The sequence below is a fragment of the Labrus bergylta genome, chromosome 20 (genome assembly GCF_963930695.1).
Source record: "Labrus bergylta chromosome 20, fLabBer1.1, whole genome shotgun sequence".
Lineage (NCBI taxonomy): Eukaryota > Metazoa > Chordata > Actinopteri > Labriformes > Labridae > Labrus > Labrus bergylta.
The window spans coordinates 17,374,509-17,518,687 of record NC_089214.1 but is presented as its reverse complement, the minus strand read 5'-3'; the positions used below and the strand labels follow the sequence as shown (position 1 = coordinate 17,518,687).

At 42.9% G+C, this 144,179-nt stretch overlaps 2 protein-coding genes across 5 annotated transcripts; one reads left to right on the top strand and one right to left on the bottom strand.

The window, feature by feature from the left end:
• Nucleotides 1–23,498: 23,498 nt before the first annotated feature.
• Nucleotides 23,499–84,726, bottom strand: znf438 (zinc finger protein 438). 3 transcript variants are annotated; one of them, XM_065949022.1, is made up of 4 exons: nt 84,627–84,726; nt 40,189–40,285; nt 26,564–28,343; nt 23,499–26,380 (listed from the first exon to the last, which is right to left on the bottom strand). In XM_065949022.1, exons 3-4 carry the CDS (start codon nt 28,312–28,314, stop codon nt 25,783–25,785), a joined length of 2,349 nt encoding a protein of 782 aa, XP_065805094.1. In that variant the 5' UTR covers nt 28,315–28,343; nt 40,189–40,285; nt 84,627–84,726; the 3' UTR covers nt 23,499–25,782. The 3 variants fall into 3 exon arrangements, with proteins under 3 accessions (XP_065805094.1, XP_020494239.1, XP_029134033.1); XM_020638583.3 differs by lacking the exon at nt 84,627–84,726 and adding an exon at nt 67,564–67,695; XM_029278200.2 differs by lacking the exon at nt 84,627–84,726 and adding an exon at nt 67,629–67,649.
• zeb1b (zinc finger E-box binding homeobox 1b) lies at nt 84,632–141,704 on the top strand. 2 transcript variants are annotated; one of them, XM_020638570.3, is made up of 8 exons: nt 84,632–84,866; nt 123,466–123,621; nt 129,934–130,095; nt 131,342–131,544; nt 132,266–132,371; nt 132,822–134,527; nt 136,778–136,958; nt 138,128–141,704. In XM_020638570.3, exons 1-8 carry the CDS (start codon nt 84,632–84,634, stop codon nt 138,820–138,822), a joined length of 3,444 nt encoding a protein of 1,147 aa, XP_020494226.1. In that variant the 3' UTR covers nt 138,823–141,704. The 2 variants fall into 2 exon arrangements, with proteins under 2 accessions (XP_020494226.1, XP_020494225.1); XM_020638569.3 differs by having other exon boundaries at nt 131,339–131,544.
• The last annotated feature ends 2,475 nt before the right edge of the window (nt 141,705–144,179 follow it).

The following is a 144,179-nucleotide window of genomic DNA, read 5'->3' as shown; positions in this document are numbered from 1 at the left end:
ATGTAAGTAAGTACGTATGTAAGAATGTATGTATGTATGTATGTATGTAAGTATGTAAGTATGTATGTAAGTATCTATGTAAGTATGTATGTATGTATGTATGTAATTATGTATGTAAGTATGTATGTAAGTATGTAAGTATGTATGTAAGTATGTATGTAAGTATGTATGCATGTATGTATGTATGTATGTATGTAATTATGTATGTAAGTATGTATGTAAGTATGTAAGTATGTATGTAAGTATGTATGTAAGTATGTATGCATGTATGTATGTATGTATGTATGTATGTAAGTATGTATGTATGTAAGTATGTATGTATGTATGTATGTATGTATGTATGTATGTATGTATGTATGCCATTATACATGCATAAGCCAACAGGCTTATATAAGGGATGTCACCTCTTAAGAAGCAAATAAAAACAAAATAACGAAGCAAAAATAATTTATTACATAATTTCAAAATAAATTAATATGCATATAAATATACAGACACAGAACACATACATATAAACACACACATAGGTACATAAATCTACACATATACTGTACATGCAGTAAAAACAAAAAGAGTGACAATAAACACACAAATATCAGAACTTATCAATCAAATAGACACTAATATCTTGACAATGTAAAGACTATGTTAAAAAACCCACAAGAATGAAAGAAAGAAAGAACAAAAAATACAGGATTGCAAAAATGTATGATACAGTAAATGTTTCTTACTGCTCTGCTTATGGATTCATTTGGGGTCTGTAAATAATAATAATAATAATAATAATAATAATAATAATAATAATAATGTAAAGATGATGAATCGGTGCTATAAAGTTTGATTGATTGATTTACTGATTGATTGATTGATTATAATGACACAGCGTCTCACTTCCATGCTTGTGTTTTTCCTTGATAGTACAGCTGCATGTAGCATATCAGAGGAACATAAAGATATAAGAACCTTTATTTCACTTACAGTTGGCTCATTTGGCAGAGTCGGTCGTCTCTCAACCGGAAGGTTTCGAACCCCAGCTCCTGCGGCAACATGTCCGATGTGTCCTTGAGCAAGGCACTTCACCCCAAGTTACTACCCCTGCTTCGTCAGCGGCGTATGAATGTGTATAAATGGATATGTCTAATGGGCAATTTAAATAGCAGCCTCTGACATCAGTGTGTGGATGGTGTGACATCTGAGTAGTCAGAGGACTAGAAAAGTGCTATACAAGCTCAAGTAAATTAACATTTACTACAAGTTAGTAACTCACCTAAACTCACGTCTGCTTTTCCTTTCTGGTCACTTGCTGGTGTTAATTGAGGAATCGTTTCAATCCAAAGGGTGCTTTAATGACTAGGCCTAATTTATCACTGTTCAAACGGATCAATATGACAAAATGTGGGAGAAAAGCTGCTAAAAAGTGGAATCATCGGCCTGGTTCTATGCATCAGGTGTCCCAGCATGCACTGAGTAGCAAATCAGTTGCTTGCAATGCTCATTTGTTTGGGTGAGTTTTCTTGCATGTCAATTTGCTTTCAATAGGTCCATACTATTACAGTGGTGGTATGAGTTTGGTTGTGTTCAGCTTTTGCAATTGCACAAGACAGCTGGTTGAAAACAAATGATTGGATGAGGCATTTTTCACTGATCAAAGTAACACTGATTAGTAACATGTATTTACAGTTTTTTCTCCTGGTCTCAGGGAGGCCAGTCATCGGGAACTTGGAGTGTTTGTAAAGAGACGCCACTCTACAGCTCCTGGTTTTAATTATTCCAAACACACACACACACACACATAGACAAAGCTCCCTCTTCTTTGCCCTCCATCCATTCACTCCACCACCTCGGATGAAGGAGTAATCAAGAGCTCATGGCAGACAAGAGGCCATTTACCCAGGTGAGGAGGAAGATGGGGGCCACTTCAAGAGGTGCATAGCGTATAGCCTAAGGGTGCCAATCAATCATCTCCAATCAGGAAACACCCGTGAGAGGCCTCAAAGCAACATTTTCATCCCTGCTTTTGTCTGAAATGCCATGTTCCAAAAGTAAAACCAACTTGGATAACAGGAATTTTATGCAAAATTTTTGCTTTTGCTACTTTCTGGTCTAACATGTGAAGAGCAGAGCGAATACAGAAGACAGTAAGAGCTTTCCGACAGAGCTGCCATGAGCCACAGCAGCACCACCAGGACCTGCTGATTAAGATAAAACACAGAAGAGGATAATTCTCTTCCCCTTTTCTCCTCTCACTGTGGCATTCACCAGAAGACGAAAGAAGAATAAAGGGAAGGGAAAAAAGACAGGCATTGAAGTCGATCCCTCTGTGAATAAAGCAGCCTCTGAATCCAATTTTGGGTGAAAAGAGACAGAGTCAGCACGACAGTGGTTCCTTAAAACAGGCAGGTAGAGGCAGATAAATCAGGAAGAGGAGAAGCCTGGGGTCGAGCGATCAAAGATAGTGCGGAAAATAGGAGGAGGAGAAGAAGAAGGAGAAACTGTTGAATTATTTTGGAGGGGTTTTGGGGGTATTTTCCAGAGTGTCTAACCTCAGAGGGTTATGTTCTGCCAGCTCGCTCTGACTGCATGCAGCCACACACACACACACATATATAAACTGAGCAGCACACACACCAAAGCTCTAAAGGGCATGAGCTCCAGAGTCAAATCTTGGAAACTTTACCTTTCTCTTTGCAACAAGACACATTTCCTGGATAGTGGAAACAAAAGCTTTGTGAGCCTTTTTTAGAAACATTTTTTTCCTGAACTCTTCTGTACTGTTAAGATTCGAAATGGTCAAATCAAATCAAAGCAGGCTACTGACTGGAGTTTTAATAAGAGCAGGGTCCAGGATGGCCTGTGTCTGCTGCTTGAATCCAGTTAAATGTGTCTAATCTAATGTCAATGAGAAATGAGCCACCTCTGAACCCTGAGTGGAGCTGCTGACCCAGAACAACCATATGGCTCCACAACAGCACCTCTGGCCTTGTGTGTGTGTGTGTGTGTGTGTGTGTGTGTGTGTGTGTGTGTGTGTGTGTGCGCGCGCCTGTGTGTGTGGACAGACTATATAACAGCTGTCTCCTACACAGCTCTCTGGGGAATAACTGACCTTATGCTGCTCAGGTGATCTAAACACTTTTTTTTCTCTCCCCTTTTTTAAATCCAACATATTCATGCAGCTCCCTCTGAGATGTTGGCATGTTATGATTAAATAATCAAATTACTTCACTGTCTAACTGTAAGCCTATTATTCACACAACCAAAACATGTATTAGAATCATTTAAGATCAGCCTTCCCCTTTTACATATACATAACTGTTCATAACTGTGAGTTAGGAATGTATTTGTATGTGAGCATATGTGACATAATGATGTATATATGTGCAAAAAAATAATGATGTGTATATGTGTGATTAAAATATGTATGTGTGAGCAGTATGTATGTATGTGCATTGCCTGTACGGCTTCCCGTACACATTTTAACCCACACACAGTGATCCTCTATTTTCACAACATTCCTCCCTGCTAGTTTTTGTCCCCTTTGTGCTTTTATTATGATAACTATGAAAGTATACTTGCTTGGAGACCTGTAAGACACAGTGCTGTTAGATACCATGGTAATGGTAACAATGAATGATTACTTAGATGAAGGCCAATGGGGAAATAAGGAAAACGCTTGCCTGAACATTTGATATAATTATGGGAATTGCTTTGTAAAACCAAGAGAGGGAGGACAGTATAACATAGTGATCTTTTACAAGATATATGTTCATGTATAAATACTCTAAATCCGGCATTTAACAGTATCTCCTCTTTAAGCCTGTGTGATAAGTTTGCTCTTCCTGCTGGTGTCTGGTTTGTGATTTGTCACCACATGGTGTCTCTGTGGTGCAGCCCAGAGAGGCGTGAAGAATGAGCAAGAGAACTGCAACTGTAACCTCCTCCTTCATCACCAACCAGAGGCTGTCCATCAAAAAAAGAAACACGAGTGGGGTTAACTGGATAAAACTCTATGAACTTATCTACAGCTGTGACAAAAGAAAAGGCAGCTTTGTTTTTCACCCTCAAGTGTGATTTAGGAATGTGATCCCAGTTTCCCAGCCTGGTAGAAAACAGGTGCCCTCGCCAGTTGTTCTTTTGTCCCAATGCGCTTCTCGCCGATTAAAAGTGGAGCCAGCACCTGTTGGGATTCTGCAGTGACTGTGAAAGAAACAGGAATGCATGAGGAATGAGAAAATGTTACAAATGTTTCACCAGATGAGCAAAAGTTATTATTCAATAAAAGAAAAATAATTAGGATCTACTTTCATACATGCACATTATGTCCAGTCTCACAATTTGACAAGTTTGAAAAAATAAAAGACTAATCTGTTGCTCTTGCTTTAAGCTTCTCTGATGTATTCCTGATAAGTATTAAGCTTTCATTGCGGTTTATGTTTTTTGTGTCTTAGTTCTTGTTTAATTAGATTTGTTTCCTAGTTTATTTTGTCTTTTCCATCCATTGGGTTTCTCGCTCCCTGTGTGTGATATCTAGTCTTTCCTGTTTTATTTTGTAGTTATTTCTCCTAGTGTGCCTTGAGTAGTTTGTCTCTTTTTCACCTTTGTCATTTAGTCTCAGCTGTTTTTGATTAACCTGTGTATTGAGTCTCTGGTTGTGTCCAAAATCATACCCTCATTCCCTACTCACTATCCAGGGAGTTACAAGTAGTGGAGTATAAAGTGCACAGCACTCATTCGGCACATTTAAGAAACATATCAGACACTACTCACCACCTTACCGCCCGCCAACAGTGAGGTTATTGCTGTCGTAAAGCTAAAACCTTGATAAATAATAACTTAAATAACGACATGAATTTCATTGGTAACTTATTTAATGTTGAGTGTATTTTTACAAAACAGTTAAGAATTATAAATTCATATTGATTATTGAATTTTGATATAAAATTAAAAATATTTTTGCACTGTAACTCATTAATTTGTGCTCAGACTCTATAGAATTTTGTGCCTTTGAGTTGACTCATTGTTTAATATGAATAAAGTGACTCGACTTAAGTAATTATGAAAAGGTGACTGTTATTGTCAAGCATTACAATCCTTCACAGTCATGACTCTGTGCTGCATTTTCACAGAAAAGAACACGACTCAGCAGGTTTCGACCTTTTTAATCAGCACTGGACTTCTGTCGGCCATTTGGGATCCAGAACTACAACATTTTGAATCATTAGATATTGATATGAAAATCATGCTCACAAGGTGAGCAAATTCACAAATCACTTTTGCTTCAATGCAGAATCCTACTATCACAGCTTTAAATGAATATCTTTGAAAAACATTCTGCAGGAAAATACAAGCTTTCAGATAAAAGCAAAAAAACTGCTCTACAAAAATTCTATTCCAAGCAAGGGTATTTATATAACTTCTCCTTCCCGAGTGTCTTGAAATAAATTATGCTAACTAATTTAGTAAGTAAATCTTAATTCAAGACACTCAAAAGGAAACATTTCCTCGCCCCGGCAGATATTTTAACTGAATAACAGGAATGCAGGCCTTATTTTGTGTTTTATATAAGAATAAGAATGTGGCTTAAAATAAGTGTAAGTAGATATTTTTGACTAGATCTAGATGGATACACCCGCCAAGATTTGAGTTTTAGTGTGTGTTTTCAATTTAAAGAATAAGTGCATTAAAATCAGAGTTTAAATGTCCATGCTTAGCAAGAAATCCCTGTGTTGTCAGGAGAGGATTTCTAAGGTGGGGTGGATCCTGGGTGATCATGGGTGTTACTCTGGCCACAGCTGTGCAAAGCTGTCGGGAGGCTCTGATGTCATGCATAATGGGAGTCCACAGGGATGCAGGGATGGAGGGAGGAGAGAGGGGCAGAAACCAGATCCCTGCCCTGCACTGTGCTCTGCTGTGCTGCTCACACTGAGGGTTAATGTGGAGCCACCTGCTGCACACACACACACACACACACACACACACACACACCGCACATCTGATACGGTTGCACAAACAGAAAGAGAACAAACATAGCTGTTTCCCCTCTTACATTTTGCATTGGATAAATGTCAATTAGATAGAACATAAAAAAGGTGAACTGTGTTTCTAACTCTGCATGTGTGAGTGCAGGAGGACGCATGAGGAAGAAAGGATGGAGGCTAAGCGTTTCAGTGACTTAATACCTCTTGATATTTCATGGCTGGGGGAATGTGGCGGCACTCCCTGCTTTATGGAGCTGGCCTGGATTATTTAGTTGGATGGAGTCCTGCCCAGAGGAACAGCTGAATGATGTCATACAGCACACACACACACACACACACAAACACACACACACACACACACACACACACACACACACACACACACACACACACACACTAACAAGCATTTTCTGTTCGTCCTCAAACTCAAGCTGTGGACTCCAAAGTTGAAGTGTTGTTCTGGTTTGCTGTGCAGTTTTTGAGGGGGTTATTTACAGAGCGGGATGCTGGGTAATTGGGAAGGTGAGCAGAGAAAAGGTGGGTGGGGTTTCCTAATAAGAGTCTGGGTTGATTTCACAGAGGGGTTGGTTGTGGGGGGGGGGGGGCGACACTGGGGAGCAGATGTGTGTTTGAGGAGCGAGATGAGAGGCTGAGGTGGGTGTTTTCAGGGGGCTCTTGAGTTTGCCAGTAAGCTGACCTCACGGGGCATATGGCTGTGCAGATGTGTGTGTTGTTCGCTCACATGCATGTTTGTTTGTGCATGTGTGTTCAGTCTTCACAAATCAATGTCTGGCTTCACTCTTAATGGATAGAATCAGGTTCTTCCCCTCCTCCTCCTCCACCTCCCTCCCTGCTGCTCACAGAGGAGCGTGTTAGCATGCGAGGCCGTAGCTTTCCTCCTTCATATAAGAACCTAAATATGGAAACAGTGATTGGAAATTGTTTAGACAACCTGAAATGGTTTATCCCGGAGTTGTGCACAGCTCGCAGATCAAAGCGGAGGAAACATGAATCATAGAGCGTTTCTGTACGGAAACAAACCCTTTGCCTTTCTTCCTTTTGACATACACACGGACAGGAATGAGAATGTTCAGGAACACAAAGAGAGAGAGGCAGAGACATGAAGAGGAGAGGCTGAGTTCAATGGTGCTGACGTCTCTGTTTGATCACACTGTGTCTGACAGCACGATGCATGCGACTTCACTCCCATCGGTTAATTGTCTAATATTAATAAAAGAGTCACTCCTGAAACAACCTGCAAAGCAAAAGTCAACTCTTCACCTTTCCTCCTCTCCATGAAAATCAGGCCCACACTCTCCTGGGGAGCTGCATCTATCACAGGTTCAGCGATAACTGATCCACCGTCGAAAGAGCCTCTCTCTCCTCCAGCCATCTCTGCTTACTCTCCCCCGGGACAGGCTAGGAGAAACAGCACACTGCACAGATTTAAACGACAGAATGACACCATTTAGCCCCAGTAGACTTACCTCACCGGCCTGTCTCGTCATGACAAAATATCTCAATGCTTTGTTTCTCTTCCCTGCTCAAATAAAAACGGTTAAAGACTTTGATTATGTTTTTAAAGTGGACATTTCCCCCCCCTAATATGTGTAACCATGTCTTTCTGACAGCAGGGATGTGGTTCAGTGAAGAAGCCCTGGGGTCAGGGGTTAGTCTCTCTGATCCCCTCCTTACTGGCTTCAGCAGCAGCTCTTTGTTTTGTCATACATTAAAAAAAAGAGGATTAAAAATAGAAATGCAGATTAAAGAAATACAAAAAAAAAACTGTGTCACTGCAAAAAAACCCAAAAACAAACAGCCAAACATGAGAATGCGATACCTTCACTCACCTCAGCGTCTGTGATTTACCCTCCACATTCTCCTCTCTGTCAGGACGACAGGAGCGGCTGACTCACGCGTTTCAGGGAAGCGGAGCAGCGTTGATGTCATCTTGACGGACAGTGCCGTCCAGTAAACGCAGCGGGGCTGGCGTCAGAGTTCGGAAGCCTCACTCTGGGCTGACAGAGGTGCGAGGTGATGTCAACGTGTGATGAAATCATTATGCAGGCACATCTTCCAGTGTGTGATGTCAGCACAGCGCTGGCATGACTGAGCACCGTGTAGCTGTTTCCCCTCTATTACTGAACACGGTGTGAAACTAGGAAGAGAATGATGTAATTATGTGGTGTTTTTATCCATTACAAATGGTGAGCTCTCACCATCAGTCTGTCTTCATAAAGGGAAGGGAGTGAATGAAGTTCTCATATCAGAAAACACCTCGGGTTTATTAATAAACAGTGAAAGGGGGAGCTAGCCTATAAAATAACACTGAATGAATGGCAAGATTTTCCTAACGCTGCTTATAGTTGCTTCTAAAAACATGAATCTCCTAATCAGTAGGAGAATCAATCACAGAAATGCAGAGATTTGACTCACAAAATGTGAATGTCCTTAATGACTTCTGGACAGAAGTCCTGAAGGACATTCACATTTTGTGAGTCAAATCTCTGCATTTCTGCTTATGAGTGCACAAATGTCAGTGAAGGAGCATTACAGGCTGTAAACTTTAGAAAAAGGTTTCCAAAAAAGAGAGTTATAAGCTGGGGGAAATATGACTGAGTGAATGAATGAACAAGTTTGACTTGGGAGAAGTCACTCTCTGCCAGTTTTGGCTCCAAAGCATCCCAGGGCTGCTCTCAATGAACCCTAATACTTTTTAAATCTCGACATTCTGAATCAGACACACGGCACATCCTCTGCTATTCCCAGATTTAGTGGGAGAGACTTAAACTGGTGACTTGCTCCCAGTCTGTCACAAAAAATAAAGAGACAAGGGGTTCAGTTCCTGCTAATGGTACCTCCAGCTTGTGTTCCACTTAATACACTAGAGTCTGCTGAGAGGTTAAATCTTTTTGGAAACAAGAGTGATTTCTATCATGAAAAAACTAAAAGAGAGTTAGGCATTCAAAATTCTGAAGAATAAAAATAAGAAACATTGATGAAAATATTAAAATAATTTCAGTGTTTGGTGTTATGAATGAAATTACTGCATTTACAGAACTGCTCTTGAGGTAATTGTAGCATGAACGCATGACACAGCATCTTGCATGAAAGGTAAAAATCCTCCAAGGTGGCTATGGGGTCAAACAGCACACGCTGGCTTTACTGCTGAAATCGGTTTTGCCCGTCTCAGACAAGCCCTCTCTGTGATCTGCACCTCGGACCATATCGTGTGTCGCTTTAAATATACCTCTGCGGATGGTTCATTTCATGGTCACTTGAACATACAAGGCATGCAGGATTTAGCGCCTGATTGTGTCACTTCCTGTGTTGCTCATGTGAGGCAGGTTGAGGCTCTGAGAGAGGCTTAGCTGTGGAGAAGAATTTCTCCTTTGTGTCCTCGCGGCCGGCAGCTCGGTGTGGCTGAGCCTCGCGGAGTCTCGGCCCTGACTCTGGGCAGGTGTGCAGACAAACCCACTCCTCCCCCCCCCTCACACACACACACACACACACTTTCACCCACTTTACTCACACACCTATCACACACAAGAACATTCTCAGAGAGGTTCTCAGGTTCCTCTGAAATGAGAGACTGGCAAAAGATCTATCAACGGAAAGATCAGGAGGTAATGACATACTTAACTGCCTGGTGTGTGTGTGTGTGAGCACATGTGAGCACATGCGTGTGTTGATACATGAATGTGTTTTGTGCCCCCCACCCCCACCCCACACACACACACACACACACACACACACACACACACACACAGACACACACACATCTTCCCTCCCCCTCCCTCCCATCTCTCCTCAGCCACTCGACAACTTTTGCCTCGCCTCATTTGCTTCCTGGTGAAGGGGCTGATTAAATATTTAAAGTATGGAGTACTTTCCCTTGGCATCAGGTGTAACTCACTCCTGTAATCTCAGATAGCTGGGTGCACCGTGCAGTAATTACAGTCGAGTTAGCCGTGTGGGGCGGAGAGAGGCTCTACGACAGGCAGGGCTTTGTTGTTTATGTCTGCGTACAAGTTTATAGACCTGTTCTCGCTTACACGGGCGCCTGTGTGCAGGCATGTGGCCTTTGTGCATCTATTCTCATAGAATTATGATGCTGTTGTTTTGAGACGCACGGGGGCATGTAATGAGGGTGTGAACATTAGGAAAGCATTAAAGTCAGTTTATTTTTATTCCACTATATCTTCTAATATGTGAAATAGGAGCACCGTTTTCTCACAATGCATCTTTCATAAAGGAGTTACTACCTACTGCCTCCACTCACTAAATCACAAACCTAGCTGCAATTTCAAACTCATCAAATTATTGGAGGGTCCCCTGAAGCAGCTAACATGTGTGGAGGCTGGGCATAACACAGTAAAAGTCATGTGGATTAAAACCAAAACTATTTTAGATTCCAAATTGCCTGACTCATTGCATGCTTCTTTAGTGAACTGGGTTATAGCAGCGGTTCCTAAACTTATCTGCTCAGGACCTTGAACATAAGGGAGCCAGAGACGGGGGACCCCCACCGTCCCTTGAAAAAAACACATTATATTATATAGTCATTTGTTGGAAGAAAGGCTACAAAAAGAATACAAGTAATTTCCTTGTATAGACTTCAGCACTGAGTGGACAGAAACTTTAACAAACAGACAAAGGTGTGTGCATCTTGGAAGAGCAGCAGATACATACACTGTGGCTGCCACGTGCCAACTTATTTTGTTTATAAGTGTTTACTCTGGGCTTTTTGCCTTTTTTTGAATGGCAGGAAGTATGGGAAGATAGAGCGGGGGAGCAGGAAATGTAATCTGTGACAAGTCTGACCAGGACTATAGCCTCTGTTATGTTACCCACTGAGCTAAACCCTGCAAACTTACATTATGAGAATATTTTACACATTATATTTATTTCAGCATAAACTTTACTTAATGACAAGGTTTCATTTAAATTGAACAACTTTTTTGTACACTTTTTAACAATAATGGGTAAGATATGGAACTTGAATCATAAAGTTGAATCGTTCGTTCTCATGGAAGGCATCTCACATTCTCGCTACCCCCCTCTTGACCCCCACTTTGGGAACCACTGGGTCATACTGTAGTACTGTAGCACATTACTAAAAGGTATTATGTGCCAAGTAGATAACATGACACCAAACCATCAGTCACTACCATCAAAATGCTTCAGACAGAGCTTACTGCAGCAGTAGGAAAGACTTGGCATTATTGTTGATTACCATCAATATGGCAGCATGGACAGGGGGACATGTTACCAACATTTGTTATCAAAGAATACACACCATGTGTTTGCAGAGGTTCTGGCACCCACTTTATTGAGCCTAAGTGTAAATACATTAAATTAACTTAGTTAAACAAAGTCAATTTTAACTCTTGGTATCCAATGGGACATAAATCTTGGTCTTCAGTGTGACAGTGTTGTGTACGTCTGACCCATCTGACCATTTAAGGCTTACTCAGCTGAAAGGAGTGGAATAGGGTCTTATAACCTCTAAGCTTATTTTGGGCTGATTACGCATGATTAGATTGAAAAGATATGTGAACATGTTTGAGCATTTTTTGAATCAAATCTATAAAAATGCAAGGCTGTCGGATCATTTTGTAAAATGTAACCTAAATGTCAACCTTTTCATTGGATTATATCTGAGTTATAACTCACTCTAAGTAAAGCTGTTTTTCTAAGAAAGTTAAATGAGAGAGTAGTAAAGTCTGAAAGTGAAACTTATAATATTCTGCCTGAAAGGGGGAGATTTGTTGGACAAAAAAAAACAGAGAAAATCATACGATCCAATTTTAAAAAGTGTGGAAAAACCACAAGGCTCAGGTGAGATGCTCTGTCACATAAAAGTGCTTTTACTAAACTCATTCCCTATGCCGTTCAGCCTGGTGGACACCCTCCTTTAAATCCTCAGAAACAATACACTTCTAACTGTGGAGAAAAGCTAAGAGCCTTTAGAAGAGGAACAATAGATGGCAGTGTTAGGCACCTCCGAACGTCTCAGCCAAAGCTCTCCTGAACAGACAATTCAGCTGTAATCAAGTCACAGTGGGCGGCTGGTGGAACATCAAAGCATACAGTCACAAAGATACAGTGAAGAGGATCTATGCCTTAATGTCTGTTTTGTACGTTCAGAGTATTGTGACTTTAATCCATTTAGGTGCGAGCCTCCTCCAAAAAAGATCCCCTGAATGAAAGATGAGTAATAAAGCAAAAGAAGCTGCAGCCGTGCTTTACCTTAATCCCACACACTTTCATTTTTTGTCACTAATCTGACAGATTTACACCCTTTTATTACCTGAATGTGCCGCCCTCCACACATTTCACCTCATGGAGAATCCTGTTTGCAAATGTTTAAGTTGTAAGAGTATTTTTTTCACGGTTTCTGAACACGCTTTATCTCAGACAACAGCTAAAAAAGACTGCAGGAAAAAAAAGGTATAATGCTACCTAAAGTAACAGTGAGGGCTCCTGCCAGCTGCTGAGCTTCATGCTAAATAAAGTTTCTTGGATGCAGTTATTATTCCATCAGGACTTGAAATACAAGCCCCATAATTATCCTTCAGAGGAACCAATGTTGTAAGTTTAGGTAAGATGACAGTAATAACCAGTGAATGCATGAGCCTCACTGACTTTATTCTCATTAGGAGCAGAATAGGGGAGAGTGACAAATTGTGGTTACACATGTCGTGTTTGTATTGCTATTCCTGCAGGCATTTAGGCCCTAATATTGCTCTATTTCCATTACAAAACACTGACGGTCCCTCTCTCCTTCTCCGCTGTTCTGCAAACTGCTTTGTTAATCTGCGCCGATGCCAGTGATATTTATGAGCTTTTGGCTGGTGATTCAGTCAAATAAACAAACTCCCTCACTGTTTCCACAGCAGGGAGAGTGTGGCTCCGCAGTGTACTGTAATGATCAATGAGAGTTTCAATGTCTTACTAAACGCAGGGTCTCGTCAAGTTGAGCGGTGCTGCGAGGCCCGAAAGAAACACCGCTCGTGTGGTCGCGTTCAGAAACTAATCTGTTACATGTGTCTGCCGGGTGTGAATTCACTCAAAACTGTGATTCTTGCTGGCGTGTGTGCTGTAGCTTTTATCATGTGGATTGATGAACTGATTTTAAGGGAATGAATCTGTCGAGATAAGACGCTTTGGTGAAGTAAGAGTTCGACTTCGGCTCTTTCCAGCGGGAACAATGAAGAAGCTCTCCTTCAGCGTTTTCACTTTTCTGCATCGCCTGAAATGCACTCAGAGGTGTATTTGCACATGTGAGTCAAAAGATGATAGAAAATCTCCCAGGTTGAATTGAGTGGGTGGAGGTGAGTGTTCGTGAAACGGCTGTGTGAGAGGTGCTTGTTTTCCCACAAGTCTTCAGGGGATTCCCCTCTCCACTCTCTGCTGTAAAACAGCATCACCACACCGCTGATGGACGTCTCTGTTTGGCAGGTGCTCATATACTTGGCGCCTACTGTTGCCCACAGCGATGAGGCTGTCAGGGCAGAATGCTTCCAAGAGTGCAGGGGAACATTATATTTCACATTATCTCAGTACAATAGGCCATTTCCTGCTCGCTGCGGGCCAGAGAGGCTGATCAGGGGCTGCCAAGCTCCAGGAAGGGAGCACAGACTGCAGGAGAGGTTGGCGTCTTCAGGGGGAGGGGGGCTTTGTGAAGTTGATGAATTGTTAGGTAGGTGGTTCCAGAGAAGGTGCAAGCTAAACTAACCTGCCAGTTACTGTGAGCAAGAACAGCCGCAGAGTGTATTTCAGGTAGGAACAGAAACACGTGTTCAACTCAACTGTACACCCAGTTTTTTGTCTTTTCAGGCACACTACCAATAGAGCTCTATGGACAGCAATGTTCACCTGTCAGTTACCATCCAATACTTTGGTACTGGCTGAAAAGTTCATCAAATAGCCATTAAAAAAAAACTGCCATCACATATACTATATATATATACACAATACTAATACTAATAATCTTCTGACTTCCAATCTAGCAAAATTTAACGTAGAATTTTATCACTAAAATATCTAAATTGATTAAAAATTGACTAAACCTATGTGCTATATTTTTATTGAGTACTTACAATTTCTCAAATATTTCCAACAGCTATCAAAGCCAGAGAAATCCTTAATTTCATAGTTGTAATGGGACGTGTCTATTCGCGGTGGCCGCCATGACAGATATGACATGTTTGTCGTTGCCATGGAAACGCCGGGTGTTGCATCAAAGACCGATGCATAAGGAAGTGGGAACTGCTATTGAAAGCGGCTGTACTGTTGCTGTAGATGTTATCGCTATTATATGTTGGGAGTTGGCCCCTGAGGTTACCTTGAAAAGATGCATGGACATTTATTGTTCCTAAATAATGATGACTTGATGACTTTGCAGATGCCCGACTGCGGGTTTTGATTGAAATGCCTCAATAATAATTGGATGGGTTGCCATGAATGTTTGTGTGAGTATGTTTGTGGGCTTTTTGTGAGACAGGACGGTGGAAGTAGCTGGAGAGAGAGAGTTGGGAGTGACAAGCAGGAATGGAGCCACAGGTCTGATTTAAACCCAGGCCTTGTGCTTCAAGACCTAGAGTCTTTGCACATGTGCGAATGCCCCAACATGAATAATACTTTGGTAAATCTGTGATACGCTGAGTTTTCCTCTATTGATTTCATCAGGTGACTTTCCGTATTGTAAAAAAAATCCAAAGTACTATAAAAATTCCAGTGTACTTTGTGATAATAAGTAGCAGCTGTGGCTTGCTGAATCTTGAATTGCAACATACTTCAGTTACATGAGAAACAATTGCAAGGTCAATCAGGTCTCTGGCTCACCACCTACCCCACCCAGATCCATCCAACCAGTGGGAGCAGGCGCCAAATGCTTCACAACCACTGGAAATGCCTTTTCACTGAGTGCTCCGTGTCTCTTTCTCACCCCTTTCTTTGGGGTTGCGTAACTGCTCTTCTGTTGTATTATTGAAACGTTTGGCTCTGATTAGTGCAGCAGATGAAACGGCTAAATGCTAATGTGTGATTTCCCAGGGGGGGCGCCAGGCTTCACGGGCTGCAGGTGTTTGCAAGGGAGGAGGTTTGCAGGAGGGCTTTTAAACCGCATCAATGCCAATTACGCTCTGCATTGTTTGTATTTTCTGTTACTCATCGGGGCAGGTAAACACTCCAGGTTGGCTTTCTAAGTATTTTTATGGTGCCTGCGGATGCTCGGTACAGTTAGTATCGACCCCTCCTTCCTCTGCCAATGAGGTGTATGGGCTGTTAAAATCAGCCAGGCATTTAATATGAGAAATGTTGGGAGCACTAGAATCTCTCCTTGGCTCTGCTCAAGTGAATAACATGGTATTGATTATCTTGATGGACACAAACACCTCCTACATATCAGCCCTCGGTCAGATTGTCTTTTAAATAAGATCTGTAATACCTGAGCATTTATTCCAACAGATGTGCATCACAGGCCAAAGGTGATTCTGTTTTGCATTTATGTTGAAAGATATTTTGGCACATGGAGAAGCGCCGAAGGCTTCCAGCTGTTTAATACCCTGTGAGCAAACTTAGCTGCCTTTAGGATCATGCATCCAGGGTTCAGGTTGAGTAACTCTATTTTACTGTCCCGTTTCACCCCGCCCCTCCTCTTTCTCAACCCCTCCATCTCCATCCTTCTGGGATGGATGTTCTTTTTTTCTGCTGTGCTGAGCAGGCAGGCAGCAGCACCGAGCCTCCTGGCGTCCCTTCTCTTCTCCTTCATTTAATTTTTTTCTACAGTCCATCGCCACAGATTTATCACCTCGCGCCGTTTTTCCCACAAAAGCGTCGGAAAAGAGAAGGGGAATTATTCCATGGTCCTGACAGGGGGGGGGGCCTAAGGGTGGTGGGGAAAGGTGAGGAGGTGTTTTGCAAAGAGAAAGGACATAAAGGAGGAAGGGAAAGTGGATGCTTGAGACAGGGTCTGAAAAATGTGACTCATGTAAACGCTGCCGAGGAGAAAAAAGGGGGGATGAGTGTAATTGATTGTGACGACCCAAGTCGGATGGCGGCGGTCTTCCCCAGGGGGGAGACAGTGAGCGGATCCCAGCCAGAGTCACCGTTACGGGGGAAGGTACGAGGAATAAGACAGGAGGAGAGGAGGAGATGGAGAGCATATCCGTCTCTGTTACACACACACACACACACACACACACACACACACACACACACACACACACACACACACACACACACACACACACACACACACACACACACACACACACACACACACACACACACACACACACACACACACACACACACACACACACACAGGCACAGATACTAAACTAACTTACGATGTAATCCAACACATCCACTTCCCATAATGCTCTGGACAAAATGTGCTGAATCCAAGCCGTCCGCTTTAATCTACTCAATCTTTAGTTAACTGCTGGAGACATTACATATGCATGAGCTAATTAACCTATCAAATCAGTGATGGGAATATCCCTTCTTGTCTCTTTCTTGTCTTAATTGCAGGTGGGAGTGAGAGGAAACAATGAGTGGATAATGTGCCTCAGCGCTTTCTTACAGGCACACACACACAGACACGCACACACACACTCTTCCCCACAGTTCTCTGCAGAAGAAGACTCTTCCTTATTAGTCCACGCCCACGGCTCCTTGGAGCCAGACTAAATAAATAAATTACCCATTCAGATGCCTGCTTACTTGCTAACCTTGTTAGCTTTTGCGCCACAGCAAACAGAAACCTCCTTGTTAGTGTGTGTACGCGTGTGTGCGTGAGTACGTCTGCACTGATTGCATTGAAGGTTGTTATATCTGTGTATGTGTATGCTCATAAGAAGGGCCCATTCGTCCTCCAGCGGGCCCCGATTCATTAACCTTATGTGTAAGACTGCTCAGAAAATGTAGGTTACTGCTCAGGCAGACGGAAATCCCCAAAGGCAAAGAGCGGCATTAGCATCCGGTTATCTCGCCACATTCCCTGGAGCTAAGATGACTCCAGAAAGATGCTCTCCGTCTTGTTTGAATTCCACTGGACACACACACATACAGTCACACAGAACATTATCACACACACACACACACACACACGCACGCACACACACACAGGTAACAGAAATAGAAACCGAGGAACGAGGACAGGATGGAGGTAATTTAAGCCCATCATGACAGAATTAAGACAACTTTTCCTGCACTATTTCATCAGCTCCTGGTGTGTCTTTGCAGATGTTTGATCTCAAGGTGAGCTCCACTTGATTGTATCTACTATAGAGCTCAATCAGATGATTACACCGACGAACCTGAGCCTTTGCAGGGAGTGGATGGAGGCTCAGAGAGAATTATGTGAGAAGAGAGGAGTGCATTGGAACAGATGGCAGGAGTCCCCCTGGGCGAACGGCGCCTACCCCACTGAACACTGGGAGCTCTTGACCATCTGGACCGAATGGCAGCGAGCAACACCCTGTAGCGGAATCCCCATCGAAGCGACATGGAAAAGCTGAGGCGGGCTCACCAGGAGCAATGTCACCAAAATACTGCAGTGTCCCAATTACACACTGTTGGGTTAAGGGATCAGATCTGTTGCACTTGCGCACGGGAATTAATGAAGTCAAGGGCCGGTTTAAAGTCCAAATGATGAGGATTTGTTTGAGATTTTCAACCGTCAACTTCTTATTTTCCTTCATTTTTAAACATAACTAGAGATTGTCCTTTGGTGCAAGAAGCAGCATTGTCTGCAGCTGCTAAATCTTGTGGAAAGACTTTATTCATATCTACTACATGATGGTTTCAAGAAGAACGGAGGTCTCTTTGATACCATCTGAATTGCCCATTGTTCCTCCTTGTAAGTGTAAGCTGGCATGTACAAAGTTGGAACCACTGGTTAAACTGTCTTCTTTGGCATAAATCATGCGTCCAACTAATCAAAAGCATGTTTTAGATCTGGCTTGGTTAGCTGTGCAGTCATCTCTAAAGCTGGATCCAGACTGGAATTGGAACAGGAGAGAGCAATATTTATTTAGTTAAGGTAGCTGATGCAAAACAGTGACTGAGTTGCTCCCAGTACACAAAATCTGTTGCTTTACCCTTAAGGAGGCTTACTCTACCATCCAACTATTCCTGAATCTGGGCTGACAGTAACCACAATAAAACTTAAGGTCTCATAAGCATCTTCTTAGTAGAATGAATCACATGTCTGATTCAAATAATCTCAGAGAAGAAAACTCAGAGATGGACTGGAGAAGGGTTCAGGGTATTATTTAGATTTCAATCTGCAGCAAGAGAGCAAACATGCTCCGGATTCAGCGACTGAAAAAGGAGGTTTTGTTGGGATACTTCCATGGTGCTTAGTGTCCAACAACAAGGCTGTAACCCTAAACATTTCAAGTTACATTCATTTAATAAGAGACAAATAGGTTAGGGTTGTGGCCCTAGCACTGGTCTTCAGCATCTGCAATGTGATGTACTTTGCATCAATTCTGGTAAGATACCTCCAAGTGGTCATAGCTTTGCCAGTACAAAGCAGGAGATGACTGTTGGTCTCCTCCCACACCTCCCACACTGACTTTGTTCTGGAGAAGGAGAGGGTGTAGGGAGAAACTCATAGATTGGACCTCAGGCACATTCTTTGGAAATGTCAACAAAGTTTTTGCCAACATCCAAACACATTATGTGATATTACGACAAGGTAACACTCACAAGCTAACTGCCAAGTCTGGTTTTATAGGATGGCCCTGAATCCTGCATGTAATTGGATATCTTTATTTACTCAGCCTAACAATGCATGTGCATGCCTATCATGCCTTGTTATTCTCAGATTTTCATCCCCTGGGAGGTTCTGGATTGGAAAAATCTAATCTGTTATCTTCACATTCCATTTTTATATATGATTGTGATTCCAGTTCAACAAACAGTCCAATGCCCACCAGATGTGGCTCTTTTCCTTTTTTTTGTCATAAAGCTTTCACAAGCACTGAATCTAAGTCCCAATCAGCCTTACCAGCACAGAGTGCAGCTCAGTGATGTACCTGCGCCTGCTTATCCTCCTGAGGTGTCTCCTTCCCTGCTCCATTTAGAGCCACAGCCCGGCTCCGATCGATGCCTCTCTCCAGCCGCCCGTTATCAATTATTCACCTGATCAGCCCTGCTGCTCATTAGATGACTAATCTGGGAGGGTGAGGAGAGCCGGGACGCTTTGAAACCTGAGACTGAGAGGCAGCAGGGAAGGGAAGGGCGGATCACATCTCCAGATCGAGATGGAGGCAGAGTTCATAGATGTGGGATTACCGATTTGTACATCTAAGTCCTGACATCCAGGAGGGTTTATAAATCTTTGATGAAACCATAGAATCACTTTGATGAATGTGCACACGTATCACCGTCATACAGCATGTGTCGACAGCGGGTTCACGCATGTTAGTGTATCAAGACAGACTGGCAACAGAGCGTCAACAGTGAGAAATGAGAAGGGTAGGAGCGGGGCTTCCATCAGCCAAGAGGTTGCATGTTGCACTCACGTTTCACCCCACCTAGGTTGTTCTTGAGAACATCTGGTGGTCAGTGTGGGTCACATTTTTACTGTCCTATAAATCTCCCCCCCGGCATTCCTCCTGTGACACCAGTTCTGTTATTCCACGTCTCAGTGCATGTTGTTTTGAGGTCTTGTTTCCTCTTAAACAGGGTCAAAAGAAAGAATGACACGTTCAAAAGTTAAACAGGTACAAACACTTAGTTGGGACAAAAAAAGATCAACATTGGAAACATCTGTATGTCCCTCATTCAGTCTTACAGGGGCAGGGAGTTGTTGAAGGGGGTGTAGCTCAAAGACCTGAAGAAAGAAAGAGTAAGAGAAAGAAAGAGAGCAACCTTCAGTTCTCCTTCTTTCCCACTGATCATGTACAAGCAGGGGGGGGGTGGCTTTGATCTCCCATGTCCCCCTGAGAGCCACTGTGAGGTGGGAGTGCGTTGTGACGGCTGTGGTGCACGTTAGCTCTGATTAAAGGGAAATATGCATCACCGCATAGCGCTTTCCTTTTTATCTGCGCCTGCGATGTGGTGCGATGGCGACGCTAGATTGGGCCTTGATACGTACTGATGTTGCCGCTTTACCTCTGATCCACCGGAGCTGAAAGCCACCTGAAGTTGACTCACTCTCATTTGAAACCTTTGAGTCTTTCACAAAGTAGTGCGAAGAAGTTCGAGGAGTTGATGAAACCCTTGATGGGGGTTTTGTTTTGTTTTGTGTTGCTGTTGCTTGTTTGAGTAGCAACAGAAATCACAACAGAAGCGCCCTTTAGCCTTAGATACGGGGTCATATGCCTCCGAATCAATTAGAGCTGAGGACCTGCATTCCACACTGGTGTGGCAATGAGCAGCAGCAGCTTTGTCTCTGACAACATGGAAACAGAAATGGCTTTCTCAGGTGTTTGTATAAGCGGCCTTTGTTGCTGTTGCGAATTTGAGAGGATGCAGCTTAGTGTATCTTTATGATCCTGTGAAGCAAAGGAATAGCAGAAAATATATAGATCATTTCAGGAGGACTGCTCCAGATATTCTCCTGACCTGGCTGTTCACATATGCACACACAGCAGGAGGGGGGGTGAGGGGGTGAGCGGACAAAGCAACAGAGTCCGCTATACGAGGCTATAATGAGAAAAATTTGCCTTTCAAAATGTGTAATTCGACGGAATCACAATATCAACACAAGAGCGGAGAACAACATACTGGTGAACAGACAATGTGATGCAGCCTTTTAACTATGTCCACAGAGATCTGGTGGTTGTAGCCAGTTACAGTATTTAAACGTCACTCACCCCTCCCCATTGGCTCGAGGTGAATTCACCGGAAAACATCCTGCTGCGTTCTCACATCAGCTCACTCGGACTTGCTGTGGAAATAATACGAGGGGTCTGGCAGGAGAAACTCCAGGTGAAGTCCGAGCAAAAAGTTGGCTGTTTTGCGTTCACACATATAGCCTACAGCTCCTCCTGGAAATATCAGGAGTTTTTCAGGAGTTTCTGCGTTGTGCTAAAGACCTATTAGAGTTGTCTTGTTCATTACATAGGAAACCACCATGCATCACCAAGCCCAGTGGTACTCAACCTTGCTCGACTCAGGAGCAACACACCTGTCTTATGGAATAGATCTTCTAAGGATTTATAACTTTTTGGGGATTTTTTTTTTACCCCAAGTAAGACTTAAAAACAACAACTAGTCTGAAAAGAGCTGCATGCAGCTGAGAAGACAAGGGTAGTATCGCAGTATCGCTCCTCTTGGAACATGGTTACCTCACCTTTCACTGAACCTCAGCAGTATTTTTAATAGTGATCTCCACCCCACTTTATCTTTCATCATTTATGATCTATTACCTTAGTCCCTAGTCTTTCTTATCCTGCTACTACTCTTATACAGTACATATGTTTCTAAATGTGTTCGTATTTCCAGTGATGGGCTGTCGTCTTAATAATATAATGACTTCTCACTACCTACTATGATCTTTTACATTTCTTAATTGCCTTTGAGATTCTAGTTTAAAGTTTTGCGGACTGCTCTCTGTTCGGCGTGACCGTTGAGTTGACTATTTATTAAATCCTCGAGTTCCTGCCTTAGCTATGTCTGTCCAAGCACTTAGTTAACATCTGCTATTAAATGTGGTGTATAAGTACAATTATAATCGTTACATGACTATATTATTAAAGAGCCCATATTATGCCCTTTTTTGGGTTTGTATATTTAATCTATGTTCCTACTTTTGTACGTTCACAATAAGTCAGAAAAAAGTGTCTGTTTTCATGTACTGCTCCTCCTTGCTCCCTCTACGCTCTGAGTCCGTCAGCTACACTCTGTTGAGCCCACACTGTTAGACCCCACGTGGGCCAAGTCTGCTCTGATTGGTTTGCCGATCCGCTCTGTCGTTATTGGTCAGTTGTTCAGCACGCTTCTCAGAAATTTCAACATGAGCAGCAGGGCTTGCCACGAGCCAATGGACTTAGATCAGTGATCTCACACTGACAATGACGTCGGATTTAAAAAAAATTATCGAGGGGGGCTAGAACCGAGCGTTACATGCAGCTAATGCTACAGCTAACAGGAGGAGGTAGGAGAAGCCACGTTTCCGTGGACTTTGAATTTTTGCACATAGATGTACCTAAACATGCACAGGACACTTGGAAAACACACTAAAGAGCATATAAAACCAGAAAAAGCATAATATGGGACCTTTAAAGCTATTACTAATAGCTAATATAGTTATATGGACCATGCCGGGTCTACCTCGTAAAAGAGACTTAAAAATGTGCTTTCAACCAAAAAGGTAAGGCCGTTAGCAGCACACATATCTGCAGGTTTGAGTATGCTAAAGCAGACAGATGGAGAGTCTGCTGGGAGGGGAGGAGCACAGAGGTAAGACATATGTACTCTTTTAAAAGCCCTCTGGCTAACCCACTTTGGTTGACCCTCACATACCGCACACATGCACACACCTTTCCACAGAGAGATATCAATTAAACCCATTCACCGAGTCTCTTCTGATGAATACATAGTGACCCTTACCTCCTGACTGCTTCAACCCTGCAGCCATTCTGTTGTTTAGTTCTGGGAGGAGGCATGCATGTCAGCAGTAATAAGTCAGTGTAAATGGATTTATTCTGTTTTTTACGAGAGATGTCAGAATTAAGTTATGATTACAGGTTTATATTAACATGCATTTTTTATGATAGTTATTCATTTATCCAGAACTATATGCTGTGCACCAATTAGTGAATGTCAGTATGCTAAAACAGCAATAAAAGTTGGTAACACGGTACATCGTCACATTATCATGTTAGCATTTTCTTTGTGAGCGGCTGATGTTCGCATTTAGCTGCAAGAACGTCAGTACCTACTTTACAAACATTCATTCTTGAATATGTCCATTTATTCCCATAATGTGGCCATCACAGTAAAATACAACATGTGACATAATATGTACAGTGTCAAACATTGCAATATGTGACCGCAGACAATGTAACATGTGTTTGGGTGCAACATGCTACACCTGTGCAATATAAGTCTACTATTTGTGCAATATAAAGAAAAGCTACCAAATAATGACAATATACAACACCACTGTCATTTTTGCCACGGTGTGTGTTCATACATTATGTGTGCGCCCGTGTGCATGTGGTTCCTGTGGAATTATTCATCTTTTGTTCTATTCTTGTATTCTTCTGCTTTTTGTAATTCTTGTAACCACAGTTAGAAGTCCAAGTCCAAGGACAAGTTTCCCCACAGGACAATACAAGTTTAACTTGTGTTATTATTTGCCTGTAGGATTTGTGACTGCACTGCACCCATGAAACTATTCAGCTTCAAATTAAGATGAAAACAGTGGCAGAGGTGTGTGTTGCCAATGTAAAATACAGTTGTGACATACTGAACATAATTCACATACTCTGCCTTTCCTGGACTACCTGTGAAGGTTTTTTGTAAGTGGACAGATTAGAATAATAAATAGAATTGTTCTCAACAAAACATATCTTTATTCTCATAAACATCAGGTTCTTCAGGAACACAAACAGTCACAAGCACAAACATTTTCAGTCTTTTTTTTTTGGACACAGAGTCAACATCTTAAGTGAGCAAAGCACGTTATATCACCTAATGTGGGATTTTTCAGTTCCTGACTTGTGCTGACAGTAATGTAATGTTGTATTATCTGAGAAAAGGAGAGTCTGACCCTTAATTCTGTCACTTCCTGGTTTGCTACGAGGGCTTGAAAACAAAGGACAGTTCACTGATCAACACTCAAAACATGGTTTTCAATGAACCGTAGTACAGTAAACCAACTCAGTGCGACATGTCCACATCAGTGCTTTGCCCTTCATTCACAGTCCTACGCTTTGTGTCAGACACATAAGGGCAGCTCTGAATGGCTTTTGTTGCCTGTTTTGGCAATGATAAATACATCTTGTCCCCCCCCCCTCTACATGTGACAGAACAAAGCAGCTGATTCACTAGTTACTCTATGTAAATATATATATTTTTTCTCAATATATCTATATATTCTATCTATGGAATATGTCTATGTAGCATACATACTGTATATGCTTTTGGTAGGGTTTGTTGAAAACATTCAGGTACATTCACTTGACCCTGTTATGTTTTTTTTTTCTTCATACGAAAGATAAACACAGACAAATGTTAGCAGAGCTACTGGCCATGAAGTAATGGCCTCCTGACCAGGAAACAAGACATTTAGCATCCCCAAAATAAGAAGAAGCAAACAAAACACATTTCTCAATTCTGGTTCTTAAGGTACCAACAACAAGCATAAATATACTAAAAGACCTCTGTATTAATCTATAGTATAAAATAGCATATTTTTCTGGACTTGACAACAGTTTAAATTAGCTCTAATTATAGAGTCTGGATGTACATGGTTCCACAGGTGGGTACATGAGCTGGCAATAACAGGTAGGCGATACCATGTTTTCCTTTGCATCTTTACTAAGTCAACAAAAAGTACTCTGTCAGTGGTTATAAAGCTTAACTGCAAAACTCACTTCTACAATCACTAGTGTGAATAGACCCTTGGCATATCACAGAATACACACATAGGCAATACTCAACAAGTCAAGGAGATAGAACTTGGCCTACAGAGGACTGCACTGACAATAAGCCACATTACGCATGAACACCGAGTTTGTTTTTTTCAGAAGGCCACAACACAACACTTGGTGCTGGTAAAAAGTGTTCCTTCATGGGTCCAGGTTGGCAGAGGACCCCAAAATTGCCCTTAATCACACTGGGAGATTTCAAGTCTCCAGTTTTAGTTAAAGAGCGATTCCAGGATTGTGTTGAAACACTGGTTTTGTTTTTCCCTGTAAAAGTCCAAGGACAATCAATCAATTGTCTGCCAATGTGACAGTAGACAGTGTGCCCTTGTCCATAGATGTAAATTTCTCAGTATCTTAAAAGGCCAGTAAACCCAGATTGATAAAAAATATCATTTTATTTTTCCCATTGTGGTATCAAACCATGCAGATTTGTTCAGTTGAATCAATAAGTGCTGTTTGAGATTGCTGCCTCTAGCCAAATAAAATAAAGGTGATTGGAATTGTGTTGTTGTGCTCCTACTATTAAAACATACTTTTTACACCCAATTCTGTGTAATTTCAGATTTTTTCCAACTTAACAACTGACAGCCATGAATTGCAATGACTACATTTCATATCCAGGCTATCACCCTGTGTTGTTATCTTTCAATGAGGTGGAGGCAAAAAATGTCAAACAGAAGTCTGAAAAAAAAAAACTGAGCACAAACAATCACGTTTTCTGCATGGCTTTGTATCACGAGAGAGAATTTTTCGACTGACATGACCAAAATGTTTAATGTGTCAGCTTGTTTATAAGATACCCTTTTAATAACATTTAAATAAGTAGTAGAAAAAATATTCTGGAAATTAAATATAACCTCATAAGAGGAACAGAACAGAACAAAACAAAACAGTGCAATTCAAATATTGTGAAGAATGCTGTTGTTTATAAAATGGTATTTTGTGACCTAAAGAGAATATCCCTTATAAATTGTAACACAGAGATCCGTTTTCACCATTGGCTTAACTATTTGTTTCTTTTTCTTTTTAATTTCTTTTGGAGTGAGTCCCCTGCCTCACTTGGTGAAAGAAGAATCCAGTGCTAAAAGGCATAAGGGAAACTCTCCATCCCTGTGCTGCTGTTTGTTAACTCTGAGTGTGTATGGGGAGGTCCTACAGTAAGGGCCTCCCTGCCCATCCAAAAGTTAGGCTGGATAGTGTGGACTTGGAGCAGGAGTGTCCAAGTCCCCATCAGCCTCAGCCTCCTCCTGGCCCGAGTACGAGCTCAGGGCATCCCAGAGCAGACCGGGCTGCTCACAGTGGTGGCGACTCCTCCAGTGTGCCATAACCCCCTCTTTAGTCTCCAACACCTCCCTGCAAAGCACGCAATTAAAGGACCCACCTGCTGCAAGGACCCCAAGGCTTCTACCGCTTTTTGGTGATGACGTGGACCCACTGTCTTCCCCCTCTTTTCCACATTGGTGGGACATGATGTGCCTCTTTAGGTTCGAGAAGGAGAAGAACTCCTCATCGCAATTGCCACACTTCACCAGGTTGCGCTTCTCGTTGAGCTGCCGCCAGTAGTGTGCAGCGTGCTTCACTAGCTCATTCTCAGCTGCACGACCATCCCGTACAGGTTGGCCATCTTGGAGTTTGACGTGGACCTCCTCGCCATGTACATAAAGCAAGTGCATCTTCATGTCAGCAAACGTTGGAGTGATGGCCTGGCAGCGACCGCATTTGATCTGCAGCTCCACTGGATCTTCTCGATCCTGCTCTTCTGATGTTTCTGGCAGGTTGACCCTGGTTAGTATAGAAAATATAATGCTTTTTAACAACTACTTTTATATGACTGGAAATAATTTGTCTATTCAGGTTATCAACCATTATATTTTGCATTGTAACATTTTTGCATAAAATATTCTAAGACATACATTTCACAATAAAGTAGTGTTCTTCAGTTAAAGTAATCAATAAAAATCTCACCCCTCTACGGACATATCATCCTCATGATGGCTGATGGACGGCTCCACTGTCAGCACCACCTTGTGGACCTCCCTCAGATGACTGAAGTAGACTCCCACATATCCAAAGGCCTTCTCGCAGAACTCACAGCCAAGGGACCGACGTGGGCGTACCTCAGAGTGGTGAAGCTTCATGTGGGTGCTCAGGCTACCAGAGTGAGCGTAGGCTTTTCGGCAGACCGGGCATACGTATGGCCGACTGTTGGTGTGACTGTTCATGTGGCTCTGAAGGTGATGCTTGAACTGAAAACAGCGGCTGCAGGTGGGGCAGCGGTGAATGGGACGGCTGCCAACAAATACTCTGGAGTGGGTGGCACCTCTCAGGTGGAGTGTCACTGGGGCTGGTTGAGGACAGTCCAGGGCCTTGGATGTGGTAGTGGTGGGGAGTTGATGATTAAGTAGAAGCTCCTGTTCTTGGCCATCTGGTGTGATGGCAGGCAAACTAACCAGTTGGGGAACTGTCTCCATAACCAACATGGGCTTTGGGCGGATGCTACGATACTTCTTCGAAATATCAACTTCCTTTTGTTTGGAACCTGAAACAACTGCTGGTGGTTTCTCTTGGACCCTTCTACGGAAGAAGGATAAGGAGCGCTTCTTTCTGGCCTCAAATGCCAAGATGTCTTCCATTGTCTTTCTCTTTCTGCCCCTCTTCTTGCCAGATGGTTTCTGGAGAGTCCCCAACACAGGCATTAGTGTGGTCTTGTTGTGGGTCAGGAGAGTGGAGTTTGGCACCTGGTTGTGACCCAAGGCCTCCGCAGTTTCGATAGTCTTGGATATAGGATCTACTGGGCTTGGAAGTCCTGCCTGGCCAGAGAAACCCTTCTTCTCTGGGGACAGATTGAGCTTGGCTGCTGGGATGAGGGTGCTCTTCATTTTAGAGTAAGGTAGAATGGGCAGTTTACCCTTGGGTGGGGATGGGATAATCTGGACTGCTTTGCTGAAAATGGCTGGGGACAGGACAGTGATACTGCTCTGGGGCTGGGCTGCAGTAGGTTTGGACTGGCAGAGCCTCACTACAGTCTTAGTTTCCTCTGGAGATTTGCATGGTGAGCTCTTGACAGCAGCAGGAGAATACTGAAGGTTTTGGATAAGGCCGGTAGTAGCAGGTCTTTCAGAGCTGTCAGGCGTTCGTTCTAACTGTGAACCTGGGTACAGGACAGCATTGTCTGGGAGTAGAGCTGTGACAGAGATGTCCGAAGAGGCTGGGTCAATCAGAATTACCTGCTCTGAAGGCTCCTCTTTGGGCACTAGAGTTTCCTTAGTGTGCTTGGTCTCTGGTTGTTGTTTTTTCTTCAATTTTGATGAACCACTCACAGATGTCTGTGCGGGCACAGAAATCTTGGAGGCTGTTTTCAACTTGGCAGCAAGTGGTGGTGATTTGACCTTATCTACAGCCCCCTTGCTCCTGGCTGGCTGGTATCTTGGAATTGGCAACTTGAGGTTCCTTTGAATTGATGGGGTTTGTTGATGTTGTGGCTGCGGTGTCTGAGAGGAGACAGAAGGGGGCAGCGCCACCAGAGAGAAAGTGCCATCCTGACCTGCTATTTGCATCAGTGCATAGTTTTGTGGAACAATAATGGACTTGGGGCTTGGGGCGGTGGTAGCCTCTGGGAGGGCAGAGGGAGGATGGCAGGACAGGACAGCAGGTGAGGGGGAGGGCACCACAGCCGGGGCCTTAGGGGCAATGCTCCGGAACTGAAGGCTCTTCATCTTAAAGGGCTGGACCTAATAGCTACCAACTGAAACAGAATCACAAAAGGAAACTAAGTTTATTATTTGCACACCATCAAGCCTTTACAGCCTTAACTTGCCCTTGTAGCCCTAACTCTCTACTTCATCAACAATAACTCAAACATGGCATCTCTGTGTATGTTTGAAGTCTTATTTCATAAAACTGCTTCATAAGGACAATCTAGATGGCTATTTGACTTACTGTGGTGTCCTCTGCAGGCTTCCAGGATCACATGTATAAATGTGACCTCACTTCACAAGGCCTCAGTGTTTTTCTACAACCCCAGCAGCAGACAGGCAGAATTACAGGCATCTGCACATGTGTCACAAGCTGTCCTATTACCAATGTCTCTTTGGTCACACACAGAACACTCACTCTCCCCCAGGCTAAGGACAGACTGCCCCCTTTGATTTAAACTCAGCATGCTGCCATGGTACATGCTGAGGCTCTTCAGGGGTTCCTCATACCCCCCTCACTTCCTGGAAGGATCAGCCAGTGGAGCGTTAAAGCTGCCCAAAGGCAGTGTCTTTACCAGATGAAGAGGGACTCCCCTCTTTACCTCCCCTCCCACTGACCAGTACTGTAACCTGGCCGGAGGCAATAGGGATGCCACTGAAAAAAAGCCCCAGATATATTTTGTCATCCCCTTCACAAACAATGTTTTAAGGTTCTCCAACAAGAATAGGGCTGTTTCACTCTCTGGGATTACTATTCTGGGGTTGATACAAAATACTGCTTAAGTCTTTGGGGAACCTTTAACCTCAGAGTGAGGTTTTAAACAAGTCTATATTATCCAAATCTACCATAGAGTTTCCATCCATCAATCAAAAGCCACAGGTATGGCTTTAAAAACAAAGGCAAAGCTCCCTTCATTTATATCAATACTGAATCTTTATATCAAAAGGAGGGATAGATTACAGCTGAATTCTTCAAAGGGACTAATTGTAAACAGACTCTAAGGGTTGAAATTTCACATTATGACCTGACTTCAATTACAGCGTTTGATACAGAGTTCCAACTCCCCTCTGTAATACCAATCAGCATAAAGTGCAACAATCTGGACGTGTCATGAGGGCAAATATTTAACAACATAATTCTTCAATGCAAAAACTCTATTTCCAATTTTCAGAGTAGTCTGGGAAAGATTCTTTAAACATGCAGAAATGGAGAAGAAAAGAAAAACCAGAAAAGGGTATATTGTTTAACAGCTGGAAGTGTTTCTGTGCGGAGAGATTATTTATACAGTACCCCTACCGCATTACGACTCCATAAAACTGAAGGTATTCCTTCTCTGTGTGGATAGTTGACTCCAGTTTGACTGTGACTTTGGCTGAGCACAGAGTGGAATAAAACCATGGGATGTGTGTTCCTCTGGGTATTTGTATTTGGCTATAGAAGAATGGGACAGAGGCAACGCTGGGGGCTTTACTCCACCATGTGAAAGTTTACTGTTGGACATAGAAAATGTGTGTATTAATAGATTGGGCAGCAGCCACAATCCTTGTGTGACAGATGATTAGGCGGATGTTATCTAACACCATGTAAGGTAGGTAGAAGTTGGAAGATAAGGCAAGAAGACAATTACATCTTACACAAAGCCTCTCCTGACAATTTAACGTATTAGTATGTAACTGTAGTCAGCAAAGTGATCCTATATTTAATAAGTTCATGTACACCAATGTTTGTATCAGGTACTGTTTTTTAGGCACTGTGTTTACACACATTCTTTAGACAGATGTTGGCATGTGGCAGGAGGAAGAAGGGAAGGGAAGATACAGGGGGAACTGGATATATATGTGTGTATAAAGTGTAAAGTGTCTTGAATTCACATTCGTTTTAAATTGGCGCTACACAAATAAAGATTGATTAATTGATTGATTGAAAGATAAAAATAATCACACTGACAAACAACCCTCTTTTGAATAATAGTTATATAGTCAGTGCATTTGAACCCATGGACTACAGACTTCCCTCAGCTTCCCAGAAGCTATTTTCTGTGGACTATAGAAACAGTCCTTGTGTTGCTCCTTGGAACAGTCAAAGCTTGGGATTGGAATCATACCCGTAAATCAACAGGTAAGATAGTAGGCCACTAGCAAAAGCTTTAGATGACCTTTACAGCATAGCTGTGTACAGGAAAGACCTGCCAGTCAACAATGGTAAAACACACACCCTGAGTTTGACATACTTCTTAAAGGGATTACCTTTGGCTAAGAAATGTATTTTATTGCATTGATTATAAAAGGTATTCCTTAAGTTCAACAGCAATTAAAGCTAGAGCAGGCAATTTACTGTTTCCAACTCACTTTCACTGCCATTCTTTTTTGCATGCTGGCTTATTCAGAGTTATATAGACAGCTCTGCTCATCACAACAAGTGCACAGACAAAGTAGGTAAAAAAAAGACGGGTAAACACTGACGGAAAGGAAGGTCATGCAAAGATTTCATTTTGGCTAAAACAAATGATTGCAGGGACTATAAGGGGCGTGCCCGGCCTGTGACATCTATGGATTGCAGATGTGAGTTTTTTTTCTGTCAGAGAGTTTGATTTATTCACTGTTTTTGGGATGCCAAGAGACTTTCAACAGATCAAACGACAATGCTTCAAAAATAAATTGCCTGCCCTTGCTTTAATGTGGTAAGTGAAGTTAGGCATGTGAGGGAAATCGGCAGACCATGGATTCAAATGCACTGACTGTTGTTCAAAAGAGTTGTTTGTGTCAATATGATTTTTTAAATATCTTTTGCAGTTATTTTCTACCCTGTATTATACCATATACAACAAATATATGTATATTTTACTCTATAAGTGCCTAAAAATCTTTTTTGCAGACATGCACAGAGAACTGCTGACCTGAGGCCTTAGCGGAACATCTTCAAAACATGTTCCCATTTTGTAATTGTTGGCTTTTGTTTGAAGAAAAAATAGAGAAATCAACAATTAATATCCAATGCAAAGCATGTTAAAACTAAAGAGGTCACAATACTTTACAAATCATCTTTCAATTCAGCTATACATCATTTACTTGCATGGCTCAGGGGATACATTGATATAGCTTGTTAACAAAAAGGTACAGTTTCAGTCTGTAACAATAACTTAGACTAAAACCATTTTATACCCAACAGTGAGTGCCATCTCACTGGCCCTGTATGGTTCTAAATGGGTATGGATCACATTAGGGCAAAGGCTGAAATGCACAGGGAGGTCACAGATGCTACTCAATCTGCTGCTGCATTTGAAACGCCGACCACTCTAATCTGACGGGGGGTCAGAGATCAGGGCGAGGGGTAACGCAAAAACCTGGTTTCTGCAGAGAATGGGAGAGGCAGAGAAGAAAAAAAAGGGTGAGGGGTGATCCACAGAGACAGATTATCAGGTAAAGCCAGAGGGGTGAGAGGTGAGGATCTGCTGTTTACGCTGGAGACAGGTCAGGGTTGAGCAGGAGGGCATTGCGGGGACGGCCAGGCATCCACCTGGAATGGAATGGAATGAAGTGGACTGAACAAGCAACACACACACACACACACACACACACACAAAAACAACTTCAGCTCACACCGTCAAACCTGGACCTGGGTCACATGTGGAGGTGATCGAGCCAAGACTGATGGGCTGAGCGGCAAAAACAACCTACCTATTGTTAAGCAGTAATGCTATTTAGTGAGAGGTGAAAGCACTGCTCTGGGAAATGTCAAAACATGGACAGCGCTGTGTTTGGGTAGCTTCTCTGATGCATTCTCTGCCTCTCTCCTGTCCTGCTTTACTGCCAGCTACGATTAAAACTGCAGAGTCCAGCGATTTGCTCCCAGTCTGTGCAGAGTGTGCCAGGAAACAGACACAGGACAACCTGGCCTGTCAGTCAGGTTTTGGACAGTGTTTGTTCAGAGCACAGAAATGAAAAGGTGCAAAAAAATACATGCAAGTATGACTCCTCAGTGAAATACAGTATATCATGGTATTTGAAATAGAAGGGTCCAATGTATTCTGCAGAAGTGGTGCAGTTTGAAGCCTATGAATAATTTTGAATTGGACTTCCTCAACTTTTTAAGTGGACAACCAGATGAACTAAACCAGACATTTCTCCCATCATCATTTAGAATGAGTATGCCCAAGTCAGCCCGCCAAAAGGGGTTCTGTCATTTTTATTGACAAAACTGTTCTTAGAAGTCCTTCACCTTCTTGATTTTCATCGTGAGGAAGAAGTGACAAGCGCGGAGTTCTATATATTGAACTATTTTTACCTGAGAACGCTGTGAGCACAGCACAAGAAAAAGTAGCCTTTTGCACTTAGGATGCTTTAACACCGATCTTCATTGGTTTTGGAGAAGAAATGGCCGCAACCTGCACAGGAAATGTTGTAAGTGGACAAAGGCACTTATACTTGTATGCATTATCATGATAGTTATCTTTATTAAACAATATCTGCATATAAATGAAAAATCTGTTGGTTTGTGGACAATAGTTTGGTAATTATAATATTAGGAGTAATATTGAACAATCATGTGAAAGGATCTGGTTGCTTAGGGGAAAACAGTCTAGAAGAAATCAGCTATATTCCGATGACAACTTAGATCTTTATTAATCTTAAAATATAAATCTGCATTAGGTGCAGATATCAAATCAGACATAACCCTTGTCTCCAAACTGCCAGCTCTATTTTCTATGCCTCTGGCTGCTGGTCAAACTATAAACAACATCGGGTTCATGGAAAAAAGGAAGTGGTGCCCCTTATCCTCGTTATCTGTTGGCTGCACCTGAGAACTGGAAGAATTAGCTGTTGCCCCCGGAAACCAAATCATTTTCAGCCTTTAGAGCCATTGCTTTTTGAGATGATGAGATGATGAGATTTGATATCATTACTGGCATGAATGCTTTAAGTAGTGTTTTCATACTTGTACTTTTTTTTTTACACATTTATAATTTGCTCTTTTATTTTTCTGGAATGAGCAATAAGAAAAACTACAACATCACATCTGTATTGTGGGTGCATAAATAATTCAAGTTTGGTTGAGGCTACATCCAAACCAAACTCCCTGTTAAGTCTGCAGATCGGCCACTTTAGGCCCCGTGTGGTCTGGTTAAATTGCAGGTTTGCGAAGCATTCGGGACGTCAGAATGCTCAGCAATGTGCTCGCAAAGTCTGAAAGTCTGCAACACCGTCCAAGTCCACACTTTGTTTCCAGCCCTTTTTCTCTTGTGGTGAGTTTTAAAGAATCATATCTGAAGTGTTTTAAGGCCGAGGAGGGAGCAGAGAAGTGTGAGGTTTGTTATCTCTCTTGTAGGTGAGAGCATTGCTCATCTGGGACTGAAAGATAGAGCCTGGAGATGGAGGGGGGATCTGTGTGTGTGTGTGTGTGTGTGTGTGTGTGTGTGTGTGTGTGTGTGTGTGTGTGTGTGTGTGTGTGTGTGTGTGTGTGTGTGTGTGTGTGTGTGTGTGTGTGTGTGTGTGTGCCTGATTGAGTGTGGATCTGGGAGGGAGGGCTAAAACCCAGCAGAGGCCAAGCTCCCCCAGGTTTTAGCCCAGATGAAAGGCCAGGATCTGGGCTAGATAAGAGGGCAGATCACGGGGGGTCGGGGCCAGCCGGCTGTGAGAAGCCATGTCCAGCGGCCATCTTTCTCAAATCTCCTCCCTGTCTCTCTCTCACAAACACACTTTCACAGCATGGGGGGGGGGGGGGGGTTAGTAAACCTGAGAGAGTTGGAGAGGTATTTAAAAACATTGAAATGTTCTTTATATATAAGGAAGAAACACTCTGTGAATCCGCCTGTCTGAGGAGATATGAAGCTCATCCCATTAGTTTTGTCCTCCTGAGTGAACTGAAGTGTTATCTGTGCTCGATTGCTTCTCCCTGCACGCATGCTAACTGCTCATCTTTGCTCTCAAGCCTAAGGTGTACAAGTGTGTGTGTGTGTGTGTGTGTGTGTGCGCGCACAAAGGAGCTAGAGTCGGGAGCGAAGGCGGTCATGGAGAAAATGAAATCAGTGTTTGCAGAGGTCCTTGTTTCATCTCAGAGCTCTGCTGCATGAGAGGGCCAAGGAGTGGGAGAGGAGGGACACACACGCACACACGCATACACGCACACACGCACACGGCGATTTAGTAGCTACTCCCCTTACCTCTTCAGCTACCCACAAAAAGGTGCTCCAAGAGAGAACATTACAGCAACATACGGTATTCATGGCATGCGCACAAACACACAACCATATGTCATCCACTGTCACCTGAGCAGATCAATGCAGGGAGAAATCCATTCCAATTAGGATCCCGCTGCTCTGCCTTGCATGTGGATGTAGATGAATCGATATTGAAATCCCACAGCTAACCTGCCAACTCTCTTAGAGAATGAGCTGAACTCAAATCCTTGATGTTTGCTTCCATTACTTACTTAGAAATAAGGACATTGATTTAATAATCACTTTCATTTGTATTTAAACACTTCTCTCGGTATGAATGTTCCGCAGCTAAGCAAAGCGCGTTCCTTCTGAGAGGATTTCAGGATCCCAGGTGTGGCGGGCCCTTATAGATCTCATCAGGAGCAGGAATAGAAATCACACATGTCAACATTTACTTCTTCTTTTTTTTTTTTTTTTTTTAAACAATTCAAAGCCAACACATTCCTATTGTAACTTCAACTATACCATTTCTATTTGTCTATAACAACAGTTCAATTCCAACTTGTTTACATATCCATTCATTAATATCTGCATATGTCCTTGTTACAGATATAATTTAGGGAATTTTTCACATTTCTTTCTGACAAATGAAAAATGTTCTTCATTTATTAAACAAAAAATATTAATAATAACATTAAAAAAGTTACCCAGTTAAAACTGGTTTACAGCATGTTCCTGTTCTGCAGCACACAAAAACAAAACAGACAAATGACAAATGAAACAACCAACAATCAGACTAAACAGCAACTCAGACAATCAGAGGTGGGGGGGGTATGCCATTCATCAAGAGATGTTTATATGCCTGCTTATAATGCCTAACTAAGGTTGTTGTCCTAATAATAATAATAATAATAATAATCTGGGACCTCATTTCAGACTTTAGTGTACGTATGAACGACCTCTGACCATAGCTGTTTTTGTAAGCCTGTACTGGGATTATTGCTTGCGAGAGTGATCTAGTGATGCGTTCCTGAGTGCTGGAGACGAGCTGTGGTTATGGATCTGACAGTAAAACTTAATGGCCTGAATGTTTGTATAATTAGAAAGTTAATGCATATATATTGACGTTGGGATATGTACAATTGCTCAGAAGTTTATTTTGAAAATCAAAAATGGAATTATTGCTCGTCAAAAATTGATTGTAGGTTTCCAAATGATGAACATTGTATCTAAGTGGATTGTTGATCCGTCAGAGTCACTGGAAAAGATACTGTTGATGTATAAAATGGGGAATAGTGTTTTTCACGATCCTTTAATTTCCCCTTGCACGTGTCTGTTTGTGTCAGTCTGAGCGGACTTCATGATGTACTTATTTTGTAGTTTTAAGCCCTCCTTACTTTGTTTTCTTCTTCTCTGGTAATTACTATATATTCATATTTTATTACAAAAGATATTAAAAGAGTTTGAATAGTCTTAATGCCCCCCCCCCCCCCCCCCCCCCGACATGCTGAAATGTAATGTCCTCTAGAGTAAACTGAGTTGCTGTTGGTCAGTTCAACTGGTTATTTGTTCAAAGGGTTCACAGTATCGGTGGTCAGTGCAGACGAGCTGGATCTTCAATTAAAACGAGGCGCTGCCCTTTGAAGGCAGGATGCTGTAAACCCCTGACAACCAATCACCTTTGACCTGATGTCCAACAAGGCCATGTGTCATCCCCAGGAAGCTGTAATGTCTTCAACCAACCGTACTCACACATGAACCAATTGAGCAGAAGACCGACCACACAAACACACAAACACACACACACACACAGTCGCACGCACGACATGGCTGCCGGCTCTGAGTGGCATGGACGTAGAGCCGAGGTGACAGCAGTGTGTCAGAGTGTGTGTGCACATTCAGAGGTGTGTGTTCAAGGTCTCAAGTGTTAACATGCTCCTCCCCCCCTCGGGCAGCCAGCCCCTTGTCAGCCTTCCAGACTCTGCTCAACACTAAACCTTTACCTGACCTTTCCCTCTGCTCTGACATTTGGACCCCGGTGAATAGGTCAAACAGCACTAAACAGTGGTGGAAAAATGGAAGCAAGCTGAAGGAGAAAAGAGGGCAGTCAGAGCGGAGAGAGGTGACAACAAATGGCAAATGTGTCGGAAAGACCCCAAAGTTCTGATCCGACTCAAATTCCCAGGATTTTGTTTCAGAAATGTGCAGTCACTGATGTCAGGAAGTTTCTGAAGCACATGACATAAAAATGTTTTGCCAAGATAGCAGACAGAGCCTGATGCTATAATGGCAGTTATTGTCATTTTATCAATGCTACATTGATTGGATGTATTGACAGTATTATTAATGAGCGTGAGAAAATGATAAACAAAACAGTTGAGACAAACATACTGGTGATGACTCACACTTGAGGTGCAGTGACTTTTCCTGAATATTATCCGCTTGGTTCACACATTAGTTCACCCCGACTCATGTGGATATTTAACCGGGGGGCTGGCAAAAATTCTGGATAGAGTTGAGGTGAAAAATGTGGCTGTTTGCGATCGTACAAGCAGCTCGCCCCCCCCAAAGAATGTGGGTAAAATAACCAAGAAAAACACCTGCGCTCCTGGTCCCACCTTAATGATCACTCACTGCAATGGGAGAACTTTAATGGGGCACTGGAAGGAAGGAAGCTGCCAGCTTGCTAATTTTAGACACTCTGCATCTCAAATGAAACGCAGGAAAAGGCAAAGGGGAGGTGTGGAGGGGCGGGAAAGTTCTCCATCTCTCACTTTCATGACTTTCGGTATCATGTCTTTCTCACTTTCATAACCCCCTGCATCCACTGTGAGAGAGTCTCATCGCTCTTTGATTCTCTGACTCGCTTCTCCCTCTCTTCCTGTTCCCAATCCTCCTTCTCTCGCGCTCTCTCTTCCTCTGTCTCTTCACCTTGTTTTTTTTTCACTCCCTTTCATTCTCACCTCCCTCCCCTTCAGTCTGTACCTGAGTAAATAAACAGTGTTGTGGGGGATGCTAATTAGAGCAAGTTCAGGGACGTGATGAGCCAGGAGACAGATAAACAGCAAGGTGGGGAGGAGAAGAGATGAGAAGAAGGGGTGGGGGGGGGGGTGGGGGGGTGGAGGTAACCCACCCCAAGGGCAACTCAACACAGACACAAACACGTCACCTTAGCGGTGAAGGACAGGCTTTCAACCCAATGTAGGGTAGCTTTGAAAAGATGAGTGTTAGTAAGGTGGAGGACCCATGGTGCTGAGAAGGAGTGAGGTGCACTCAAAGACAAGGGCGCACCTGATGGAGCTGAAGCCGTGATGGGAGGGTGAGGAAACGTCATGCAAACGTCCTTAATGATGGCAGCTACTTTAGAGCAGAGGTCCACCGGTATAAGATCAAAAGAATATGCAGATGATTCAAACCGGTCTTGTCTTGTTAAGGTGAGCCTGAGCCTCTGAAAGCAGGTCAGTGTGAGGCAGCTTGTTCTTATTTAACATGAGATGGCCTTTCTGCAGGGAATACACGGCTGGACGCAAAGGTGAGAGGGCAATGTTACCAACAAGGATGCTTACACTCAGAGACTCTGAAAACACTTGTAACCTTAAATTGAATTCAGATCACCTCTTGAAATAAATATCTGCATGACCTACATTATACAACAGACAACAGAACTAAAGACGCAAGACTTGGAAACAGTTCTGAGTGAAGTTACAAATATGAAGACTTAAACCCATAACCTGGGATTTCCCACATTCTGGATCTCTCTTGGAATCACTTCATTTTTGTTGCTGCTTTTTGCTGAGTAGGGGCTTCATGTGATATCATGTGCAGGGACCTGGATCTATATGAAGTTCTTGGGACATTATTTAACCCAACTAAAAGAAAGAGTCCTGAGGCTTGGGGATTTCAACAATAAATGTCCTAATGAAAGGATAAGAGCTCAGTGAAGACATCCCTCATCCCAATGATGCCCCTTTGGCCTACTGAAAAGTTACATGACCTACCTTATGGCCCCTTAGTTGCCACCACAACCTACAAAGTGATGCCACCTTAAAAAGGCTCAGGCTCTGTTTCTGCGAGCTGGCCATTTAGGGCGCGCTCACACTAGCAAAGTTTTCTCGTACCGTGCTTAAGCACGATTGTCCCCCCTCCCCATTCCCCCCACAAGTGTTTAATAACTGCATTTCAGGAAACAAAGCTAACAATTTGTCCATCTCTACAGATTGAAGATAGATTTAAAAAAATCATCAGATGATATATCGGTATCTGATTTTTTTTCCGTCCCAATATCGGCCCCAAAAATCCATATCGGTCGAGCCCTAGAGAAAATCAGTCATTGCTTGAAATTCCATATTTCTCAAAATAGAACCACTAAAACGGTCTGCACACTCCCCACGTCTTCTAATTACTACAGTTGCATGCTTGAAACCATCTTAAAACTGTGCAAAACAGTTATTTATAATCACTAATTATTATATCCTCATATATATTCAGTACTCTGAGCTGCTCCAGTAAAGTGGCTCGGTGGGCGACAGTGCTGTGCTAATAAAAACAGCTCGACAATGTGTTTGACTGTGAATAAAAAAAACAGGGCGCTCCAGTGAAAAAACACTTCTTTCTTCGCTTTTCTGCCTTGACATAGTCTCCCAAAGTGTGTTTTTCTCGATTCCTGAAGTTTGTTCCTGACGTCTGCCTGTCTGTCTGTCGTATCTCTGTCCACAGATTGAGCCTCTGCTAAGGTGTTATTAAAACTGTAGGAAACTCTGTCTGGCAGGATCAAAGCCAGCCGTGGACTGTAATGATCACTGATGCTGCTGTTAAATTAACCAGACGTGAGCGCTGTTCACTCTAATGGGGGAATTTTGGCTCTGCTGGCAGCGGAGGTGAGCGAGAGAGGCAGTGGACCAGGTACAGGAGTGGACAGAAGACAATGTTAGCAGATCGTGTAAACACCGTCTTTAATGTTACTCCGAGATGTTTCATGATTAAAAAGACTTCTTATGATCCCAGATTAAAGGCAGATTGGTAATGACAGGTGCAGGGGAAACCTTGCCGTTACAAGGACTTGCATAAGCTTTTAATCTCACGTTAAGTCCAGCACAAACACTGATGAAGAGACGGAGAGAGCGGAGGGGATCACGATATATATCTCGAAGAGATAGCAGAGGAGAGGGGAAATGGAGGGAAATGTGATGGCTGGATAGATGAGCTATTTTTATAATGAGGTCAGAGTGAGCTGTGGGATTTCATCCTCCTGGGAGACACACACACACACACACACACACACTAACACAGGAGAATTGTAGCCATGTATCACTCCTGCAGAGAGGGGCTGCCTCTGTCCACAGGAAGAAGAAAAGGAGGAGCAGGAGGAAAACCCAGACGACAGTGAGGTTTTTAAGGATTTTAGTCATAAACTGATAGGTTGGAGTGATTTCATGTTCACCCTCTAGTTAAAACGCATGCAGGACTTCTTCATTATTAAACAAGAATGACGTTCACTCATCTTGCCTTTGCTTAAGAATATACAGATTCCCCCAGTCCCTACTGCAAACCCAACTCTCTTTAATAATTCCTGTAACACGACAACAGAAAACAGTGCCTCTTGTCTCCAAACACCTTTTTACCTATACCCACATTCATTCACTCAAGAGCTATCCTGATTCAATTTCCCTCTGCAGGATCAATAAAGTGTATCTGATCTCATCTTAAAACATCAAAGGTCAAACCAAAAAGTGCTTACCGATTGGATGATCCCGCCTCCTCAGCTGCTCCCTCACTCCTCCTCTTTCAGGGTGGTGCCCGGGATGTGGTCCTGCCCCCCCCTCTCCACACTCCCCCTGTAAAGACATCAAACACCAACACTTATAACAATTTGTAATGGAGAAAAACACCAACTGTCAGAGTAAAAACATTCATAAATCTGCTGTTAGCATGGAGTCCCAGCTGACAGAAGAAAATTAAGTATACTTCATAGATATTTACATGAATAATCAAAGTGGAAATGAGAGAAAATGTATTAAACTTCAAAAGTTTAAGTCATACATCTTTTAAATCAGTTGGTTTGGTAAAGAAGAACTATCATTGTATTAAAGTGCTCATAATTTCTACTCCGTAGTAGATCCTGTAGGTTTTGGGTAGCCCTGATGTGTACCAACTCAAAAATGTGACTACTCATTGAAACGGCACAAACTCAAGCACTGTGATTGGACTGCTGGGAAGCATCTTATTTCCTGCATTAACAACATTTCTGACCTTGCTGCTCTTTTCAAATCTATGATTTTGTAATCCATCAGTTGAATATACTTCATACTCGATGCTTTCGCTCGAGGCGTAATTATCTAAATTCCAGGAAGCATTTCGAGATAGGTGCAGGGTCTCTCATTTGATCCGTCTGCATCATTAAGAAATGTTAACAGGGTGCTACAACACAGTATATTCAGACAGCAGCTGTACAGGACTGACACTAACAATGCTCTGCATGGTCTGTTTCACAAACACACCTTACAAACTCCCTCTCTTGTACCCTCTTGCTCTCTAAATGCCTGTCGCTTTGGCCCTCCATTAAGCCGAGCGAGCGCTCATTTAGCCTGTGTCTCTGCAGTTGGGGACGCAGGCTGCCCACTCAGTCAGATCCAGCCGTATTAAATAAATAAGGAGCGCTCTTCTGTGTAAATTATTCATTTAACACGCCTTATCCTCTTCCAACAACCTTGTTAGAGCAACTCAGGAGTGGAGAGGAGGGCGAGCGCGGGGGGGGGGACGAAGCAGAGGGGACGAGGCAGACACGGCGGCTCATGTGCGACTCAGCAGAACCTGTGGTGCATCTCTAAGCTCTCTGGGCGTTCAGTCGTAGGCGGGGGGGCTAATTCGCCCTGACACCTCCTTTGTTTCAGGGGGGAAAAGAGCTGCATGCACACACACATTAGAGCACACACAGACGTGCACAAACTTAGAGAGAAAGAGCAAAAGAAAGGAATTTTCAGTGCATATTCATAGAATAATCATTCTAGTTGTCTGGATGAATTATTGAGAAACAGGAGACTGGGACACGCAAGGCTGGAATGCGGAGCGTTTTTTTTTTCTTCTTCTTTACGGCCTGAACTCAAATAAGACAACACAGCAAGTCATCCACTCCAAACAAGCTGATTCTAATGAGCCGGGATGGGGACGTGTAGAAAAATGCTTATTGTGAAGGAAACAACAGTTGTGGAGATTAACCTGGAGGACAAATGCACGCAGCACCCGATGTTAAAACAATGTTGCTTCATGCCTCTGAACTGTAACTGTATTCAAGGCAAATGTATAAAAACACATATTCAAGGTGAATAAAATCGTACTATAATAAATTTACTATAAATACTATAAATTATTATTTACTAATAATACTATAAATTTATACCAAAATCATGCACGTACACGAAACTCTGATTTAAATATTTAAGCTCCCATTAAGGGAAACAACTTTCATTTTCAACAGTACAAAAATTACAAGTCAGAAGTCAAACAAAACTTGGCTTTTTATACTCTGTACAACTCCAGTGATGCCGAAGCATTAAGCTTCAAAGGTCAGTGTAATACACTCCAGGTATGGTGGGGGGAGATTATGTGCAAAAGCTTAAAGTCTTAGTTAACATGATTTACCTGCAACTCCAACCTCTCCTGTGATCACAATGAAAGCTTGTTTAGAGAGGAGCATGAAAACATTAAGAAAGAAATGTAAATTCCCCTTCCTCATTAGCCACACCTACAGCCGTACGTCAAATACCAACCAACTGGGAGGGAACAGCTGAATGTGACTGGGAATGAAATGGTTAATTCTCAGACAGTCCTAGGATCAGCCCGACACAGACAGAACCTGCCCCCCCCCTCTCTCTATCTCTTTCTCTCTCTCTCTCTCTCTCTCTCTCTGTCTGTCTGTCTGTCTGAGTCTGACTCCAGCGTTCAGCCCCAGAGCGGGAGGTTGTTATGTCAACTCTGACAGTGCTCATTACCAGCCTCTACGCTCTGAATTGGAGTTAACAGGCTTTGGCCCGGGCAGAGGCCAGCTAGACCCGACTGCTACAATGGGATCAGTGTGTGTGTGTGTGTGTGTGTGTGTGTGTGTGTGTGTGTGTGTGTGTGTGTGTGTGTGTGTGTGTGTGTGTGTGTGTGTGTGTGTGTGTGTGTGAGTGCTGGGAGTTAATCACAAAACACTCTTTCATTTCTAAATCACACCCTGAGGCCACTGTACATTATGGTGGCACTGATGCACAATGCAAAGTGACATCTACTGCTTATTTCCATTTTCACACACAAACTCCTCCACATGAGACGTGATGGCAGCTTCCTGCTACCAAACAGCTTCTGCTTCAGTTTGTGCCACTGTTGCATTTATATCGTGACCAAAGCGGGATAAACTCTGAAAAGTTTACACAGTGCACAGGTAAAATTATAAAATACTTCTACTACCACAGTCCGATCGACCACGCCCCTAATTATGCACAACTTTTATCCTACATTAAATCAAATCAGGTGAGTTATTTAAAAAAAAAAAAAAAAAACACCCCTGTAGAGAATGTGCCAATAAATACATTAACAAATCAGACCAAATCAATTTTTGTACCAGGCAGTAAAAATGTTTATTTCTGCTCTCAAAATGGACATTTTAATATGGGTTGTGTACATATCTTAGAGCCACTCCAAGTGAACAATTAAGGAACTGCAGTTTTTTTTACCGTTTCAGTTTTCACCAACAGAGGTTGCCCCTTGATAAAAACATGAAGCTGCTGTCTATGTTAGTCGGTAGTCAGCGTAGAATGAGATACGTCTCTTTTGAAATGTGTTAAAATTACAGCATAGATTTAAAGTGTTTAAGTAGTCACTTTACATGTTGGACAGCTTATTTAACAGTTAAGAGTAACAGCTAACCTGTTAGAAATTAAATGGTAAATGTAAAATGGACTTTTTTAGTCTTCTGACAACTCAAAGTGCTTTTACACCAGGTAACACACACCTACCAATTCACACACTGATGGTAGAGGTTGTAAAGTGACCATCAGTATTAGATAATCTTACACACTTATATGCCGCCAACAAAGCAGTGGGAGCAACTTGAGGTTGAACATCTTGCCCAAGGACACTTTGGACATGTGTCTGCAGGAGCTGGGGAACGAACCCATGACCTTCAGGTTGAGAGACGGCCGACTCTACCCGGACCACAGCCACCCTTTGATTTCACTTATTTTATGAAAAGAGTCTTGTGACAACATTTGTTATAAATTGAAACTATACAATGGATTGATTATGAAGCACTTAATTTCTAGTCTTCTGAGGACACACACATGTACACTCACAGACACGCAAATATGGTGCCAAACTGCCGATCAGATACTTACACACACACAGTATGCAGAAAAGGTGTCTGACATGTTTTGGTTGTTAGCAGTTATTTGATGCTATAGTAATAGTCATTTGTCCAGATGTACATAAAAAGCAGCATAAAGCTGTCTTTTTTTATATCCTTTAAAAACAGTGTTAAACTGTCCTGTGAAAAGCCTGTCTGCTCTCCTGCTGCTATCAGGTGTCTCTTTGGGCCTCGATGTTATCCTCAGACTCCTGCTCCTCCTCTCTGAAGCCGGTAAGCTCCGAGCAATGTCAATGATTACACTTGTGATTAAGGCTCTCCACTTCAAACGGCCTGTTGTTTACACAGGCTCTGATATGGCGGAGGGGATAAAGAGCAGGTAGAGCTCTGTGTTTGTGTGTTTGCCTTGATGGGAGGATGAATGTCATTACGCCCAGGCTCTGTGGACACACAATCATAACGAGATACAGAAAGTCATTCTGCATATTACAGCAGCTCCATCCCAGAGCTGTCACTCCTCCTCCTCCTCCTCCCCCTACAGAGGCCTATATACTATATATATTGTGTTTCGCTGAGGTATGTGGCAACATTTAGACAGGAGGAGAGAATTATCTTCAAGGCTGACTTAAGAACTTTGCTGGTTTTGCAAGAGGCACTGCAAAAAATATTACTGAAACATTTTAAAGCTAGATTTCCATCTGATTATTTTGTTGGGAAGAAACCGCGCCAAGCCTTTAATGTCTCACCGGCCGTTGGTCTTCATCGTCAGATCTGCTGCATGTCAGAGTACTTAATAAACAGGCTTCTTTTACCATATGTTTTCATCTCAGACAGAATGAGAAACACAAAAGTGTGAGGTGTCCCACAGCTGCAGCACTGCAACCTAAATTAGCCCGGACCACATGAAAAGCTGTCGTCTCTATTCCAGGCCGGGGCGGGAAAATTACAGCCCTGCTCCCTCTACTCTAGCATTAAACCTCAATTAGTGCACAGCTACACCAATGATGTCATCGCCGAGAGACCTGAGAGCCTTAAAAATAAGGGGTACTTTGCTTTACATTGAAAAGAGGCTCGCAACTGATCCACCTCAAACTTTCAGGTCTCATCTGAGAAGCTCAGCGGCTTTGAAAAGTTTATTTCATCCAACTGGTTATGAAGAAGGTGTTCTTCTTTTGATATGCCGTGAAAAAACAAAAGCACAAGAACCTGTGGCCCGCTCCGGCTAAATTTACCAGGAATTTTAATCCTTAGTCGTGACTGAGGTTTTCCCAAGAGACTAGAGGTCAGTGAGGTAGGACAAGAAAAACTCCAGGTTGACCTCCAGCGACCTGGCAGGAGAGAGATGAAGAGGATGAAGAGGAGGAGGAGGAGGGTGACGGGGCCTGGCTCCTTTCCAAACACTGTTTTTCTTTTACTGCCCATTCCTCAGAAAACCACTTATATTACACAACAAACACGCATACTAAGATGGTGAGGAACTTTCACTCATTGCTTCAAACTTTGAGCTTCAGGTTTCATCTTTGGTTCAATGTTTTATACATTTGTCAGACACGCTTTTGAAGATGTAGTCTGGGTACCAATAAGCTTCACTGCACACACACAAACTGTATGAAAAGGTTAATTTATTACTTCTATTTGTAGTCTCATGTGCAAGGGTGATTTCCAAACACTCTGAAGTGTAGCAGCCTTTAAATCAGGTTATCTGTCTATATTGAAATGCACAGATAGAAGAAATATTGTTCTTGATTTACTTAAAATAGGCAGAAATTAAATGTCTAGTTGTATTGTAATCTACAGTCAATATATTTTTCATTGCCATCAGGACCTTGTCAGGCAACAGTAGCCATGCTAAAAACACAAGTTGACTGGATATAAAGGATACACCAATCCAAATTGCCCATACTAAATCAATGTCACCTGTTCTGCACAAGACTTGTGCAAGTATTTCATAGTTGGGCACGACCGATATGGGATTTTGGGGTCAGATACTGATATCAATATTAGGGAGACAAAAACTCTGATACCGATATATTGGCCGATATCTTTCTTCGATCTATCTTCAGACTCCACTTAAGCAAACTAGGGTTTAAATGATTTGGGGGGGGGAACAATGACAATGCCATATTTTTCTTGTTGCGATATGTTGGGATAAAAAGGGAAATTACATAAAGATCAATTTTGGGTTGGGAATTTTCTGATTTCAAATCTTAACCCCCTCATCACAAGCTGGGTACAGCCGTCTTACAGCGGCTCGGAAAACACACACACAAGTTGGAGGCTCTCTGATATAATTTGGTTATATTGCACAAAAATGTAAAGGAAACTATTAAGCTGTATCAATAATGTAGTGGACCAATAAACAGAATCAATAAAATAACTTTCCACACTCTTAGAACAACACTCTTTTCCTGCTGTACGAATGCTCTCCCTGTTAGACTTTGTTATAGAAGGTTACAATGCTCAGATCTGAGCACTTACTCTTCTGAGGACAATGTCTCCATAACACAAAAATGGGCAAAAACACAGAAATAGGACCACTAAGTAGCTATATAGCAGAATTATCCTCTAACAGAGCTCTAGGTCTCCAACAATGGAATGAAACCGTGGACACAGCCCTCCCTGCTTGGATACTGTAGTCTGAAGTCACTCTTGCTGCAGGGTCACTGTTCCTTGATGTTGTACAAAGGAGGGAGCACCTTACACACCGCTCAGCATGGGAACGCTCCCAGGCACCACCTCGTACCTTTCTCCTCTTTATTACAGAGAAGCTGTCTGAATTATGCATCGCACCTCCCAGCAAACTTCCCACCAGTCGTTGGAGCGAGCTGCCCGAGGAGCGCAGGTTTGTCTTCGGTGTACCTCCACCTGAAGAGACGGATGGCTCTCACATCTTCAAAGAGAAGTCAATCACGCCATAGATCGCTCGTACCACCCAGTGGGTTTACATAACTTTTACTCCATCTCTCACAGGTGCAGAGAAAGGGGATGGGGCCCACATTTCTCAGAAAGTGGAACAGGCTTCTTTTTTTTTCATTTTTTTGAGCTGAGCTCCGACAAAAACTTTAAGTAGGAGTAGGTGGGGGCGGTTAGAGAAGGGGGTGGGGGTGGGGGGGTTGTCGAGATCAAAAGCCTGTGAGTTCCTGGCGAGCGGACCCAATCAGCCGAGAGGGCCAAGGAGAGGAGGAGAGACAAGCGCTTCCCTTTTAAATTGATCCCACTGAGACCCTCAAGGTTCCCCTCGCAGGACTCGCAGAAAAGCGATAAAAATCTGGCCCTGTGGATCTGACGAGGAACTGGGAGGGGAGCCGGCGAAGAAGAAAGACGGGTTTCGGGGGGAGAGGCACAGAAAGAACAGAGGCGAACCGTGGGGGAAAGAGGAGCCAGTCGAGGCAGATCAAGGGGAGACGAGGGAGACGAGGAGGGTGGGCTTACTCGGCGAAGGTGCATCCAGGCAGCGTTGTGTGCCAGAGCAAGGGGAAGGGAAGGGGGGGGGGGGGGGACTGCTATCAGCTATCAAACCTGTGTTACACGTCTGATCATGTGCTCAACCAATCAACCACGGGTGTATCTTTATTCTGCCCGGTCTTGGCGGCTCAGACTTTGGATCGCTACTCACTGGCCTGAGATCAGACTCTGGACGAGGCCCGTGTCGTTATCCTCAACATGTCGGGCCTCAAAGGAACAAGCACTATCAGAGCAGCCCAGAGACCCCCGCAGCCTGCCAGACACACTGAAGACCTGCCCAGTCACCCTACCCAGCACACACACCAACATCAAGGTGCTGTGTGTGTGTGTGTGTGTGTGTGTGTGTGTGTGTGTGTGTGTGTGTGTGTGTGTGTGTGTGTGTGTGTGTGTGTGTATCCTCTACGACTGCATGGATGTGTTGTACATTACAAAGTCAATATCAAAGGGACTCCACAGTCAGTGAAAGAACAAACATCTACAACAGATCACTGTTCAGCTGTCAGATGTCATGACTGACCCCAAAGAGGAAACGATATATCCATTGGGTTTAACAAGAGAAGCAACAATAAATGGGTTGGTTTTCAGTGAATATATGAATTACCAACTATTTTCTTAATTTCTTCATTGGTTTGAGTACTCTTTAAAGAAACATGTCACATGACCGGCAAAGAGGCTTGGAGGGCAAAAAGAGTTAATCAAAGTAGCGCCCACCACTAAACTAGGGCCCGACCGATATTTGAATTTTTGGGGCCTATACCGATACTTGGGAGAGAAAAAAATCGGATACCAATATATCAGCGATATCTTTGTATATAAAAGATATGCTTCGATGTATAAAATCTGCAGCGATAGATAGATGTAAATTTACACTTTTAATGCATTGATCCCTCAAAAGCAGTAATTTAACACTTGTGGAAAAGATATACATTGTAACAAAGACAAGACGGTCACTCAACTGGAAAGTAACTGCACATGCCCGTGCATCACCACTTTACACTCTGGAGCGTGATAATGCTTGTTGTAATCTATATATCACCCTCTTCTGGTGGAAGAGACGTGCTAGTGTAATACAATAAAAATCTAATTATATGCTTTTTGACTGTTGAATTAATATAGTAAAATAAGTGCATATGTGTGTGGCGGCCGATATTATCGGCTGGCCAATTAATCTGTCAGGCTCTTCAATAAATAAATAAAAAGTGAACAAACTTGTTGGGTGCTGCCAAAGGAATTTTTAACATCGCTGACTCTTTTCTTCTCTGTACTTAAGGGCTAAACTGTTTTATCAAGTTAAGCTGGACTAGAACATGTTGTTCCGAACATTTAAAAACATAATCTAATTTAATGAACGTTCTGGACATTTTGTGCAGAAAAATGTGTACAACCTGGAGTTTCTTCACAGGGATTCCTGAATAATAAGAACCCTTAATATAAATAGAAGACTGTCATTTTCCTGACTTGAATACCCTTTTTGTTTTCGACTTTTTGTTCCAGGAATTCCATCAGAACAGGGGACCTTGTTTTTCATTTTCAGAGATTTAAAAATAAATAAATAAATCACATTAGCGTTTCTTTTTACAGTGAGATTAGAAAGACGATGGTCCAATGTCACATCATGGCCTCAGCGTGTCTCTGCAAGGCCTTGATGGTGAAACATGCGAGGTCTGTTCATAAGTCAGGTCTGATTCCAACATATCATAGATTATAATCAAAATTACATGATATTAAAATAGTTGAAATACCTAATCATTAGTTATTCATGTAGCAGCACTATGAGCTCTGTGACTCCTGCAGCTTGTAATAAAACAATGTAGGTGTGACAGAGAACCAGAGCGGAGCATGAATAACTTACAGCCTCATAAATAAGCAGATCTCTACTAATATCATTGAAGAAGCCCTGAGGCTGACACACCCCCTTTGAGCCAACGCCCCTCCTTCCTCTGTGACGAACACCCTGAAATCACGTAACTATTCAACATCAATATTTTGACATTTCATTCAGCTGACTCTACACACGGAGCCATTTATTTAACTAGCTGGAGGGAGAGGCGGCTCTACGTGACCGGGCCTCAGTTGCTACAGGTAACCTTTTTGGAGGGACTTAGCGTGGCAAATTGATTGCCGAGAGCGCAGACTCATCATGAGTGCTAATTTTCAGAAGCAGCCGCATGCCGGAGCGGGGAAATAAGAGGCTCTATTTATAACCGAGGGGAAACAGGAGAGGGGGATTAGCTTGTCATTAGAATAAAGAGCGCAGAAGAAGAAGAATCAATTTCAGGGTTTAAAAAGCTGACAAACACAGTTCACTTCTTCTCTCTCCCCCTCCCTCCCTCCATCTCTGCCTCTGGCTCTCAGCTCACCTTTTGACTCAACATCCTACGACCAGAAGAAATGCAAGTGAGTTTCTTGAGAAGGCAGGCTCTGACTTCACAAAACTTCTTCTATTTCTGGCCCAATTAGGGTTTATACAACAACACAACAGTGTGAAAATGATAGTGAGTTGTCCTCATATGGCAATGCATGGTAATAGTTAGTTGGAGTCTGACTTCTCAAAAAGATCACGTTACTCTTTTCTGATTAAGAAATAAACACCTAAATCTATTTATTCCCCTGTTGGTCAGCAAATAGCACTGAAGTTACTTTTTGGAACAGTAACAGTGTGCACATTTTAATTCAATACATACATTTTAATTCTGTCAAAGTAGCCTGAAGAAGGAGACGATCACAAACATCCAGATCATTTTAGCTCAATCTCTGTGATATGATCCACATTGTTTCCAGCTTTCAGAGCTGCACTCAGCACAGACATCTTTAGAGACTGTGTTCATGAGGAAATGGAACCTCAATCTGTCAGGAAGAAGAAACTCTGATGTGCTAAACACGGCAACAACAACCAGCATGAAGGATAGATCGCACAGGTGGAATGAGAAAAATCTCCAGCACCAAATCTTTAATGTGATAATCTCACCTGCATAGACTCATATATTTTCATATCTTGTATGTTTTAATTCAGAGGTTTAAAAAAAAAAAAAAAAAGAAGATAAAATAGCATTTTTAGTCCATCTATGTGCTTTGAGTCATGTTTGATGATATGGACGCCTCACACAATAAGATGAAGACAAAGTTCAATTTTCCATCAAAACTTGGCATGGTCTTTTGAAATCTATTTTCCATCCCTCCACCAACTCTACTGAGAGTGACCAACTTTTAGAAAGGAAAACTTGACAAAATTAAGTTGCTATTGATGCTGTGAAGACAATGATAGTTCCTCAACATGGTGCTTATATGATGTTAATAATAAACTATGTCTTCACTACGTCTGGCATTCCATTATTTTTAATTACAATCTAGGTATTTAAGACTCTGTTTGGATTAGAGTATTTTCATCCTTTCAATTTTCCTTCTTTTTGTCACCCATTGGTTTCTTTAGATATTATTTTCAGTCATAGCCTAAAATAGTGTTTTTCACTTTTATCTTTTTACAGTGCACCTGGTTTCACTCCAGGTGTGCAGAATGGAAAATGCTGATTTCCCCACATGCCTTTGGGATCTAAACCAGGAAGGAAGCTTGAGGCGACCCAAACCTGTTCAACCTTCCATCCCCTCCTGACCTGGGCCATCGTGTGCCCACAGTTTAACCTGGCTAAGTCCCGGGGACAGGAACCTCACAGGAAATGGTGTAACTACACACGAAAAGGAATTCATGCAAGGAGGTGGGGTGAAAACCAAATATTACAAAGTAAACTTTCCCACCAACGCCGAGGTGAGTTAAGAAACTTGGGTTCAGCCCACATGGAGGAGCTAAGCTGGGTGTAGGAGGAAGCATTGGAAGTAGGGCTGAGTAAAAACATGGATCCATCAATGCACTGCAATTTAATTTCTCCCAATTTAATACGGATTCAAGAAATCCTGATATTGTTTTGTTGACAAAGACTAAAGCACGTTCTGAGCGTAATTATAAGTTCACTATTTAAAACTCACTGAGGTTGACGGTATCATATACGTCTTTAAAATTGTTGATTTACAATATCAGCTCTAAAAATGGAACTCTATGATGTAACAACTTACCAAAAAATCATGTCACTTCGCGCAAAGCTTTCCAGTAAAAAAAAAACTTTGGGATAGAAAAGCCCTTGGATGTCACAGAAATTCACAACGAGAAGATCAGTGTATTTTCAGAGACTGTCACCACAGCCTGCTCTCATCACAACTGATTTTAATGGATTCAACCAATTCAGCGTATTCTAGTATCAATAGATATACCTTTGATATTTATCTTCTTTTGTATAGTCTTATAACTATTTACACACTCCCTGACATTCCACAAGGCCATATCATACTCCATGCATGATCAGGGAGAAGAAGAAGACTGCAATGGTAAAAATACATTTTGGAGTCGTTGTTGTTAAACATTAACAATAAGGCACGCAAAATGATTTAACAAATATCAGAAGGTACTGTAATGAATTGTTATTTCTGTCATTTAGGCGTATTATTGAATCGATATAGAATCGTGACCCTAATAATCAAAATTGAATTGAATTGTGAGGTTATGATAATACCCAGCCCGATTTGGAAGGTATTATCTGTTTGCTACACCTGGCCTCAAATGCAGGGATGGACTAAAGACAAGCTCTCCAGTGTCACCTGCAGATGAAGCTGCCAAGACTCTCCACATTACTGATGCAGCAGCAGCAAGAAAAATTTCAATTAATACACAACAACTCAGAGCAATACTGGATTCTCCAGTCCAATCGGCTTTCAGAGCATCTAATAGCAGACAGAAGGAAGGATATTGTGCTAATTTGTCTTGTCCATGCAGCGCTCTGACAGCCCCATTGATACTGACATCTCTTTAACATGAGGCTAGTGGGTGTTTGGCCTCCCCTCCAGTCGTTTGTGAGCTGCGGAGCCTGGAAATGATTAGGCCTGGGAGGGCAATTAGCCTGAGCATCGCCGGGGCTAAATATAGTCCGGCTTGGCCCAGCTCTGCTCCTGGGTCACATCCACACTGCAGCCTCCACACATGCATGTTGGTTCAATCTGGATCCCGTTTGTTTTATGACTGATGTGAGGGCTCCACTGACTCAGACGAGATAACATAACTCAGCCGTCGATCAGGTGTCTCGGGAGGGAAGGAAGTGAGTGGGAAGGAGTCATGGAAGACAAAATAAGGGGATGGCGGTTGAAAGGGAAGTGCTAACCTCCATATCCAGAAAATATGACTTAGAGGAGCTTGTTCCTCAAGATGATTGACTCATATTTATTTTTTTCCATCACACTTTAACCCTCTGAACTCAGCAATAGAAATGGTCCAACAGTGCCTGCATTGGTATTTCTGCTTATTGTGATGCCATTCCTGTGAGTATCTTCCCTAATATCCCTACAACCTTAACTTTATTCAAGATTTGTAATACAAATACACAGTTATTATTTCCACCAATGCAAGGGTGTTCACCATGTTTTAAAGCACATGTGATGTTATGCATTGATATCAGTATCTAAAATGCAACAAGGCAGTGTGAAAGACTGGGGACTATGCTTACAGTTGTAACTTAAATGGTAGCGTTCAACTCCTAAGAATCACCAATTATATTAGCTGTTAAACTGTTTAACCCTCCATCTATTCAAACAGAATTAAAAGCTCTGTTTTTATAGGTTTAAAAGCATCTCCGTGCATTCTTTTCGATCCAAGATTCTGCTTGATTACAGCCTGCTCTCATAAGAAACATGTTCTAAAACTAACCATAGTTGGGGTAGAACATACTTTCCCACAGCCTTACGCCAACTAAACGGAATGCAAAGAAGGAATGCTTTCCCATCACACGCCTCCCTGCCCCTCCAGTCCCCATATCTCCCACCCCCTGTGAGAAAAGAGAAAAAAATTGCAAAGATTTTATCCTTAAAAAACAGGAGGTTCGCCCACTCGTTCACCTGGGACGGCTCTTGGACGGCAGAGGCAAGCAAGAAGGTTATAGGAGCCTGGGAATGTTTAACATCAAGAAAGCAATCAGAACGTAGCCGGAGCTCTGGGGAATTGGACAGGAAACATGGAGAGTAACCCCTTCCTGCCTGAGAGGAAAGAGAACAGGAAGTGATTTTGGTTTACGTTGCTGATTCTTAGTGTAACATGAAAGAGAGCTTGTTGGCATTTACTGGTATAGGAGATTTTTTTTCAAATGCTAAATTTAGCCAATTCACATCGAGACTTTTAAAAGAGCCTGAAAAGTATCACTTCCACTTCTTTACCTCCATCAGCTTTCACAAAGGTGATGTGTGAAGAACCCAGGGGTCAAATGCAATCCAAGAAAAGCTCTGAAAAAGCGGTAGTGGTCTCTAACTCAACATAGACTCCGTTTGAATTTCCCCATCACTGGCCTGACCTGGTATATCTTTCGCCAGAGTTTATGGACTGAGGTGAAACACAAGTGGAAATGTTCTGGCTCTGAACTGAGCTCAGCACAAATTGCACAAGACAGCTCAGGAAACAGGGGTTTGCTTTGTACCCTGAACAGAAAACACTTATCAGCCATAAGTCCCCATGTAAGAGGCCTATTCCTGCACTGTCCTGTGACCCAGCAGGCTGAAAAGAAAAAGACAAAAAAGACAAAGGGTCTAGAGCTTGAGTAGCTCATATTGAGAGGGGTTTGACATTAGACATGAACAAATGAGTGGTGGAAATTGAACTAGCCTGCTGTAGTGGCCACTAAATATTACATATAGAAACCCCCCCCTGGCCACCAAGTTTTTACCCCCATACCACTTTACCAAGGCAACTTTACAGTTCCACACACATTTCAATTCAAAGAAAAAACAGGCTGAACTAAGAATAATTCAACAGAACGCTTATGAAGATCTTTAGTTCTTAATCTAAATGTACTTGCCTTCCTCTAAGCCAAAATGGGAGGACTGCGCTGTTAACCTGATTGTGTGATACTTATGAGAAATTGAGCCCATTTTTCACTTCTGCGTACATGAAGTCAGAAAAAGCTGATTCATTGCGTTGATCTGACTAAAATTGGACTTTAAGATGCAAATAAATATTTTACTCCAAATATAAATGGTACTAAGTTGGACAAACACAGTTGGACATCCATTAACCTCTGCATGTATACACCTCAATTATACCCAAACTAGACTAGGCGTTCTGTACATGCTCCACAGTTCCTCTCGCCTGGCTTTGACCGGGAAGTCGAACCGCAAGTAGGTAACATAGCAAGTCGTATTTTAGTCCGCATTCAGGTGGGATAACGTGTATCGCATTGGAACCAAAATAAAAGCAAAGAGCACATATGAAATGTACAGAGATGTAAAGTTGTCCATGTTTTCACCATTCAACGTACAACCACCACTTTTCCATTTGCAAACTTTCTTACTTGTTAGCAAGATCAACCAGAAGACGGTCCAATAGTATCTAGCCGAAAGAGGGTCATACCGCCACTTACCTTCCCATAGTCGAACATTTTACATCAGTTAATCGATTCTCCCTTTGTGCTATACTGGGACAAGGACAGTATTCCAATGAAATGCCCAAATCGAGCTGTAATTGTAGCTCGACTGTATGTAAACAATCAGACTTGACCTATAACCCTTTTTTATAATGAGTTCATCCTCTCAAGTCCTATTCAATACAGTGTGAACCATTTTTACAAAAATGGGGTTCTATTAAAAGTAAAACAGATTATAAAGCAGGGTATGTTTTAAGGCTTTGCTTGTGATTGGCAGGGGCCTATCAAGGAGGCCTGGACTGGGCCATCTTAATGAATATGGTCACTTCAGCTCCATTAAACCAATATGACTAGATTTCAGCTTTACTCAAACTAATATGTGACATCACTGAGACCTGTCCAATTATCATGAACAGATTATGATCATCGCTAAAGCAATACTTCTTATGGGAAAATGTAAAGTATTGGCACAACCACAGATAATCACCATGTTTTACTTAATAAGTGAAACCTTTCCTGTGCTGGGAAAGTTTAGATTCACCTTCTGGGGACATGAATGTCCATTACAAAGTTGGTTCTAATCAATCCATCCACACTGCTGGCCAGAAATTTAAAAATGCAACTAACCCAATACTAACTGTGTGGATGACATCAGAGGGCACTGCAACACTGTCCTCTGACCTGAGAGGAATTTATAGAATCCACAAAGTGACAACCCCACCGAAATACTGCCAACCAGAAGAAGCCCACTGGACATAATCCCATCCATAAATCGCACTGACTATATAAGAATCCCTGTAAACCCCAACATTATGGCCATGCATGTAGATCTCCTTGCAGCTTGTAGCAGCAGAATAAAGGTGGAAAACACATCAATCATACAGAGAGGCTATTTTAGCAGTGTGCAGTGATGATGAAAGTGCGGACATGCTCAGTGTCCTGCTTATAAACTGTTTGTTAATCTATCATTTCCCACAAGAGGAACGAGATAACAATACGGTGTGGCTTACAGTCAGTGAGGCTGCCGCGGAAAGATCGAAGCATGTCCTTGGAGTGACATTATTTATTGAAATAAATTCACTCAGGGTGAAATATGTATAGCAAATGCATTATGAACAGTGCTTCTGATGGAGCGAGCTTTAACTCGCCATAACATTGGCTTGCTCTTTTCAACAGATGTCCCTTGTGTGACACACGGCGGGGATAATAGAGAGGAGAGGGTCTGAACGCTTTCATTTCACCCTCTTTCATGAATGGAAGGGATTTCCTTTTGATGGCCTATTTGAATGTATAGACAATTTAGAGTCCTTCTTGGAGCAGAGATTCTGATCTTAATTACTTCGTTAATTAGCTGTGATTCACAGGGAAAAGCCTTGCCCTGTGCAGAGTCCCTCTGCATTGCTGAAGGGGCCTACTCAGAAGCTCTCACATCCTCGCTCTCATTTTAAAGCACCAATCCTGCACTTGTGACACTGATTTGTTAGTGTGCCTTTGCTGAAGGTGGGCTTTTTTCCCCCTGAAATGTCAGCAAACCCCATAGAGCTCCGGCTCTCTAATTCTACCGCCTGAGGAAAACTGAGAAGATCAGGCCTAAACCCCCTTCCTCCTCCTCCTCCTCCTCCTCCTCCTCTACAGTCCACAGTGGACTTAGATCACACGGATGCATTCCTCAGATTTATGTTTATCGTTTTCCAATGAAAGAGGGACAGCCGGTGCAACATCCTGCACGCTCCTCTCAGCGTGTGATAAATATGGCTCCCCCTCGCTCCGGGAGCCTCAACTTGGCGGATCGATGGAGCATTTAGCTAATCACAAAAGAAAGCCGCAGTAGGAAGAATAAAAAGGGTTGTCATAAGCAGTGGGCGTTGAGTGAGTGAGTGAGCTGGACAAACAATAATGCTTTTCATTCGCCCGTAATTCTCACTCCCAACATCGCCTCACAGGAAGTTAGCACTCATCAAGGTGGATCAAGCTTTTTCTGGTACTTCATCCTCCTGATTACACGCCACCTACAGCGGTTTGTATCATGAACAGGCAGAGCAGAACTTCAGAAAAAGTAGGTGTTTTTGGCACGCAGGCCGACAGAGAAGAAATGTAAGGTCCAGCTGAGGCAGCTGCTTGTTATTACTCCACCTCACCCCCCCCACCACCTCTCTGGCAGGAAATAAGCAATCATTTAGTACTGACAGGTACATGCTGAACCATTGCTATCTCTGCTCTCAAACCAACAAAATCATGGATTACAGCAGTTTAGTATTAACCTTAAGCCCCTCAAGTATCTCTGGCAAGGTCAGCCGGTTTCAAACCTCTCAGAATGTGAGGGTATATTTCCCTGAGTGGGATAAAACATGAAGTAATACTCGGGTGGTGCTGACAAGTGAGTATTTTATTTCTACCCTTAACTGCAAAGACAGCATCAGCAAAGATATCAGATGTACAAACCATTTTTGTGTGTGAATTTGCCACGGGGACAGAAACAAAATGCGGGCAAACTAAGAAAAGAAAAATCTAAATCCTCTTCCAACATGTGAGGGGCTTTTCTGCTCGTGAAAAGCAGTAATTTAAAGGTCTCCTGTGAGCTGTAGAGGGCTTAGTGTGTCCAACTGGATCTGGACTGTCGCGGCAGACCTGCTTTAACAAGCCGCCAGGTCCACATTATGGCGTGAAAAGGAGCAAAACAAGGGCAGGAAGGCTGCTTGTAGCTTGAAGCATACAAACAAGGCGGCAGAGCGAGCAAAAAGCTGAAAAAAAAATACATTAAAGACTCAGAGGCACTGCCCAAGCATTGTGCTCAGCCAGGACAACCAGAGGTAATACATTTATAGACATGGGAACTCTCAGGATGCCAGCATTAATAATGCACTTATTTCTAATTAATTTCAAAATAAGAGCATGTTCCATTCAAGAGTTGAATCCAGATGATCATCTATGGAAACAACAGTGATGTGTGTCCTTTTAAATTAAGTTATCATTCAAATGTGTACATGGACACAAATCATCAGTATAGAATTAAAACGCTGAACACTGAGTCAGACTGCCTCTGCTGTCTGAAGTTGTCTGACTTCACACTGCACTCACTTTCTTGCCTTCCATTAGTTCGTTTTGTGGTTTGTAGTCAATTTGACTCTTGTACAATAAACAATTGCGTACAATAAAGCTTGTTCTGCTATTGATCCTCCACTGCTCTATGAACAACATTTGAGTTCAGAGAAAAACCAAAGTGCACTCGCAGATATCTCAAAGAAGACCTACAGCAACCTAAAATGTATGTGAACACGGGAGACAACGATGTCTAGGGGCACCTTTACGACTAATTCACAACTTTTATTCAACACACCGCATCTTTCACAACTCCTTTAGCGGAGTATCACAGACATGCTTTCTTAAATCGCACACCATGCAGCATTATGATGCCAATGTTCGGTTGCAGGCATATTGACCCACACTCTGCACAGCTATAGTCTGCTTTTTATTTTCTCAAAAAATGTTAATGTAAGGATTCTTTCCTCACGTATAATAGGTCGGGGGTTTAATCCCCAGATCCTGCAGCCACGTCAACGCAAGCCCCAAATTGCTCCTGCTGCTGCACCAGTAAATGTGTAATAATGGGATTAGTTACTTCTGATGGTCACTTTACACAGCTGCCTCTGCCATCAGTGTGTGAATGGGTAGGTGTGACCTGCAGCGTAAAAGCACTTTGAATAGTCAGAAGACTAGAAAAGCGCTTTACAAGCTCAAGTCGATTTACAATTTATTGTTGTTTTACCTACACATTCAAATAAAAAAACAGTTTCTAAGCTTTAAAGTTAACTTCTTTGGATGGATGTATGTATGTAATGTATTTAGAGAAGAACACTCTGGACTTAGACTGATCATATTGGGAATGTCGGCCAAAAATAAGACCATCTTTTGGGCTGTGAGCACCTCCCTCACCTTAAAATAGCCTTGCCCTTGTCCTAAATATCCAGAAATGTATTATTCTTGCCAATGAAAAAAAATCGAATCTAACATTAGCATGGCAAATGAGTCTGTGCCAAGGCTAAGTAAGATGCCCACATAAGACGGGAGCAAACATGCAGTCAGCTCTGTTGTTTTGTCTGTGACAGCCCTCACAGGCCCTCGGGCTCCGGAGTCCTTTCTCCCTCTACAAACAGCTCTGTTCTGCGGCCCCAGATGTCTCATTACTGTAAAACAAGCAGAGAGAGAGATGAGCCACATACAAGCCACTGGCCCACAATGCTGCCTCCCTTTCAATTAGTAAGGATTAGCCTAGCATGAGCGGGCCTTCCTGTGCGATTTGTTACCTTGCATCGTGCGGGACAGCCATATGTCAGACTGTAAATAAATTACTGAGGAGCTGAAAGCTTGGCGATAGCTAGAAAGGGAGTTATGGCTCCACTAGAGTGCACAACAGGCTTAATAGGAGGAGGAGGATGCTGTAGCCTCTATAAAACTTTACACTCTTATGAAAGGGCGTGGGCAGAGACACAGGTACACCGTCGCTCACTCACTCTCATAAATTAGAACGATAGGAGTCAGTATTTTAACTCACCCAGCATTAATCAAGCGATAAAGCTAAGACGGGGAAATTTCTGCAGTGTCATGCTTTGGTTAAGCCAGCTGGACTGATCCCATCCAGCAGAATGAAAAGTACTGTAGGAAGAGAGGCCGACGCTAACAGGATAGCAAGGCCCTCCTGCACTGCCTGCATCAGTCACTTTTATGGGAATAGGGCGGCGTGGGGTTTAACAAGAGGTTTTACTCGTCAGGGGAAACCGACATTACATAACCATAAAACGATGAGGTCCACAAATCACCAGTCGACTTGTGACGCATGGCAGGGATGGGCCTTGTTGTGCAGCTCACAGTAAAGTTTGTGGTGTAAGGGGGAGGGTGAAAACAACAACAAAAAGATCTGTAATTTAACCTGTGGTCCTTGAAGGCAGCACATGAAGTTTCCTTCACCTCACATGAAATTGAAAACACAGATCCCAAACTAAATCTAATCCTACTCCACGCTACTCGCTCGTCTGCATGATTTTCCAGGCAGTCTGTGCCATTGCTGGAGCGCCTCCACTGACCAGGGGCGTCTGTGGTTGAACCGTGCTAGTCCACAGGTCCGATGAGGCAGGCAGCGAGGAGGCGGGCAGGCTCCTCAACGCCTGACATAGAGCACCCTCACAGGGGGAACGACTGAGTAATGGTAGGGTAACTCGATCCAGGCCCGGGGAGGGAGTGGGAGCAACCCTGACGCCTAAATCATAGCTGTGGGATGAAGAGAGGGAGACACACAAATGTGTTTGCAAGAAATATACGCAGCGGGATGAGAGGCTGCGGAGACAGTGGGCGGGACGAGCGGAGAAATGAGCCGCGGTTAGACAGGAGATCGGGGAAGCGGCCAAATGACAGGGGATGAAAGTGAACGCCTCTCGTGCACGTGCAGCACCCACCGCCGGGTGGGAGGGACCGCAGAGGAATGACAAGACGTGGGTTAAGTTTCAAATTCACAAGCCTGTCTCAGACAGAATAAACATGTGTGGGCCCAAAATGACTTCTATTTTCCCAAACGTCTAAAGCTAATTGACTAATTGAGACTGGTAGACATAAATAAATGTATACGTCTTTATATAGAGCCAAACACTTAACCAGGAATTAACCCGTCACACTGCTGCTTCACAGGAGTATCTTTTTCTGAAGCATATTGCTTTTATTGTCCTTTATAAGCCTAAAAATATGAATCCTTGATGTCTTGAAATTTTATAAAAAAGAGAAAAATCTAAATCTGAAGAGCTGATTTCATCCTCCATGGATTCACAGCTGCAGACACAACAGCTGAGTTACACAGTCACTCATTACAAACAGGAAAGTCATGGAGGACTTCAGCCCTCAACTGAAAGTCTCTTTAAACTCCAGTGTCAGTTCACACTTCTTATGTGACATCAATGCATCTTGTTACTATTAATGGTCACTTGTATTGAAAAGTAGGGATCTTTCGTTGAAAGGTATAACAGGTTAAGTGGTAGTAATCAAATACAATGGTTTGATGCTCATTTGAGCAACAGACGGAGGCGGTCGGCAGGAGAGAAAGGGTAGCGCCCAGCGTCCTTTTCCAATTTGTGGCTCCTTTCCTGCATATCATTCATCACTCTCCCTGATTTCTGACTCTATCCACTGTCCTTTCTCTCAAATAAAGGCAGAAAAAAAGCACCAAAACAATCCTTAAAAAAGCAGGTTGTAACTTGTTTTCCTCTTTAAGCCGTGATAACTCTTTGTAACACACTTTAGAACAGGGCTCCACCAAACCATTAGTCCATGAAGACAGTCTTCATCAATCAGCTTTCCATGCTGATTTTAAAGAGACAACTCAACTCCAATTGACGTGAACTTTAAAAAGAAAAATGTTCTGTATGCTGGTTATTCTAAAAAAAAAAAAAAAAGCTTTTGATGAGTGCTTCAAATATTAGCATAGCTTTATCGTAAACAGGCAGCCCATTGCATAAGATCACAGTGTTGTTTTAATGTTACAACTTACATTTTGCTAGCCCTGACAAAAACATTTTCTTATCCCCCCCTGAAGGTTCTATTTTTTGTTAAATTAATAAAACAAATTAGTCCACCTTCAACCGGGGCAGCCCTAAGTGTCCGTGCTGGGAAGTAACACTGTGCCAATACACAAAAATAGCCACACAATAAAAGAAAATGATGGAAAACCAATGATTGGAAAAACGTACAGCAGGTCAGAGCTACTTTTTCAGGACAGCGTTGGAACATAACTTCCTCTTAAGCCTTTCTGCAGACCTACAGGAACACATTTGATGTTCCTTGAGCCAGTTCAGTTCAACCAAAGTGCTCTCTGGAACAGTTTGGGGTTAAGAGCCTTGCTCAATAGCACCACAGCAGACAGGAGCAAGTATACTCACTGAACACCATATAAAAACTGTATGACTTACTTTTTTTTTTTGTTAGCAAAGACTTATGATGTACCATAAATGCATCATTACACTGAGTGAAATGACAGATCCAGTCCACTCTTCTCCCATCAACCTCTTATGATGTTACCACAAAAAAAAAAAAAACGACAAACTCTTACCATGCGCACAACGAAACAAAAAAGGTTTGCTGGAAGTGGAACACAGCCAGAAACTCTTCTAATGCTCCAAGGAGCGGCCTAATATAATAATATGCCTGCAGCCTACAAATCCTGTAAAAGTCACTCGTTGGGCTTCACATGTAATTTTCATTAACTTTTCTTGGAAACAAGCGTCTAGCAAGAGCAACAATTTAGAGAGAAAGAAATGTTCAACCAGACTATTACTGAACCACATCCTCCGGTTTTCCATCCACAATATGGTCTCCATTCATTATTCAGACAGGAGATGCACTTTCCTTGTTCTTCAGCGCTCCACTCGTGACATCTTTGGGTAGCACTTAACAGACGGGGTCGAAAATGATGCTTATAAATCAGGTATAACTAAAAAAAAAAAAAAAAAAAGGAAAGTAAATTTCTATGAGGAAAAACAACTTCAATGGTTTTATTGAATCAAACTAAAAAAGGCTGATGGACTTTTTAATTTTTTAGACAGGATTTCCAAAACCTGCACAAAAGGTTTCTGTCTTTGAATGCATCAGTAAATGAGGCTGCACATTAATGTGTTTCGGCAAGAGGTGCATTTGAATTTCCTGCCTATATTAGGGCCATAATGTACGGATTCCATAATTGACAAAGTAGGCCAAGCCTAAAGCTACATTCAACCATCAGCAGCAGCTACAGTGTCCACTCTGCACAGCGCTCCATGCACACTAACAAGCTGAGTATTTTGGCTGCATTGTCATACCAATCATGCAAAATGTCAACAAGGTTTTGGGAACACTCTCAGCTTTTTTTGTTTTTTTTGTTTTTTTTGTTATTACCTTCTCCTCAGACCGTTACATCAAAGCGTGGCGATGAGTGGCGCCTGAGCAAAAAGAATCTTGTGAGTGTAATGGTAACGTGATCACGGTTATGATTGAGCGGAAATGTTAGACAAGCATCTAAGTTTCCTCTGCCGGCTTCCACCCCTCCTCGTCTAGCCACATGTGAAACCACACTGGAACTGCTCAGCGGCCAAAGTAAACGCTGCACACGATTTGCCTGGCATGTGTTTACACTGGATGCCAGGTCTGCATGCCGATCCCTTACTCCTATTCTGCTGATAGATGATATCACACATTCGAAGTCTTCTTTCATAATCAATGAATGCAATGAACCTTTAAGTGTGACATGTTTCCCATGGTGGGCTGCAAGATTTAAAAAAAAAAAAAAGGGGCAGTCGCAGTCAAAGTCCGCTGTGTTTGTGTGAATGCGTGTGTGTGTGTATGTTTGTGTGTGTGTGTGTGTGTGTGTGTGTGTGTGTGTGTGCAGGAAGGGAGCTTGTTCCTCGCTCTGACTCATCTATAAGGCTGAGAGCTGCTCTGAGTCTGCAAAAAAATCTTTACAGAACAAAAAGAGCATGCCAACTAATTCTCTAATTGAGTAGGAAGCTGCTCTTTAATGACCCCTGGATGTAAATCTGATGTTATTTATGATTAGAACTGAAAGCTGAAAGAAAGCTGATTCATATGATTAGCGTTGTCATACATAGCTCCGGGCCGCCCCCCTAATATAATGGTAGGGGAAACACTGCTTTATATGAACTGTGTGGCCTGTTTACTCTTTCCTGCCTGCACTTATAGAACATGAAAAGTTCAGAGTTCTCCAAAGGGCAAACAGACAGCAGTCACTTAAGGCCGAGTTTGGGCATTTAGGAAGCTAAAGCAGTTCACCCAAATTAAGAAGAGACATATTTTGCCACTTAGCTGCTGAGTTATATATAGCAGTGCAAGTTTTCTGGGTTCATTTCCTCAGAGTTTAAACTATCTCTCTCTGAGGTTCCTGTCAGCACCACAACTTCTACTTTAGATCATTCACAGAACAGAACAGATCTCATTGGGGCTGTAACTAATGACAATCTTCATAGCTTTTATAGTCACATGTTTGTTCTAAGACATCTAACAACGATGGCAAACACCTGTTAAAGGGCGATAATACAGTTAAGCATAAGATCAAGACTGTAAATAAAACGTGATGTCGCCACTGTGTCTCAACTTGGTTTTAGGTTCAGTTCGATTGGTCATTGGGAGTTTTTTTTTTTGGTATTCCAGTCCGGAAAGTTTTAGGCAAATGTTACAGGAAGAGCAAGGGGTAAAAAAAAAAGAAACAAGTTACCCTCATTCCAAAACTATTTCTTGATTTTACTTTTGATTTTCTGAAATGTCAATGGAGGATTTGAATGGGGAATTTCCTTCTGGAAACATCCGCCGAAAAAAGTGGACGGTCACTGAAGGAAGACAACTACAACAACCAAACTGGTGCCAGTTGGAAAGTAGTGGGTTTTGTTGACTCTGATAAACAAGAGACAGTATGTGGAGCTAATGTGCTGGCCCTGTCAGAGTTTCTGTTCTGAGCGTTAAGGTTGAACCAAATGTGAAAATAGTGTCTGCTGATTTGTGGAACCTGCTTTCCATCATCAGCACAAAATACAGCTGAGACAGCACCCGGAAAAAAAAGTGTGGCAGTGAAAGCGTTTTTCTCTTTCCTGTTCCAAATCAAGTGTCATTAACATGAGTCAGGCCTTTGTTTATGTGACACATACAACACCTAATTATGTCAGATTAACGTCAGACCCCACGACATAGAAACTGAAGCCTACAAAAATAAAACATAAACGATAGAAAACTGAGACAATTCAGTTTTTCCTTTGTAAAGGGAAACTTCCAGTTCTAAATCCTGAGTTACCATAAACTCAAAGCCCTTGACAGACAGACATGACATTGCCAGAGATCGACGAAACTTCACCTCTGTCTCATAATGACTTCTCGCAGCACCAACTTCATCAGCCTTTTTTTTTTTTAAGATATTTTTGGGTTATTGGACAGGACAGCTGAAGAGGGACAAGAATTGTTGGGAGGAGAAAGTTGGTGATGACATGCAGCCAAGTGCCGAGGTAGGATTGGAACCCACAAACGCTGTGACGAGGACTATAGCCTCTGTACATAAGCAGGCGGTATAACCACAAGCTATCGGCGACGCTCGTCAATGTTTTTTCGATACGCAATTTTTTGTCTGTTGACTCAAGGATTTTTTGCGCTTGCAGAGGGTTCGGTCCACTCTTTGGTCAACTTTAAAGATGTGAAGGAAGGCAGAAGGAAAGGTCATGAGGTATCCCAGATGTGGCCTTCATTGTCGTTCACTATGACACATTTACATGGGCTAAAACAACAGATTTCCAGAGTCGCAGGGTCCAGAAACCCTACATTTGCTGGATTGTGCTTTTAATGTGAGGTCTGACCTCAACATTAGGAGGTTTCTAATCCAAAGAATCACATAGACAGGGATAGTGTCAAATAGACAGTAACACCAGTTACACAGACAGTTCACAGAGACTTCATCAGAAATCCAATTCAAAAAGCCGTGTGAAGTTATGGCCACAAAGCTTTCTATGTAAGAATAGGCCTTAAAATGTACCAACTACCAAGGATTATATGTGCTTTCTATCAAACTTTGTAGAGTAACTCATGTGGAGCGACAGGTTCACTCAGCTGCTTAACGTAAGACACACGTCATCATTTCAACATTCAACACAAAAACTGAATGTCTACTATTGGAGCGCTTTTCTGAAGCTGACTGACCTTTGACCTCCCTACTGTGGAGACCAATAAATATAGAATTATATACAGAAAATCCAAAATGTCCTAAAGTGTCTCAAAAAATGTATTTACAGTCCAAAAACTGCATCCCTTCATACGCATAAAGTAGCCATATCAGCTCTCTGTGGACTGCACAATTAATCGCAATGTCATCATTAACACGTCACAGAAGTCGGAATTTATTGCAATAAATTAAGAGATATTATTCTATGTTAGCAAGTAATGCTTTCTCACTCACATTAAGCTTAAGCTAGCTATGGGGAAATATGAAGAAAAAAAAAACAGATATCATAAAAGTTATAACTAATATGCTCTCTTTAGTTCTTGGTTTATTTATCACACTTCGTATCATTTGCGTAGTACTGGACAATGTTATCACACCTTGCATTATTTTCCCATATTAGCAGGCCTCCTATCTCATACCGTTTCTGAGTGTCTTAATATGTTAATATATATTTTAACATCATTGGACAGAAGTATTTGAATTGAAACATTATAGTAAATAAGTCCTTTCAGGAGGCCGGCAATGACCCACTTTAATAGGATGAAAGTGTCGGAGCTACAGGGCTTCAGACTTGTGCATCACCTGCGCTACATTTATCTGCAATTGTATCAAAAATAGGAAATGCCTGCATGTCTGCACGACAACATCCTTACAAAAGATGCATTGTAAGTTATGTGTCTGCAGCAATTCATCTTAAATCTACCGAAAAATCCTTCAGAGCTCGAGTTTTTAAACTGATTATGACACAACTTCAAACACTAAAGTATTAAAGTGATAAAAGCCTTTATGGATAAATCTATCATGAAATTTCCATTTAGTAGCCGTATATAAATACAAATTGCCAAATGAGAACATCGGATTTTTGCTAACGCAATCAATTAAATACTTCAAAGATCAGAACACTTAAAGATCAGAACACTTAATCAGTTTCATGCAAAAAAAAGTGTAAATCAAATCAGGTCAGGCCTACAGAGCCAGAACTATCAAACACAACGAAACATCTATCTTTCTCCTCTGTCCTGTTACTCACTTTCCAAGCCCGACACAGTCTCAGCAGACGGCTGTTCATACTGAGTGTGGTTCTGCTCGAGGTGTCTGCCTCTTAAAGGAACTGTTTTCCTTACCACTGTAGTGACTTTGCTAAATGTTTCTTTAAGTGCTGTGCTAATGATGGATTTATGTTGGGTCTTTGTAGATAATACAACAAATGAGTGAGACATACATGATGAATGTCTGTCAATCCTACATGTAATGTGAATCAATAAATAACTCGGCGTAAAGCAGGGCAGACACACTCTAACAGGTCTGCTGCATCGCTCCTCTCCATTGCTACACACTCCTCACTCTCCACCTTCAAGAAATCCCTAAAAACTCACCTTTTCTATCTCCTAGAAACCACTCACAAACTCTGTTCTCATCCTCCTTCTCTTAGACTGCTTCTTCTTCGTATTGTTTACATTGTTTTGGACTGTTGTTGTACTTTGTTTGAAGTCTTTGAGTATTCAGAAAAGCGCTTTAAGACTAATGTAGGCTATATTACTAGTATTAGTATTAATAATCCAACCAAATGCACACCCGTGTTGCACGACAAGGTGCAACCAACTCATGCTCTCTCCTCTGAAGTTCCCCTCTGTTGCAGAGTACAGGTGGACGTGCACAGCTGACATTCAGGAGGTGAGCAGAGGACAGCACAATAACAGTGAAAAGTGTGTTTGCAGACCTCTCAGACCGTGCTGCAGGGAATCCTAGCCTGATGACGTATGTCTGCGATGCACAGCTGCAGGGTTAGCCACAGGCCTGCTCTGCATTAGCTAAACACACACACACAGACACACACACAGACACACACACACACACAGACACACACACACAGTGACAGCTCCAGTTCGTGTATCAACCCGCTGTTTCTTGCATGTGCATTTTCACGTTAAATCAATACTTTGTGAAGACTGATGTCCGAGTTGCAGCTGTTTTTCTCTCATTAAACACACATGACCAACAGAGCTCCTGACAGCTTCACAAGAAGGCTTCCGTGATAACACTGCAAACGAGCACAGTTTGGCTTCATTTTCTCCATCGAAAAGCGGCGGGTGGGTTGAAAATGTTGGATTAACTGTAAACATGTCTCACCTGGATCCCCAGTAATGTGGAGGAAGCACCTTCAGACTACACACGGGCTCATTTTTCGTAAATACCTGGTCAAACCGTCGATCCTCATAACTGTTTCTCTCCAGCCATTTTGGGCCAAACCGTTAACTTGATCCGGCGGGGGGAACAAATATCACCAAGCTAATTTTACATAATATTTCTCGATTCAAGGGCTCAGAAAGTATTAAATACAGTCTAGTAACAACTATTAGTTTGTTTAGACTGTAGTGTGTGTATCGGACAGCTAAGTAATGGCAAATGCAGTAACACGTTTCTGTATAACCCCCCCGTGAAGGCCAAAATGGTTCAGCTCGCAAAATTCTAGGGACCTACTTTGCTCTTCTCTGTCAATGCAGCCAATGAGCGGCTCAGTAGTAACCTGTAGCAGCACCACACACACACACACACACACACACATACACACACATACACACACACACACATGCGCGCGCGCACACACACACACACGCACACAACAATGACTGTCAGATAGCTGAGAACACAAACACATCAAACACAAAAGCATTTTTTAAATAGTTATTTTAGGGTATTGTAACAGTGATGTTTTCTTCAGATATCTCAGTTTTAAGTATCCACCCACGTCATTTTAAAATAACGTAAGGAATATGCAAATAAGCTGTTGTGCTTTATCTCAGTCAAAGCAGCAATACCACAATGCGGAAAGACCCTTAAGTAATTTGCTTTTTTTTTTTTCTTATTTCTCACTATGAGTGTCTCCTTATTATGCAAATTGCGGTATAAGACTTCACCATAGTATGTCCAGTAACTGAAATAATACTGACAATGCAGGAATGGCCTTTGATGGTGTTTTTCTATATCAAATCATTTTTTTGTGATGCATTACCATACAACAGTGTTAAATTGTCTTAATAAATTGTATTGGAGCAATATTTACCTTGGAAATGTAACAATCAAGCTTTTTTTTGTATTTTCATATTGAAGTATATGTATTTTAATGCATCCTTAGTGTTATGTGGATTATGAAACATCTTATTTACTACAATCTTTACACAAAGGCCCAACTAGAGACAAGGGTTGGACATTAGAAATAGCTATAAACTCTCTGTGAAGCACAATAGTTTCATGTTTTGTTGTGAAACTTTGTTCAATTGAAACATTCCTATTTAAAAAAAAAAATACATTACATTACTGCAATAATGTTGTACAAGGCCTCAGTTTAGTGATATAATCAGATGCTAATCCAGTAAAATTCACCTCATCAAATCTTATTTCAGTTGGTTATAACAGCCTACTTGAATCATTTCATGTTTGTTGGGGAATTTGTGAAACTAAAAAAAACTAAACTAAATAAGGCATGTGAAAGAGAGATTAACTTCATTGTCCCAGGAGGGAAAGCCTGCACATGGCCATGTCTAACATGAAAGCAGACAATAAAACATGGTTATGTTGCATAATGTGCATAAATGTGCATATATGACACACATATTCTGTGATGTCACAGATTAAATGATTGGGTTTTTTTTTAAAGAGGAACAAGACTCCCCAAAACTTGAAAAGTAGGTTCCAGTCTCTGGTTTTTCCTTGTCTTTGGGAGCATCTTTTTATTTATGCACACATATGATTAGTATTTGCAAAGTAGGACAGAAAACCCTGCACAGAGGATGTTTATGGGGGTCAGAAAGGGCTCAGTAACAAATTTCAGTGGTCATGAACTCATTCAGTAAAGTGACTAGTAACCCTAGCTGTAAATTTATTTTAGGTGGGTAAAATATTCCATCAAAATTGAAATGGCATTGGGGCACCAGTAGCCTGGTGGTAAATTTGTGCGCCCAATGTATAGAGGCTGTAGTCCTCCAAATGGGCGGCCGGGGTTCAAATCCTTTGGCTTCTTTCCCACATATAATTCCCTAATCTCTCTCTCTTGCTCCCAAATTTCCAATTCTATCTTCTGACCTGTCTATGTTATAAAGACATCAATCCATCCATCTATCCAGTTTCTCCCGCTTATCCGATGTCGGGTCACAGAAGACGAAGTAAGTCAACCCAGACTTATCTCTCTTTCCAGTTACATATTCAAGCTCCTCCTTTAGGGGATTCCAGGGTGTTCCCAAGCCAGACGTTATATAATCCCTCTAGCTAACTCTGGGTCTAAAACCAGGGTAATAAAGGCATTTACAACCCAAAAAATTAAAATGGAGTTGAAATTTAAAATAGCCTAAAATTGAAATATGGAAGTAAAAGCAAACACTTAAAACTGTAGAGAATGTTTGTTTTGATAGCCTACTTGAATATAGTAGAATACAGTATATTTATACACATCAGTGCATGTGAAGCCACCTGGAGTTTTTTTCTGTTGACATCACTGGCGCTCTTTTCCAAACGTATAATATTCCCCATATTGTTCCCTCACAGGGATGGTGTCTTGTACCCACATCCTCTTTGCCTCATGTTTGATCAGGAAATAAACCATATATAAATAAAATAAAACATACAGTAAAAAGCAACGGAGCAGTGTCGGTCATACAGCGGCCGTTGTCAACAGACTGTTGTCATAGAGACAGGACGGACGTGCAGCACTTTTCTTCTCAGCCCCCGAGTGCACAGCCAGCGCTTTTCTGCTCAGAAAAAAACGCTAGGTGGACACTGGCCTAAGTCTAATACATGTGCTAAACTCTTGATGGCAGTGTAAATAAAATACAATTTCAGCCTTTTCAGACTTAATAGATGCTAACACAGCTAGCCTACTGCAGCTTTCTTACAATTACCACAGTTATTGCTAAAACTGATTCTGCTTATACACCCAACTGTTCACACTATGATTGTGTTTTTTTTTGTTCAATATTTCCAGTAATATTTTGTTCTAATGAAATAATTAGGGTTAGAAGAGGGAATCATGTGTCCATTAAGTGTCCTTATAATGACATTAATACATGTTTGTGTCTTATGAATGCTTGAGTCCCATTTTCAAGTCTGATAAAGCGAATGTTTGTAATTATGATAAAGGATGAATCTATTGTGACACAAATGCGGGCCCGTAAACACACACATTTACATAGACCTACATCTAAATTGACACACACATTCACACGCCCTTTCTGCTGGTATTTCACACCACTTTCCTTGTGCAACGAAGCATGGTGTTGTTAGTTTTGCAATTTGAGTCACCTGGGGCTACACATGTCCTGTTGTGTTAACCGCTGTCACAGGCCTCAGTGTATCGTCCGTGGCAGGTAGCGATGCGTTCTGCCGGAGACTGTTTGCTTTTTATGCATGTGTTTGTGACAGACAGACAGACAGACAGACAGACAGACAGACAGACAGACAGACAGACAGACAGAGAGGGGACAAGACATTTAGTTTCATGCCGCTCAGGATTTCTCAGTGTCTTTTTCTGTCACACACACACATTTACATTTGCACACACACTGAGAGGCAGCAGCGGTGACAGAAGCCCTGAGAACAAAGGCTTGTAATCAGGAACTTCAGTACAGGTGTTATGACTGCTGCTTTTCTGAAAGGCTCTGTTTCATGCTGATAGTGCTCGGCGAGTAATATCAATATTTCTCATCGCCCCAAAACAGGATATGAAAGACAGTTGCCTATTTTCTGCAACCCTTGATGAAACACTGAGGTACCACTCATGCCATATGACTGTAACTCTTGATCAAATCCTTAGGTATCACTCTGAAACATGTTTCTTTATTAAATACTGCATGATACGTTATTCTTCATCAGTGTGTAGCTGCATGGAGCTAACAGAAAGAGGTCTTAACTCTGGAAAAAAGTAGTTGTGGCATCCCGACTTTGTGATCAATACAAGGATCTTTAGCTCAGGGCCAAATAGAATTAAGAATTGCTTTAGGATAATGACAGTATCGACCTGCGCTCTGTAAAGCGTTTCGAGCTGTGGCAGGTTAATTCCCATCTATGAAGGTGTACAGGGAGCCAGTCTGAGTCAGGACCGACGGTCAAAGTAATTCTCTCCAGCGTGGTGGAGGTGCTGCTGTAGCGCTACACACAGCAACTCCTTTCCATCCACTTTAAGCTACTGCAATATAATTTACAACCTACTTTGGAAACTCAGACATTTGAGAGCCTCTATACCATCATATAAATGGAAGATTTGGCTCAACAGAAAAGAAAAAAAAAGCTATACACTTACATAGACCACACTAGTAAAATTCAACTACTGCAAGGTTATGGAATTATTTATCCTCTCTCTTGGCATGTGACCACATCTCTGTAAAACCAAAAGTCCTCAGGCGACTCATGCAAGACATGTCATGAATTACAGGTCAGTATGAGTTATAGCCTGATATGGCTCCAAAGCATTTAGGGCTGACACTGTAATATAACATCATAACACAATTACAGCTTAGAAAAAAAAGGTTAGGCTAACACTTGTAGGAAGGAATTACCCCCATTGCCTTTTAAAAACAAAAACATGCCGTCAAAATACAAAAAATAAAAGATAGTTTAAGTTTTTCTTTTCAAGCACATATTTCTTTAAAGCAAGGTCTTTCGAGTGAGCAAGCCTTGTTGCATATTCCCTCTGTGAATAAAAGTAATTTACCTCGCTCATTATGTGAGACGTTGAGGTGTTTTGATGTTTGGAGATGAAAATGCTTTGAGATGAAATATTCATTTTTTATTTTTTTTAAGTTGGCTTAATTATGTATGTGTCCACTGTCAAGTTGGAAACTGCTGCTCCTGTGAGGGATGTTTCTAGCGTACCTTTTTTGCCATTGGCGCAGAATACATTACCGCCTTATTACGGGGAATGCCTGCATGGCGTACACTCATATGCAACCTTATGGAAATATTAAATGAAGAAGCTGCACACCTCAGTGGACACACTGAATAAGCATGAGCGTCTCCTGCTCGTGAGTCATAATCTGAAGGTTGGTCTGATTGTCGTTTTTGACTCATTTACTGCGTCATCTGTTGTTTTAGCTAAGACTTTGTTCTTTTCGTATGAAGAATATACCTGCACTTTTTTCGTTCTTGAATGTGGGACAACCTTATTCCAACGGTGATATAATGGTGCTCTGGATTATGAGCAGATGGTTGAGGTGCCTTGGGTGTACTTTGTCTGGCATCATGAAAGCCACATCCCACTGTGTGTGTCCATATACATGTGAGGAGGCAGCCGAGCAGGGAGTAGGCTTCTTTAAAAGGGTCCATGTCAAAGGAATCAACAATTGGTTAAATACTTAAAGAAAAGTGAGATGAGACGATTGCTACCACACTAAGATCTGTATAGAGAATAAGCCACAGTAGCGTCTTGTAGATTAGCTTGTTGAAACTGAAACCTCCTATTTTTAAAGCGTATGTGACTTTCAGAGCAGGTTGTTTGATCAAAACAATGCCCTCCTCAGACACACCTCCTTTATCGCTCAGCTCCCTCTGCCCCTTCCATCCTGTTTCACTTGCAGGGTTATGTAAGGTGGAGACAGCAGCAGAAGAGTGCTAATCTGAAAATGAGATTCTATGATTCATTTCAAGTGATGATCTCAAGTCATGTATTGATTTGGTTGTTATCACTTTGTCTTTTTAAGCATAAGAAAGTATGTTCTCCGGTAAGGCAAGTCTACTGGTGTGCTCTTGGGGTGACACTGTGCCTTCCCGTCTCTTATGAGGAAGCCATTAATCCACAATGTATTTACAAAGGGCATATCTGATACTTGCAATGTTAATAGTCAGAATGTCCAATATTATATCTTTAATTGATTCATTTTTTAAAGATGTTTTTTGGGCCTTTTTGCCTTTGTTCAATAGGACAGCTTAAGAGAAACAGGACTTGTTGGGAGTAGAGAGTTAGGGAGGAAATTCAGCAAAGGGCCTAGGTTGGATTGGAACCCACGGCCACTGTGCTAAGGACTATAGCCTCTGTATTATATATGGTGCACGTGTCATAACAGATTTTATTTTTAACATTTTGACGCATTATGAAACATTTAAAATGCTTGTTAGGGAGCTGACGAGTTGCTTGCTCACTTATAGGAAAGCTATCACCCAGCAGTATTTGGTTCATTAAACAAAAGGCAGAAGTGGTGTACTGTTTTTCGACATGATAAAGTACAAGAGGTTAACCATGCAGGCCTGATTGGGTTGGCGGGCCAGCAGGGGACTGGGGAGGGGGGACGATAGGGCTTAGACACTGTACGGGGTAACTGGGCCTAGTGTGATTGGACCCCAAAATCATCTTTTTCAGATCAAACTTGCACTCAAAGATTATTTTAAGGGACTGATTTAAAGGAAGAGGGCAGAGAAAAATAAGCTGAGATACAGGAAAACTAAAAAGGAAGGTACAAATTACATCAAATATTTTATGTTTCCTTGCTGAATTGTTGGGCTGTGTGTTGTGTGTGTGTGTGTGTGTGTGTGTGTGTGTGGTTTCCAAAAGCTGACTTCGTTGCTCTTTTGAGCTATGAAATCTCAGCCCTCTTGCACTTTCCAAAGTTGTAAAACCTGAAAATGAAACACTCGTTTATCTCACTTACAGTTTTGTCCAGATGTCACATAACCGTGTGATGCTCTACACATGTTTCTAACATTGACTTTTGGTGCACGCTCAGCTTACACCTTTGGGGGTGAGTACATGAAAAGGTGATCAGGGTTTAGCTGTTAAAATACACATGTAAAACTCTGCACACACGAGAGGCAGATTAGCCTCTATCATATCCTAAAAGTAACATCATACTTTATCAGAGTAAGTTATCTTCTTAATTAGCATAACTGTAATGGTGTATTAAGTTGTTTTTAAAGATGCACACATCGAGTTTTTACATCTAGGATGTGAGCATCATGCTATGTTCCAAACATATTACTCTCCTTTTAAACACTTCCAGGAAAAGAAAAGAAGAAAAGAATTCAGTGTTAAAACCAAATCTTGGGAAGCATCACTGATCATTTCCATAATAAAACTGCAAGAATCCTTCTCGCTTTTTTAAGTCTTTTCAAAATCAGATTACTAAGCGTCCCCACTGCTCAGTGTGTTTCTCCTTCCTGAACACTTTCATTACAAACACTAAATGAGCACTATCTCTCTTCATGTTTATTTCCAAAGCCTTGCTGGCTGTTATGTTATTATTGCAGTCATTTCCTGTGCTGGAATTTCATTTTGGGGCTCCCCTTTCGCTCCTAAAAGTTACTAGCAGCCCGTCACCCTTTCAGCACCTCATGCTGGCTCTTGTAAAGGTGTGGGTGGCCATTGTTGGAGCCTGAAGTGGCCGCACGGACGCTGAGCTGTGAAATTACATTAAGCCGCCAGCCTAAGGCCCATGGCAATCCTCCCTTAATGAAAACTGTTTCACCGCGGCAGGCTGCTCGGAGCACCGGAGACAATCTGTTTGACAACCGGGGCTTAATATGGAGAGGTTGAGCAAAGGGACACCAAAGTAATTGGCTGGCATTTTGGATGTTCATTTATAGTGCTCCGCCGCTATTCATGTACAGAGAGAAAAATGTTCTGATGTTCTGTGAGTGTGTGTGTGGGAAAAGAGTAGGTGTGTGGTATTCATATTCATCCAGTGAAAACAGCAGTGGCCTATCACAGATTGAAACAGCGGCACATACACAAACACAAACCACCCACACACTATTCACTGGTAGAGCCTCACCATTATTCCTGTATAACCACACGGTCTCTTCTGTGTTGCCTTGTAATGGAAATGTGATGCAAACACAAAGTCACACACAGGGGAACGCAAACTATTAATGTGTTACAAAAGGTCACATCAATCGTTTTCCGAGCTGTATGGGTTCTTCCTGTACAATGAAGAGGAAGTCGAAACAAAAAAAACATCTCTGCTATAAGAATTAAATGTTTAAAGTCTACATTACTTCAAGTTGTTCCAAGTAATGCAGATGGTTGTTGTTTGCTTTACCCACGGTTTGTGTTTGACTGATTTCATCTCTGACATTTCTGCCTACACTCAGATACAATGTAGGTGAAATGAAATGTGTTTGCCAACACTGATGAAGTAATTTATTTAAATCTGCATTACTTTTTTTTTCTTTGCTAGTGCATTCAGCATGAGAAGTGTGAGAATAAGACAGTGTTGTGGCTTCATCTGATGCCTGACTTTTAAAAACTTGAGTTCAAATCATGAGGAACAGAAAGTCAACCTTGACTTAGAAACATTTTGAAACATAAAGTTACCTCATTGGACAGACCACAACCTTTTTCTTCACTTCAACCAAGTAGATTGTGTGCCTAAAACATGATTATTTTCTTTATAAATTAACCATATATATCTACTTGTGTATGCTGTCTTCTTATTTCTAATTCAAAACCAATATTTGGTGACAGAAATCGACAGTTTAGAGATTTCTATTTCTGGGCTTTTTTGTTCCTTTATTTGATAGGGCAGTGGATCGGGGAGGAAGAAAAATTGGGGGATGACATGTAAGAGAGGAGCCAGAGGTCGGACTTGAATGCAAGCCGCCCACGCCGAGGTTTGTTTGTTGTACATTGTTTCGCGACTTAACCGCTAAGCCATCTGCGTCCCCCAATTAGACAGTTTGACAATGTTGATTCAGTGTTAGAATGGCTCAGCTGTGCATTTGCATTGACATTGTATTACGTGGTGAGATGAAGTTGCTTAACCACATGACGGGCCATCCACACATAACAGTGTGTTCCTTAAACATGTGAGGAACGCTCAGCATGAGTCGATTTTGGCGCCCCCTGTGGACAAAGCGATACGTCTCGTCTTTCCAGAGATTTATCACAAACAATCTCTTCCTGCTGTCTTAACAGTGAAATGTTTCACTCTCTGTGAGTCTTTGGGGGAAATCTAAAATAAGGCTGCTTCTGCAGCGTGCTGTGAATCTCACCTGAAACTTTCCATGTGGTAGTGGTTTAGGGCCTTAAAAAGATCTACAGTACGTAGAATTAGTCTTTATGGTGACGGTCTTATTCGCTGTGGTTGGTCATAAAGAGGTATCAATATTCATTTCAGTCTGTTTCATTACAGCTACATCACAAGAGCTCTGAGAGGTCACAGTAAGTAGTACTGCATGATTGGGTTGGTTCTGTGAAAAAGAAAGTGAATCTTATGATCAGGCTCACACCTACATTTTATTTTTAAGTCTTCTATTCTTCTCCAAGATTCAGCCCTGGACATACAGAGTACACTTGATGTCATTCAGGGGGGTAAACAAAAAGTAACTTCCACCTCTAATTCAAATGTCATTCAGGTACCTTTTAGACCAGACGTTTCAAAATAGAAGCACAAATAATAACTGCTTCTTTTTTGACTGCGTCACCTGATTAATATCATCATCTTTTCACTGCAGTGCATCTCAGCTCATACGTTTTATTTCCCCACACACTGGTTTCGACTGTGGGAGACGATGCCTCCAAAAATAACGGCTTGACGGCCTGAGTTTGACAGCCTGAGTTTGACGTCTTCGCAGAGCACACAAATGCTGTTCAAGCCACAAGGACAAATGAACAGTAAAATGCAACAGGCGCTCCAATAAATACAGTATGAAATTTACACTGGGCTTACCGGAGGATGGCTGTCTCCTTTTGACAGTCACAAGAGGAGGGAGAGGACGAGGGCAAGCCTGTCTGCAGCGCCAAGGATGTGTGTGTGTGTGTGTGTGTGTGTGTGTGTGTATTCATGTGTGTGTGCATGTGTTGGGATAACTTCACACACACGCCTAGCTCGCCAAAACAAGTATATATCTTGGCCTGCCGTGGAGACAGGCAGCATTACGTTCATCCACAGGTCAGGAGCTCTCAGCCCCGTGGCCACCCACCCCTGAGGAATCATGGGAGTGGGGGAGTTGGTGTTTGTTTGTGTAACTGTATCAGAGGGGGATTCTTCATCCCTGTTGTCCTCCAGTCCTCCTTTAAAGTTATTATCTCATTTTAGTTTTGGACTCATAAAAGGAAGAAAAGAAAGGAAACTTTTGTTCCTTTTCGGTTTTGCCTTCGATTAAAGGTGCTCTGAAGTGATCCTACAAATTAAATCAGTTTATTTGTCATGCAGTCAAAGTCAGCCAGTGAAAACACCTCTATAAAGTCTGTTCGGGCTTTAGCGGCTTTACAAAATCTTCAGAAATAACCCTGATATTGTCATCAAGATTATCTTTGGATGTGCTTGTGGATTTTTTCCATGGCACCCAATAGTATTCAACGTCGCTTTGAAAGAATAATTCGACAAAAAGCTTTCCAGTGGTCCAATCTGGAGTTTAAAAAGAAAAGTGTGGGTGTTAGAGAGAGACCTTCTGGGTTTGCAAGCCAGCAAATATTACAAAACTGCATGTGTGACTGAAACTTCTTGTTTACCTTCAAGCCAATCACATCCTCTTTATTCACCTTCAAAGGGCAGTACACAGTTAAGTATTGAACTTACACCAAGATAGGCAACTCAAGGGATACGTCTATTCAAAATCAAAGAGGCCAAACTCGGTGACTTTAACCACCTCCTTTACCATCCTTACTTTAAAAGGCACTTTAATAGCCCCTTTGATAAACCCCCTCCTGTCTAATGTGTCTACCTGATGTTCATAGTATGGGGCCGACTTATGGGAGTTATCGGCCGATATCTTCCTTAGATCTATCTTTATCTTTAGAGATAGATATACAAATGTATTGCGCTGAACCATAAAATACAGTTGTCAAACACGTGAAAAAGATATACTGAAGAAAAGATTGTCACTCAACTGGAAAGTAACTGTGCATGTGTGTGTGCATCAGGAGGGTGATCATGCTTGTTGTAATCCATATAGCGCACTCTGCTCGTGAAAGAGAACTGCTAGTTTAATACAGTGATCAGTGTTTCTCTTACCATTATATTAGGGGGGTGGCCCGCCCCCCCAACGCCCCCCCCCCCCCCCCCCCCCCCCCCTTGAAGGTCAAGTAAAAAAATAAAAAAATAATAAAAATATATATATATTAGATTTATTTGGGGCTTTTTGTGCCTTTAGAGTCGGAATTCAGGGAAAGAAGTCATTTAAAGATACCTTTCCGATAGAAAAGGACAGCTGTCATTAAAAGTAACACATGAACACCAGATTCCTTCAAGTGTTTGTGTCGGCGTGTCGGCGTGTCAACGTATGTCCCCCTCCCCAAAGCTGTAAACCTATAGGGGAAATGCTATTTGACTGGTGAATAAATCTAGTACTATCGGCGTATATCCACAATAAAAATAGCCAAAACAGATAGTAACTTGATTTGCTAATATTGGACGATATAATGGTAATTTTTTCCCCTCTGGAGATACAAAATGCATTATACAGCACTAATCAGAAGCATAAGAATACTTTGTGATGTCTGAATGTTATGTTTTCTCCTGTCCTATTCACCTTTCCCTCAAACTAAGATGTTTGGGGTGCGGTTCCCTCCAACAACTGTGTCAGCTCCTTCCTGCCTTGAGAAAAACCCATAGAAGAAGGAAATGAGTTGAAGAATACTCCATCTTGTTGAAGGGAAAACTCAAGAGATTGACATCTTGTGCTCCAAACATTGCATTGTTGGGTTCCAGGCTCTGAGAGCATGCATTCAACTACTGTTGAATCCTGCAGCTGATATTTGTTTCTGGAGTTTCCCCCAAGGGGCCGACATGACCTCCAGAGAGAGAGAGAGAGAGAGAGAGACATGAGAAAATTCTCAGGCTGGAAATACGATCTGTTTATTTGCTGCAAGTCAGATTGTATAAAAGCAGAATTAATAAATCAAAAACTGTGTTTCCCATCCCATTCCCATCATTCTCATTCTCACAGCTCGTTTTGTGCACTGTGGCTTCACTTCTTGGCTGAAATTGATATTTTCTCTTCTCCACAGTATCAGTTGCAGTGTAGGCTCCACCTGAGCACTTTTTAAAGTGTGTCTGTGTGTGTCTGTGTGTGTCTGTGTGTGTGTCTGTGTGTGTCTTTTTCTGAGGAGAACTGCTTTGGCTGCAGCTGAGCAGAGTGCCATGGTGATGATAGTGTTGTGTGGGGGTTGCTGGTCTGTGGAAAGGGGAGGAGGAGGACCTCACATTTAGCTGCCGTCTCTTGGGACAGATTAAGCAGTTTAGTCTTCGCTGTGTCTCTCTCTATCACTGCCACTGCCTCCTGCTTCTCCTCTCTATTTGGAGCAGGGCAGGGTGTACCTTTTCCGTCATCCTCCTATTGCACTTTCTGTTCCTCTCCTGTACTCTCATTTCCTTTATTGCACGCTTTCTTTTTTTACTTTCTTTCTCTCCTGCCTCCTTAAGACTAGTTGAGTTTTTTCCCCTTACACTGTTTCTATTTTACACTCTCTTGCCTTCCCTTGTTGTTTTCTCGCCCACCCATCTGACCCTTTAGACATCCATCTGATTCTCTCTGCTAACAGTCCAGATGGCACAGAGCTAGCAGAGGTATACGGGACAGAGCTGCCCCCTCCCCTCCTCATCTGCACACCAGGCCCCTCTGTCCCCCTCTCCCCAATAGGCTGCTTTGGCCTGGCCGTCCCACTGAGCTGATCCTCTGGTCCTGCGTGGAGCACCATGGAGCTCAACCGCTACTCACATTAATCTCCTAAACGATCCTGGACCTAAGAGGATCAATACTCATTTTCAGGGAGCAGCATGATCCCTTAATGTAGTGGAGGATGGCTGCTTATCCCTCACTCTCTCCCCCTCTGCCTCGCCTCAGTTTCAACTCCCCATAGGAAGAGCAGGAGCCTTTGATTGTATTTCATGGCCCACTTTAGTTAAGACAATCTCTGTTTTATTGCTGATGTCATTATTCAGGTTGATTGCACCTACATTTTCTCGGGCCTTGATGATAAAAACCCCCTCTGTCTTTATCTGACGCAGTATTACTTTCAGTGTGAGGAGGCCATTTTTATTAAATTAAGTCTAGTTGACTTTTCTGACACTGAATTCATCCAAATCACAATGGAGTCATCAGGCAGCCAGTGTGTATCTAACAACATCAGCATCTAATGGAACAGACCCGGGGCCGCATTCACAAAGCCTCCTCTGTAGCTCTGTGATGAAATTCTAATAAAAAAGAATTTCCCCTTGAAGATAAGACTTGAGCATTAAGCATCTTAGCCCTTAAGAGAGCATGACAAACTGTTTGGAGTAGTAAGGAGGACTTTAAGAAGCTTAAGAATTTAGCAAGAAGAGGCGAAAACAGCAGGAAAAAAAAACAAAGAGATAAGTGATCAACAAACAATATCAGCTCTCTCACAGCCTCTTATTAAAGGTTACATATTATGCAAAATACACACTTTACCATGGTTTGGAGATTTTCCCTTCATGACATCACAAAGGGCAGTAACCCCTCCCCCAGGTGGGTGACACTCCCACAGCTAGGTGTGTGTTCGGCCCTCTGAATCTGTCTTCTTCTTCTTCACCATAAACAATCGGGCATGGTGCAAAAAAGGCCAAGCAACCCAAGCCCTTCAAGAGGGGCGTGGTCAGACACAGCTCATTTACATTTAAAGGTACAGACACAGCCTGTTCTGAGCAGGGCTGAAATAGAGGGGTTTAACTCGAGTCATGATCAAATACAGAATCAGAGTCGATTTTTGACAGGAAACCTCACAGATATGTTTCGGGGAGCTCTGAAACCTATTCAAACTTGTCGAAAAGGAGGATAAAATGTGGCTTTTTAATATAGATTTAGATCAAGTCCTAAAATTACATTATTATTGTTTTAAATAAACATGATCACATAAATATAAGGGTTAAGCAAGGAAGGACTCACACACAGAGAAGTCTTGATTGAGAATATTCTAATTAAATCATAGTAGGGCTTGGGGGCGCTCGTGGCCTAGTGGTTAGTTCATGTGCAAAGGGTGAAGCGCTCGAAGCGGGCAGCCCGGATACAAACCCGGCCTGTGGCTCCTTTTCTGCTGGTGAGCCACAGAGAGACGCTGAGTATAACTATTGTGCTATGTTCAGTGTTTTGACCAATTTAAACCACTTAGTGTTTTGTTTAAGATATGATGAAAACTCATCAAAAATAATTTTGGTTCCCAGTAGAAAACCTTCTTAAGACTAGACAAACATTTAAAGGGTGTTTTTAAAGTTGTACACCCCTCTCTGCTGCATCCCTGTGCACAATGACACTGCTAACAAAACACAAGCGCAGATGTTCAACATGGCGACTGGGGATCATTTCATGGGGGCAGCTTAAAGCATCTCCATGTCTTTCTCATTTGTGGTTGTTAGAAATTACTCAGGTACAAAATACACATAGGTTTGCCAGAGAAAACAAATCACCTCGTTTTACTCCAGTCCCTCTGAAACACATCAGAGATGTCTTCAGTTTATTTCATAATACTAGCGGTCGTATAATTGTTATTCTTTGTTTTCCACAGGCACTGAAAAATGACTTCATGCTTACAGCGGCATGATCCAAGGAAAATGGGAAAAGATTGGTCTTTCCATTGGATAGCAAGCATCCTATTTTTCCAGACTCTGTGAGCAGGGAACGCCGCTAAGGCTGCATGGTTAACCTAGCATCTCATCACTGATCTCTGCTGACGGAGACTGTTTCTGGGCCTTTTACATCAAGACACTCTGAGCAATAGACAGTCTGGGCATCTTCCCCTCACGCCTCACAGCGTCCCTCTCAGGCAGACAGGCTGTCTATTGGTGGAACAGGCCACCTGGAGCAAGTTTGGAGGTGTTGTTTATGCTAAAGCTATTACTCTGAGTCTGGGCAGCTTGCCCTGAGAGCTGGACCGCTCTGCTGCTACTGAATTATTCAGAACAAAGATCTGCCATCCAATGTATACAAGCTGTCACATGTAACTGAATGATAAGCCGATTGTCCTGCAATGAGTCTTTGTCACATAAGGCTACATGCTTGTGACATAATATGTAGCATTGTGTTATATAAATGGATGTTTGAATTGTAATGCACAAAGACAAGCTTCTTAAATCCCTTCCAGTGAAATGTCACATCCTGAGTAAACACGTAATACAGGACATCAAACTTGAGGTAAAACTGGTTTATACATAGTGTTGGGAGTAATGTGTCAGTGCAGCATACCTGGTTACTTATCAAATTCAATAACACTGTTGTTACAATTAAATGCATTTAAAGAACTCGTTACTCGTAATTTTCCATAGCTGTAGTTCTCAAACGTGGTCTTGGTCTCTAGATCACTTTTTGAAGGTCTCAAGATGATGATATTTCAGTGATATTTATGGTCTTGGTCTTGACTCGGTCTCACCCTGCCTTGGTCTTGGTCTTGACTCTCTCAATCCCTAAATGTCTCGGTCTTGTCTCGGTCTCGGAGCACTCTGGTCTCAGGTATGTCTTGGTCTCGTTTAGTGTGGTCATGACTACAACACTACATGAGATAAAGGTTTATTTACATCAGTTTGGCGGGCGAGGTTACGGTAATGTCAGCACAGTAGCATCCCGGGAGAAAAAACACCGCGCTCAGTAAACACATGAACTGATTATGATCATTCAGGTTTGAGCTTTCTGTCTTGGAAATTACAACTTTATATTTCCCTGCTCGAGTTAAACGACACAAATGTATTGGTTGGTTGTAGACTACGTGCAGGAAGAAAAACTGTGTCCACTAACAAGAATAAGAAATCTAATATCACCATGCATCGAGCTAAACCACACGCTCTGACTAAACTAGCTGTCAGGGAGCCCGGCGCTGCAAATATGGGAGACTCAGAAATCGGTTGCCTCCAAAGAACTAATTAGAAAATAGATACATATTGAAAATGGCTACTATGTTATACAAAATTTGTTACAGTTTTTTCCTGTCACACTGCCACAGCAACAGTAAATAATGTGTACATTAATGTGAGTGTAGAGGCCCAAAAAAGAAACACTAAAGTTACTTTCCAAAGTAACTTTTGCAATGCAGTAACTCAGTTACTTTTTGGTAACTAGTTACTGTAACTAGTAACTTCAGTAACTTGCCTATCACTGGTTACACAGTCTTACTGTCACAATAGACTGCAGAATGACAACATCTCACATACCAGAAGTCCAGACAGCAGAAACCTTATAGTCATCTGCTTTAAGAATAGCCACAGCCTCGCAGCAACTGGTGCTTCCTCTGACCTACAGTATAATTGCATGTCATGGGACCTCAAGCATCATCTCATTCTGTGCTAAACTTCATCTTTCCTTTCACTACAGGTCTCCAAAGGAATTCACCTCAAACATGTGATCCAGGATTCTTCGTTTCTATTTACACAGAGCCTAGTGTGGTAAGTGTTGTGTGTGTGCATCTCTTTGTGTGTATGCATGTGTGTGTGTGTGTGTGTGTGTGTGTGTGTGTGTGCTTGGAGGTTTGTCTGTGTCCTCTTCCTCACCGCCGCTGTGAGCTCTGCTCAGGAGAACAGCAGCGTCTTTCTTTAGGTGGAGGATTGAATCGGTGATGACAGTCTCATGACCTCTCTCTTTTCTCTTATACAGGCCCAAACACACACCCTCTGTCTGCTGTGTTGATATCCCACTGTGCTACAAACACACAAAAACACACATGATGCATGACATGATGTGGACACAGGTCGGTAGGTCAAAGCGTTGCAGCCAAATGCCTTTACTCAGCTTGTTTTTTAACATGATGTCTCCACGCTGAAAAAAGGCTACTGGATATATTTTTTCTTGCCCCCCCCCCCAAAAAAAAAAAAAAAAAACACCTTCATCGCACTTTGTTTGAACTTATAGTGACTCCAGACTTCTTTCTTTTTTTTTGGCAAAATATCTTATTTGAAGATGTTAATTATAAAATAATGTGCCCTGATTATGTCACAAAATAATAAAATCATCCTCTATGAATAACAAATATTTGGGCAAGGAAAATATAAAGAAAATTCTGCTCAATATTAACTCATCAACATTAATTTTAGGACAGAAATTCAATAAAATATCATTTTTCGCCTGCAAAATGTTCAGGTAAATAAAGTGAATGATGTAAGCTACATTTACTAACCCCTCACTACTATCACCTATATGCTTACAGCCTACCTTATACCTTTTGCTATAAAACAGAAAGAAAAGGCTCTATCTGAAATTCATGGCGCATAAGAAAAAGGTTGGGCAGGTACAGTGTTCATGTAGTCATCCCTCTCACTTCCAGTACTTACTATGAATGGTCCTGGCAACGTGGGTCGGGGAGGTGCGGGAAGGTGATGTCGTAAAGCTGAGTGTCGTAAACCAGGTGCGGAGAAGGGGAGGTGAAGTGGAGGCAGGAGGAGGAGGAGGAGGGGGGAGAGGGGGTGAGAGAGGAGGTGACTCTCCGGCAGCATTTAGACACAACGAAAGGATCATGGCGGATGGCCCCAGGTGTAAGCGCAGAAAGCAGGCGAACCCAAGGAGGAACAACGGTGAGTAAAAGTCATTCCGACGCGGAGCTTTTCTTTCGGGGAAAGAGTCTAGAGGCTGCTCTGTCTCCCGGTAATTTCACCGAAAAGTTTGGTCCGGTTTTGGTAACTGAAAGTGCTGGGAAGTAGCAAGTGAGCGCTGTATTAGAGCCCTATGTGGTGTACCGTTATACCTGCTGGGTCGCGTCTCTCCCTCCGCCTAGCGGTCCGCTGCGCTGGAGACCGTTATACGCACCTCACCCTGTAATAACCGGGACAGCTTTTGTCTCCACTTTACACTTATTTCTTCATATAAACACACTTTAAACCTCTTTATACACTCCCCATTCATTGATTTAGTTTCATTCTTTCGAGTTTTTGAGCCCACCACTAAACTCGGACCTGTTTCTGAGGGGAAACACGCTACCTGATTGTTAATGCGGACCTCGACAGACTCGTTGTTTTCCCGATATTTGTGGTGAAATAAGAGTAGACATTTCTGTACTTTTGCTACGAACGTGAAGGACATTATTCCATGTTTGTGAAACAGAGGTAAACAACTGTTTTGGTTTACGCTTTCTTTCTTTTGCTCACTCGGAGCAGGTAGCGACAGGACACTGTTGCTGCACTACAGGAGCTCACAAAACGCTCTTTTTTTTTACTGATTCAATCCATTTTTACTGAGTACTTTATATTATATTTTCATTTTCTACGACATACTTGGAATGGTTTGTGTCAGAAATGAGATTAAATAGCGGAGGAGTCGTTCTTGGAGCACGTTTTGAGGCTGTTCTCTCTCTTCATTGTCCAACTTGTTTCAGTGTTTTTGTTCCGTGTTGTTAAAACCTTTCGCCTGAAATGTTTTACCGACAGTGTAATAGTAAAGTAACGGCAGAAAGCGGACTTGTAACATGGATGGGGGGTAACGGAGGTTCCGGGGGAACGAGGAATAGCTCACGAGCGCAGCCCATATAAGGACAGCGGATCCTCTCCAGTCGCGCGCTGGGAATCCGGATTCTTGTAGGACCGTGGACACGAGCGAACCTTGAAACACACTGCTTATCTCTTCTGTGTCTCTTATCTCAATACCCAATTATTATGTATAGCTCAAGTGGATAGCAATCTTGCGTGGACATAATCTGCGTTTCCGTTTGTGAAGCTTAACGGGGTTTTTACGCACGTTACCGTGATGTGGAAATATTGTTACAGAGAAGCTCAAGGCTCGTGTCAAGGATACTTCCCTTCTAGATTGCTCTCCTGTTTGTAAATGTTAGTTGTTTAATAACAATGTTAGGGTAAAGCATTTTGTGAGTTGTTTATGTCTGCTCCTTTCTCCATATCACTCCGTGAAGCCATATTGACGTCACATGTTGTTGTGAATCCGCAAAGCTAAAAATTTACTCTTCTATTTTTTAATATTTTATTGTGAAAGGTCTGCGGGTGTGACAACATGTGTTGTCCATCAAGAAGGCTAGTCATGCTCAAATGTTTGTGTCACTCAGTGTAGCTCAGAAAAAGCTGTGGTAACGCAGGAAACGCAGCGTTATTTATCAGATGGTTGAAGTCGTGTCAGAGTAAGAGCCTCCACTTTCTGTCGTGTTTTAAACAGTCGTCCGTGGGAGGAAAAGCGAGTGCGTGTGAATTTGATGTTAGATGCCTGTTAGGAGACGTTCAGAGTGACATATGTGTTATTGACTGCTATAGGTGTTGCTCTGTGTTCAGGTATGTTTGTTTCGTCCCTGAGCGTGTGTAAATATGTGTGTGTGGTGTGGACACACCTAAGATAACGGTCCTGATGTCAAGGTGTACTCTAGATATCTTTCTGCCTTCACAGAGAAAGTGAGTCTTATTTACTCTGAAGAGACTTTGAGATGTCATTCGCAGCTTTATTTTTATTTGTCTTTTACATCTTAACTGGGTCATATTAAACGTTTTCTCACTAATTCCACCGCCCTATTGATATTTAAAGTCACATCCCAAAGGAAACAGATGTTTGGCTCATTTGCATTTGCTTCAAAGAGCCATCAGGGTCCGCTTTTAAGTCCTGACTTCCTACCGCCTTCTGACAAAGCAGCTGATGTGTCATGCAAATCAACATCTCTGCTTTCTGGAGGGGATTCCTTGAGTAAAGTTAGATTGTAGGCTGTTGTATGTGCGCATATAGCCTTGGTTTTGACGTCGTTGTAGCAGGTTTAAATTCAGGAACCGACATTGTCATACTTTTTTTAATTCATTAGTCAATGCTTGGGCTTTTAGAATTAATGACTTATCGCTTGTTGTGGTCAGTGCCTGTGCCAGCTCTGTGGCTATAACAGGGGGAGCTGAGATCAAGGTGAGCTCCATTCCTCGCTGTAAACAGAGAGGTGTTAACAGCCTGCAGGACGACAGGTGTTTGCAATCGGCGGGATACTGCAGCTTCCTTTGTCGCTTCTCCCCAGTCGGCTCCCCCTCAGGAATAGCTGCCGTTCCCTGCAACGGTAATTTAACACAGCAATTTGGGAATAGAGGAATGCGCCCGGTGTTAACATTCTTTGTAAAAATAAACAGGGCTGTGCTGGGACAGCTTTGTACCCGAGCTCAGGAGCTGACGGCTGAGGTTTGCAGAACAGTGTTTTAGAAAGGACTTGAAATGCACACAGGTAGTTATAGGATTTCTATTTATTTGACAATATCACAAGAGTAATTTGTCTAATCCGCTAATGCTTCTCCCCACTCTCACTCTCTCTGAGTCATACTCACACACTTGCACCTTGATGAATCATCCATCACATAAGGAAAATGAGGTTGTTGGCTCGGCACTTGCTGGCAACAAGTCATGTAATGTTGAAGAGCATGTTTATTGGCCTGGTAAAACTATACTTAAACTATACTTAGTGCCCTGGACTCGCTCACCCTGTCTCAAAACTACTGGCCACATGCTGTAAATTGGTAGAAGAACAATAAAAAAAAAGTGAGCTACATCAAGAGATTGGTCGAGTGTTTTTTGGTGTAAAAACTCAGTTTGGGGCTTCAGCGGAGGTGGGGATTGTTTCTGTAGCTTCACATGCCACTTCAGGGTTTTAAAGACATCTGTTTACATTTAAAAGGTCCACCCCTGTTGTGTGAAGAGTTTAGCGGAGGAGGAAATTTTTCATTTATCTCCCTGCTTTTCACCAACTTCCTCGGCAGCTCCATTTGAAAGTGCCAAGTAAGAAGAAAATCCCCCCGCCTCCGCTCTCTCTCTCTCTCTCTCGCCCCTCTCTCTTCCCCAGTTCTCACTCCTCCTTCCAGGGCCGGTCCTTTATTTCGGGGGGTTAAGACACAGTAGCCAGGGGTGCTGTTGATTGCCCCCTGACCTAGGCACCCATGCGTGCTTAGAGTATGACTTCACTTTCCCCCCCCTGTGCCATTGTGAGGCTTCCAGCATGTCCAATTGTGTTTGTGTTTAAGTCTGTTCAATGAAAGGGGAAGAGAGAGAGGGAGGAGGAGGGGTTTGGGGGATGTTGAAGCTGCAGCTTTTTCTCTGCTCCCTCCTTCTCTCCATCCTCTGACCCCTTAAACTGTGGGCTCCATGTTCCCTGCAGAGTTTGAGAAAGGGGGGATGGAGGGAGCTGGTGAGAAGAAATAGAGGTGGCTGAGAGAATTTTACAACAGGTGACAACCGCAGGACTAGATGAACAGCTTGAAATGCACGACAGCTATCTCCCAGACTTGTTTGTTTTTTAAGGGTCAAACTAGGAACATAGTCAGCGAAAAACAACCCCAAAAAATGATTTTGGATGCCTTAAGTAAAAATCACAAACTTTACTTTCTTAACATTTCATTAACTAAATAAATAAAAAAATGTTTACTATCCGGCTGAGCTGCATCCCTGAACATGTCCGTCAGGGTGGGTAAAGTTCTGTCCTCATCTGACCATTGAGGGGAATTAAAAATGATGTGATGTACGACCACACTCCCACCTCTGTAAAGGCAGCTTAATGATTAGCTGCTCCTGCGGTGGCTGAGAGCATTAGCCTATAAAAAGGTGCTCTCCCTTCGTAAAGAAGGAGTTTTAAACCCAGAGTCAGTTTCAGTAACCCCCTTAACTGCGCTTGGATGTGCTTTATTGGGGTTTGTGTGGCTGAATGCCTAAATGAACCATTGTGTGTTCAGGCTTTAGTGAGAAAGCCCGAGGAGAAAGAGCCTAGTTACCTTTGCAGTTTGCCTGCTCTACCTCATACACTTTCAGTGGCAGAAGAAAAGGCCCATTCAGCGGCCCGGCATGGGGAGGGAGAGCCCTTTTCACACTCTGCTTGTGGGAAACTTCTCCTCCATACTGTGCATGCCATTTGCATATGACCCATTCTTTTTCCAAAGGTCCCTGCGAGGGAGGAATCCGTGGAACGTTAGCAGAATTCATCAAATCCCTCTCTCACGCAGCCTCTGGGCCCTCAAGGGCCTGCTCTGCAGCACCCTGTTTGACATTTGTGTCTTGGAAATGTAGCGTACATCTGAATCACGCTCTTTTGCCTTAACGTTAACACCGACGCATCCCTGTGGCATTTCTGTCGCATGTATTTTAATGTGGCAATATGTGGTACCCAGTACCCTGTTTTTAATGTCAGGACGAGGGCTTAATTGAGCACAGCAGGCAGGAGTTTCCCCAACCCCCCCCCCCCCCCCCCCCCGTCTGCATGACAGGACAATGTGATGGGGGCCACACGCCTTGGAGGCTCCCTAACTGACGGTGACGCAGCCGTCAGCAGATCACAAACACTCTCTCAGAAAGGACAGGACTATTGGGAAGGGGGGTCATACAAGGCCGAGGCGGTGGGAGTTTGTAGGGGACGCGTCAGCTCAGTGAACTGGACAAAAACACAACTGTCGAGCTGGAGAAAAATATGCCCCCCCCCCCCGAAAAGAAAAAAAAAAAACAGCAGACAGGAACTGCTTCCTGGATGTGACACAAACCGTGGAGCAGCATCCCACACTGACCTGCTTGTTATTGTTGAGTGAGCTGTGTTGGTCCGTAGAAACTTGGAAACAGGCACGGTCTTAAAAACTGATACAGACACAGAAAGTGTTGTAGGCATGTATTAGTAGCAGTGCAGCGCTGGGAGGAGAGCTCAGTTAAGTGTATCATGCATGCTAACAGGGCAGAATCTGCTCTCCTCTGCCCTCCTCTCCTCTGCTGACTCCAAAGCAGTGAGTCATGGCCGACAGGTGTATTTGCAAGATGATTCCCACCTCGCAATCTCTCTGTCCTTCTTTCATTTTCTGTCCCTTGTTCCCTCTTTGTATCCCCTCCTCCTTAACCCCTCCCCACAAGCGTGGGGCTGAGAGATAATATTCTCTGCCCCTGTGTATACTTGAGGGAGAGATTACCTCTAAATTGCCATCCTGGTGGAGGTAAATATTGTGTACGGTGAGGCCGGTTGCTGCCTGTTGATGTGTGTTTTTAATCATGTGTTTGGTGGCTGCTCTTCAGGCCCACACTGAGTCCCTTTGGGTTTTTTTCTGCAGACCCCTCCTTGTCCTCCCCATCATCACCTCCACCTCCTTCTTTCCCTTCCCGCCCATCCATCCTCTCCCCCCCCCTCCTCCTTGTGGTCCTCAGTGGAGCGGTTAATGAAAAAGACTGGACTGACACAATAGGCAGAGGGCGGGCCTGGTGAGGGGCTCTTACGCCAGCTTGTGTTTGTGGCAAAAACTCATCAGGGCAAACCTCTGCAGGAGCTTCACTTCAGACCACCTGACTGTGCGTCTTTTTAATCATCCTTTCTGTTGTCTTTTTCGACAAATATGTTGGACGTCTAGTCTCTTTTAAACATGCTTGACCTTATTATCGTCCCACGGCGTCTCTGTCTGCAGGGATGAAATTAGATGACATCAGATGAGGAGTAATCCGCTGCCATGTATTGTACTTTGAATGCAGCCTAGTGGGCTGGCTTTTTGCCAGCCTGTTATGATGACCATATTGATTTTCCTCTCCGTAGCACACACAACTGATAATGACCCTCCTGAGGGGGTACGCATTCATATTCACATACTGATTTGAGTTACTCAGCCTGCCTGTGATGTGACTAACAAATCGAGTGCCCCTCCGTCCCCTAATGCTATCTAGTCGAAGCTAACCCTGTGACAACTCCAGCAAGAAAAAAAAGAAAACCTTAGTCACCCTGTTTGTTAGTCAGACAGAAGGCGGGCTGCTATGTTGAACGTCAACATGGATAAACATCCACACAGGATTAATGAGAGGAGAATAGGCAGCCTGAAAACAGAGGGGAGGGCAAAACGGAGAGAGCCATGGAGCATCCACATCGCTCCATTTAACTCATGAGCGTTTTGTTGAGCACCCCCATGACCCCCGCTAGTGGGACATAACCTAAGGAGGGGGGCCAAGCCTTAAAACACACAAAAAAAAAGTACTACAATTTGTCGATGTAAAGTAAAAATACAAGGTAATAGTTTATGAAAAAAGGCAATTACCATGGATTACTGGTTTTTGCAGCCATGACTTAATTGTCTTTATGGAACATGATACATGTTTTATTGTACTGTTAAAAGTCTCTTCATACATCTGCTCCATTTTCTAACAGTGTTTTCTTTTCTATCTTGAAGTTTGCATTATGAATCTGATCTTCAACAAACTCACAGGTCTGCCCTTTATTAAAGAAATACCTTTCAATTAATGTCTGAAGAACAAAATAGGGTCAAATAGAAACCCAACACATAGTAAGGGTTATATTTCTACCATTTAGATTCATTGTTTCTCATATTAAGAGTGAGAGATAGGATTCTGTTTTTGCTCTTGTTGACCAACCTGTAAATTTGATCCAACCCTCCAAGTTACCTGTGATGCATTATCGACCCAGAGCAAAGTACAGAGTTCATTTGTTGTTGCCCTGGGTCTCTATTGCTCTGGGAATGGGAAATCAGCCAGTGACTTTGACCTATCCTAGCCCACCTGTCCTGGCTCAGCTCACCACTGCCAGTGTTCAGGTGTTTACAGTCAAAACATACGGGCCTCCATATGCACGTTCCATAAAACACATGTGTGAGGTGTAATAGTAGGTAGTGAGGTGAGTAGATACCCCTCAGATCCCCACAGCTGGCCGATTGTACATCTGTCTTCTTACTCACACTGACAGGGCTCTCCCCTCTTCTGTTACACTGGCGCCGGCGCCTTTGCCTGCAAGTCAATGAAGCATGGCCTTTAATTGATCACGTTTCGAGTTGTACAACACCGTTAATGAGTGCTTGCTCATCACTTGTTTGTTTGTTTTGTCCTACTGTTCCCGTCATAACACAACTCATTAGTTACATCATGTTTAAGCTGCTTGCCTTACAACATCAACAGAGCCCCCACTCAGTTATCACACCATCAGGTACTGGTCCCCGCCATCGTGACTCCAAATGTTCTTTTTCTCTCCCTTTTAATACTCACTACTGTGTGGTCCCTTTTTGCTGTCTTTCTTTCTTTCCTTTATTCCTTCTTTCTTTCTTTCTTTCTTTCTTTCCTTCTTTCTTTCTGTCTGTCCATTCCTCTCTCTGGCAGCTGCTTTGGCTCTGATTCTCCAACACCAGCAGGTGCTGGAGGCATGCAGCAACTCAGCTATACAGCACTCATAAATAACACCTGACAAAAGTATGAGAGAGCCAGAGCCAAAGAGAGGGAGGGAGATTGAAAGTTTCCTCTGGCAGGAGAACAGGGTGTGGCTCACGGTCAAATGTTGGCCTTCTTAAGAAGGACATGTTCCGAATAGAGAGAGTTATTATCAAAGCAGGAGAGAAAACAGAATGAGGAATGTAGCCAGAATCTGTTACCTGCTCTTCTGAAGTTTTTGCTTCGTCTTAACACAAACTTTTCAATAAACCCCTTTCATGCAAATTTCTAGTAAGTGGATCTTTTAAACACAAGGACAGCACTAAGTGACTTAAATTTGAAGGGAGCGTTATCTTTTCTGTGATTAGGATGTAAGAGCTAGGAACAATGTTAATTGTGCTCTAAAAGCAAATGACGAGGTCAGGAAAGAAATTATATGCACACTTTTGTAATCATCATTGGTAATGAACCAGCACTTGGAATAAATGAACCCATAAATCATCCCTGATCTAGAGTTATTAATGAACACAGCTTAAAGTCATGTCTGGGCTGTTCCTTTGTCATTTTATGCTTTTTAAATACACCAGCCTAAGACACACATCCTGTCTCATCAGAAGCTATCGATCAGCTCCTTGGGGCGAAGGTTAGTTTGTCATTTTCTCCTGCCTTGCCGTGAACAAAACCAGGAAGTGTGTGAGAGATTACGGCCCAGGATGCAACCTGAAAGCCCTTTATCTCTGTGAAAACAAGAGGCTTCCTGCGGTTCTGCTCCCCATCCAGGCTACCTCCCCCCTCCTTCACCTACCCGGCCCCTAGCACCTGTGGCAGCCTATTTAAGGCTCCTCATCAAGGGGCTGCGGAGACCTCAAACTAGGGGAAGAAAAAAACCAAAGCCTTGAAAAAGAATCAATGCTATTGCTAAACTGTAGACAGTTCTGATTCACACCACACAGAGGGCATGAACAACAAAAAAAAAAAAAACGTAATCTCTTTTCAGACACACTAAAAAGATCTGGCTCTGTAAATGTGAGGGTGAGCCAGGGAACGAGACAGTCTTTTTTTGTGTGAGTAGAGTACCTCACTGTCCTGTTAAGACTGGGAAACAGTGCTGAAGAACCCTACTCCATACTTTAGACAAACAGTTACTCAATTAATAAACGATTCAGCATCTCATCTGGTATTCTGGTAGAGCAAGCAATGGCTCATCAGATTTGTCTCGATGGTCCCTGATGTTCTGTCCAAAAACTTAACAATAGACTCCCCCTTCACATGGCTGGCAAACGTAGTTGCCTGAGTTGCATTTCAATGACCCCCCCCCCCCCAATACTCTCCCTGCTCTTGTTTCACAGATCTTCAGCGTAAGGTAACACCTTTTAACAGTTTTTTTTTTTTTGATGAACCAGCAATGTCATATCAAATCTTGGTGGCCATCAAAAGACAACCCAAAATTGTAGTCAATGAAAAGACTCCCTTTGAGTTGCTCCGACAGCTTTCAAGTGTAGTTTGTCTCGGCAGTTTTCTGCATGAAATAAGAACTCAAATCTCTCAACGGTCTTATTATATCCATCGTATCTCATCTCATCTACACCTATGATTCCTCCCCTTAACTTCTATGTTTGGCAGGCCAGCAATGTCATATTCTACCTGGGAGGGGACCAATGGCAGAATCTGAAACCTCAACACCCCCTTTCTCTTTGGAGCTACTGTCTTGGATAGTTTGTTTTGACAGATGTCACTAAGTTGAACCTGTTATCTAGCAATCTAGCCTAGCAATGGCGCCTAGAATCATAGTGATTACCAAAAGCCCCTTGCCCCTTTAAATCCCTGCCCCAGTTGGCAAGGGCCATTTGTCTTGCTAGTAGTCTGCATTGAATTTCAATTACCCCCAACCTCTCAGTGGCCTTGATATACCCATCTTGAACCTAAGATTTCTGCTGCTCAACTTGTATTTTTGGTTGCATCAAATGTTATTTGTCACCTAATGTTGAACCCAAAACCTCAGTGATAGGAAACTCATTTGCTCATGTGAGCAGAGGCCACAGCTACCAACAGTGGTTTATCTCAACAGAGGTCTATTACAAAGATCCACCTCCAATCTGACAATTTGATTAGCAAGCAATGGTGCAAAAAAAAAACAACAAGTTGGTTACGTAATGTTGTTCAAGTAACCCAAAATCCCAGGGAGTTACTGCCAAAGTTGGGCAGTTCTTCTGCTAGTGGTCTTCTTCTTATTTTGCCCAGTTAATGTCTCATCTTGTAATTTGATGAACAAGCAATGGTGTTAAAATATTGTTGGTTCCCCAATGCTGTATTGTTCTTCCAAAACCCCAGTCAAACAGAAAATACTCCCCTTGCCCCTTTTGAGTTGCTGCCACAGCTGGCATGGGTAGTTTGTCTTGACAGTAGTCTGTGTTGAATTTCAATCGCCCCCTCTCTGGTCTTATTATGCCATTGCTGCTAACTGGCTCCTATTCACTGCAGTGTCCTGACTTCCCAGAGGAGCCTAGATAAACAAGGGCTATTCAGTCACTGAATCCCCCCTTCTGCCAGTCTTGGTCTCTCCTTGTTTCAATGCCAGGCTGCAGCGCGTCTCCCTCATCGCCGACGCCAGCAGCAGCGGGCAGCGTGCCATTGATTCTTCTGCCCCACACAGCACACTTTTAGAGGGATTAAACTTAGACATAACTGTGATGACTGATAAATGGCTGCTGCTAATGTAACATAGGATTGACGAGGAAGGCTCGATGGGTGCGAGGAAGGGGTGCCTGTGTTTCTCTCTGCATGGGTGTGAATGTTTCTGTGTTAATATGTGCAGCGTGTGAAACGAGGGAGCAGTTATCTGTAGGTGTGGTGTGGTGCTTCAGGCCAAGCTGACTTCCTGTTGTTATAGTCCATCAGGGAGATCGGGGGTGGGGGATGCTCCCATGAGACTACCCCGTGAGAGTCACATGGTCTGGCTGCAGTGTGTTTAAAGGCCATGATTTTGTGTCCTTCTGTCTGTGTGTGCGTGGTTTGGGTGTGCATTCCTTACCCTCCTCTGAATACTGACGTGTTTGGACTGACTCTGAGGTTCTTCCCCTCCGTTTTTTTTGTGACATTTTCTGTCTTTCTCTTCATCCTTCCTTGTAATCAACAGCCCTCAGAACAAAGCCACAGATCTCCTTCGGGTGCTTGTCTTGTTCTATCTCAATCTCACCTAACCAGATGTTTTAAAAGCTGTTTGTTTGTTTACCCAGTGGAAGTCACATTGATTGATGCCTACCATAAAACTCTGCTTGTATGCTGGTGCCTCATACCTTTGTATTAAGAGTAAAAACTGAGGCCATTTTAATTGCATCAGCAGTTGTCTACAGCCCTTGTACCTGAGATGATTACAGACGTCACTGTGTCTCTGGCGACTCTAGACCATTGGTAAGCAGGAGGGACAGTGTCCCGAAGGCTGTAATGGCCCTCCTGTCTAACCCACCTCCATCATTCCCCGACTCGCCGGCTAATTTAAAGCAGTGCCCTTCTAATCGAATGGCTGTCTGATAAATCTATTGAATCAGGGCAGATGTCCGGCGGGGCGTGGCAGTGACACAGCGTCTAGACGGGCTGAGAGGTGAGCAGAGGACTCCAACGTGATTCAGATCCAAAGGAATCTCACCCTTGAACTCTCCTTTACTCGCCTGGTCGTTTCTGCAGACGTGGAGCGGCATTTTAACCAAATCTGTTCCACCTGAGAGTCTGAGGGTCGACCCCTTTAGAGGGAAAGAAGGGAGAATGTTATGTGGATTATTATGGATTCACTCAATGATTGTAAAGTAAACCCTCAGAAATGACACTAGAGCTGATTGAAGCATGCATTATAGTAACATGGTAGAGGGCTTAAATATGAGCCAGGCTTTACCAAGCTCTGTTCTGAGGAAAGGGCAGAGGCCTAAGGCGGAATTCCACCTAATAATTGTATTGCCCCATGACAGATAACATTGATGTAAAGCTGTTTATTGTTGACGATGAGTCTATTGAACCTGGACATGCTCTTTCCCTCGTCCTTGGGGAGCTTATCCCTCCAGCGGGGGCTGGTCGTGTTTTTATCAAAACCCAGATTTAAATGGACGAGGTCCGCTGATCGACAAGCAGATTAACCAACTAATAAAACATACATCACGGAATATAGAGAGGCCCCCCTGAGACTCAGGCTATTAATATACAAATATAGAGGATTACTGTCTGCTTGTCTCTATGGCGGTGGAGAGGGGATTAAGGTCCTGGTCCAGACAGATTGGATGTAATGTGTGTGTAAGACTCAGCGATGGCTGTACTACAAAGCCCTTATGTATGTACAGACTGATCTCTGCTCTCTCCCTGAGACGTCATAACATCCTCTTGCTTTTGTGGATAACTTACACCCATTGCATTTGTGGGTCAGTTCTGATGTTTTTGAAAACAGAAAGCATCTTGTTACTAGTTTATTTTCTCATTTGATTTACCTGACAGCTTGATCAGCTTGAAGTCTGAATGTTGTGCTTCTTAGCCTGCACCACTTTTATGTATCTTTATATCAAAGTTTTTTGCTCACCCAAACATGTAGGTGTGGAAGAATATATTCCCTGTTTCAAGCTTTTGTGTACTTGACAACAATCTGACTTAAAAAGTGACTATAAATAACTGAATTTGAAGGATGAATTTTATATAGATTGTGTCCCCTTACATCTTTCAAACCTTTTTATTTCTGCTGTAAAGTTGGCATAGTTTGAACATTGGACTCTATGGGGATTGACTCGCCTTTGGAAACAGCCACAAGGGGCCATTAGAGGAACTGCACATTTTTGCAATTCCACATCGTCTTACTAAGGTAGTCGGACAAAAATTGGTAACTAAACCGTCTGCAATATGAAACGACAAAATGCATGCTTTAAGAACAAACAAAATTGCATGCAATTTAGAGGTGTGTTGTGTCTCTTTACAGAAAATGTCCTTGCCAAATGGTTTTCACCAATACTATTAATGTGAACATTTGTTAGTGAACTGGTAGTTTTTAGTATTTGTGTCCTCCTCTCAAAGTTTCAGACAAAAAGTACAATTTGTGTGGATGGGTGGAGAAAAACTTTTTATCTGTCACCTTTATAAATATAAAATGTCTTCATGTAAAACGCATGAAATCATCTGCAAATGCCTTCACAGTTGCATGATGGTACCATTCACTCTGCAAATTTTTTAGTAAAGGACTCTGAAGTATGAAACAGATCAATTAATACCGAAGAAATAGAAGAATGTAGGGAAACATGCCCTTAAACACACACACACGCACACACACACGTACACACATGTAGAAAATCAAATTACTCTCTTAACTTACAATCAACAATTTCATAGTCTACAGCATCTGTGACACTGAGAAATTAGCCCGTGTCTTTTTTCTTTTGAGCTCAAGCGTGACTCCATTTCAGCCTGACGCACTACTGAATTGACAAATTACCAGATAATGCAGAAACACAAGACTTCTTCAAAAGAACAGACTTTGTTTAATAATTTTACTCCACATTATTCATATTGGGACTTTTATCACAATTTGTGTCTTGCAGAGAAATAAGTCTATTATGATGTTCCTTTCAAGCAAGGCTGTGAGACTAGTGGGGGTCATCATCCCAGCATGCTGCTAAGGAAAGGGAAAACTCCGGAGATTTATTTTAAGTCCAAACTTCCTCTCTCAGCATTAAACTGGTGCCTTAAGCAGAATCCTGATGAAGACAAAGTGAGATCTTTAGGAGATGATAGATTCATGCACGGACTCTTAAACGCTCACAAGTGGCTACATTGACTCTGCTTTAATCTCTAAAAAGTGAAAACATGTGTAATATCCCACAGATGTCCTAGAGATAGCACTGTGTGTGTATGTACTTTACCTGCTTTAACATTCAGCCCACACAGAATCAAACACACACACACATACACCCTAGGCTGTTTATCCCCAAGGGCGCCCAGCTAAAGGAGAGAGAGCCCCTTAATCATGTCCCTGTCCCACGTCCTCGTTATCAGGCACGATTAATGAGCTCTCCATTAATGAATAAAAAAAAATAAAAAAACAGGAGGTGCCAACCCCTCCTGTAAGGAAGAGGGGGGGTGGGGCTGAGTGTGTGTGTGAGAGAGGGACTGATTGTAAACGCTCCCCAGGTGCAATGACATCACCCTCCAAGGTAGATCTGATAGCTGTCACAGCTCGCTTTTGTTGGTGATGACAGGGCGTGTGTATTTGTTTAAGTGTGTTTGCATGCAACAGTGTTTGTGTGTACATGTGGCCTCACACTCTTTTGATTGATCAAACCCAACCCCGCGGGTGTAATCTGTTTTGCTTTTGTATGACTGTCTTCCTCTTTTGTCTACGGTGGCTATATGGCGTCCAGAGGGTGGGAGGGAGCGAGGGGTGTGACAGTAGGAGAAGGAAGGGGAGGAGGAGAGGGCGGCAGGTGCAACGGACACCCGGCGCAATCACCGGCACTAGGCGAATGCGGCAACAGGAAATCAAGGTTGTCTTGGCAACCTGGCACTATCGATTAAGCGCGGCCGTCTCCGAGCTCTCATCAGAGTCCCGATGGAAATGGAGCTGTGTTGGGTTTCAGGAGAGGAGAAGAGGGAGAGGAGGAGGAGGAGGAGGAGGAGGAGGAGGAGGAGGAGGAGGTGGAAGTTGATGATGGACCAAGAGCAGAGATGGACAATGATGAGTAAAGGTGATTGTATCTCACCCAGAAGTGCCCTACATCTGTTTTGGTTTTGCTTTGAGCTCCTGCCATGAACTTCAACATCAGCTCCATGTTGCTCAGAATCTCTTGTAGATTTATTAGCGTACACTATTTCTCATTACAGAGCCATTTCCATAACTGTCTGAGGCCTCCTCAGAATACTGCAAACATTCAACACTCCTGTGTCCCTCTGTCCCCACCCGCCTCCTTTGTGCTCCCTCCCTGCTTGTTTCTCTCTCTATGAGGGCCCATGTGAGCACAGATCTCTCTCAGTTTTTCCAGGCCATTAGTTCACATTGTGCCATTTGATTTAAGGACCCTGTGGCACACATAAGAGTTTGCTTTTCCGTTTCCACAGGGCACACAGGTTGCTCTGCAAACCCCTGCCTGCACACACTGATTTCACCATAATTGTACACTGAGCTGGTGGTGTTGCATAAGCCCTACGCACGATCGATACCCAGTATTGACCTGTTAGGAGGAGTATTTTTGGCTGATACTGCACTCAGTTGGCGTATCTTAGACAGACCATGTCTCTTTCACACTTGCCCCCCCCCCCCCCCACTTCTCTCTCTCTTGCTCTCCCTCTTTCAAAAGGTGAAATCGCCCTGTCCCAAATCCCTAGCAGATGTGGCCTCTCTCTCTTTGCCTCTTTCTCTCTGTCACACACACACACACACACACACACACACACACACACACACACACACACACACACACACACACACACACACACACACACACACACACACACACACACACACACACACACACACACACACACACACACACACACACACACACACACAGGTAAACATTTACAGAAACATTCATCTCAAGAGTTCCTATCCTCTTCTGTTACCTATTGCTTTTTTTTAATTCATTTATTTTTCCCCTTAGGACTCTGAACTGTCCATCATTGAAATGACATTTATTTTCCCACCCACACTATGGACTAAACACTTGTTATACTGGGAGGCTGTGTAGCCTGAGGAGATTTACTGCTATCTTCTTATTGGAAGGACAAGAGGACAAAACCCTCCCTGTCTCTATCCCTCCCTCTCACTGGCTTCCTCCTACCCCCCGTGGTCACTTGAACACAGAGCAGGCCTCTGTCCTGCCATCATGTGGGTTTTTATGGCCTGGTTAACCCGTAGCTATCTGCTGAGCCAGGCTTTATATTGTTTCACTCAGGGTTTCATTTACAGAGTGCAGTAAGTCAGTTTTTACTCTGCCACCAATGGAATCGTTTGATATTTTAGTAAGTCATCTTAATCTTCCTGTTGATATTATTAAGACTGGCAGTTCACTTAGCTTAGCATAGAGTGTTAGCAGGGTGAAAAAGTTAGCCTGGCTCCATCCAAAAGCTATAAAACCCTCTCTCTTAATTAACACGTTTATATTGTGTTTATTTACACAAAACACAAAGGGTAATACATTAAATGTTTTATATGGGTTTTATAAATGCTTCTTGGCATGGTGTAGTTATTTTCTTAAGTCACAGTAACAACTCAAAGACATAAAACTACAGGAAGTCACTGCACCGTCATTAAAAAGCTTTAAAAGTGCCGATGGGCATTTTCTTTTACATTCAGACAGAACCAAACTCGCTACATCCTGTCCCTATGCTAAGCTAAGCTTAATGGTTGCTCAATGTTGCTCCACATTTACTATGAAAATGCTAGCGGAGAGTGGAATCAAAGTTGTTACCCTCCTCTTGGCAAGAAAGAAAACTGAAAAAGCAAAATGTGCAAATAGTCCTTTAAACTTGGTGTCACGACTCACTGTTACGACATCATGCAGTCATGACTAAATTAGCATCTTGTGGTTAGACAGAAATGTGCAAACTAAAAGGCCAAACTCTACGTTTAACAGCGTCTCCGCTCAATCGGCACACACAGCATTGATGGTCTGTGAAAGCGCCACCCAATGCATCATGGTTGTATTCGTATTACGTCTCTTGTCAACACTTTTCAGCTCTGAATAATTGTCACTGAAAAATCAACACTTATTCATGTTGGAAAATGAGCTCAGTCCTTGTCATGGCTCATTAACACAGGATAAAACACAAGTTATTAAATGATTCCCTCATAACTTGATGAATTGTCATGAGAACCTGCCGTCTTACACACTTTTAGAGAACAACATCATGCCTCCACATACAAAACTCCATTTGGGTGGCTATTAATTACTTCTGTGAACACTTCAATACTTACTGTACTTTAGCAGGAGAAGGCCATTACATCAGTGAGTGACTATGAACTTAAATCAAATGAAACCAAATAATCATCACATTATCTCTTATTGGTAGGTTAGTGCTTTAGTGCCCTAACCCTAACCCCTTTACATATTAACTAATGACTTCACAAAAAGTAGATGAAGCCAGAAAAATAAAAATAACTTGTTAAACCAAAAAAAGAAAATCAAAAATAAACCATCAAAGAGTACAGAGAAGGCAAAAATGAGACATCAACTCTCCATACAATCAGGTGAGATTAGTAATAAACACATCAACATGCTTTGTGGCCTGGAGTAATGTCTTACAGGATTGTCTGGGCGCCTCTCATCCCAACGCCCCCCCCTCAAATCTCTCTTTATTTGGGACTATTCTGGGCTGGACTAATGTGGCGGTGCTGCTGCTGCGTGCTGAGTGAGTCAGCGGTCATTAGGGCGTGCAGACAGCACTCTGCCGGAGGCCACAGGAGCCAGTCAGTCTAATGATGAGGAGGGTGAAGTGCTGGGGACCTGAGTGATCAGGACGTCCTATGGCTCCGACCAATTAGCTGCTCCCAGCCCCACCTATAGTCATCGTTACTTTGACTACACAGGACAGCCGAGGGATGGACATCCAGTTTAGTTTTCTTTGTTCAATAACACCTAATTAGTGTTTTTTTTTAACTCTGATTTAACTTAAAATGTGATTACTCTTTGTATAAATACCCCTATCGTAACTGTCATGTAACTGATCCAAGCCCTGAGAGAGAGAGAGAGAGAGAGAGAGAGAGAGAGAGAGAGAGAGAGAGAGAGAGAGAGAGAGAGAGAGAGAGAGAGAGAGAGAGAGAGAGAGAGCAGCTCAGCCTCAGTGCTCAGATCCAGTCATCCTCCCCTGGGAGAGGCTGACTGAACAGGAATGTAAACACGGCAGCTAAATAAACTGCTGCGTGGGGCACAGAGAAAGAGAAAGAGAAAGAGAGAGACAGAGAGAGAGAGAGAGAGAGAGAGCGAAGAAAACAGAGAGAGAAGGAGAGGGAGCATCTGCAGAGGTCAGGATCGCTCCTAGAAAAAGGACTGACTTTTGCAGAGAGGATCTTTTAGCAGTTGTAATCAAAGAATTTAACCTGGGAGTGGAGATGACATCCAGCGCGCATCGAGGCTTACAAGGACAGCTCAGCATTCCTCTCCCTCCCCTCCTTTTAACACCTTATCTCAACCTCTCACTCTAAAATAAGATGCACTCACACCATGTCACATGGCAGCAGCCATCACCCACAGCTCCTCAAATACTCCCCCGACTTTGAAAGCATGAAAGTGCAGGAGGCTGTGATGACATTAGCCTGTGTGTGCTTTTTGTAATAAAAGAGCTCTATGCGCGATTGGTGTAGGAAAACAATGCTTTTACAATGTGTTACCATTTTTAGTTTTTAGTATTATACAGATGCCATCTTCATTTTTAGTGGTGTATTGCAAACTATCAGGTGTTATATGAAGTGTTAAGCCTTGCCCTGTCTTTGTTGGGGTTTGTTGGCTGACCCCTCTTTCCAGTGCTCCCAGTCAGGCTGTAAAGAAGAAGGGGGAATAGTCGACATAATACCACCCGTTGGTTTGTAGGCTGCTGTTTTGAAGCCTTGACTTGGCATTTTGGCCATCGGCACATTGTTTGTTTTTAGCCAGAAGTGACCATAATTGGAAGGAAGGGCAGATACAGTTCCATCCTGGTTGGCAGGTCACTGTGGTCACCACTTGTCAATCACAAGTAGTGCAACGTCATGCATACTCTGCTTCATTGTCAGTAGTGGCATAAGGTCCACAGAGACTTTGGTAAGGATTGGTGAGAGTTGTCTGTTCAAGTCCTGGTTCAGACCAAAGTCTGGTATTTGGGATTAGTTGCTGGTGAGGTGCCCCCTTTTGGCTATTAGAGAAATTGTGGTTTAAGACACTTGTGCATTGGCTTTACTTGACACCAAGAGGCTTTGTTTGCTTCTTATTCAGAATATGCTCCCAGTACAGGAAGAAAGACATGTTGAAAACATGTGGCTCCTTCAGGCCCCTCCCTCATCTCCACCCAGCAGTAGCAGCCTTGTTTTGATGTGGTGACCTGACTGTTGAGCACAGGTGCTCCCAGCTGTTGCCATGAGGTCTTTTTTACTTGCTGTAACCCGAGGACAGGTGGCAGCTTTTAAGACTGCGTCTGAGGTAGCAAACTGGCAGGTTTAGCCATCACTATCCCGCAGCCTGTTCTGCTCTCTCAGCACACTGGCGGCTGAGTAAGCTCCCCCAGTGTGGCACAGTGTCCCACCAACACCTGTCCCTTTATACCTTCTCCCCCCCAAAACCAGCAGAACTTTCTTATAGGCACACTGCTTTAGATCCCTCTTCCAAAGTCCCTGTTTTTGCTTCTGCCCTCTTTCAACGCCTTTCATTTTCTCCAAAGGTGGATCAAAGAGGAGAGGTCTGTGGAGGCGTATGGAACCAGACTCAGAGTCAACAAGAGGCTTTTTCTGCCTTTTTCTGCTTCTGACTTAGCCAGCGTTTAATGTGGAAAAAAGTCCCTTTCCATCATTCTGAACCACAACAAGTCCTCAATCCAAACTCGTCAGATATGACAGCTTGGTCAGAGGCCTAAGGCTTCAAAGTATGACATTGAAGTTACACTTTTTCAGTCGAGTTAGCATTGGCCAATAAGACATTTCAGGTTTCATTTAGGAAATACAAATTTCAAGTAAGCAATGTCCTGTTAGACGATCAAATGAAACGTCAATGACAAGCATGTCACATTTTATGAGTTGATCGCTCCCTTTTCATTAACTCATGATTAAAAGTGCAATACAGTCAAAGTTTGTTTGGATTAGAAATCTGTTTAGTTTTGGATTTTTAGGAAATCAACTTTTTTAAATAAGTAGACGTATGTTTGACCAATCAGAAGCCCCCGACCACCGCTGCAAACAGACTTCAGTGCTCTTAATAATGTGTCACCTTTCTTTAACAGCGCTTAAAAACATGACAACAGCCAGGGATGATGCTAGAGCAGTACCATAAGTGTCATTTTAAGCGTTATGCCTGTGAACAAGCTGCAGTGTTTCGTAGTAACAACTGTCATAAATTACAGTAGTCATTGAAAACTGGTGCATGTATTTTCTGCAATGCCCCCCTCCCTACAACGTATAACAGTTAAGCCAACATTATATATAACCAGCTCATCAATTCCCTCTGATATTGGACCTGATGTCTCCCTCTCATCCCTCTCTCTGTCCTTGCCCTGCTTCCATCCCTGCCTCCTACACCGGGCGCCGGGCCAGAGGTGCTAAACAGCGCCTTAACCTGGTGTCTGAGCCTCGACTCATCCTTTATTCATTCCCATTAAAGGAGCATGAGAGTTGTTCTGTGCCTGTAGTCGCTGCTGTTCCCCACCTCCATTAAAAAGACAAACGGTCACAGTGTGAGTGTACCTGCCTAGTCTTCCGCACATAACTAATAGGTGTGCATTGATCAAATATGCATGCTGGGTCTCTCCTGATACCTGTGAGTCCTGTAAGTCAAGTCGGGTTAAGTCTTGTGTAGCATTTCTCTGATGTCTAAACATTGTTTCCAGACATTTCTAAAGCTGTGTGTGTCTTTAAATGGTTTTTGTTAGAAGAATGAGATTACAACTCACTCTTAATTAGTTCATACCCCTGATTGGTCTGCAGGTGTTTTCTTGTGTATTAAATTTGGTCTCATGCTACTTTCACAGTTACATAAAAGGTGGTAAAAAAAAAAAACCTCTGTATCCTCACATGAGGAAGCAGGCAATCATCTTAAAATATTTACACTGTAAAACAGAGACAGAAAGACACAAAACAAAAACATTGCACACTCGCAGGGAGCATACACAAAATGCCTCCAGCAGTGCCATTTAGCTGGCAGGGAGCCAAAACCTTCCCATGGAAATAAGCCTCTGGGCTCTCCTCTTATATACTTCTTCATGCGCACACACACACACGCGCACACACACACACACACACACACACACACACACACACACACACACACAGGCCAAACAATATCAGCATCTCCCACCTTTACAACCTTGTTTCGCTGCGAGGAGCCCGTTTGAAAAAAAGAGAAAAAGGGAGAGATAAAGAGAGGAGGACAGCAGACGATGGGAGGAGAGGAGGGAGATAAAGGTTAAGAATGGTGATGAAAACGGCGGAAAAAGTGCTACGCCAGCGACTCCAGCGGGGAGACAGACAGGAGTGAGCATTTCTGCCCCGCTGCAGGAATTTTGAGAGTGTAGGGTGGGTGTGTGAGTGTTGTGCACAGCAGGTAAAGTGAATATCAGCATATCCTAGTGTCATCCTCCTCACACTGTTGTTTCTCTCTTAACCCTCTCTGGACTGCTGGGACTCAATTAATTAATAGGGAAAATAAATCACTGATGCCTTCCTACCTGTTTTTAAGTGGGATGAATGTGTGACACTGGGTGTGAAAATGTTTTGTGATGCACAGCGGCGGGGGGGGGATGGAGCGAGCACCTGAGCAGTAATCCAGCCAGTTAGCTTTGGAGGAGCCATTTAAAATGAGCGGAGGCATTAGAGAGAGGTGGATGAGGAGGTCAGGATTTCCCTTTAATCCTCACACTGCTGCTGGCAGAGGAGAGTGACGGGGCAGAGAGGCGGCAAACCGCTCTCCTGTGACACTACGTTGAGGGAGGGATGGTGCTGGCAAGGTGCCACTCTATCACGGTTTGTCATTTACAAAAACACTGGAAACTAATCACACTCAGCTAGCATGGTACTGGGGTTGCAGGGCAAACATTGCTACCACTTTACAACACAGCTGTTCTTCAATGATCCTATGCTTCAGTTATGACAGCTTGGGTACACTTTAGCATCAACAAGCCAACAATTGTTTGTCATCCAGGGAGTCAGGATTTGACTGCTGTTGTTAAATATATAACACATAGACGTAGTCTCAATTATGTCATCCATTGGTTTCTGAAGCATATTTTGAAGCCCAATGATGGTGGCGTCATATTGGAAATGCTGTCTCAAACTAACCTTCTTCTCAACCAGCCTTAGGCCTCCTCGTGCCCACATGTCAGTCAAATTAGCCACACCTCTAATTATGCGTCACTCTAAGTCTTCATATAATCAAAACTGAGGAGTGAGTATTTTTCAGAACTCATCTTACAGTCTTTACATGAACACAAGTTGTAGAACCCCAGTCACATGGAGGACGGCGTCACCAACCCATTGCCCCAACCGCCACAATGTCACCCGCCTTCACCAGAACATCACAACAATGAGCTAGAGGAAAGCCTTCAGTTATAACCAAAGGTTAAACCTAAAGCCTTACATTTTGTACCATTTGGCTTCTGTCCCAGCTGTCGTGTCGAGTGAGAACGAGCTGCAGAGCTACACAAATATGTGTTTAGATTATCACAGACCCCAAGACCAGGTGTACATTAATACTCAGATGTGTGTTCAGCATCTGTATAAACATGTTGGTACACAGTCACACACACACACACACACACACACACACACACACACACACACACACACACACACACACACACACACACACACACACACACACACACACACACACACACATCAGGTAGAAAAAAAACAACAACCCAGCTTTTCCAGATATCGCCCACCATCCCCATTGTCACACAGAGACCTTTCTCATTAATGAAAAGCTATTGTTCATAGAGTGCCAGATCAGGCCCTAGGGCACACACACGCACGCGCACACACACACACACACACACACACACACACACACACACACACACACACACACACACACACACACACACACACACACACACACACACACACACACACACACACACACTCACACACCCACACTCACACACTTTGTGACCAAACCCTGCAGCAGCACCGTGGATAAGGGGCATTACTGTAAAGTAGCAGGTGCCTGTCCATGGCTGCAGTGTTCGGGCTGATTTGATGGTAATCTTTAATCTGTGAGGCTTTGATGCTGCCGCCGAGCTTATCAGCCAGGTTTGTTTTGCCAGGTTGGAGCGCTGGTTCTAACTGGATGACAACATTGTAAGATTAACCTTTGGTGGGTTTTCAGCGCAGCTTTTTATATATTTTCTTTTGTGTTATGTCTTGTGTCTTTATTCGTGCACTAAATGGTTTCATGGAGTTGTGTGTCTGATTAGAGGAATTGAATTGTTTAAGTTTGTGGGGGTTTCCAGCTTCAGGGGAACAGTTAATGTTTTCTCATTCAAGCTGGACATGCGGCTTAAAAGCATGTTTGGTTGGATTTGGACCTTTCTTGTGCTGTTTGTTTTTTGTTTTAAGTACAGGAAACCCAGTCTCTGCTGCTAACTGAGACCTAAACACTGCGGCAGACTGCCTCCTATACATTATACATGAGAGAGCATTGTTGATTTGATTTGTTCTTCAGGTATTCCGCCACCCCCTCCATCTATCTTTATCCCTCACTATAATCTGAACGTTCTGGGGCTTTGTGCATTCGCTATAAGGATGTTTTTAATCCACATTTGTTGGTGAATCCACCGTGTTTCCCGTGTGCTGGCTGGAAATGCAGCAGACAGTGGCGCTTGTGGTGGTGACATGTGCAGCTAACACGGCGCCAACTGCTTTTATTGGACAATAATGGGAGGCTGCCATGGATGACTTACAGGGACACGCCTGCAACCTTCCATATGGACGTTTTTTTTTTATTTGAGCACAAGACGCTTGGTGCGCAGCTTTTGCTGTAACGCATGTGAACCACTGTATGATGTATTTTCTGGCCTCTGAGGCTTCTCACGGTAACACCTATGACTGGGAGTGGGTGCGCCTGTTTGGTGTATGATTGATTGAGCCTCATAGTGGAAGATTTTTTAAAGCATACATCATAGGTGAGCACTATGGAGCATCAGCGGTAATGCATTTGTTAGCTCCTTTTTCATGCTGTCATGCACATTCACTTTAGTTTTTTTAGCACGTCTGTGTCACACCTTGTACGCCTGCATGATGCTCATAAAGCCACATTTTTGTATAACTTGGACCTACAAATGATATTATGACATGAATCCTGTTCCACCATCGGGTCAGGACTTCAGGTTAGTGCTGTGTCATGAACCCTTTTAGAGTCGGCCATAGCAGAAGTCAGGCCTCATCAGCTCATTTCTCGGTCTTGGGATGAGGTGAGTAATCAGTTAACACTGTTAGTTTATCCGATTAACCTGACACGCATCTCCATGGCCTTTCAGCTCTGTTCAATTAAGTTAACATAAACACTGTACCAATGTTGCACTGTAAGTTACACACTGTGCATATGGGACATTGTTTCAGCAAGCAAGTCAACAAACCTTTAACTGTTTTAAACATTAGAGGCCAAACACAGCAGGCTGAGTTCAGTCTTCTAATGCATTTCATTACATACTTACATTTGTATGTAAATACAATATTTTACATTTGTAAAATAATTGGATGGTGGGATGTAAGGTTTCTTCATTCCTTGAGTAAAACATTTACATAGTCTTGTACCTTTGCCTTTTCTCCGTTTTACATTTTTTTTTGTGCCTAAGTAATTGTTTTACAGTCACAAGTATTTGTGTAGTTAGTTGGCTGGGTTCCAGGATAAAAAATATTGATACAAGGATTTTCTGAAATGAGGATTTGAATGTAGAAATGTACTTTAACCAGAGCAACCGAAAAAGAGGACAGTCACAGCTCCATCTCATAATGGAAAGAACAAATTCACTCATGATTACATAACACAAAAAACACACATGCAAACTCCTAATACCTGATATATAATAGGCATATGGACATTTGCACAATATGTTCTTCTTTTTTTGGGAGGGTGGAGGAAATAGGTGACAAAAGTTGTCATACACTAAATCAACCAGTGGTCATTATTCACTCCTTTCAGAAAAATAATCATTTTGTGAATAAATAAGTAACTTGCTTTGTGTAGACCAGTTTTATGCTGCTGTTTTTTTTCCGTCTCACCTGTGTGTCACTGGCTGTTTTTCTGCGAGTCACACTCTGTCTGGCATAATTCACAGCCGAAGTAGCTTCCTCTGACACTAGTCACCATCCTGTCTCTCTGTCAGGTACTGGAAGTGTTGTGTCAGCTCTGTGATAGACTGAACTTCCTCCTTCCTTCTCCTCAGATAAAACTTCCCCTTGCCTGCAGGGGCTCACGGTGAGAAAAAATGTGGAAACTCAATGCAATTTGTCTGCGGTGGGAAACTGGGAGATATAAGAAGGCGGTTTGGAGTAATTATGTAGTGATAAATGGAAAATCTGGCTAATTTTACAAGGAAAAAACACCAGTTCTTCTTCTCTGCGAGTACGTCTTGTTCCTCTGGAGAGCTTGTTTCTCTCTGTTCTCCACTTTCTCTCTCCCTTATTCTGTCGATGTCCAGTTGGAGCACCTGGGAGGAAGCAGCTGTAGGTGGTGATTACAGTTCAGAGACTCCAAAATAACCTCTCCTCCTCCCCTCCTGCCCTCTCCCTGTGTTCTCTCCTGCTCGGCCGCCCTCTCCCAGCCTTCTTCTCTCTGAATCACCCCGTTATGCAAATAAGAAGTCCAGGCGTTTAGAAATGAGAACAGGAGAGCGATAAAAGAGCTCAATTTCTCTATATTGCCTCCATTATTTGCTCTATCTGTGTTTCTGTGTGTGTGTGTGTGTGTGTGTGTGTGTGTGTGTGTGTGTGTGTGTGTGTGTGTGTGTCTGTAAAGCCATGTAAATAAAGTGACTGATACATACCGCCCGGCTCATCAATATGAGGGACGGTGGGCTCAACTCACACAGATGAACGCAGGATGAATAATGTTAGCTGAGCTTCGCAGCATACTACCACCCCTCTCTACACCCACCTCCAGTTTGTGTGCGTGTTATTGTGTGTGTGCATGTGTTTACCGGGCTAAGGCTCCCATCAATCACACGCCCAGGACCTTTCAGTATGCTGCACACACACTACGCCGACACATACACACTCCTGGTGAGTTTATTAAAAGCCAGAGTGTTATCACTGATCTGTCTGACAACAGCTGCACACCGGCGCAAACAAACACACACATCATCAACACAAGTCCCACTCATGTTGCTGCTGTGACAAGAAGAGCCAGTACGCAGACAGGACTGTCTTTATTTTGCTCTTCCTCTCGGCTACAGAGCGCATCACCACAGCGGAACAGGAAGGCCAGTGTTCAGGGTCACGCTCTGCCCTGTGGAATTCCCCCCGAACCACAGGGAGCTCACACAGCTCTGTTTGACCCAGTTCAACCACCGTACTGTCAGGGAAACAAAGAGCGAGCTCCTCTATCCATGCTGGTCTGTACGTCTGTGGGAAGTTTTTTTTTTTTTAATTCAATATTTATGACAAGATATGCACGAGAACTGTGATTTGGCTGGTTGTAATATGGGCTATATAGGGCTGCAGGGTATCCTTGGTGAAACCCCGCCTATGTGCCCTTGAGCAACTTTTTGAAATTCTGTGAATCTGTCCTTCTTGGAAGAAGACATCAAAAAGGGAACATTTTTCAATAGGGAGGGGGTTTTAGATCATGAAATAACCTAGATAGAAATAAATGATCACAAGTAAAAGTCTCAGGATGTCCTCTAAACTGTCCCATTAATCAAGTAATGAAGGTTGAACATCATGTGTCATTGTAAATGATGCTGGACTAACAATTTGGCAAACTGTGAACTTCTCAAGAAGGTAACATTATGTGCATTGTTTTCAAGAGTTTTGGTGGTAATGAAATCTCCCTAGAGGTCTCCGTCCTTTTCAGAACGGACTGAAATATGATCAACAAAAACAATATAAAAAGCGTGAATTGAACATGTCAGCTGTTTTACCCTCAACCCCATAACTAACTCAAGTCAGAAACATCCATAATCTTTACATTGTAGGTTTTGCCCCCCTGGACAGATGTGTTGTCAGATTGGCATCTGTTTCTACTAGCAGATACTTGGCATTAAAAAGAGAGAGGAGGCTTTATCCCAGAACACATCTGGCTGTTCCCCGCTGAATGACTTCACATTACGAGTGACATCACATGGGATAGTCCCGAGCGCCCGGTCCAGTGATTGCAGAGTGCTTGGGTAATCGAGGACCCACCCTGTTGGCTTTCACATACAAGAAACCCTGGTCTGGCCTCCATCTTTCAGCCTCGGGGAGCAGCAAGCAGCATCTGACCAGAACAAAAAGAACATGACTAAGCGGAATAGAGGACAGGACAGATGTTTGTTGCTTGTGTAAGATCAGAAAGGAGTGTTTGGCTTGTTGTCGTATTTGTCGAACCTCTCTAACACAATCAATAGATTCAGCATTGAACTGTGGCTGACTCACTTGTGTTCTGTTCCACATTCAAAAGCAACAGTTGATTCCTCTCCTGTTTACAGTGATGAAAAACACTAAGCCTGATGATATAAGAGAGCACACACAGTGTTGACTCACTGTAGACCCATTACCATGATGGTAGAGGGGAGTGAGAGATCTGCACCCATCGATCGTCCGTAGCTGGACTGTCGATACTCGCCTTCGAATTCTGACACAGCGGACTAATGGTCTCCCGGGCCGGTGGCAACCAGACACACGCCCACGCACCATCCCAGCACCTCGGGGTGTAGTGCACAAAAGGCGGTCCATCAATACATCAATACATGATGACCTGCGTTACCTGCTGCCTCAGCCATTTCACCAATCAGCACTGTGTTGAGAGGGTGCATTAACAACGCCGCTGTGCACTCAGCTTGTGATTTTTCATCCAACCACCCCTGTTCTGCAAATCATTCGTGTGTTTTAGTCATTGCAGGTACAGTTATGGTCAAGAGAGACAGTCTGAAGCTGGGAGAGCCGGCACTGTGGACTCAATTTAACCCCCTTATTCTCACTTTGGGTGATGTCTTGCAACTTTGGGCAAGACGTAATTTCACAAACAAAGATGTTCCTGTATGAACTTCCCCCATTGCGATCCTGGGCCAGCATTACGATTGTCCAGTTGCAGCTCTCTGATGTCATCACTGTGATGCTGCTTTGAAAAATTCCTTTTGTGTTTTGCAGTTTAATTGGATGAAAAAATTCCTGAACAATATTTTTCATTTCATGTCTTTGAGTCCTTAATGTTTCATTGTTATGGCCCAGAACCTTCCCAGTACTAGTAGCCACAGCAGGACAACCTCCTGGATCAACATAAACCATCCAAAATCAACATAGCCATGATGGTAATTGATTAAAAGGATGAATTATCAAGTATAAACCATGCAATGATGGTCCTTGATGAGGAATCTGTATAGTCTAAAACCTACAGAGCTTTGGCTTTATGGCTTTGATGGTACTTGGTATGGTACTTGGTATGGCACTTGATCAACAACAACAAAAAGTAACCAGGGTCAAGAGGACAAAAAAGTTGTTCCTGAAACAGATGTACTGTAGAGGTGTTTTAGCACTTTGTAATATTTAGGTGATGCCCCCCCCCCCCCTCTGTTAGGTTTGGTTTACACACTGTGATGCTTTGCACTCTTTGTGTGTGACTTTGATCCATGAATAAATCCTACTTAGTAAATTCACATTATGCCTCAACATGTAAACACACACATGTACCCACTCCTCCACGCCTAGTTTAGCAAGACAGATTTTTCGTGTGTGTCCATCCGACAGGCCGTCTGTAGTCCACCCTCATGGTCATTTAACAGCAGGGTAATGGTGTGAGCAGCATTGCTTGACTGCTCCTCAGCCCAGCTCGCCCTGGAGGCTGGTGATGTGGGGAGAGGAGGGGGGGGGGGGGGGGGGCTAACCCTTCCTGATCACACGGGGAAAAGCCACTTTGCCTGCGGAGAAAGGAAAGGATGTAAAAGTGGGGGGTGGTGTTGGTGGAGGACTGAGGTGACAAAAGAGCTTTTGTGGATGTAAGTTTACGGCGTTAACCCCTTTCTCTCCCTGCTTCACATGAATAACAAGAAGCCACTGTGACAACTGAGCGATAGCCCGGGGCGGCGTGTTTGATTATGTGTGTGTCAGGGGTTCACCGCGACGTTTGGCCTCGGGTGTCTTGTGACAGAGTTGACATTCTGGAGAAATGAGAGCGTAGTCAGCTGTTGTTGAAATGCCACAAAGAGGTGGATTTTTGACAAAAAAATGAAGCACTCTCGCTGCACTTTTCCCCGTTAGTGTCAGAATTAGTGAAGCCACAGTAGGTTGTCAACATGGATCTCGGACAGGGCTTCACTGAGGTGTGCTGACCTGCTGATTGCTGTAACAGTGGGGACATGGGCATGGTGGTAAAATTAGCTGCAACCAATACATAAAAAAGTAGTTCTGTGTTATTTCTGCACTTCCACCTGCCTGTGAAAGTGTGTACCAGTGTGTGTAAATGTGTGCGTGTTGACCTGCAGCCTGTCCACTCGCCGAGACACCAGTCAGACAGAGACACAGCGTCAACCACTGACCTTTACACTGGCAAACACAGAATGCACTCACACCAACATAAAACATTTTATTCAGTTTCATGATTGAAACCAATTCCTTGTTTTCTCTCATTTTTATTTTCCTATTAACCTGTTTTTTCTTCTTTCATTTCAACCTTGTATGTCTCCTTTTTAGCCGTCTCCGTCTCCCCTCCTCCCCTGTGCTCCTTCCGTCTTTCTTTCTCGCTGACACTTTGTGACACTCCCTCCCTTGGGCAGACATCAGTAAAGATGAGCATCGTTTGTGACAGGCCAGCTTTGTCTTTTTAAGCCATTAGCAGTTCCTCTCCTCCCACCTCACCATCATTCCCCTCTGTTCACCTTTTTTTTCTGCCCTCTTTGTTTGTGTTTGTGCGCTCACATCTCTCCCTGCTTACTGGTAATCTTTGAATTAGTCCACTTAACAAACACAGCAGCCGCTTCGAGAAAGAAATGACAGGTGTAAATATGTGACCGCTCTTATGACGTTATCTTTTTACGGAGATCTTGTGGTAAATTTACTAAGGTGCGCTTACAGGTAAGAGATTGAGATTTGGAGGATTGTTTTGCAGCGCTCCTCCCCCCCCGTCTCCCTCCCTCTTTATAGGCCCGTGTAATTCTCCCTGCTCTGTACTCCCCCACAGTAAACTGTCAAGCCTAATACAGGCAGGAATGTCCAGTCACCTGCTCCTAAAATGCAACAGCCCTGTGCTACACTAACCTAATATAGACCTGCACCACACATGCAGGTCTGGATAACACCGTTGTTGCTCATTGCATATATTTAAACACACACACACCTCGACGTGCTTCAGCTCAGCTGTTAGGCCGTAGTCCTCTGGTGAAGAAACTTAAATCACACCAAAAGTACAAAAGTCTTTTTATTCATATTTAGTTTTATAAAACTATACAGATTGCTGAGTATATATGATTTCAATAACAGTTTATATTAATGTTAATTACCATTAACTAGTTGCTCATGCATTTTAATATCATATTTGTTTTTTTTGGCATTATAGAGCAATTGTTAAGTGACTAACTATGAATAGCCAAAGCCGTCAACTATTCAGTCATTTATTAAAGTTTTCTTTAAATAACTCCCTAAATGTTCAGTATATAGTGCTGCAGCAATGAATTAGCATGTTAGCACTTCTGGTCAAATCGAGTTTTCAGTTATTATGACCAAATCAGGTAAAGGTCAAGAAGTGCTCCACTTGTGAGTTTTTTTCATGAAGATTATCTTGATGAACAACAAGTGTAAACATTTTTTTCAACCACAGAGCCCAGCGAGAATAAAAAAAAACGGCTTTTTGACGATAAACGACGATCACACTCTGGATACTTCTATGTATTTTGCAGCATTAATGAATGAGTGGATGATTTTCACATGCGTGGGCTCGATCAGTTTCTGCTGACCCGTGCATGTTGCTGACATCATTGCTGAAGTGATCAAAAAGAGGCAACGAGTTTGATTCAACTGATGTACCAGGCTAGATAAGCCTTTTTGGCAAGTTGATTTAATCATATTTTTTTACAAAGTCTCCACTCAAAGTGTCAACCCATGGGTACAACATGGCAATTTTTGAAACTAGAGGAGAACCATTATGCCTCTGCTCTGCTTTTCTAAACCTATCAGAGTGGAACTGCAGCATGAGTGGATCTGACATGAAGGTGACAGGGACATTTCATTTTGTCCCTCTGACACCGCAATGAGGTTTGACAGATGCTAACGCAACATTAGCCACATTAGGGTTTGTGAGTTTCCTTGCTGGTATTACAGAGCTTTTTTGTACTTAACTTGAGGCAGCCGCTGACAGAAGGGAAACAAATGTTTATCCAGGTGTGTGTGCTGATGGTTTCCTGTGCCGGCTAAACATTTGTGTTTCTGTTTCTATATTTGAGGTGATTTCCAGGGCAGTCACCATTTCATGATATCAAGTCCAGGTAAAACTGTAGTTATTCATTGTTTTATAAGGCTTTTGGTGGCATTGACTGAGACAAATGAGGGTTTAAAGGTATCCGATCAAACAAAATTAAAAAAGCATAAAAAGGGAATAAGGGTTAAATGTAGGGCAGAAGGAAGGTTGTTGTTAGAAGCGTGACTGAAGATTTTCTGAGTTTACCAGAATCTACAGCAGATGTTTCCTCTTTTTTTTTTTTTTCTTTACTCCCCCCTGCTCGTGCACGTTCTACATCACTGCTCTCGATGTCACCTGGCGTATCGCTGGACTGGTCGACTTGGTGAGAATTCTCTCACCATAGACCTGCTGAGTGTCGGAGAACTGGAGCAGGCCTGATTAACGACTGGGGGAGAAGTAGATACTGTAAGTGGGTGGCATAGAGTTTATAGGTTCATGCATGTTTGTGGGAGTTTAATGGTGTGATATGACTTTACCTGCTTATAGAAGTAGAAATGACAAGTGGATTTTAAAAAGCTGATTGAAACATTCTCAAGTTAGAAGAGGACTTTGTCGTGGCACTGAACTGAAAAAGGAAACCTATAGTCATAGCTTTGTATTAAACAGCCAAATCCGATTTGACTGGCAAACTTCTAAGTTAGGCCCAGCCTTGGTGTTAATTGTTTAATACTTCATAACGGCCTTTTGTTATTGATATCCAGCCACAATCATGTGATCAACCACAATGACTAAAATCCCTCTACATACCAGGCATGACTTTTAAACAGCTTAACATATAAAACACACTCGCACACAAACACACACTCTACACTCTCACTTAGGTGTACCGCTGTTATTACCTTGGATGGGGCTGTGTCACCTCCAACATAAACATAGGGTATGAGACAAGTGTAAACTTGGTGGCCCGGGAATAGCCGTGGATGTGCGTGTGAGTGGTGTGATCACACCCTCCGGTCCCCAGCGGCTCACCTGGCCTTATTTAGAAGAGCTGAGAGGAGCCAGAATCAGCAGCTCTCAGAGGATGCTGCTCGCTGCACTAGAATGTGTGGCTCATCACGGCGCTCATTAGCCCCGGAGAGAAATAACATCGTCCACTGCTGCGGTTCGTAGCCAGAAAAGTCTGTGACTTCCCCTGAGTAGAAACGGAGTCTATTATCCGGGTGTCATTTAGGCACAACAGCACTATTAGGACTAACCCTGAGTAATAAAAGCACGAGGCAGGCAAAGCACATAATAGGTGAGGATTAGTCATTTCATTTTTTTTGAAAAGCATTCCACACTCTCAGAGGCACAGTCAAATCTTTTGCTTTTTTTTTTTGCTTTTTTTTTTTTTTTTGCTTTTCCTCCTTAACACCCCCTGACTTCCTTTACACTTCACAGTGTCATCATGCAGATTAAGAGAACAATCGCCTCCATTAGCATTAGTGTTATCATGGAAAGTGCTCATCTGATGGGAGATGAGTGACCCGCGGAGGCCCATTAGCTCACATGCTAAAACCTCGATCGGCATCATTAGGAAGTCAAGAGCCCATTGTCTTCTAGCTCACCTCTGAAATGATTCCTGTGAAGAGCTCTGCTCCACAGGTTGTCATAGGTTCACACTTTGATGCACCAATCTGTGTAAAAGCCATGTCTTACACATTGTTATATTATCTTCAGAGACCCAACATTAATCCATCATGAGCACTAAGCAACATTTAACGAAGTCACAGTGGCAAGAAAAAACTTCATGAGGCAGCAGACTTAGGCAAAACCAGACTCATGATAAACAGCCATCTGTCTGTGCTGTGCTTGAGACTTGTTTCCTGAGTCTATCAATGGAACATAAGCATCTCAACATTTCTGGCATAACTGCATCAAAAGTGACTCATTCTCAGAAATACTCACTCTATTTCTACTTCATGTCCATACTTCTTCTTTTTTTGCCCTCTCAGCCTGATTTACAGCAGTGACTAACAGACATTTGATGTTGATGGGGGAGTTTTTGGAGATTGTTTTGCTGTGTATCCATGGAGACACTGTCCAGGATATGACTGGTCCTCAATGTGACTGGCCCTCTCTGGTATGGCTGGCAGGCGCTTGTGTTGGGAGAGACTTGGCATTAGCTCCCAGACAAGTCTAAACTTGTTAGGGAACAGTCTCTTGGGACCCCTAGTGCCCTCTCCAGCTAACTGACTGTGTGAAGTGGACACTGTTATATGTCCACAGTTATATTTCTTAACGGCCTGACCTAAAAGGCGTACACGTTTGAAGCAGCCTGTGAACACACTGCAAGCATGAAAAATCCCCAATTCTTTTGTTTTGTTATCGCCGCTCGAGTTGACCTTCCTGACTCTGTGGGAGGAAGGCTGTTGTTTCAACAAAACCAGCGACGTTTACCTCAGTGCTGAATGAGGCGCCTCACCTTGAGACGGCATACTTGAGGTTTTGAATGGCATGGCTTTGTTTTACTTTGGTTCGAGCTGGGTTTTTTTGTAGTGGTTGGCTTCCCTGAGAAAATGGCAATGCAGAGCCACAAGGGCAGACTGTGTGACGGCAGGGTCTGTAACTCTTTGAGGATGCCTGTGGTAGTTCCTCCGCCGCCTGCCTGGCCCTGAGCTCAGAAAGAGATAAGTGGCGAACCTCAATGAGGGAGCCTGAACTTAGGCTAAATATAGAGCCAGAAGAGAGGTAGAAGGGCAGACAAATAGTTGCTGCTACTCTCGGTGAGTCAATGTGTCTAATCAGAAGCAGAACAACAGCAGACCTCAGAATATGTGTCACTCATTTGACTGAAATGAGTTGCAGGGAGAGAGCACACCCTTTGATCTGTCTCTTTAAGAGTCAAACTCAGAGAAAAGTGTTTTGGTTGGACATTCCTTACATACCTCCTACACCTTCTGGTATGGGGCTGTCGACCTGCACACAAGACGTATACCTTTGGTTCCCTACAGATGTCCTTATAGGTAACGAATCAAGATGAAAGCTCACTTGTGAAAGTAATGTGTTTGTTCACTGGCTATATATGTTTCTCTGTTGTTCTCATCTAAAGCTCAGCTATTAAACCAGTCACTCCTTGAGGGCCTCACAGAAACCGATAGCTCACTCCCACAGAGGCTGAGGTGCTGCCATACTGGTTCACCTCTGTGTATGGAAGCAACAAACTGAAACATCTGCTGGAGCACAAGTAGACTTCTAATGTGCAGCTCGACTCTTATCTGTATGTGTCTGGTCTCAGGTATATCAGTACCAACATTTATTTTTCTAATATGCACAAATAATCAAACTTTTACCACAGGAAAATAATGCTGAAAACAGTGCATGGGGTGATTTAGAAATGGTGTCCTCAGATTCTTTAATGGCAAGCTCTGACTGCATGCACTCTGTGGACTGCCTGCAGCACATGTAGCCGAGGAGAAATTAGCCGACAACATACTTAGTCGATAATAAATAAAGTAATTAATTTTAGACAAAATAAAATCTGAATACCTCTGCATAGTCATGTTAGTGCAAAATTGGTTCACTATCAATATAGAAATAGTCTATTTTAACTCTAGCTCAACCATTCATGAGATCAGCTGTCATATCAGTAATGTGTCTGTTTTTCAGCTGTAAAATCACACAAGTACGGCAGCGTATTGCATTCATATCAAATAAAAGAATCTGCCTTTTTTCTAAATTGACAAGATTTGGTACCTACGCTCAGGTGATCCCCCTTCAATGGTTTAGTGCTGGGCTTGTTTTGGGAGTAACCCTACGTTCATCCATTCCTCTGCCAGTAATTGATACAGCCTGGCAGGTGTCATAACAAAACAGCCCCCATCTCCAGCAGGAGCACGTCACTGTGGCTGACATGTACTGTCTGCCACTGTCTTTCAATAGACTCAAGAGAACTTTGCAAACAGGAAAAAGAGCGACGAGTGATGGTTTTTTGGGGCGAAGACATTTTCAGTCATTTGATAAGTTATTACTGTGGAACGGAGGGAGACAGCAGCTCCAAAATAAGTTTCTCTCTGAGCCATCGCCAACAGTTTCTAGAAGGTTGCAGCACTTGGACATGATGAAAATACTGAAATGTTGTTTTTGGATAAAAACATTCACTGAAAAAATGATCTGATTTAAATTAACAAGGGACACAGTAGCATGAGCAAAATGCTTCAGAATCACCCACGGCTTCTTTGCATTGTGTAGAATCTTTAGTTTATGATCTAGGCTAGGCTTGCACGATATGATATCACAATCGCAATGGACGCACAGCCATAATCTACGCTCATTTTTACAACAGAAATAATGACTTCAATTTTTGTTCTTATTTTGACACCATTTCTTGGTTTATCACCAAACGCTTCATATGCTTTAAGTACCTTCAACCAATAGATATACAAGTTATTTTAGCTCTGCTCTCTCTTTTTATTCAGACCCATCAACAGGATTATTATTTCTTCTCTTTTAGCCACTGCGGGTCGTTGCTCCTGCTTGTGTACACTGTTTTACTTACTGTCTCCCTTCAGTTACATAATGATGTCATCAACAAATGTACAAAGTCATGAGGCAACAACACTAGACAAAGTTACCTTCTGCAAAATAATCTTGGTGTAATTAACACATCTGATGTTGACAACACTGAGCTTGCATTGATTGTGTCCTATTACCCAGATCTGAAGACAGTCTCTGTGTGGGAGGGGATTTGTAAAGGTGTGATCTATGGCCCGAACGTAAATCCACAGCCGCGGGTTCAGGCTCTTATTTTCTCAGGTGTTCGACTCTCTGCAACCTATGGAGGAGAGCTAACTTTCAGAAGTAGGCTTTTCACCTCCTCCACCTACCCATGCTCTGCCTCTCAGCTGCGTAGGAGTCTTCCTCCTGTTGTGTGCTAGCATGCTAGCGCTAATGAGGCCAGCTGTCCAAACGCTCAGCCGGTCAGCCAGAAGGGACCGCAGCCTTTGTTGATGCTAGGTGTTACATCTCCTGTTGGAACACACAGTTTTGTTTCAACAACGCCAACCATTTGGCACACAAAGACCAAGCTTTGCTCCCCCCCCCCCCCCTCCACAACCCAACACCACGACCACGGATCCTATACTCTCTTTCTCTATCCGACCTTTGCTCTACTTCGAAGCTCCAACTTTTATTGTCCTGCTGACGGTTGCCACCTCCCGTCTGTGCACACCAGCGCATTGATTTTTTCTTTTCTCTCTACAGCTTTATATTTGATCATTTTCTCTTGATACTGTTGGGATAGAGTGTTGCCTTTGTAATCGCTGACCTCAGCTCCACACCTGAGTGGCTGTGGCCCCAAACAGCCTCTAAAACGCATCCTAAAGCACCCTCTGTTTCACAATGAAGTGTTGCGACCGGTTCGGGCTCCTGAATGGACAATACATCACCTGGCAGAGTCCCTGTGACAGGAGAAATAGTTGGGGAAAGAAAAGAGAGGAGGAGCATGGACACACTGGTTTATACAGTCTCACAATGCTTTATAAATCTAATTAATTAACCGTTTAATTTGAGTGACGGCCCAAGCTTGTGGCTCCCAGGTCGGCAACGATTCTTTTGGCCACTGTTTAGATAATCTACTAAAGATGTGCTTCACCCATGAGTGAGCTAAATGTAGAACTTGGAAACCACAACAGTCACATCATGTTTAAGAATAAAACAGATAATATTATTGAGTCTGAGAAAAAAAAAAAAAAAAGTTTGAGAATGAAAAAGCTCTCCTGATGATCCTCGATAGGATTTTGCAGCTGCGGCACAGCGGTGATGACCCACCGAACGGCTCGCCGAATAACAGCGCTTTGCCCTCCTCCTCCTCCTCCTCCTCTTCCCCCACACCTCCGCCCCCCCCCCCCCCTCCCCCTCAGCAGCCTGAACCCTGCTGCTCGTCTACCGAGTTTGTGTGAATACCCACCAGTTGTAATGACCCGCGCGATGAAGAGAGAGTGAGAAACAATTCTCATTGATTGAAACGGAGGATCATGATTCTCACAGATACGCCTCCTGAGCAGCCACTTCAGAAAGAGGTGGGCGAGTGGGGCTTGGGTGAGGGAAGAAAGAGAGAAAGAACAGCTCAGGTGCTTTGTACTGGCAGTGCATATTCAGAGAGTGTATGTGTGTGCGAGGTGGGATAAAGTAGTTGGAGAGGTAGTTTTCAGCGTTGCAGCCCGGGCCCTCTGCTGACTGGGCTGCTCTCACTGGAGAATTGATTTGGCCTCTGCGAGGATCTGTAGCTCTCTCAGTGGAACAGAGGGATGGAGGAGGGGGGGGGGGGGATGAAAAGGAGAGTGGGTGGAAGTAACACAGGTGGGATTGAGAGATGGAGGAACTGGGTGGGAAATGAAAAGAAGACACACAGACAACACACACAAACACACACACACACACACACACACACACACACACACACACACACACACACACACACACACACACACACACACACACACACACACACACACACACACGCATACACGAAGCGGACGGTCAGTCAGGAAAATTTACTCCCTGTAATAACCCTCTCTGCAGGCCGCTGTCTCTGTGTCTCCTGGCTCCTTCAGCCCGTAACACGACTGACCGGGTCACACCGACTCCCACATAGTGCACACACACACACACACACAAAAACACACATACACACACACCACTCCAGCCTGCACTCTAATGATCTCACACGCTGGTACTGGATGTGTGATTTTTCACTGTGTTCTCTGCAAGGCACAGCCGGTTGTTCCTGAGTTTGTTTTTACTGTTGATTCAGATTTCTCTCAGATTTTTTCATTTGCATACTTTATACATACGGCAACAGAGGTATCAACATTGTTTTTTGATTTTATGTGGCAGGTGCGAAAAATAATCTGGGGATCAATTTTCTAATTTCCTCACCGGTGTTTGAGACATCAGAACCAGTGTAAAAAGAAATCTAGAAAGAATGTCTGTAAGATGGTTGTATCAGCGATAGAGCCAGATATAAACTCTTCCTTTGAGCAAGACCAAACACCACAGCTTCAACAACATCTGTGGAGCTCTATGAAAATGCAACTGTGGCCTACATCTAGTGTTCAAGTGGGAGCTTACATTGAAAATGTGAATGCTTTCAAACATAAGTAAAACCTTTAATAGGTGTGCCGTATCCCCTAGTGGTCAACACAAATATTACAATATCAACAATGAAAAAGTCACTTAAAAATGAGTCTGGCAAATAAAACCTGATTAAAACTTATCTTTCACCTGTTTTCAAAGATGAATAAAAATAATAGTGTATTGAGAATTGTATTTATTTATAAATGTTCTTTTTTTTTTTTACATTTTAACCAATGAAAATGATCTAATAAATCAATTTCTATCTCTGTTAGGAAAAAAAAGATTAAGGATGAAGTGACAGGAAAATGATAATCATTTAGATCTGACTTAATGAATCATAATAATTGTATTCTTACTTGCCTCTCTGGCACACCAAGTCTATTGGTTCTGCTGTGTATAAGTTCTGCTGTGGTCTATTTAATTGGTGCAAACACCTCCTCACCCTATCCGTCTCCTTCTTTAACCTCTCTCTCTTTAATAGTTTTGACATTTAAATGACATTGTACACATATTAAACCTCCCCGACTTACAGCCTTTCACATTCAGTGCTCATAATTAAGAGGCACATACATGAAAAACACCGCACATTATCTTTATTAAAGGATGAAATGATACTGAATGTGTGTAACCTGTTCGCGCCCCTATAAAGACTTATTTAAGGAGTAGACTGAGTCCCTCTGACCTCTGTCTCTTATATCTCCTCTCACAGTGACGAACTACAACAATGTGGTGGAGGCCGGCTCAGAGTCTGATGATGAGGACAAGCTGCACATTGTGGAGGAGGAAGGCAGCCTGGCCGACGGGGCCGACTGTGACAGCACCCTGCCGGACGAAGAGCACCCGAGGGAGCACTGCTGGGACGGGGGTGAGACAAAACTCACAGGGAACATTTATCCTTATGACACACATTAACACTGAATCCTGAAAAACACACACACACACCTCATCTCACCACCCACCATTTCTCCAATGTTCTGTGACTTGTTTTACATTCTCTTTAAACCCTGACAGCAATAAATGAAATGTTCTAAAGGAGGTGTTCGCACATCCAACTATCTCATGAAGTACTGTGGGGACATCAAAGTGTCACATTGAAAAAGAAAAAAAATCCCACACACTTCTCTTGCTGAAAAAAATCCCCAAAGTTTCGGCCCCTCTGAACCAGTGTGAAGTCTGTTCTCAGAAAAGGAATAGAGGGACTGAAACTTTGCAATTGATTAAAAATAAAAATGGTGATGCCGAGCAAGAGTAGAGTGCGCAATTATTTTTTTCCAAAGCAATACATTAAATCAAATTCTTTGACCCCAAAAATGTAAACATTCTGCATAATTGGCTGTCCCTGTGCTTACACAAGTCAGTCAATCATTTTGCTCAAATTAAGAAGATAGTAAATGCCCCACATTCTCACCTGCACCTCTGTCGCCCTACTCATGTGTGCTCATTAAGCATTAGCAGAGATCTTTACTAACAGCTCAAGCTATTCATCTTCTTAGTTGGATACTTTCATGATCTAATAAACTCATGCTCTACATGTTTTTTCAAAGTTGCCTACCCCAGATATATATCTATCCCAGTTCTGCTTTAAATGGTTTTCTCAGAATGTGAAAATCATGCCATGGGGGAATAACAGTAATTGCTTCACTACTTGCCAGAATTTGTTCTCAGACAAGTGCCAGTTTATTGAGGCGAGGCAAAGGAAAAGCTTTGATGCTAGAAGAATAATCCAAATCACACCGTCAGATTTTTGACTTCATCGTAAGTATCAGAACTTCTTAGGATGTATATTTTTATAGCGAGCGTCTGCTTTCTTTGTCAGTCCCACCATCTTTTGGCTTTGATTCTCGTTCCTGATCTGCTCAGTAAAAGAGCCTCACTTACAAAACGCCTGCAGTACATGAATGCAAATGTGCCTTCTTATTGTTATGACATCAAAAGTCTTACTGTTGCTGTTTCGTTTTGATCTCAAGTGACGTGACTTTGGCTATGTTAAGACACATCGCACTGACATCTGTGCACAGTTAAGTACCGGGCTTTTGTCTCATTGTGTAACACAGAGAGTGAGGAAACAGGTACTACACGTGGTGGGTCTCCAACTAAGGCAGGAAGTATGATATTAAACAAAGACAATGCCAACAGAGGGAGAGACCTTCGAGAACAGTAAATAGCCCCGCAACCTGAGTGCTTTATGGCACGGGTGGGCATTGGAGGGGCCGCCGTGAACTTCTCTTTACCTTCAAAACCGTGTGGAAGTGACATCAGAGGCAGTCCGCCGCCACAGGAAGGGCTGATGTCACCCCTCCACCGAAAACAACAATTGCAGGTGCTGAAGGATGTTGGTGTTTCAACCTGCACTCAAGGCCTCCTCTCTGCTCTTTTAACCTCACACCCCATATGTATATACATGTGTGTGTGTGCATTTATGTTAGTTTCAGGTCTGTGCCAAGTACAGTATGTACTATAACACCGTGACAAGCCCTTATGTAGTGAGATACTCAGCCACAGAAATATTATTTCAGGGTGTTGTTCCTTGCGGATTTTGGCCGGATCATCCGTGCCTGAGAGATGTGTGAGGCTGAGGGGGGCTCTGATTTAGCAAGAGGTCAAATTAGCACATGCAAAAATGTTTACAGTTTAGGGAGGGGTTTTTTTGGGGGGTGGGGGGGGAATTCCTCTCCAATGAGTTGACCTCAAGTCAGTTTCACTTGCAAGGTTTCGGTTGCACATGCACGCATTCATGCACAAGCTGAACCACCACAGACCTGTGCACGGTGTAGCCACCTATTCCCCAGACCATGCTGTCATTTTCATCACTGCTGTCCAGCTGTACCTCTGAGCATAAAGGGAAAGTTGGAGGAAGAATAATGTCATTGGTTTTGGCCTCGGATTGTGAACATTAAACACTTCAAAGCGTGAGTTACATTGAAACACCTCAGAGCGCTGGCTGCGTTCCACAGTTATGCCTGATCAGGCATATTTTCTTTTGCCTTCACGCACGCACACACACACACACACACACACACACACACACACACACACACACACACACACACACACACACACACACACACACACACACACACACACACACACACACACACACACACACACACACACACACACACACACACACACACACCCTCTCTCTCTTGCTCTCTCCCAGTCTCATACATCATATACACTCTGCTGTCGCTCTGGATCGGACTGATGAAACGCGGAGAAAGCCACAGTCCTTTAAACAAACACTCTTCTCTCGTCTCTCATCCCTCCCTCTGTTGGTTTCACTCCTGAGAACACAGAATTCTCTGGAACAGCCTTGAAAAGTGACCACCACCCACTAATCTTCTCTTCAGCGCAGCCCAGTTTGCTTCAAATTAAAAACCTTGACACCCCATCTCCTGGGAGTGCCGCGCTCCAAAAGGGGAAGGTGGTTTTACGGCTTTTTGCTATCTTTCCTCTTCTTTTTTTTCTCCCCTCCTGTGTTTTTGCTAACACTCCTCTCCCCCTTTCGCTGCTCCTCGTGTTGTGAATCATTCCTCTTGATTATACGGTATCATGGGCCCCCTGCTCGCTGTCATTACTCATTCACTCCTAAATGATCATGTAGTGGTAGAACAGTGCGGTGTCAGTGCAGCAATCTGCAGCCTGAACTCGTCTCATACAGGCTGAATACCTCCAAGAGAGGAAAAGGTAGAGAGAGTGTTGGCCTGGGAGGGCGTCTCCTTTATTTTGGTTGAGTTGTAAAGCTTGATTACATCTCAGAGAAAAGGCAGGGTCAAGCTGGAGAGCTTTGATATCATGAGGCTGCACTTAATGAGAGTGAAAGGCTGGCTTTTAACTGCATGGAAATACAGCCTCGGAGAGTGCTGGATGGCACTTGTGCACTACTAGAATATTCCAACCTCTCCCACACGATGACACTTACTTTGTCACTGTTGGCCTGACACGCAGTGATGATATTTGATGTTTCTTAGAATTGCTCTCAAATCCATTTGGACCTTTTGTGCAGCAGGAACACCTACATTCCTGCGTGCCATATGTCATGATGTGACGCTAAAACTGAGCCTCCCTTCTGCACAGGAAAGGAGAAATCCCCGGAGAGCAGGAATGATTGTCCGGTGGAGACAAACAGGACAGAATTCTTGATAGTGAAGAATAAGCAAACCATGGTGGATTTGGAAACACATCACATGTAGCATCAGACTCACCTCCTGTTGATGGGAGATAAAGCGAAGCCTCTTTCCTAACGATTGTGGAGTATTTAAGCTGTTTGTACAAATTCTTATCATTGATATGTCCCACCCGTCCAAGATAGAATCTACTGATGTACAACCACAGGAAGCAGCAGGGCCAACAGGTCAGCCAGGACAGGAAATGCAACACGGGAGACCTTTGTAAAATGTTGCAGAGATTTAGGAGAGACGGTTAAGAGAAAAGGGATGAGGAGAGAGTGGGTGGTCTGCTGATTTTTTGTTTCTAAGATGTTCTAAGGTTAGGTAACTTAGGTTACAAATGAAGACAAAAATACAGATTTAAAAAAAAAAAAGACTTTAAAAAAGCAGCAGAATGCCCCGCGACAGCCTCCCGCGGGCCTTCATTGTGGGGGTTTTGAACTGATTTTCCTCTTGTGCAGTGGTGCATTCACATCCCTGCGTCAGCACATAAATGGCCTGTGTGATGTTTCATGTCAGGGGAGCAGCCTGATAACACGGGGCCGCCTCTGAGAGGGAGAGAGAACCCTTCTGGCTTCGCTCTTAACAAAGAGCTGAGACACACACACACACACACACACACACACACACACACACACACACACACACGGAGTGAAAACAACAGCTTGTCATACCTTTGCACCACAAAAGCCCCCAACTGGGAGTCTACTTCACACACATGCTCAACATTTAGTCGCCTAAAGGTGTGTTTGAGTGGGAGAGATAGACAAATGTCAGATCAGCACTTTCTCACATTCCACGTTTTTGTTTGTTTCTTGTAAACAGGAAACAGAACTGTGACAATTTACAGTTTGACAAGTTTGAATGCACAACAGTTTTTTTTCCGTAGTTCCTCTTATCTGTTAATTTCAAGTCTGCAGCCAGCAGACAGTAAAGTCTGAAAGCGAGTCTTTTTAACCTTACAAAGACAGACCAGCATGTCTCTCTCTGTTTGCAATAGAAACATTAAGATAAGCTTTGTGGCTGTTAGTTGTAGCTTCACATTTAAGGGGGCGAATTCATGTATGCTGTGTGTTAATCAGTAAAGCAAAAACTTTTAGATTTGCTCCCATCAGCATGCGGCCGAGGGAAACAGGCTATAATAACTGAATTTTTAGTGAGCAACACAATACATGTGTTGATCTATAACTATCTCTACAGATCAAACATATAAATATCGTTATCAGATTTTTTGATCTCCCCAATATCGATATCGCTTTCGGCCCCAAAATTCCAAATTGGTCTGGCCCTAATTGAAATAGACCATCGTTATACTGATGGTCTTGTTTGCTTTTGGACCTCATAAAGAAGCATCAGTATTGATTTCAGTCCGTTTCATAATGAGCTGAGTACTCCCCGATGAAGCTTTAACAGACAAGTCTATGTTTGCCAGGATTCTGTAATGTTGTAAGACATTAAAATAAACAACAATCAGAGCCTCCCAGTGGCAAAAAAAAAAACACCCAATTACCTGCAGGGATTACAGTCTGCGATCTACTGGAGAAACATTCAAACGTATTTTACCTTTCAGTCATTTAGACCCCAAAATATATGGAAGAAGGGCCCAGGTTTTAAAACACCTGATTTCTTCTGCGATGCACTGATGTGAGAGTGATTTAGATTTTCTCAACAAACTCCTGAAAAGAAAGGAATTCTGAGTATTTCCAAAAATGCCAAACTGTTTCTGATGCTAATAAAATGCACTTAACATGTAGAGAGGGTGTTGTTCATGCTGTTGAGGTCATGGGAGAAAAGCTGTATGATATGTGGGGGGTTAGAGGCCCCTGAAGTGATCCTGAGCCTCCGCTGCATGATGAGAACTTCACAACTGAACTTTCTCAGCACCTGCTGCTGGCTTCTGCTTTACACACATGTTCACCAACACACAGCCTTAATTATCTGGTCTTTAATAACCATGGCAACAAATGACTGTGCGTATTGTCTCACAGCTTTGTTAAGGTGCACCAGAGGAAGCTGGAGCAGGGCTGTATGTAAGTGTACTGGTATTCAGTGTGTGTCGGTGACTCATGAAGTGTTACACCTGTTCCCCTCTCTGAGGAGAACACAGCTGGCCCCATCTGTCAACACACTAACACACACACAATTCACAAAACACAATTTTCAAATCTCCTCTGAGCAGGAGGGAGTTTACATCAAGCTGTAGAACATCTGCACAGTAAACACCACCACACTATCTACAGTAGCCTAACTTTGCTTTAAGCGGATAGCTCAGCCTTGTAATTATCCTCGGTAATGATACACACAGGCACACTGACGTATCCATAGAGGAATAGAGACCGAAACACAATCTTTGGTTCCGGTATCCACTTCAGGAAGCTCTGGGAGAGAAGAGACGGAAAGAGGGAAGGAAGCTCTCGTGCATCCTAAACTCCATCCTCAGGTTACACTTCCTATAATCCGCAGCTCGGTAATTAGCGCTCGTTAGCCAACTAGCCGGGCTCATGAGATGAGGAGCAGGCGCTCATATACTGGGATATTAAGCACAGTCTGAAGGCCAAGCCTCTCCAGAGAGCAGAGCCTGGTGTGTGTGTGTGTGTGTGATATCAATCAACTACAATACATCAGGACAAGACACATCACCTAATTATCAGTCCCAGACTCGACGAGTACCTTAGCTAACATTGTGAATAAAAGCTTGCAAAGAGCATGATGCTCACACTGTAGCCTGTGGCCTTTGTGGCTAATTAGTTTCCTCATTCTATTGTGAACAGCAGCATCAAGGATGTTTGTTATTTCCCTACCAGCTTCATTCCAGCCGAGTGAACCTGCTGTCATCAAAGGCTGTAACATATATGTACATAATGACTCTGTGACATTATTGGATTATCACATTTCATGTTCAAAGGTTTTGGTTTCATGTGCACAGCCTGCATCAATAGAAAAACATGTAAGAGGGTAATCGATGATATCTTTTTGACTCTAATGAGAGCGTGTTTGTCGCTTCACAGTGAAGGAGGATTGTGTGTCAGACGCCGAGGATGATGGCAGCACAGATGCCCTCATGGAGGAGATGCTCCAGCAAGGGGACACGGCCGTCATCTACCCAGAAGCCCCGGAGGACGAGCCTCAACGCCAAGACACGCCGGATCCCAGCATCCACGATGAGAACGGTACAGGAAAGCACCACAAGGCATCGACAGCCCATTCATGTTATACAAAAATCTGGAAAATTCACCTCGAGGAATCCATCACACAGTGATGCTTAAATGGGCTTCGTCTTTGTCTCCCACTTCCATGTCATTCTTTCTACGTCTAGTCTTGCCCCCTCCCCACTTGAATTTTTTTTGTTTTGGCAGAGTGACTTCAGTTTTGACCGATGCATGTAAAAAGCATTAAGCTTTAAGCTAACAAATGTATATATGTTTTTACTTGTAGGGCACACGAGCAGGGTGTAGGGTCCCTACAACACACACACAGACCCACACACACGCACAGACCCACACACACAGTTTCCACCTGAGAGCTCACAGTCACTGAGCTCTCACACTATTCCTGCACCTACCCAGTAATTACAGGCCCCCTGGAGATGGCTCTACCTGCTCCCCTTCTCACCTCTGGTGTAAACTCCACCCCATTAACACCACTCTCCGACATCATTACACACACTGCCATTTGTTAAGTGCAGCACACTGGGGCCTTTATTGCTCCTGGGCTTTTGGCTTTTACCTGCTGCAGCTGGGGGGGGGGGGGGGGGGGGAGAGAGAGAGAGAAAAGGAGGAAAAGAAACGGCAACACCTGAGTAAATTTGTCACGTCTGTGCGAGCTCTGACTCACAGCTACCTGTGCGATACTGTGTGTGCGTTCTCATCCCCAGGCCCTCACCTGTACCGCAGGGGAACTTAATACATCACCTGTTAACGAAATAATGCTTTACCTGTGTGGGAGCCTGGGCCACTGAGACCCGCTGCTAACCAACAGGGATCCACACAGGCGGCTGATGTTTACAAAGCTCACTTTTTCTTACATGCGTGGGTGTTTCTGAAACGCTTCTAAAGCACAATGGGCAATCAAAAGATGGAATATCAAACCAGTGAAAGCTGTAATTGCTCGGCTTTGTGTTAGCAACAAGCACAAAAGCAAAATAAAATTCAGTCAACAGAGTGTGTTGTGTTTAAAACGGCAGGAAGGCATTACTATGGATCACTAATCAGCTCTCATCCATTTGGTTACCTGGGTGCTGTTTACCTGTGGGGGAGGATCTGTCACCGATTGGTGAAATAGCAGAGGAGTGTTACTGGTCGGCCTTGTGTAACATCAAAGAGCCCTCCCTGTTGACCGTGTGTTTTTTAACCCCTTCTTCTCCTTTCACTCTTACATATGTCTTTATCTCCTCTTCTGTGTATTTTCTCCCAGCAGGAACCCCTGATTCGTTCTCCCAGCTGCTCACCTGTCCGTACTGCGCACGTGGCTACAAGCGTTACAGCTCCCTGAAGGAGCACATAAAGTACAGGCACGAGAGGACCGAGGAGAGCTTTAACTGCCCCGAGTGCAGCTACAGCTTCGCGTATCGGGCTCAACTGGAGAGGCACATGACAGTCCACAAGAGCGGACGGGATCAGGTAAAAAAAATAATAAAAAAACAACAACTGTATGACATACAAGTCAGGGCAGGAAACTAAATAAATAGATTCACTGCCATAAACTGAAAAATCACCTGCCCTGTTGTCTTCAAATGTTTGAATGTCTTCATTATTGCTCTTAGTTTTATAAGACTTGAAGTAGAAACTGTTTCTCTGCTTTAATCATTGATCAGTCAATCTAAATGTACAAATTAGACACGTGAAAGAAATCAGTTGCATTTAAAATGATTTAAGGAGGACAACACAAATAAAGAGTACAATAATAAAGATAAAGAACACTGATTGTAACATGTTAATTACTGTTAACTAAAAAAAGAGTAAAGTAAAACTAAAAACTTTGAGGCTGGGGATTTTTTTCCTCTAAAATATCAATATTTCCTGCCCAGTATAGTAATACATGTGTGTCATATCAGTATTACACTAGACATATTCTCTAGCGTGTCTTCATTACCTGTGATTAGTATGAGTAGAATACTTAATTATTCAATGAGAAAGTGATTTCTAATTATGCAAACCCACATGGATGCTTAAGTCTTGTTCCTTTAGCAGCCTGCTTCTCAACGTGATAAATAAACATGAGCTTTTGCCCCCAATTGATTAATGACACAGTGACATGAATTAGTAGCAGTTCAAAGGTTGTGTTTTCATTGTGTATCTCACTGAACGTCCCCTCTCTCTCCCCCCCCTCATCGTCTGACAGAGACACATCACACAGTCGGGAGGCAATCGTAAATTCAAGTGCACTGAATGTGGCAAAGCATTTAAATACAAGCACCATCTGAAGGAGCACCTACGCATCCACAGCGGTGAGTGGACAACCCCTGTCACCATGGCAGCATACTGTGTATGTGTGTGTGTGTGTGTGTGTGTGTGTGTGTGTGCTAGTGTTAAATCTCTGCTGGCCACAGCTTTTTTAATGTCCATTGGACAAACATTTATCTTTTATTTATGTTAAGGCCAATTCTCTGTATTTAGATCTCCTTCATTGTGTTTCAGTGTATTGTGAGCTCATATGTGACATAATTGTATTTCTTTTGGCATTATGGGACAGCAATTAGAGAAGGGCATAGCCCAGTGGTGCCATTACATCAACATTTAAGCATCGTTGAAATGCATTAGAGCTTTTTCCTGCCACCCTGCTCATAGCCAAGCTTGTTCATTTAGCTTCATTCACTAATGGAAATCTGTTTCTCGCCCCCCTCTTTTCCATCTCTCTCTCTCTCTCTGTCTGTCATACATATTGTGGTTTTATTCAGGAGAGAAACCCTACGAGTGCTCCAACTGCAAGAAGCGCTTCTCCCACTCAGGCTCATACAGCTCCCACATCAGCAGTAAGAAGTGCATCAGCGTCATCTCAGTGAACGGCAGGCCACGCTCGGGGAACACCAAAGCCCAAAACCAAGGTCCGTCACCTGTGCTGTCCACGCCACCCTCAGTCCTCCGCACCCAGATTAGAGAGAAGTTGGAGCACAGCAAGCCCCTGCAGGAGCAGCTGCCCCTCAACCAGATCAAGACTGAACCTGTGGACTACGAGTACAAGCCAACATTAATTACATCTTCTTCTGTGACCGCCATGAACGGAGGGATTTTCAATGGAGGTGTTGCGGCTCCTCTGCAAGGGACAGTGCAGGCGGTGGTCCTTCCCACTGTGGGGCTGATGTCACCCATCAGCATCAACCTGGCAGACCTGCAAAATGCTCTAAAAGTGGCAGTGGATGGAAATGTTATCCGCCAGGTGCTAGAGAGCAATGCCAAAGGACAGGGGCAGCTGAACTCGGGGTTAACCACTGGAACTCTCCACCCCGCACAGCAGCAACTCATCTCAGCCATCAGTCTGCCCATTGTGGGTCAGGATGGAAATGCAAAAATCATCATAAACTACAGTCTAGACCCCAACCAGGGCCAGATCACAGCCAAAAACCTAAAGCAAGAGCCTGAGCAGATCTCACTGGCTCAGAACACCACAGACACCTTCAAGTCCCAGAAACTTCCTGAAGATCTCACCATGAGAGGCTCCAGGCCCAACAAGACTAAAGAAAAAGAGGAAAAGACCACTAAAACTTGTCTCCTGTGTGATAGCTGTCCCGGTGGGCTGGAATCTCTCCATGCCCTCAAGCACTGTAAGAAGGACGGACTCAGGCTAAACGGAACAGGCCTGGATAAGTCCGAGTCTGCGGTTGCTGCCCTGCTGTCAGAGGGAGGACTTTGCAACCAGCCCAAGAACCTTCTGTCCCTGCTCAAGGCCTACTTTGCCTTAAACGCAGAACCTAGCAAGGACGAGCTGGCCAAGATCTCTGACTCAGTCAGCCTACCAATCAACGTGGTTAAGAAGTGGTTTGACAAAATGCAGGAGGGCCAGATATCACTGGGTGCACCAACACCTCCTTCAGAGGAAGAGGACACCTGTGAAGCTAGCAGTGTGGTGTCTCTGGTCCAAGGGAAGGACACGGCCATGAGCCCCTCTGTGAACACAGACAGCCCTACAGAAGCCACACCAGCTGAGGTCAACGGCAATCACAGCTCGCCGGCCTCCCCTTCGCCACTAAATCTTACAGCAGGAGGTCCCGTCCCAGCCCAGCCTTCCCAGAGCACTGAGGGACCCCTAGACCTGTCGCTGCCAAAGCCCGCAAGAGAGGAGGCGGACAGAGTGGTGGCTAAAGCCCGTGTTTACCCCTCCCCTCCCTCCGGCTCTACCATTGTGGATGAACCCCTAAACTTAACTTGCACAAAGAAAGAGGCATCCCCATTCTCAGCCATGGGCGGCAGCCCTATCGCACTGTACGCCAGCCAACCAAGTGCCAAACCCCTGGACATTGTGACCACAATGCAATGCCTAAGGGCACTATCCACTAACAACAAACAGACTATCCTGATCCCACAGCTGGCTTACTCCTATACCACTACAGCAAGCAGTCCAGCAGGGACCCAAACACAGGAAACCATCCACCTCAATGGAATCAAGGTGAGCAGCTTACCTCTGAGCTGCCTGCTGAGCTCCTCTGTCTGTGATTATAGTATATTTGGACAATTTTCAAATATGTATTATTTATTTCAGGTAGATTTGCACAACAATACCACTCTCAAATTTTTTAACTGAAGATTTCAAACATGTGGAGACCAATATCAGTACTAGTAGATATAAAATTCATGCCAGCTGCTTAGCTTAGCTTTGGGCAAAGGCAGGAGACAGAAAGCTTGGGTCTCTTCAAATGCAAAAAGCTGTCTTAACCATTTTTTTTACTTATTTTACTTAATTGATGATGTATCATTAGGAGCCTAAGTGGTTTTATCCCCTTAAAATGATGGAAAGAAAAAACAATGACTGTGACTTTAGTCATTAAACTGGTCAAGGACATAAGCATCCATATAACTACAATGAGGCGTATTTAGACTTTGAACTTTCAACAGATGAAACATAGTACATCTCAATAGTGACCGGGTAAAGAGCTTGTGGTAGTTTTTTTTTCAACCCTTGGAAATAGCCGAACTAGTTGTCTCTATAGTGTTTTTGAGTGACCAGCTGTTATATTTATAATTATGGTACAGAAACAAGAGTGGTACTTATTTTTTTACTCTTTCCAACAAAGCTTAAAAGTACATTTCTGAAAAAGTCAAACTTGCTCTTTTTTCTTTCCTTCCTTAACAATGACTTACTGTTTAAAATACTGTCTGGAAAAGACTTATTTAAAATGTCTACAGCTTCATAAGCTACCTCAGCCTTTCAGTTGTATTACAGTTTTCTACTCAGAAAATCTTATTCTACAAATTAACTGATATTCAGTGTCTACTCTGAGACATTTTGAGAGGTAAGTGGATTGGAATCAAGTTGGCTTTTCTCTTTTGGGAGCGATCAATCAAACCCTTCAGTCCGGATCATTACTTCTTATTGTTCAAAAGCATTGGAACATGATAGATAGTCTGAAAGAATCTTAAATCTAATCAATAAGTCATATATAGGAATGTCAGAATTCAGCGCTTTGTAAAAATGATAGCCCTTAATAGTTCTTCATTGTGGAGACACCTAATGGGCCTGTAATGATGGATGTAGATCTGTGTGTGTGAGAGTGATCTTGCCGGGCTGTCACCAGGAGGACATGAGGCTGCACTTTACTGCAGAGCCCCTATTGATCTGCTGGAATCTGTTTAAACGGCGCACCTCTGCCTGCCTCATTGATTTATTGTTGTTGTATTATACTTTCATGTTAAGTGGATTGGCATAGACCTGCCCTGTAAAAACAGAGCCCGGTGTATTATATATCTTCTCCTTAATATTGCCCCACATCCTTTGACTGCATCACTGATGAGTTTTACAAGCCCAGGGAGAGAGTGGGAAACTGCAGGTGTGCTCATAAGCTGTTTCATAGCAAGGAAAATATTGGTTAAGTGCAATTTCACAACTGTCTCCAGAGAGAGCCATGAGGAGGTTATGACAGGGCATCATTTCCTGCAATGCACACGCACCACTTGTTAACTATTGGTGTTAAAGCTGGACTGATACAGAGACTGATAGAAGCAATTGCCAATATGGCTGCCAAAGTGAATTTTTTTAATCAAATCAGTTTATTTATCATTATTATCAGTGTTTCCCCTACCATTATATTCTTTTATTTTTTTTAAAGATTTATTTCTGGGCTTTTTGTGCCTTTATTGTAGGGATAGGATAGTGGATAGAGTCAGAAATCAGGGAAAGAAGTCATTTAAGGATACCTTTCCGATAGAATATGACATCTGTCATTAAAAGTAACACATGAACACCAAGATTCCTTCAAGTGTTTGTGTCGCTGTGTCGGCATGTCGGCTTGTCCCCACCCCCCCAACGCTTTAAACCTAGGGGAAACACTGATTATACATTATCGACCAAATCTTGTGCAGACCAATCTCTGCTCAGCTCTGCTACATGTGCGTCAGACTGTGTCCAGAGTTATAAACAATGGAGTTAAATAATAAGCTCTTCTGGACAAAATATGTGCAACTCAACTTATAGCCCCAGGAAAGGTTTCTGCATATTATGTTCTGTAAAAAAAGTTTTCATATTGGCTTATATCAGGACAACACTTGTGATAGGACCATACAGGCTTTGATTTATCGGCTAAAAGATTTATCTGTTCTGTTGTGCTGGAATTATGGAAAACCTTCTGAGTCACTTGTTAACATAGAAAAAGTCTTTTTTTAAGTCCCACTAATACATCTGTGATTTGTCATTTTTCTCCAGGAGGAGAGGCAGGACACAGGCTCAGAGGGCGTGTCCACTGTGGAGGAGCAGAACGACTCAGACTCGGGCCCTCAGAGGAAGAAGATGAAGAAGACAGAGAGCGGCATGTATGCCTGCGACCTATGCGACAAGATCTTCCAGAAGAGCAGCTCGCTGTTGAGACACAAATATGAACACACAGGTAAATACAAGTTTATTAAGTGTATCTCAGGCCAACATTAAAAAAAACACAGAACCGGAACGTGTCTAAATGTCACGTACTGTTGGCTCTGTTGGGAAAGATGAGTCAGAGTGTGAGCAAAAAGGGGATTTTGAGCTCCAGCACAACGAAGGGTGGACAACTCCCTTCCAGCAGGTATTACTCAACATGCACAGAAGAGGTCTGAGAAGTTCTTTCCGCCAACTCCCCACCTCTGCACTGCCAGCCTCTCATGTGAAGCACCAAATGTTGCAAGAGGCAAGCTCTGGTAGTGATTTGGATTTTCTAGGATGATGATTCTGTGGCCAAGTGCAGGTCAACGCTCTCAGAGGCGTTTCAGTTTTTTTCTTTATTACTCCGATACCTGGCGTGCAAACACAGTTTTCAGCTCCAAATGACCTCATGAAACTAGCTGCTCCCTGCCTGGATAAAGTTTCCTTGAAGGTTTTTGGAGCGCATTTGCTGAGATTTGGTTGTATTGTTTTGACACGTTCTCCTTGGATACATTGATGATAGATGTTGTTATGAACATCAACATCAACCTTTCACACACCAATGTAGGGGGATTCACTGATTGCACTGCTGTGATTGGTTTTCTCTTCACTTGTTACTCACTTTTTAAAAATTGTAGGGCATTAGGTGAAAAGCAAATCAACAACCCAAAAGGAAAAGAAATCTCAAGAACATAATTCATCATTAAATCTAGGCAAAATTACCTCGTTTAAATTATCTCAATTATCTCAAAGAACAGTCTTATTGGCCATCTAACCAGTATATATAATTCCATCACCCAGTAGTCGGATGGTACATCAATTGATGAGATGTAGGTGTAAAAATAAAAGTTGTCATTTAACTTATTCTATCCTTCTTACCCTTGATGAAAAATAACCACAGAGATTTAATAACCAGTAAAAGTTTTACCCATGAAACCCATATGTCTGGCACAGTCTATTAAGACTATTGAACTGCCATTCTTCAACACTTGGACATATGGAAGTGATACCAGAAAGTACCAATTGTTTTTTCCTACATCACTCTACAGTGTTTATTGTTTTCCTGCCATGTCTGCGGTTCCTCGCTCAACATTATTTCATTTTTCTCAAACAGAGATGTTGATGCATGTTTTGTTTTTTTTCTCTCTCCCTCTGCAGGGAAGCGACCACACGAGTGCGGCATCTGCAGCAAAGCCTTCAAACACAAACACCACCTGATCGAACACATGCGCCTCCACTCGGGGGAGAAACCGTACCAATGCGATAAGTGCGGAAAGCGCTTCTCCCACTCTGGCTCCTATTCGCAGCACATGAACCACCGCTACTCCTACTGCAAGAAGGAGACGCAGGGCCAAGGAGGAGTCCCAGGGAGCCCCGAGGAAGAGGCAGAGATCCAAGCAGAGATGGAGGCCCTAAGACGGCTGCAGAGCCAGCTCCTTGGGCCATCCCAACTGGACTCAGACGAGCGAGGGAGCAGCACCAGAGAGGACGAGGAGAGCGAGGAAGAGGAGGAGATGGAGGATGGTGCAGTGGACATGGATGACATCCAGGTGGTGCAGATAGAGGATGAAGGAGGAGAGGATGAGGAGGAGGTAGAAAGGAATGAGGAGGAGATAGAAAGAGTATTGGTCCAGGAAGGAGCAGAGGAAGAGGAGGAGACAGAGGTGGAAATGAAAGAGGAAGAAGAGGAGGCTGACACAAGGCAGGAGGAGGTGCTCGGGAGCATTCAGGAAGAGGAGGAAGACAAAGCGGAGGAAGAGGAGGCGATGGATGCAGAAGAAGGGGTGACGGAAGAGGAGAAAGCCGAAGGGGAGGTAGCAGAGGAGAGTGGAGGCGAAACAAACAGTAACTAAGGTTTCTGAAGACCAGAAATAGACATTGCAGGAGGAAGGAGATGTTGACTAAAAGAGGAGCCCGACTCCTCCATGAGACACAATCAGACTCCTCCTCTCCCCGTGCAGAGGAGGAACGCAGGAGATTATGTCCGGTCACTCTGACTGTTCCTTTCAGTTCACTACTGTGTAGAAATCCAGGTGTGCCTGAAAAAATACTAGTGACTTTTCCACAGGAGAACGATGTCTCACTGTAAGAAAAATCCATTTGTAAAAAAAAAAAAAATGAAGACGAACATGAATTTTAACAAACGAAGGAAATGCATTATTCAGACTTTGGAAGCTAGAGCCGACACGTTTTAGATAATGTTTTATTACTAAAACACCTTGGGTCATTTCTTTTTATCAGTGTTACTAATTTTATCACTCATATTTTAACCTTTAAAAGCTGTACAGTTGGGAGATATTTCTATACCTTTTTATTGCCAATGAACAAAAAAAAAGTCAGTATTTTATTAAGTTGGAGGGAAAATAAGAAAAATCCTGTGCACTACAAGTGGCTTGGTTTACCTATGGATTAAACAGTTTAGTTGTGTTTCTACCCTTCAGTATTACCGCACTAGATATACCACGCCATCACGCTAGCTGATGTTAGCATGACGTTTCTTTTTGATGTTCTTTTGATTGGACTGCGAGCCTTAAGAAGAAAAACAAAGGAGTGTGAGGATGGTCTTTTTGGTCATTTAGTTCATTTTAGACACATAGTTGTCAAAGTTTCATTCATAGAGGGTTTGATAGATTGGGAAATATCCTTATTTCTTCTTTTTTTTGGTTGAGGTAGACAAGAAGGTAGATACCACAATCATAACTCAACAATAAATATACACGCTAGCAGCTGACTAGCTTTGCTAAAAATGAAGACCAGGACATAGGGAACTAGCTAAGTTCTAGCTAAGGCTAAATGTACAGCTGCAGTTATTCTGTGTGTTTTTTCTCTGAGTATGTAACCCATTCTTTCAAGTCCCAAATGGCAGCTTCAATGTTTGCCATACTAAAGAGCCTGTTGAGTATGCTAGTTTAGCCTTGTTTATAGTATGCTAAACGAGGCTAAACTTCTCCTGGCTGAAGCCATACATCAACCAAACAATAGTGAAAGTATCAATAAACAGTCTCCTCACAAAGTTAATGCAAAAAAGCTACACCAATAAGGAAAGGTTTTCACTTCCTGTTCCAATGTGGGCTTGGTCCATATTTCCCACTCCATTAAATTCAAAGTGTTTTAAAGGAAATATCAACTAACATGTAGAAGTTCCTTTAAATTTCTATGTATCTGGTTGGAGGAGTGGCAAAGGAAACTGTTCAGCGCTAACAAAGAGAAGACACATTTGTGTTTTGATTTTTCATCTGATACGTCTAAAATAAGAACAGCATGTCATTCAGTGTCTAAATTTCCAGAATGGCCTCGAGATCATGGCTGTTATACATCTGATATACAGAAAGTGACCCTTACTGTTCCATCTCCTTTTTGAATCGTCTCGGTATCAACCTTTATATTTATCTTCCCACACAAACAAAAATAAGGATATTTTCCCAAAATGTCAAACTGTTACTTTAAATGTTCAGAGTGAGCATAAAGAGGAGTAAGAAAACTGTCTGACCCTCTCTATACCTTCCCCCCACTCCGAGCCGTATGCAAAAAAAAAAAAAAAAACTTAAAGAAGAGAAACATGCATATCAAAAGTGCCATTGAAAATTGCTGTTGAAGCTTAGCAGCTGTTATCAGGTATTGCCGGAGCCCAGATCAACCAATAAGCCGGAATACTGTTGACTTTGGCTCGCCATGCACCGCACCTGAGAGAGCAGAGTTCAGCCTACCACGTTTTCACGTATCATATAGACTTTAGGAAAGGTTATTTTGTTTCTAATCTGAGCGGTTTATGGATTACAATGCACATGTTTTCTAATGGATGGTGAAATATGATTTGTTAACTGTGTCCTGCCTTTTCAAAGCTTATCTAGTGCACTTGTTTAACACACCATGACACGCTCTGATGTCTCTTCAGGTAACAAAATGAAGGCTAATATGAATCCCAGGAGTTTCATTCGACATGTTTTTACCTGTCAGTATTATTATTATTTTGTCTCTTTTGTTGTTGTATGTTCTGTTTCAGTGTGTGTACTGTATGTTTTCAGCAATGGCAGTATTATCCCCACCCACAGGGAGATGGGTGTGTCTGTTTAGTCCTAGAGAACTTTTATATTTATGTGTCTTATTTTTTATATTTCTTTATGGTTATTTATTACACTATGTAGTGTACAATACTGTAGTTTGTATTAATACGATAATATATTTTAGTATGGGAAAAAAAATACATTCAAAGGCAAATAACTACAAGCCTGGAAAAATGAGACTCCGGCGTACTGAAGTATGTTTTTTCGAACAAACAAATTGAAGTTTTCCTCGGGAAATAAAGAAACTCGCACCCTGCAAGCCTGAAAATTGGAACCTGTGACCTCTCTGCATCCATTCTCATGTTAGTTTAGTTTTCTTTCCCCTCTCTAATATGAAGCTACTGAACTTTTGAAAACTAATAGTATGTCTAATAGCATGAGTGTGTGCTGTTTTATTGAAGGATTATCCTTAACCACACAAACTGTCCTTTTTTTTTTGCCAAGCCAAAATAATATTGACGTATGTTCTTCTGTTTTTATTTGTGCCAATTTGTTACTTTATATGTCAGTGTCAAGACCACACCCACTTTTATATGCCCCTGCCTTTAACACCGTCATATTTTTTATAGTGATTTTTTTTTTTTTTTTGTCCTTTTGGTTGTTTCTTTTGTTTTTTGTTAATTTTTTTTATGACTCCCCATCTCACAATAAAATACATCAATTACAAACTGCTGGGTTTCCTTTCGTATCGTTATTGAAAGCCTTCAGAACACACAATACTGACTTATTGCTTGCACTGCAACTTTTTAAATCCATATTACTAAAGAAATCTCAAAAAGGACCAATTTAAAAAAGTATTAAAAGAAAGGGAAGAGAGGGTTTTCTTTACTTTCACTTGTTTTAAATACAACTGGCCACATAATAATATCATGTCATAGAAGTCTTCTGCAGAAAGTATCTCATTATTCTTGTTTGGATTGTCAGGGAGACCACCAGTGGAAGTAAAGGAAATCAGCTCAACACAGCAGAAGCTAACATGCTAGTTGTCTTTGACTTGTGTCAACTGATCTTTAGGCAGCACCAACCTCCAAATAAGTGTATGTGATTTGTATAATATTTGTATTGCATAATGGTCCAACATGGAGCGGACCACTACAGACTCTATAACTGACCAGATACTGTTATTATGCTAAATAAATTAGCATAGTTGCCTTTGTGAATGACTTTCCGATGCCTGTATTGTCAGTCTTCAAGGTCAGGGTAAATTCGAAGCTTGATCCAAAGGCAACTGGACTGGTTGAATCCAGTTGACTTCCTCAAATGACTTGCTGATGTTAAACTGTATATTTGTTAATGCAAGTCTGTTACATTTCATTTTTTTAATAGGCCTATGCCTCATTTGGTGTAAATAGTGACTCAACTAACTGGTAGCGTCTACAATATTATCACCAAATTTTCTAGCACAGTTTGTGGTTGAGACAAAGGTTACACCCAGGTGAGCTGGAGAAAATAATTCATTGAATTTTCCATGACTATGCTGAATTGTTATAGGGTCTGTTAGCCCCCCCCAAGTAAATTTAAAAAAAAAAGCTGCAGACAGCAGACAGCTTGCTTAGCTTAAAAAAAGAAAAAGAAAGAAGCAGAGGCAGGCAGGGCTAGAGATCTCAGAAAGTGACTTCTCCTGGACAAGACATAGAGCTGCATATCACCAAAGGAACAAACCCTCAGCATCTAGCAAGTTGTTTTTTATAAGGACTAAACAACAGGGAATATTCTGAGATTTAAGGGGTTGGTAATTCATGTTTATTTTTTTGACTGCTGTTTCAGGTAACTTGTGAAGAAAGACGAGACATTTGCAGAGAGATTTTAGATGACCATTGTTTTATTGAGCCTGTTAAACTTCTCTTTTAACTCTGGTTAATGCAAACAAGTTTATTCTTAAAATGTCAGACTTCTCTTCATGCCATTATTTCACTACTTGACATACCCAGTTTAGGGATCAGCGAGAGCCCCCTTTTTGGTCCGGTCTGCATGTTTGCAGCCGAGCCCAAGGTCAACCCTATTGATCCAGATTAGGTTTCCAGGAGGGTCGACCCTCCTCCCCTCACGCTCAGCCCCCTCCCACCAGCATGAATTAGTAATGGGATGGACTAAAAATCCATAGTCTGTTGAGGAGCTGAAAATGATACAATAGCTGGTGGACATATTTGATAGTTCTCTCTCTCTCTCTCTCTCTCCCCCTCTCATTCGAATGCTTGTTGTCTTCCCAGAAATAAGAACTAGTTCAGCTTCCGAGAGGGGGGCAGGGGGATGTTTCCAAGAAAGTCCTTAAGTCTTAAGAAGGTGCTGCAGATTTGGTGTCTTTGTTTGAAGGAAAAGAAGATGTGAGTGGGATTGGAACAACACCAGCCTCAGCTTCTTTGTCTGTCTGGAGGGGGGGTTGGTTAAAGAAATTGTACGACTGTAACTACCTGAGCGTGCATGGAAAAGTCCTTGTGTGTGTGTGTGTGTGTGTGTGTGTGTGTGTGTGTGTGTGTGTGTGTGTGTGATGTGACAGAGAAGGTTTGACCCTGCCATCATGTTAAATGAGTCCCCAGAGACCCTTGAAAGAGGGGGTTGGCAGAGGAATAATGCTTTACAGGACAGCTAACAGCATAACATTACTGTGTCAAACTGTTCCAACAGCGTCTTGTAATTGTGCCTATTATAAATGTCTTGAACAGTGTTCACAGCGCCGCTCTCAAAGTCCAAAAAGGTCGCAGTGTGTCGCCTGTGGCTGCGTGTTCAGGATGCGGGACCATTTTACAGGCTTTCAGTCCAATCCAGGACTGAAAGCCTAGATATTGCCATATGTTCTGCTGGGCTCAGCATTTCAAAGGAAAATTGAAAAGCTATAACTGCTAAGAGGATATGGAGTGCTCTTGCCAATAATGGTGCAAAAGCCTGATGAAGTATCGTGGCTGCCGGGGCTCTGACACCAAGCCAAACCCAGGGGGGCCGCAGCTCCCCGGGGAAATTTAGAGGAAAGCCGGGAGGAGGAGGAGGAAAGAAAAGCCTTTGCTCAGGAAATAGCAGTCACTTAAATATCGTGTTCATTTACTCAACCACTAAAGAGCAGAATGTATACACAGCCAGTGTGTGTGTGTGAGTGCATGTGGGTAAAGGGGCAGGTTAATATGCCACTTCATGTGACAAATTACTGTTTC

Bases quoted from the DNA above. Each gene is read 5' to 3' on its own strand.
- znf438 (XM_065949022.1), bottom strand. From the start codon at position 28,314: ATGAAGAGCCTTCAGTTCCGGAGCATTGCCCCTAAGGCCCCGGCTGTG. The intron at 26,381-26,563 runs GTGAGATTTTTA...TATACTAACCAG, and splicing joins GATGATATGTCCGTAGAGGG to GGTCAACCTGCCAGAAACAT.
- zeb1b (XM_020638569.3), top strand. From the start codon at position 84,632: ATGGTCCTGGCAACGTGGGTCGGGGAGGTGCGGGAAGGTGATGTCGTA. The intron at 123,622-129,933 runs GTGAGACAAAAC...GTCGCTTCACAG, and splicing joins GGAGCACTGCTGGGACGGGG to TGAAGGAGGATTGTGTGTCA. The intron at 136,959-138,127 runs GTAAATACAAGT...CTCCCTCTGCAG, and splicing joins ACACAAATATGAACACACAG to GGAAGCGACCACACGAGTGC.